Source organism: Triticum urartu, chromosome 5A (genome assembly GCF_056163025.1).
Source record: "Triticum urartu cultivar PI428250 chromosome 5A, HENAU_Tu73, whole genome shotgun sequence".
NCBI classification, from domain to species: domain Eukaryota; kingdom Viridiplantae; phylum Streptophyta; class Magnoliopsida; order Poales; family Poaceae; genus Triticum; species Triticum urartu.
The window spans coordinates 668,792,820-668,936,998 of record NC_141877.1 but is presented as its reverse complement, the minus strand read 5'-3'; the positions used below and the strand labels follow the sequence as shown (position 1 = coordinate 668,936,998).

At 46.4% G+C, this 144,179-nt stretch overlaps 1 long non-coding RNA gene across 1 annotated transcript; it reads left to right on the top strand.

Annotated features, from left to right (window-relative positions):
* Positions 1-104,756: 104,756 nt before the first annotated feature.
* Positions 104,757-105,740, top strand: LOC147973932 (uncharacterized). Its single transcript, XR_015603710.1, has 2 exons — positions 104,757-105,275; positions 105,385-105,740. It is a non-coding gene; the product is annotated as an uncharacterized LOC147973932 (long non-coding RNA).
* The last annotated feature ends 38,439 nt before the right edge of the window (positions 105,741-144,179 follow it).

The following is a 144,179-nucleotide window of genomic DNA, read 5'->3' as shown; positions in this document are numbered from 1 at the left end:
AGTCCTCTTAGGATAATTTTGACCGATGTCGAGTGATCTAATGCTAGATCACTATTGTACCCCCTTGCCAAACTCACGACAAGGTACACAATAGATCTGGTACACAACATTGCATACTTTATAGAACCTATGGCTGAGGCATAGGGAATGACTTTCATTCTCTCTCTATCTTATGCCGTGGTCGGGCTTTGAGTCTTACTCAACTTCACACCTTAAGACACAGGCAAGAACTCCTTCTTTGACCGATCCATTTTGAACTCCTTCAAAATCTTGGCAAGGTATGTACTCATTGAAAAATCTTATCAATCGTCTTGATCTATCTTTATAGATATTGATGCCTAATATATAAACAGCTTCACCGAGGTCTTTCATTAAAAAAATCTTATTTAAGTATTCTTTTATGCTATCTAGGAATTCTATATCATTTCTAATCAACAATATGTCATCCACATATAATATCAGAAAGGCTATAGAGCCCCCACTCACTTTCTTATAAATACAGGCTTCACCATAAGTCTGTATAAAACCATATTCTTTGATCACCTTATCAAAGCGCATATTCCAACACCAAGATGCTTGCACCAGTCCATAGATGGATCGCTGGAGTTTGCACACTTTGTTAGCACCTTTGGGATCGACAAAACCTTTTTGGTTGCATCAAATACAACTCTTCTTTAAGAAATCCATTAAGGAATGCCGTTTTGACATCCATTTGCCAGATTTCATAAAATGTGTCAATTGCTAACATGATTCGGACAGATTTAAGCATCATTACAAGTGAGAAAATCTCATTGTAGTCAACACCTTGAACTTGTCGAAAACCTTTTGTGTTGGGGATATAACTATTGGGTATGACCCGCCCAGGAGGGCCGGGTCATACCATTAGCGACTTAAAGATGAAGATGGCAGGTCATGAAGCAAGCCTATTGAAGGCCCAAGACCCAGAGGCGACTTGAGGCCCAAGAGGATGAACCGCCATATGTGTAACTTGTATTGTAAGGCAAGCTTAGTTAGTCGCCGAGCCGGACACGTTGTGTATGAGCCGCCCGGGACTCTGTAAGGGGTGACCCGGTGGCAGGTGAACTCAAGGAACAATCTTTCGAGGGCTAGGTCAAGCATATTCGCTCCCTGGTCATCGAAACCCAAGCAATACAACCTAAAGTAGGAGTAGGCTTTTACCTCGTTGAGAGTGGCCAAACCTGGGTAAACTCTTTGCGTCATTTGAACCGTTTAACCCCTTCAAGCTAACTACGTTGCGATGGCTCCACATCTAAGTCCTTTTGCTAGGGCATCTGCCGTGTTAAGTCCACGACAGTTGGCGCACACTGTGGTTCCTCCGCATGGTGGTTTCGAGTTCTTGAAGGAGGCAGCTTCGCAAGGATCAAGGGATACACCATGGGCCGGATGACCAAGAGTCGTCGCGGCAAGCTCTACATCGACGACGCTGGCTGGGGCCCCGAGGCCGGCTCAATTGAGTACGGGTACCGGGTCCCCTTTGGCAGAATCGACGTCTTCATCGGGAAGACCGGCGAGTGTAGGATCGAGAAGAGGTGTCTAGAGGGGGGGGGGGGTGAATAGACTCTTAACAAACAAAAGTAGCGGTTTTTAATTTCTTCAAGTTAAGGTGAAGTTTTAGCACAAGTTTAAACATCCACAATACATTTCAAGCAAGCATGACAAGAGTATGTGAGCAACGGAAAGTAAAGCATGCAAGTTGCAAGAATGTAAAGGGATGGCATTGGAGTGTGCAAACGCAATTGGAGACACGGAGATTTTTGGCGTGGTTCCGATAGGTGGTGCTATCGTACATCCACATTGATGGATACTTTAACCCACGAAGGGTAACGGTTGCGCGAGTCCATGGAGGGCACCACCCACGTAGGGTCCCCGAAGAAGCAACCTTGTCTATCCCACCATGGCCATCACCCACGAACGACTTTCCTCACTAGGGTAGATCTTCATGAAGTAGGAGATCTCCTTGCCTATACAAACTCCTTGGTTCAACTCCACAATCTTGTCAAAGGCTCCCAAGTGACACCTAACCAATCTAGGAGACACCACTCTCCAAAAGGTAATAGATGGTGTGTTGATGATGAACTCCTTGTTCTTGTGCTTCAAATGATAGTCTCCCCAACACTTAACTCTCTCTCTTGGATTCGGATTTGGTAGAAAGATGATTTGAGTGGAAAGCAACTTGGGGAAGGCTAGAGATCAAGATTCTTATGGTTGGAATGGAATATCTTGGTCTCAACACATGCGTAGGTCGTTCTCTCTCATAAAATGTATGCTGGAAGTGTAGGCACGTTCTGAGGGTTCTCTCCCAAATGAAGAGTGGGTGGAGGGGTATAAATAGACTCCACACAAAATCTAACCGTTACACACAATTTACCAAACTTGGAGAGACCGAATCATGAAACTCGGTCAGACTGATTTAGTTCAAAATGTGAACGTTAGGATTTTCACTGGGACCAATATGATCAACTCAGTGAGACCGATGTGCTAGGGTTAGGGTAAAACCTCAACTCGGTTTGACCGATTACACAAACTCGGTGGGACCTATTTTGGTAAAAACAAGCAAAACAGAGAGTTGGTTAGGCAAACTCGGTGGGACCGATTGCTTATCTCGGTGGGACTAAAATAATTGCAATAGGCAACAGAGAGTTTACAAGCCCATCTCGGTGAGACCGAGATCTCGTCGGTGAGACCAAACTGATTAGGGTTTCTGGCAGTGGCTATGTCAAATGAACTCGGTGATACTGGATAGATCAAATCGGTGGGGCCGAGTTTGACTATTGGTTGGGGACATATGTGGAACTAAGAAAGTGGTTGAGGGCTTTGGAGCATATCACTAAGCACTTTGAGCAAGCAAGCCATTAAGCAACACCTCATCCCCTTTTAATAGTATTGGCTTTTCCTATGGACTCAATGTGATCTTGGATCACTAAAATGAAAATGGAGAGTCTTGAGCTCTTGCCAATGTTCTGTTCTTAGCATTTGGAAGGGGAGTTACGGGAATACGGGGGAAGAAGTATATGGGCCTTATTGGGCTTTAGGGGAGAGGGAGAGGCAGGCCGCGCGCCCCCCAAGGCCTAGTCCGAATTGGACTAGGGGGAGGGGCTGCGCCCCCTCCTTCCTTCTCTTCCCTCTTCCCCTTCCTTGTCTCCTACTCCTACTACATGGAAGGACTCCTAGTTGGACTAGGAAAAGGGGAACCCTACTCCCGGTGGGAGTAGGACTCCCCTAGGGTGCGCCATAGAGAGGGCCGGCCCTCCCCTCCTCCACTCCTTTATATACGGGGGCAGGGGGCACCCCATAGACACACAAGTTGATCTTCGTGATCGATCTCTTAGCTATGTGCGGTGCCCCCCTCCACCATAATCCACCTTGATCATATCGTAGCGGTGCTTAGGCAAAGCCCTGCGTCGGTAGAACATCATCATCGTCACCACGCCGCCGTGCTGACGAAACTCTCCCTCAACACTCGGCTGGATCGGAGTTCGAGGGACATCATCGAGTTGAATGTGTGCAGAACTCGGAGGTGTCGTGCTCGGTACTTGATCGGTCGGATCGTGAAGACGTCCGACTACATCAACCGCGTTGTGCTAACGCTTCCGCTTTTGGTCTACGAGGGTACGTGGACAACACTCTCCCCTCTCGTTGCTATGCATCACCATGATCTTGCGTGTGCCTAGGAAATTTTTGAAATTACTACGTTCCCCAACACGTCTTACCAAGGTACTCATGGACGGTGGCAGCGGATTGAACCTCATTTATGAGGAAACCCTTCAAAAAATGGAAATAGACTGGAACCGCATTGAGCGAAGCAGCACAACCTTTAGAGGAATAATCCCCAGTCGGGAAGCGCGCTGTACAGGAAAAATCACACTAGATGTGGTGTTCGGCACGCGGATAATTACAGGTCCGAAGAGGTCACGTTCCATGTGGCTCCGTTCAGCAGCGGTTATCACGCTCTGCTAGGGCGGGAAGCATTCACAATCTTCCAAGCAATACCCCATTACGGGTACATGAAGCTCAAGATGCCCGGGCCTAACAGGATCATCACTCTCGCTAGTGATCCGGACATAGCACTCCGCATCGAAAACAAGACAGCCGCACTGGCCCTCGAGGCACTATCCGAATCCCTAGCTGCTGAGGAACTGACTGCGCTGCGCTCCATGGTGAATAGGGATGATGTGGTACTCGACAAAAGATCCAAGTCCACCTCCTTTAAACCGGCGGATGAAATAGTCAAATTCCAGGTACATCCAACGGACCCCAATAAAACAGCTTCCATCGGGGCATAGTTAAACCCTGATGTAGACGCCGCACTGCGAGAGTTCCTACGAGGGAACTGGGACATTTTCACCTGGCACCCTTCAGACATGCCAGGAATCCCACGCAGGCTGGCCGAGCACAGCTTAAATATCCTAAAAGGATTTTAACCTGTCAAACAAGCTCTTCAGCGTTTTTCCGAACCTAAGAGACAGGCCATGGGAGAGGAGCTAGCAAAGCTATTGGAGGCTGGATTCATCAAAGATATAAAACATCTGGACTGGCTAGCAAACCTGGTGATGGTACCAAAGAAGGAATCCTGGCGCCTGTGCGTTGATTTTAAAGACCTTAACAAGGCTTGCCGAAAGGATCCCTTCCCCCTCCCCCGCATCGATCAAATTATCGATGCTACCGCAGGACACCATTCGTTGTGTTTCCTCGATGCATATTCCGGCTACCATCAAATCAAGATGGCAGAATCAGACCAAGCCGCAACAGCATTTATCACACAATGCCCTTCGGGCTCAAAAACGCCGGCGCAACATATCAGCACATGATTCAGACATGTCTGGCAAACCAGATCGGCAAAATAGTGGAGGCATATGTAGATGATATGGTCGTCAAAACAAGACATGTCGAATCTCTAGTAGACGACTTGAGGCTCACATTTGATAACCTCCAAACATACGACATCAAGCTCAACCCGGAAAAATGCGTTTTCGGCGTTCCAGCCGGAAAGCTCTTGGGCTTCATTGTATCCGGTAGAGGAATTGAAGCAAATCCAGCCAAGATCCGAGCTCTGTCACAATTGGATATCCCAAAGGACCACAAAAAAATACAAAAGTTAACCGGATGCGTGGCGGCTCTAAGCCGCTTTATCTCCCGCTTGGGAGAAAAGGCCCTACCCCTTTACCGCCTCCTTCGGCGCACCGAACACTTCGAATGGACGGATGCAGCCATGGCCGGACTCGACAAAATAAAAGCCATATTGGCAACAAACCCAGTCCTGGACGCGCCAAACATTGGCGAACCAATGCTATTGTACATTGCAGCAACACATCAGGTTGTAAGCGCAGTGCTTGTCGTCGAATGAGAAACGGACAGACACAAATTCCCCTTCAAAGGCCGGTTTATTATGTGTCCTCTGTCCTCACTCCGTGCAAATCACGGTACCCGCATTATCAAAAGATTGCGTACGCAGTATTCATGGCATCCCAGAAGCTACGACAATACTTTCAAGAGTGTTCAATAACAGTAGCCTCGGAAGTACCACTTAACGATATTATAAACAATCGTGACGCAACAGACCGGATTGCAAAATGGGCCATTGAGCTCCTCCCATTCGATATAACTTATAAGCCATGGCGAGCCATCAAGTCGCATGTTTTGGCCGACTTCGTCGCAGAATGGACGGAGGCCGAACTCCCTAAAGAGTATGGCACATATTCAAATTGGATCATGCATTTCGAAGGCTCCAAGATGTTGGCCGGACTAGGGGCTGGCGTCGTTTTGACGTCCCCCACAGGAGACACAGTTCAATAGGTACTCCAGATTATGTACATAGACTCCAACAATGCAGCCGAATATGAGGCCCTTTTACATGGTCTCTGGATGGCAGTATCCATGGGCATTCAACGCCTAGAGGTGCGCGGGGACTCGAACCTCGCAATGTCCCAAATAAATGGAGACTTCGATGCCAAGGTTCCAAAAATGGCAGCTTACCGCAACGCCGTCCTAAAAATGTCAGCTCGGTTCGAAGGGCTTGAATTTCACCATATAGCCCGAGAAAATAATCAGGCGGCAGATGTCCTGGCACGCATCGGCGCAAAACGCGATGTAGTCCCCCCCAACATCTTCTTGGAAAGGCTATTTAAGCCATCCGTAGTATGGAAAGGGGAGCCGAACAATAACAGCCCGGACCCAACCGCACAGCCCGACACCGAACATTCTAACACAATCGGAGGCTCTGCCAATGAAATAACACCTTCAACCCACGTAATAATGGCCGTCATCGCCCCGTGGACAGAACCATTCCTCGCCTACCTTACTAGGCAGGAACTCCCCGAGGACCAAAATGAGGCACACTGCATAGTGCGGCGATCCAAAGCCTACAAAGTCCACGAGGGAGAGCTTTATAAGAAAAGCACTACCGGAGTCCTTCAAAGGTGCATCTCCGAAGAGGAAGGGCGGAACCTCCTGGCTGAAATTCATGCCGGACTTGGCGGTCATCACGCTGCAGCTTGGTCCCTGGAAGCAAGGCCTTCCGTACAGGCTTTTATTGGCTGACGGCCCGGGCCGCCTAGGACTTAGTCCAACGATGCGCCGGTTGCCAGCTCTTTGCAAACCAAAGCCATATGCCACCCACCGCCCTCCAAACTATCCCCATCACTTGGCCCTTCGCGGTCTGGGGGCTTGACATGGTTGGACCCCTTAAAGGCGGAACCCACAAGCAAAAATACTTACTGGTCATGGTGGATAAGTTCACCAAATGGATAGAAGCCAAGCCTGTTAAGACGGCCGAATCCGGACCGGTGATAGACTTTATATCCGGTGTTGTACACCGCTAAGGCATCCCCCACAGCATCATCACTGATAACGGCACGAACTTTACGGCTGACGAGGTAAAACTCTGGTGCAAAAACATGGGCATCAAGCTCGATTATGCTTCCGTCTATCACCCACAAACTAACGGCCAGGTCGAACGTGCAAATGGTCTTATCATGAGCGGTATCAAACCCAGATTAGTGTGGTCCCTCAAGGAATCTAACACGTACTGGGTAGAGGAGCTCGACTCCGTACTCTGGGGGCTGCGGACCACGCCGAATTGCACCACCGGATACACACCATTCTTTATGGTGTACGGCGCAGAGGCAGTTTTTCCTTGCGACATAATTCATGACTCACCTCGAGTGCGCATGTACGAAGAAAGAGAAGCCGAGCTCGACCGGCAGGACAGTTTGGACGCATTGGAGGAGGAGCGTGACGTGGCAAAAGCCCGTTCCGCATTCTATCAACAACAAGCTCGAAGATATCAAAGCAGAGAAGTACGGGCCAAAAATTACAACGTTGGCGAATTAGTTCTACGCCTGCCGGACAAGAAAAAGGACAAACTCAAGCCCAAGTGGGAAGGTCCCTTCATAATTGACCAAGTCCTGACTGGTGGAGCATACCTCCTGCGAGATGCATCGGATAACCGACTCGAGCCGAAACCATGGAACACAGCCCGTCTCCGAAGATTCTATGCCTAGCGCCGGACTCTGTGTTCGTCTCCTTCCTCTGTCCATTTTTATTATACTGTCTTTCTTACATTTCTCTCCTTCTCCCCTTCCTTTCTCTTATAGCCTTTAAAGGCTCATCAAATGACGTGCTATTCGCACTCATTAAACCTGGGGGCTTCTTTTAACAGAAGCTTATTTATACGGGCTTCAGGCCCAACACATGTGTTACACTTCCGCATGTACCTTTTATTTCACCATTATATGCATTGATACGACTTAAGTTTTGGCCAAGCTGGCTTCCCTGGCTCCTGTGCTTACCCCTACGTTCCCGATTATTTGGCTAGGCGGTAAAGGGAGCACCTCTGCGATTGTTACTGCCGGATCAGCCGGATGTGTACCTCAGACTGGGTGAAGCCGAAAGCTAGCGTTCTTAAGGGAATATTCGGCCGGTGACCTAAAAGATGATCTTTTCACTTATTTATTTATGCGCCCCCAGATGCTTTTTCATGCGTATTTTTCGCAGAATTGGCATGCACTTTAGGGCATGCCTCCCAGGGAAAGGAACACCTAACGAAACTATTCTCCCTGGAAGATGTTTCTTACTAACCATGTAATATAACATAACTAGTCGGGCACTTGTCTGTTCACGCACTAATGACCCCTACGCCTGGTCTCCATGCATTCCCCGGTTCTTATATAACCGCATGGGAATTCGGACACACTCCGGACCGTCAGGTCCCGAGGCTGAAGCGAAAAGGTCGGCCATGACAAACGATCTACAATCCGGCTAGAAGGCATTATAAATGTCAATTAAATTACATAGTCATTCTGACTGATTGTATTCCTCTTCAATACCATCTAACAGGCTGTCTAATTTACAGTCCTGCTGGGAATACTTTGCGGCCAATTCTACTTGGCCGTATACTAAGCTTACAGGGATCTCCTTCCCATCGGCCCCCACAGGACCGACCTTGGCCATGTGGTTGGGGTTAGCCTTTGTGTCCCGTGTCTTCACCATGGCCTAGGCCTCCCTAGCGCCTTGACGGCAGGCCGATACTTTCCACAATCGGAAGCGCTGCCGTGCTCCCTTTAGCTTCTCCGCAAGCTCTCCAAGACATTCGGGCATGCAGATGGATGGCCATAGGGCCTGGGCGACGCCTTGCATCACCTTCCGAACTCGCTTAAGCAGTTGCGAGAGCTTGGGAAGAAGGTTACCCGTAGAACCGGGCATCTCCTCTGCAGGACGACCTGTTAGCACACCTACAGACATTACTCTGTTAGTCGACTTCCCCGCCGAACTTTTTTTCAAAGGATCGTTCAAGCATTTACTAAATATGCCGCGCCGAAGCCACTGATTCTCCTTAACGGAGTCTGACAGCTGGGCATGAACATCTTTCAGTTCGATGCCCAGCTTGGTGTTGGCATCTTGGAGATCGTTCTTCTCCCGCCTCACCTTTGCCAGCACCTTCTCACCAGCCTTCAGCTGGCGTAGGAGGTGTTGCCTTTTCGGATTCAATCCGGCGCCATCTGCAATTTCATTTTTCAGATGCGCACCCATGCCGTGCTTCGCAAAATACTTATCTTTCGAAGTGTATATTACCAGAGGGGGTCTCCTTGGGCTCCCATGCCATGGCTAGTGCGGCCTCAAGTTGGGCTTTGCACTCTTCCAGCTCCTTGGATAGTAGGGAATTCTTTTCTGTAAGAACCTGCATTAGTGATCCTTAAATCAGTTATTCTAACTGTTTCAAGTCTCGGGGGCTACTAGCATATATATATAATTACCAAAATTTTCTTACCCGTATGTGTTTTACATATTGCTCTGTGGCTTTGGCTAGACCATTTTGAGCGGCACGGAGGTCCGCATCTCCCAAATTGAAGGCATCTAATGCCTCTTGGGAGAAACAAGCGTCGCGAAGTATTGTCCGGCGACGCCTGTGGTTCATGGCACTCTCCACCTCAGAGTTGGTGGCAGACAACCTGTCCACATCCTCCATCGGAGGAGAGTCCGGTACGCGCCTTGTGTTCACCCCCGCCTCCGGACCAGGCTCTGGAGCCTGGCTGGTGGAGGCGCGATCGGCAGCCTCTCTGGATATAGTCCGGCGAGGTCTCTTTGTCCTGAAGAGAGCACGAGTATTAATATGCCTTGAAGGTATAACACCTGGGATAAGGGGGCGCGCCATACCTTTGCGCTGACGCCTCGGTCCGGACTGCACCTCTTTTTTGCCCACGGGGCCCTACGGCCCCTCGTTGGCTTGTCGCCGCAGGTTTGGCCTCCCATCTCAAAAACCTCCTCTGCAAGGCTTGGTTGTAATCAGGAAACTGAAAACACGAGGGGGCGGACCCCTATTCGGGGTACTGGGACTTCGATCTCAGTTACCTGGGAGGCCGGGATTAGCCCTAGGTAATCGGCCGTAATGGCCACCAAGGCGTTGTCCTTGCTCAATTGATGAAACACTCCATCAATCAGCTCCACAGATAAGTCCGGATCCTCTTGAGAGGCCGGGTCGAGGGACCTCCTGGGCCCTCGGGTTGTGGAGGAGGGCTGTTTATTTCTTTAACAGCCTGGCACAGTTCCTGCGTTGAAGTCGTTAGACTGAATATTTAACAATGGGAATATAAAACGGATGGGCAAGTAAACCACTTACCCAGCTTGGGGGATTGTACATAGAAAATCCACCCTGTGGGTTGACGCAAAGAAATTCCTCCTTTTCTCCCTTGTACAAAGCAGACAAGGTCTTTGTTAGGGCCGCAGCCGAATCCGGTCCCTTACGGCCGTACTGGGTGGTGTCGTCCTCCCCGTTGAAATCCCACATGGGGTGGCTTCTGTACTGTAGCGGCTGCACCCCTCGCATAATGTATGCGGCCATGACCCCGGTCATGGTCAGCCCAGAATGAGCTAACAATCTTATCCGACCCATCAGGTAACGGACGTCCTTGTCACTTTCCCTCTGAGGGCTCCGTGGACGCCAACTTAGGCGCTTCTTTAGTGGAGCATTGTCGAACTCAGGGAGGCCGACCCGGACAGGATCCGGCAGCGGGACGTCCTCTATGTAAAACCATTTCGAAGGCCAGTCCTCGGACGCCTTCTTTGGGGTTCCGGATAGATATCCAGTCCCGGCGATGCGCCACACTTCGGCTCCGCCCACTTGATATATTGACCCCTTCTGAGAATGGGGCACAAGGCAGAATAGCTATTTCCACATCCCGAAATGAGCCTCAACACCCAAAAATAGCTCGCAGAGGGCTACGAAGCCCGCGATATGCAATACGGAGGCAGGCGTAAGATTGTGTAGCTGGAGGCCATAGAACTCCAGGAACCCCCGGAGAAACGGATGGATTGGAAATCCGAGCCCTCTTATTAAATAAGAGACGAGGCATACCCGCTCTCCTTTGGAGGGATTAGGGGCACTCTCCGCTTGCTCTCCGCCATTATAGATGGCAAGACTGGCTCGAACCGGGACCATATAGGCCGGGGGGAGAAATCCCTTGGTCTGGAGCGTCACTAGCTCGCTATGCGGGATGGAGCATCTCTCCCAATATCCAGGTTGAGGGCTGGAAGGGCGAAGGGAGGAGTTGCGACGGCTGGCCATGGTGGAATGGACCTTTGTCGGATGCGCTCTGATGAACACTCACGAAGGGGAGAAGGTGTGCTTTGGATCTAAATCCTCGTCCCCTTAAATGGGAGGCTCATTTACGCGGCTAGGGGTGTGGATGTAAAAACACTCAGTCTTTTCATATTCGTTTGACACGTGGGAGATGGCCATTATTGGGCGTAGAAGCCAAGGAGCGCAACATTTACAAGAAACCGGACTTTATTCAACAGGTACACGGAATTTGGAGGAGAACCCGCCTTGCAATGTTGAAGACAATCTGCGCGCCAGACTCATCGTCATTGAAGCCTGGTTCGGGAGCTACCGAGGGAGTCCTGGATTAGGGGGTCTCTGGACAGCCGGACTATATCCTTTGGCCGGACTGTTGGACTATGAAGATACAAGATTGAAGACTTCGTCCCGTGTGCGGAAGGGACTTTCCTTGGCGTGGAAGGCAAGCTTGGCGATACGGATATGTAGATGTCCTACCATTGTAACCGACTTTGTGTAACCCTAACCCTCTCCAGTGTCTATATAAACCGGAGGGTTTTAGTCCGTAGGACAACATACAGAACAACAATCATAGCGTAGGCTAGCTTCTAGGGTTTAGCCTCTCCGATCTCGTGGTAGATCTAGTCTTGTACTACCCATATCATGAATATTAATCAAGCAGGACGTAGGGTTTTACCTCCATCAAGAGGGCCCGAACCTGGGATAAAACTTCGTGTCCCTTGCCTCCTGTTACCATCCGGCCTAGACGCACAGTTCGGGACCCCCTACCCGATATCCGGCGGTTTCGACACCGACAGTCCTTGAGTCACATAACAAAGCAGCATGTAAAATATGATGCAGGTAGAGGAGAAGAATCATTGAGTGGAGCTAGAACAAATATGCAGGATGCAAATGGCAAAGCGTCTTCTCAGCATTTGAATCGGTAGCACCGAGTTTTTTTCTTCGGTGGCACCGAAATGGTTCGGTTTGACCAAAAGAGACAAGCCGGTGAGTCCGAGTTTAACACAAAGAGAACATTTGTCATCTCAGCCACTACAACAGGACCCCACCTATAGCAACGCATTTTTTCGTATCTAAAAGTCCATATATGCGTTGCTAGGGACTTTACCAACGGTTTGGCATGCGTTGCCTTATCCGTTGTTGCTAGCGCATAATGCAACGGTTATACTTCTGTTGGTAAAAGGAACCGTTGCAGGAATGCAACACATAAAACCGACTTTTACAACACTCATATACGTTGGTTGTTAATGTACAAGAATTAAAATCTAGATGAAGGAATTAACTGAAGGATTACAGAGCTTTGCAAATAAGTTCTCACAGAGCTTTGTAAGGAATTAACTAAAGGATTTGCAATTAATTAGATGCAAGAAATGCATAACAAAGAAAAGAAAAGAGGTCTAGATGATGTTTTTTTATTCAAGAAGAGGAACAAATATGCAAGAAACAAATGCAAGAACACAGAGAAACACTAGAGTACTTCATCTAGAATTGGTCGGCGACAAAGTCACCTATGTTGGAGTATATTGACCGAGGAGTCTAGTGAGAACACTTTATCGTAGGTCATACTCATCGTTTAAGCTCAAAATGGGGTTACCATTTTTCGTTTAAGCATTTTGATGTATTCGCATCTTGTTGAGTTGCTTCGACCCATGACTTGGGGTAAAGCTTCCCTAAGATCGAATAACATACCTTGGGTGGTGGTGTTGAATTTCATAATGTAGTTGAACTTGTGTAGGATGCTCAAGGTTGATGTAGCTCATCGATGAGTTGGGAGCACCACTTGTAGTTTGAGTTCATCTACCTACATGGGTTAGTCTTGCAAGGAAGAGCACTTGTGTATCCTAGATGACAATTGTGAATTTTGATACCAAATGAAATTTGATATATATAATTTGTCAAAGGATATGTTGAAAGGTTTCATGCTTCCTTGACTTGAACCACCATATTGTAGAGACTTGGTGATGTAGAGATTGCTCAATATGTGAGTGATTTGCAATCTAATAGATTTAGATTCATCCAAGTACCTACAAGGGTTACATAGCATGCAAGGGTGCAAGTATGTATTCAAGACATATGATCATCATCATAAGAGAAATATCAAGGATTAGTCAAAGGCTCATGCCTTGCCTGTATCAAAATGGAGTTCCTACTCCAAGTTTGAGGCATCAATGATGTTCAATTCACCTCTCAAACGGCAAAATACTTTCTCATCAAGCGGTTTGGTGAATATATCCACCAATTGCTTATCGGTATGAACATGCTTAAGATCAATGTCCCCTTTAGCAACATGATCTCGAATGAAATGATGACGAACCTCAATATGCTTAGTTTGAGAATGTTGCACGGGATTGTGAGCAATCTTAATAGCACTTTCATTGTCACAAAGCGATGGAACATGTTTCAGATAGATCCCATAATCTTTAAGAGTTTGGGTCATCCAAAGTAATTGAGCACAACATGAACCGGCGGCAATGTATTCCGCTTCGACGGTGGGAAAGGATACAGAGTTTTGTTTCTTGGAGGACCAAGACACAAGAGATCTACCACGAAATTGACAATTACCCGAAGTGGACTTTCTATCAACCTTGTCACCGGCATAGTCCGAGTCGGAATAGCCAACAAGATCAAAAGAGGACCTCTTAGGATACCAAATGCCAAAATTTGGTGTATGGATTAAGTATCTCACTATCCTTTTTACAGCCTTAAGATGACATTCTTTGGGGGCCGCTTGATATCGTGCACACATGCACACACTTAGCATAATATCGGGACGGGAGGCACATAGATATAACAATGAACCAATCATAGAGCGATAAACATTTTGGTCAACCAGTTTGCCATCCTTAGTCAAGTCAAGATGTCCACTAGTAGGCATGGGTGTATTCATAACTTTGCATTCTTGCATGTTGAACTTCTTGAATAATTCCTTGGTATACTTTGTTTGGGAAACAAAGGTACCCTCCTTAGTTTGCTTGATCCGCAACCCAAGAAAGAACTTGAGTTCACTCATCATAGACATCTCAAACTTCTCCGACATTAGCTTTCCAAACTTTTCACTAAAATGAGGGTTAGTTGAACCAAATATGATATCATCAACATAAATTTGGCACACAAATAATTCACCATTAATCCTTTTAGTAAAAAGAGTAGAATCTATCTTTCCAATCTCAAAGGCTTTTTCAATAAGGAACTTGGTCAAGCATTTATACCACGCTCTAGGAGCTTGTTTAAGACCATAAAGGGCTTTGTGAAGTTTGTAAAAATGATCGGTTTTCCTAGGATTAAGAAAGCCAGGAGGTTGTTTAGCATAAACTTCCTCCTCAATTTCACCATTTATAAAAGCACATTTAATGTCCATTTGGTACAAGGTGATATCATGGTGATTAGCATAGGAAAGTAAGATGTGGATGGACTCAAGTCTAGCAACGGGGACATATGTCTGACCATAGTCCATATGTTCGACTTGAGTGTAGCCTTGGGCAACGAGACGTGCTTTGTTGCGAACGACTTGTCCATCTTCGTCTTGCTTGTTGCGAAACACCCATTAGGTACCGATGATGTTGTGGTTGTTGTCGAGCATCTCAACCAATGTCCACACTTGGTTTCTCTCAAAGTTGTGTAGCTCTTCATGCATGGCATTTATCCAATCCGGATCTTCCAATGCTTCTTCAACCTTCATAGGTTCAATGCTAGTGATGAATGAATAATGTTCACAAAAATATGCCAAACAAGTTTTAGAGGGAGTGATTCTCCCGGTTTGGATATCATTGAAGATTTGGTCGATGGGATGGTTTCTAGAGACTCTTGCTTTAACTCGTTAGAGCTTTTGCTTGGGCCGAGGTGGAACATCTTCTTCATCATCTTGTTCTTCTTCTTGGCCTTCTTCATTGTTGGCGTTGCCGTTCTCTTGTCGAGGCGGAGAAGGGGGTTGATGAGGTTCATCTTGGTCTACTTCCTCGTTTTCTTCATCTTGGTGTGTCCCACTTGTGGTTGCTTGCATGTCAACTCTTGGTTCACCTTGTCGTGAGGTGGAAGCTTCCACTTGGACGGATGAGGTACTCTCCTTCACCTACGTTGGACGAATCTTGCTAATCAACAAGTCTTGGATTGCTTCCCAAGGGTCTTTGTCTCCTACATCAATTGGCAATTGCTCTACTTGCGAGCCATTAGATTCATCAAACTTCACATCTACCGTCTCTTCAATCTTTTGGGTGAAATTGTTATAGACATGACTAGGAAACCCTCATGAGATTTAGGAGCAAATTTGGAACAACGATGCTTATCAAGAATGTAGCACTTTGAGTCGAATACCCGAAAGTATCCAACTTGGGGTTTGTTACCGGTGAGAAGCTCGTATGCCGTCTTGCCGAGTAGCTTGTGAAGATATAAGCGATTTGTTGCATGACAAGCTATTTCAACCGCTTCCGCCCAAAAGTGTTTTGGCGTCTTGTACTCATCAAGCATCGTTCTTTCCATCTCAATAAGAGTCCGGTTCTTCCTCTCAACAACTGCATTTTGTTGAGGTGTGTATGGAGCTGAGAACTCGTGTGAAATCCCCTCTTCGTCAAGAAAAGTATCCACATTTGTGTTCTTGAACTCCGTTGCTTTGTCGCTGTGAACCTTCTTGATCTTCACTTCAAATTGATTTTGGGCCTTCCTAGCGAAGTTCTTGAAGATCTTTTGGACCTGTGATTTATCATCAAGAAAGAACACTGACGTAAATATTGAAAAATAATCTACTATGAATAGACCAAATGAGATTCCACCGAGACTTTTATAGGCATTGTACCAAAGAGATCCATATGAAGTAGCTAGAGCGGTCTTCTCGTGGTCATGATGTTCTTCACGGGGTGACTTCCTCCAACTTGTTTTCCTGCTTGACAAGCACGACACAATCTATCCTTGTCCAATATAACATCTTTCACTCCAAGAGTATGATCACCTTTAATAAGCTTATCAAGATTTCGCATGCCCACATGACCTAACCTTGTATGCCACAACCAGCCTATAGAGGATTTAGCAATTAAGCAAGTTCTAGGTTGAGCCTTTTTAGTGAAATCAACAATGTAAAGATCACCTCTACGTATACTGGTAAAGACCATATTATGATTATCTCTACGAAACACTTGGCAATCTACTTCAGTAAATAGGACATTGAAGCCAAAGTCAGCAAGTCTAGATACGGAAAGTAAATTATAGCCAAAGGATTCAACGAGCATAACATTTTATATGAAGATATGATGTGAGATGGCCACCTTACCCTTCGAGTTGTCACCAAAAGTGACATATGATACGTCTCCATCGTCTCTACTTTTCCAAACACTTTTGACCTTGTTTTGGACACTAACTTGCACGCTTTGAATGGAACTAACCAGGACTGCTGCTGTTTTCAGCAGAATTGCCATGGTGTTATTTTTGTGCAGAAATAAAAGTTCTCGGAATGACCTAAAACTTCATGGAGAATATTTTTGGAATATATAAAAAAATACTGGCGAAAGAATAAACGTCAGGGGGCCCACACCCTGTCCACGAGGGTGGGGGCGCGCCCACCCCCCTAGGGTGCGCCCCCTGTCTCGTGGCCCCCCTGAGGCTCCACCGACCTCAACTCCAACTTTATATATTCACATTTGGGGAGAAAAAAGATCTGAGAGAAGTATTCATCGCGTTTTACGATACGGAGCTGCTGCCAAGCCCTAATCTCTCTCGGGAGGGCTGATCTGCAGTCCATTCGGGGCTCCGGAGAGGGGAATCCGTCGCCATCATCATCATCAACCTTCCTCCATCACCAATTTCATGATGCTCACCGCCGTGCGTGAGTAATTCCATCGTAGGCTTGCTGGACGGTGATGGGTTAGATGAGATTTATCATGTAATCGAGTAAGTTTTATTAGGGTTTGATCCCTAGTATCCAATATGTTCCGAGATTGATGTTGCTATGACTTTGCTATGCTTAATGCTTGTCACTAGGGCCCGAGTGCCATGATTTCAGATCTGAACCTATTATGTTTCCATGAATATATGTGAGTTCTTGTTCCTATTTTGCAAGTCAATAGTCACCTATTATATGTTATGATCCGGTAACCCCAAAGTGACAATAATCGGGACCACTCCCGGTGATGACTATAGTTTGAGGAGTTCATGTATTCACTAAGTCCTAATGCTTTATTCTGGTACTCTATTAAAAGGAGGCCTTAATATCCCTTAGTTTCCAATAGGACCCCGCTTCCACGGGAGGTGAGGGAGTCCTGGATTAGGGGGTCTCCGGACAGCCGGACTATATCCTTTGGCTGGAGTGTTGGACTATGAAGATACAAGATTGAAGACTTCGTCCCGTGTCCGGATGGGACTCTCCTTGGCGTGGAAGGCAAGCTAGGCACTACGGATATGTAGATCTCCTCCCTTGTAACCAACTCTGTGTAACCCTAGCCCCCTCCGGTGTCTATATAAACCAGAGGGTTTAGTCCGTAGGACAACATACAATCATACCATAGGCTAGCTTCTAGGGTTTAGCCTGTACGATCTCGTGGTAGATCGACTCTTGTAATACTCATATCATCAAGAACAATCAAGCAGGACGTAGGGTATTACCTCCATCAAGAGGGCCCGAACCTGGGTAAACATCGTGTCCCCTGCCTCCTGTTATCATTCGCCTTAGACGCACAGTTTGGGACCCCCTACACGAGAACTGCCAGTTTTGACACCGACATTGGTGCTTTCATTGAGAGTTCCACGGTGTCTTCACCGTAAGGTTTGATGGCTCTTTCAATCATAAGTAGCGATGCAGTCCAGGGTGAGGTTTTCCTCTTCGTATTCGACGGCATCGCACTGCGGGCCAATTCGCTTGGCCATCTGGAGAAGATCGAGAGCTACGCCCCTGGCCGTTAGGTCAGGTTCGGAAACTTAAACTACACTGTCAACATCCGCAGAGACTTGATCTTCGACGGATTCGGGCCCATGTCAGGTGCGCCACACAATCACGACAAGCATGACGTGACTCTGCCATCGGATAGTGTTCGGGAGATCACATCTGCAACAACTCCGGCTTTCAATCCAGAGCAAATTGCGCCATCCAGGGACGGAGGGATAGACCCCGCCATGGGGGCCGCATCCTCAGTGGCGGTGGAGCCGGATACTGACTTAACCCATTACGAGAGCCGTGTTGCCGAACCACTGGATTCGTCTCCGGCCATGGACTCCGAGCCGCCTGCATCCGTGCCTAGCGAATCTGACTGGGCGCCGATCATGGAGTTCACCTCCGCGGATATCTTTCAGCACTCACCTTTCGGCGATGTGCTAAATTCATTAAGGTCTCTCTCCTTGTCAGGAGAACCTTGGCCGAACTATGTCCGGCTAGAATGGGATGCGGACGACGAAGAAATTCGCTGCCCACCCACCACCCACTTAGTAGCCACTGTCGACGACTTAACCGACATGCTCAACTTCGACTCCGAAGGACATCGACGGCATGGATGAAGATGCAGGAGACGAACAGGAACCAGCACCCACATGGCACCGGACAGTCACTTCATCACATGACATATACATGGTGGATACACCCAAAGAAGGCAATGGCGAAGAGACATCGGAGGATGGCCCCTCCAAGAAGCAATCCAAGCGCCGACGTCAGCGGCGCAGCTCTAAGTCCCGCCATAGCAAAAACAACGATAACAGCGCAAGAGAAAATAAAACTCTAGTCGACTCTAGAGGAAACGACGACCACATTGCCCCGGCGGCAGAGCATGATGAAGCTGCAAGCGGCGAACATAGTACGGATCTGAAGTCCGAACATGGAGACGGCGAGGATAAACCTCATCAAACCCCCTCTCGGGAGGAAAACAATCCGGACGAAGATACACACATCATCCCGGAAACGCACTTGGAACAAGAGAACCTCCCCAGAAGGCTTATTGCCACAGCGAGGAGTCTGAAGAAGCAGAAGCAAAGGCTTAAGGCCGCACAAAATATGCTCAACAGTAGGTGGAACAAAGTGCTCGACAACGAAGCAAAGTACGGTGGAAGTTACCACACAAAGAGCTATCCAAAGTGCAAGCTACTACCTGAATTCGATGATGAGGCCTTAGAGCCTACACAGCCAAAAATGGCCAGCCAGCCAGATCCACCACCTTGTGACCGTGATAGTTCGGCTAACAAAGTCGCACATAAGTCAACATCCGATCTACGTGAGGACTTGCAATAAAAGTCCGGTATGACCAGATCCATCTATGGATCTAGGAAGCCCGCTTCGGCACAAAACCAAAACCGAATACTACAACCGTCCGAACATCGTGGCACATCCCAATACAGCGGTGCCGCACACCCCCTATGTTTCATCGATGAGGTGCTGGACCATGAATTCCCAGAAGGATTCAAACCAGTGAACATAGAGGCGTACGACGGGACCATAGACCCTGGGGTCTGGATAGAGGACTTTATCCTCCATATCGGTATGGCTCGCGGAGACGATCTCCATGCCATCAAATACTTGCCCGTCAAGCTCAAAGGACCAGCTCGGCACTGGCTGAAAAGCCTCCCCGAAAACTCAATTGGAAGTTGGGAGGAGCTCGAGTATGCGTTTCGGGCTAATTTTCAAGGGACCTATGTCCGACCTCCGGATGCAGACGATTTAAGCCATATAATTCAACAGCCCGGAGAGTCCGCCCGAAAGCTCTGGAACAGGTTTCTCACTAAGAAGAACCAAATCGTCGACTATCCGGACGCCGAAGCCTTAGCTGCTTTCAAACACAGCGTCCGAGACAAATGGCTTGCCAAACACCTCGGCCAAGAAAAACCGAGAACAATGGCAGCCCTAACAAGCCTCATGACCCGCTTTTGCACGGGCAAAGATAGCTGGTTAGCCCGCAGTAGCACCTGCGACCCAAGCACATCCTAAGTCAGGGATGGCAATGGAAAACCACAACGCAATAAAAACAAGTGTCGAAATAAAGAAGATAGCCTAGATAATACGACGGTCACCGCCGGATTGAGGGGCTCTCGACCAGGTCAGCGGAAAAAGCCTTTCAAAGGCAGCAAAGACGGACCGTCTGGCCTAAACAAGATTCTTGACAAACTATGTCAGATTCATGGCACCCCAATAAACCTGCGAATCACACCCACAAAGAATGTTGGGTCTTCAAGCAGGCCGGCAAACTAAATGCCGAACACAAGGGGGGGAGACACCAAGCGAAGACGAGGACGAGCCTCGCTAGCAAAGCACTGGAGGACAGAAAAAATTCCCACCAGAGGTCAAAACAGTAAACATGATCCATGTGACAAAGAGGAGAAGCAAATATGCACTCCGAGACACACGCGCCATAGAGCACGTCACCCCTAGGTTCAACCCCTGGTTGGCCTGCCCGATCACTTTTGATCGCGGGGATCACGCGACAAGCATCCGGCACGAAGGTGTTAGACCCAATAATAAACAGATACCATCTCACACGAGTCCTCATGGACGGCGGCAGTGGTCTAAATCTGATATATCAGGACACAATCCATAAAATGGGGATAGACCCGACAAAAATAAGCCGTAGCAATACTACCTTCAAGGGAGTAATACCAGGCCAAGAGGCCCATTGTACGGGCTCTCTATTGCTAGAGGTTGTATTCGGTTCTTCCGACAACTTCCGAAGCGAAAAGCTAACTTTCTACATCGCTCCATTCCGAAGTGGCTATCAAGCACTACTCGGAAGAGCGGCTTTCACTCGTTTTAATGCAGTACCGCATTACGCTTCTGTTAAGCTTAAGATGCCCGGTCCAAGTGGCACCATCACCGTTAATGGAAATATTGAGCGTTCTCTACGCGCAGAAGAACGTGCGGCGGCTTTAACAGCCGAGCACTAGACTGCCTCAGCAACCAGAATAAACGACAGGTCGTCATGACCACGAACACGGTTAGACGAGTCCGGCGCATCACTACAAATACATGAGATTGGTTTGATGGTTAAACCCTCATAAACAGTACCAAGGGCTTCCCGCGTGTAATCAAGGCTAGCTCGGCTCAACCTGACTTATCTTGAATTTTAACGGTTTATTGATAATAACCAAATTTTTTTGGCACAGCAACTTTCACCCAAGTTCTTCTCTTTTACAGATGACAATCATGCTACACCCGTCTGGGACACGGCACAACGGAGACACAGGCGCAGACGTGCAGCGGGGACCCGCTCAAAGGTTTCTTCCCAGATTAAGACCCTGCGTAAACCTTTCTTAGTGTCTCTCGTTGTTCACATCCTCCGGATACTCAATACAACCGAGAAGGATACTGACGTTCTTGGCATGTGGCCACGTCAGGATATTGCACGTACCTGGACACTCGGGGTTTATTATTAAGGGCATTGTTCAGCCCGGCATATGTTATAAAGACCGAATACCTTAGGGAGTGTTCGGCATCGCGAGTTTGGTCTTATATGCATCAGCTCCGAATCATGTCTTTGATCAAATGTTGGGTTTGCCCGGCTCCCATGTTTTGGTACCTTACATTCCACTATATCGGCTAAGGTAGCCCTGGGAGAACTACTACGATTGTGCCCTGGTTCATCCGGATGAGCACCTCAGAAGAGAAAGCCAAGAACTGACTGTCATGATAAAGCGTGAGACTGGTCAGCCACTCGATGACTCAATGGAATCTTCGGGATTCCTCCGCATTAATGAAGGGCCGTTTCCCGGTCATGTACGTACGCACCCCGTATTTGGACGAGGGCAGAAGTACCATGGGCTATATAGTAGCCCCACCGTCAAACTCCTATGGCTAAGTGAAAGTGTTAAAGCAATATAGTCCGATTGCCTCGTTCGTTGCGCTACCACCTCCTTAATGGACCAAGACGTTGGATCAAGTGTGAATACGCGTTTTTTGCGAACACCTCCGCATTATATGCGTGGGGGCGGAAGCCGACGACTGCAAACTTTCAGATTATATACATATCTACATAAACGGCCGCACAGGAGGCATCATAATACTTTTAGGCAAAAGTATAAATACAGCCTTCATAATTCAATAAAATATTGTTTTTACAATGGGAATACATGTATCTAGAACATAATATTCTTCGAGCACTGCGCCTCTATCGAACGAGTGCCTTCAAGGACCTCTTCAAAGTAGTGCTCGGCAGCTACTCGGCCCACGGCCGAACCCTGTGTTGCAATAGCGGTGGCCTCCATATCTGCCCAGTATGTTTTGACACGGGCAAGTGCCATCCGCGCACCCTCTATGCACGGTGACCTCTTCATAGCGTCGATGTGCGGCACAGCGCCAAGGAATTTTTGCACTAAACTAAAGTACCTATTCGGCCTTGGCCCTCCCGGCCATAGATGATCCACAACAGGCCTCTTGGCAAGTCCGGACAACCTATGGAGCTCGGCCCACTCGGCCATTCGCTCATTCAACAGCAGCGGATGCACTGGAGCATGGAACTGTGACCAGAACAACTTCTCCACTTCACGATCTTTTTGATCCTTGAAGTACTCAGCCGCATCAGTAGCACTTGCTGCCAAATCCACGTATGAGTCTGCAGAACTCCATAGTTCATCAAGAGGTGCATACTTCGGATCTCCCAACTTAGTCCGCAACAAAAAGGGCTTCCCAGCCGCGATATCTCCAGCTTGATGCAGCTCCTCCTTTGTCGCTCGTATTTTGGAGCGGGCTTCCTTGGCTGCTACCATGGTCTTCTCCAGGTCCGTCGCCTTCGCACGGTTTTCTTCTTCAAGAAGCTGGTAACGGTCGGCGGCATCTTTCAACTCAACGGCCATCTTGGCCATTCTTTCCTTACTCTGGCAATGCGCGGCCTATCCGGCCCTCAGCTCTTCGACCGCCTTTAGAGCGGCCGCATCGCTATTTCTGGCTTGCTCCTTGGCTTGGGCAAGTTCCGCCCGAAGGGTCTCCATGGTGGATGCTCCATCTGCAGTCACAACATATTAAACATACTGGCATCATGCTCCTCTTACTATGTGTTGATCACCGGAGAAATCACTTACCCTGTGCCTCGTCAAGCCGCTTGTTGACAAGCACGATGTCGGCATCTGCCGCATCAAGTTGCCGCTTTAGCTCGGCAAACCCATCAGTCCGGCTAGCCGCTGGAGCTTCAACCACCTGCACATAAAGGCGGTCTGGTTATTACCTGGGACTATGATCCTCTGTTTACCGCCGTTTTCGACGACAACCAGAGTCTCAGGGGCTACTATCTGCATAGGGAACACCTGTGCGGTACTGTCAAAAACATATACTATTTCACGTACCTCAAAGCCTTTCAGCAGACTCATAAAAGCTTCATGCAATCCGCTTTCAGCGGATGAAATCCTTTCAATTACCGTAACCATTAGCGTACGATGCACATCTGAGATGGCCACTTGCTCTAGAAGATCCTTCAGTGCGTCTGACCGCACAGTGTACGGTTCTGGACTCTTTTTGTTGCTCTCTTTAGGAGCTGAATACTGAGGACTCTAGGTAGCCAAAGGATTACCCTCTGGCCTTGGTGGATCAGGAGAGACCCTCCGCGACGACACTTCAGGGTCGCCCGCCTCATGAGGCAGGGTGGCAGGGGGAAGCATTTCGCTCTCCATCATCTCCGGAAGAAGATCCCCCGAAGGCGAACTTTGTCGAGAAGGGCTATGATCCGAACTACAAGATATAAGCTTCGGTTATTGTCTCCAGAAGTAAGGTAGGACACTTTCACTATTAAAGTACCTTTTGATTACTTACAGCTCGGTAGAGGGCTGATCCCCATGCGGACATTGTGCGACAAGAATACCCTCCGAAGCAGGACCCTCTAGCGAGGATTTCTTCCCCCGTTTGGAAGCCTTTGTTTCCGAATCTTCAGAGGTGGTCCTCTTCCTTCCTCGGGGAGAGGTAATGTCAGATTCTTCTCCTTGGTTATCCTCCTTCGTGGAGGTGCCAATTCCCCCGCTTGCGGCCTCTTTATTCCCCCTGTCATCTTCCTTTGAGGGTACCTGATAAGGCGCCGGCTCGAGCATTCTGTCCAGTACTGGATTGGCCAAGCCTTCGGGAAGGGGGGCCGAACACCTGATTATCTTCGCCTTTGTTATCCAGTCCTGGTCAAAGAGCGACTTTTCAGAATGATGTCATGATAAAAAAAGGACAGCGTGTTCGGCCATGGGATTACTTACTTGGGTAGCAGGGCGGTTGCAGCTCAGACCTGCATCCTCATTGGTATCCAAACACTCTATTTGGGATCCGAAGAACAATTTGTACATATCCTCGAGCGTCATGCCGAGGAACTGCTGGATGGTTCGCGGTCCTTCCGGGTTGAATTCCCACATACAGAGGGGTCGATGTTTGCAAGGCTGGACTCGACGAACTAGCATAACTTGCATTACCATAACTAGGCTGAAGTCTCTCTCAAAGAGATCTCGGATGCGGCTCTGCAATATCGGCACATCCTTTGCTGGACCACAGCTCAGCCCCCTGCTGATACATGACGTTAGTTGTGGTGGGGGGCCCGAGCGAAAGGCAGGGGCGGCTACCCACTTGGCACTTCGGGGAGCTGTGATATAAAACCACTCCCGCTGCCACAAACTGGACACCTCTGGGAAGGAACCCTCTGGCCATGGAGCATCAGCACTTCTGCTTATTACAGCATCTTCGCACTCTGCGTGCCACCCCTCGATCATCTTCGTCTTCACATTGAAGGTCTTGAGCCACATGCCGAAGTGAGGGGTAATGTAGAGGAAGGCCTCACATACGATGATGAATGACGAGATGTGAAGGAGGGAATCCGGGGCCAGATCATGTAAATCTAGCCCATAATAGAACATCAGCCCCCTAACAAAGGGATCCAGAGCGAGGTCTAGTCCTCGGAGGAAGTGAGAGATGAACACAACACTCTCGTTGGGTTCGGGAGTAGGGATGACCTGCCCTCGGGCGGGCAGCCTGTACGAAATTTTGGCGGTTAGATATCTGGCCTCTCTCAGCTTCTTGATGTCCTCCTCTATGACAGAGGAAGGCATCCACCGACCTTGGAGGTTGGATCCGGACATGGTTGAAGGTCCGAAGTGCCTGACCTGAGCCTGGGGTGTTGGAACTCGAGGCAGGGGAAGGATTCGATTGAGCACGAGAGGAAAAAAGGACAGGTGTTGGCCTCTTTATAAAGAGGGTGAATATCAAGCATCCTCCTCACGGCCGTTTTGGACTCGCCTAAAATCGTGGAGTCATGCCAACGGGCACGAGTGGGTTACCCATGTCTGTATTGATGAGAATCCCGTAATAAGGGGGAAACAATCTCTGCTTCGACAAGATGTGTCAAGAAAACCGCCTCGCAATATGTGCAGGGCTGGCTAGGAAAAACGGTTCCGATAAGGACCGTGTCATGACGTGACGTCGTGCTGTCAAAACGCGTCGGCAGATTAGATTTGTTGAAATATTATTCTCTCTACGGTGGTATGTGGAACTTGTTTTGCATAGCACACTATCCTTGTGTTCAAAATCTTCCATGAAGTATTTGGAGGTGGAACCCGCCTTGCAATGCCGAAGACAATACTGCGCGCCGGACTCATCGTCATTGAAGCCTGGTTCAGGGGCTACTGAAGGTGTCCTGGATTAGGGGGTCTCTGGACAGCCGGACTATATCCTTTCGCCGGACCATTGGACTATGAAGATACAAGATTGAAGACTTCGTCCCGTGTCCGGATGGGAATCTCCTTGGCGTGGAAGGCAAGCTAGGAAATACGGATATGTAGATCTCCTCCCTTGTAACCGACTCTATGTAACCCTAGCCCCCTCTGGTGTATATATAAACCGGAGAGTTTAGTCCGCAGGACAACATACAATCATACCATAGGCTAGCTTCTAGGGTTTAGCCTCTACGATCTCGTGGTAGATCAACTCTTGTAACACTCATATCATCAAGAACAATCAAGCAGGACCTGGGTAAACATCGTGTCCCCTGCCTCCTGTTACCATCCGCCTTAGACGCACAGTTCGGGACCCCCTACCCGAGATCCGCCGGTTTTTACACCGACAGGAGGGTAGGATAAAAGATGGCATGCAAGTTCTTTTCCATAAGCACATATGACTATATTCGGAATACATGCCTACATTACATTGATGAACTGGAGCTAGTTCATTGTCACCCTATGTTATAACTATTGCATGAGGAATCGCATCTGACATAATTATCCATCACTGATCCACTGCGTACGAGCTTTTCACATATTGATCTTTGCTTAGTTACTTTTCCGTTGCCACTGTTACAATCACTACAAAACCAATACTGTTACTTTTGCCACCGTTACCGTTACTTCCATATTACTTTGCTACTAAATACTTTGCTGCAGATATTAAGTCTTTTGGGTGCAGTTGAATTGACAACTCAACTGTTAATACTTGAGAATATTCTTTGGCTCCCCTTTTGTCGAATCAATAAATTTGGGTTGAATACTCTACCCTCAAAAACTGTTGCGAGCCCCTATACTTGTGGGTTATCAAGACTATTTTCTGGCGCCTTTGCCAGGGAGCATAGCTCTATTCTTTGAGTCACTTGGGATTTATATCTGCTGATCACTATGAGGAACTTGAAAGATGAAAGAACCAAGATTTTTCCCTCAACTACGAGGGGAGGTAAGGAACTGCCATCTAACTCTGCACTTGATTCACCTTCTGTTTTGAGTAAACTTGCGACACCTACTCCTGCTATTCATTCTGATATGTCGCATGTTATTGATGATGCCACTTCTCCTTTGCATGATACTTATGATGAAACTACTTCTATGCTTGATAATACTATGCCACTAGGTGAATTTCTTGATGAACAACTTGGTAGGGTTAGAGAGAATGAAATTATTGAAACTGATAATATTGATGAAAGTGATGATGAAGATTCTCCCCCTAGATATGAATTGCATGTTGTGCCTGACGGTTATGTTATGGATGAAGAAACTGCTAGAAACTTCTTAGCTTGCAATGGTAGATATGATCTTAAGAAACTGTTAGCTAAGCTGAAAGAAAAGTCTTTGAATGCTAGAATGAAATATGACCCTGCTTTTGCTACTTCACCTATCTGCATTTCCGATAAGGATTATGATTTCTCTGTCGACCCTGAGTTAATTACTTTGGTTGAATCTGATCCTTTTCATGGCTATGAGTCTGAAACTGTTGTGGCACATCTTACTAAATTGAATGATATAGCTACCCTATTCACTAATGAGGAGAAAATTCGTTACTACTATATCCTTAAGTTATTTTCGTTCTCATTAAAGGGTGATGCTAAAATATGGTTTCATTCTCTTGATCCTGGTTGTGTGCGTACTCCCCAGGATATGATTTATTACTTCTCTGCTAAATATTTCCCAGCTCATAATAAACAAACTGCCTTAAGGGAAATATATAATTTTGTGCAAATTGAAGAAGAGAGTCTTCGACAAGCTTGGGGGAGGATTCTCCGATTACTTAATGCTTTGCCCGATCATCCTCTCAAGAAAAATGAAATACTTGATATCTTTTATAGTGGACTAACCGATGCTTCCAGAGACCAACTAGATAGTTGTGCTGGTTGTGTTTTCTAGGAAAGAACTGTTGATCAAGCTGAATTGCTATTTAATAATATGTTGAGTAATGAAAATGATTGGACACTTCCTGAACCAACTCCTAAGCCAACTCCGAAGAAAAGGGGTATTCTATTTCTCAGTCCTGAAGATATGCAAGAGGCAAATAAATCTACGAAAGAAAAAGGTATTAAAGCTGAAGATGTTAAGAATTTACCACCTATTGAAGAAATACATGGTCTTGATAACCCGACACAGGTAGTACAGGTAAATTCTCTCTATAGATTTGAAAAGGGTGAAATCACATCTACTAAGTTTGCTAGCCAATATTTGGATGAGTTTGATAATTTTATGGTTTAGTAAGAAACCTTCAATGCTTATGTTGGTAGACAATTGAAACGTAATGCTTATATGATTGAACACTTGAGTGATTATATGTCTAGAGTTAAAGGTGAACTTAAACTTATTAGTAAACATGCTTCTATGGTTACCACTAAAGTAGAACAAGTGCTTAAAGCTCAGAATGATTTGCTCAATGGATTAAATAATAAGAAAAATGTTAATGTTGTTAGAGTTGTGACTAGAGGGGGTAAAATGACTCAAGAACCTTTGTATCCTGAGGACCACCCTAAGAGAATTGAGCAACATTCTTAGAGAACTAATGTTGATGCCCCTAGTTCTTCTAGGAAGAAGAAAAAGAAAAATGATAGGACTTTGCATGCTTCTAGTGTACCTGTTGTTGACACACCTAAGAATCCCAATGATATTTCTATTTCTGATGCTGAAACACAATCTGGTAATGAACATGAACCTAGTGATAATATTAATGATGATGTTCATGTTGATGCTCAACCTAGCAATAACAATGATGTAGAGATTGAACCTGCTGTTGATCTTGATAACCCACAATCAAGGAATCAACGTTATGATAAGAGAGACTTCATTGCTAGGAAGCACGGTAAAGAAAGAGAACGATGGGTTCAGAAACCCATGCATTTTCCTCCTAAACCATCCAAGAAAATGGATGATGAGGATTTTGAGCGCTTTGCTGAATAGACCTATCTTTTTGCGTATGCGTTTTACTGATGTGCTTAAAATGAATCCTATGCCAAGTATATGAAAGATATTGTCACAAATAAAAGAAAGGTACCGGAAGCTGAAATTTCCACCATGCTTGCTAATTATACTTTCAAGGGTGGAATACCTAAGAAACTAGGAGATCTAGGAGTACCAACTATACCATGCTCCATTAAGAGAAACTATGTTAAAACTGCTTTATGTGATCTTGGAGCTGGTGGTGTTAGTGTTATGCCTCTCTCTTTATATCGTAGACTTGATTTGAATAAGTTGACACCTAATGAAATATCTTTGCAAATTGCTGATAAATCCACTGCTATACCTGTCGGTATTTGTGAGGATGTGCCTGTTGTGGTTGCAAACGTTACTATTTTAACGGACTTTGTTATTCTTGATATTCCCGAGGACGATAGTATGTCTATTATTCTTGGTAGACCCTTTTTGAATACTGTAGGGGCTATTATTGATTTCAACAAAGGCAATGGCACTTTTCATGTTAATGGTAATGAGCATATGGTACACTTTCCGAGGAAACAACCTCAAGTCCACAGTATCAATTCTATTGGTAAAACTTCAATGATTACTATTGGAGGTTTTGAATTCCCTCTTCCTACTGTCAAGAAGTAATATGATATTCCTATTGTTGGGGATGTGCATATCCCCGTTGAGGTAACTTAGTGTTATTTGAAAATTCTCCAGTTTCATGCGATTCGAAAAGAGTTTGTTAACAAGACTTGATCAACCTTGTTAGTGGATTCCTTTTGAAGAGCATGAGATGGATGAAGTTAGAAAGCACAACTCTCTGTACATTCTTCTTACTTTCTGTTATTTAGATTGAATAAAGCAAAATAGTATTTTCTGTCTGTTTTCTGAATTATCCTTGAAATAAAAAATACCCCAAAAATAAAAGTTCTCCAAATGTCCTAAAAATTTTATATGATTTTTTATAGAATATTTAAGAATTATTGACAGTGAGAACACACCAGGGGGCCTCACCACCTGGCCATGAGGGTCGAAGGCGCGCCCCCTGCCTCGTGGACCCCACGTGGGCCCCCTCCACTTATTCTTGCACTGACACACTTCGTCTTCCTCTAGAAAAAAATCCTCCACCAGCTCAAACCCGAGTTCTAGCTCATCTTGCTGCCATTTTCGATCTCCTTGGTCAAAGCTCTATTCACAAAACTGCTTTGGGGGATTGTTCTTTGGTATGTGACTCCTCCAATGGTCCAATTAGTTTCTGTTCTAGTGCTTTATTTATTGCAAATTTTTGTTGTTAGGTGACCCTGTTCTTGAATTTGCATGTCAAATTTATATGGTCAAAAGTAATTTTAATGCATGATATGGCCTCTAGGCACTTGTGGGAGTAGTTGCTTTCAATTTGTTGAGTTTGGTCCACTTTTATTTTGAGTCACTAAATTTTTTAGAAATTCTTCACAGAAAGAAAATGATGAAGAGATTGTTGAGGAGCTCTTCGAGCCGAAGCTCGAAGGATAAGCAAAGTGAAGAGAATAAGAAGCCCAAATATAATCTCCCTCGCACTGTGGAGGTTCGGCCGTGCGAATGGCCTTGTGATGAGTTCTTGAGAGCAGCCGGGATTTATGAAGGCTTTTATTATTTGATTGAGAATGCAGGCCTCATAGACTTCCTCCGCGACCAACGGGAACTGTATCTCCTCCTCACTAATATTTTCATGCAAAAATTTTACTTTCATGCTAAGAAATCACCACCTTCAATGGAATTTCAATTATATGATGAGGTTAAGGAAATGTCATTTATGATTTTTCTTGGGTCTGTAAGATACCCTTTGAGGGCAGCATAGAGGAACCACATCCTAACAATGTGGAGGGGTTCATTGATACAATTGCTGTAGGGGAAACGAGGAAAGTTTCCGATGCAAGAATCACTAGCATCCATTTTCTTGTTCTACGTTACTTTGCAATATGTGCTAGTAGATTATTAATAGATCATGGGAAGAGTGGAAACCTCAGTGCCCTTGATATTGTTATTTTGTGCCATGCTTTGTTTCGTGATACAACTTTCAGTCTAGGCGCTATTGTTGCTAAATGGTTAAATCTGAACGGAACAAAGGGCCCCATCTTTGGAGGCATCGTTGCTTCACTCCTTGCTCCACACTTTAGGACACCTATTATGCATTATGAGAAAGAGGAAAAATTGCTGCCCCCTATTTTACTAGATTATAAGAGTATGTGATACGTCTGAGGGAGTCCTGGATTAGGGGGTCTCCGGACAGACGGAATATATCCTTTGGCCGGACGGTTGGACTATGAAGATACAAGATTGAAGACTTCGTCTCGTGTCCAGATGGGACTCTACTTGGCGTGGAAGGCAAGCTAGGCAATACAGATATGGATATCTCCTCCTTTGTAACCGACCTTGTGTAACGCTAACCCTCTCCGGTGTCTATATAAACCAGAGGGTTTAGTCCATAGGACGACAACAATCATACCATAGGCTAGCTTCTAGGGTTTAGCCTGTCCGATCTCATGGTAGATCAACTCTTGTAATACTCATATCATCAAGAATAAATAAAGCAGGATGTAGGGTTTTACCTCCATCAAGAGGGCCCGAACCTGGGTAAAACATCGTGGCCCCTGCCTCCTGTTACCATCCGCCTTAGATGCATAGTTCGGGACAACCTACCCGAGATCGGCCGGTTTTGACACCGACATTGGTGCTTTGATTGAGAGTTCCTTTGTGTCGTCGCTGTTAGGCTTGATGGCTCCTACGATCATCGATAGCGATGCAGCCCAGGGTGAGACCTTTCTTCCCGGACAGTTTTTTGTATTCAGCGGCTTTGCACTGCGGTCCAATTCTCTTGGCCATCTGGAGCAGATTGAAAGCTACGCGGCCGATATCCGCGGAGACTTGATCTTTGATGGATTCGAGCCCCTTCCAGGTGCGCCGCACTGTCACGATGGGCATGATTTAGCTCTGCCGCCAAACAGTGCCCTGAAGGCCGCACCCGCATCCTCTACGACCTTCAATACGGAGCCAACTGCGCCGATCGAGGGCGGGTGGCTAGACCTCGCCGCGGAGGCTGCAGCCTCAACGGCGATCATGCCGAACACCAACCTTATCCTTCGCGAGGCCCGTGACTCCACATTGCCGGACTCTCCTCCGAACTCTGAACCATCCACGCCCCTGCCAATCGAATCTGATTGGGTGCCGATCATGGAGTTCACGAACGCGGATATCTTTCAGCACTCGCCCTTCGGCGACATACTGAATTCACTAAGGTCTCTCTCTTTGTCATGAGAGTCCTGGCCGGATTATGACCAGCAGGATTGGGATGCGGACGACGAAGAAATTCGTCGCCCACCCACCACCCACTTCATAGCCACTGTCGATGATTTGACCGACATGCTCGACTTCGACTCCGAAGACATCGACGGTATGGACGACGATGCAGGAGACGAACAGGAACCAGCGCCTATAGGGCACTGGAAAGCCACCTCATCATACGATATATACATGGTGGACACACCCAAAGAAGGCAATGGCGACGAGACAGCGGAGGATGACCCCTCCAAGAAGAAACCCAAGCGCCGACGTCAGCGGCGCTACTCTAAGTCCGGCCAAAGCAAAAGTGGTGATACCGGCACAGGAGATAATAACACTCTGGATAGTCCTGAAGATGGCAACAATCCCCTCCATTACGATCTAGGACAGGAGGATGGAGAAGCCAGCCCTCCAGAGAGAGCGGCAGATCGAGAGGCAGGGGATGATAATTACATGCCCCCTCCGAAGACGAGGCAAGCCTCGACGATGATGAATTCGTCGTGCTAGAGGATCCCGTCGAACAAGAGCGCTTCAAGCGTCGGCTTATAGCCACGGCAAATAGCCTTCATAAAAAGCAGCAGCAGCTTCAAGCTAATCAAGATCTGCTAGCTGACAGATAGACCGAAGTCCTGGCGGCCGAGGAATATAAACTTGAACGCCCCTCCAAGAGTTACCCAAAATGCAGGTTGCTACCCCGACTGGAGGTAGAAGTGTATGAAGCGGCTGATCGACCACCTCACGGCCGCGATAGAGAGGGATTCCAGCCAAAAGCTCAGCCTGCACCCTGACGCCATTCAAATAAAAAGGCATGGGGAAATACGCCAGACCTGCGAGACGTACTAGAGGACAAAGCAAAACATGCAAGATCGATCTAGGGATCACGAGGGCGCGCCACTACGCCAGACGATAAACGTCACGCCGGATACAGTAAAAGTAAATCCGGATGGGCCGAACGCAGCGGGCAAGACTCATTGGAGCTGCATCGCGATATAGCCCAGTGCAGAGATACCGCACACCCCTTATGCTTCACAGGTGAAGTAATGGATCATCAAATCCCAGAGGGTTTCAAACCCGTAAACATAGAATCATACGACGGCACGACAGATCCTGCGGTATGGATCGAGGATTTCCTCCTGCACATCCACATGGCCCGCAGTGATGACCTACACGCAATCCAATACCTCCCACTCAAACTCAAAGGACCAGCTCGGCATTGGCTCAACAGCTTGCCAGCAGAGTCCATTGGCTGTTGGGAAGATCTGGAGGCCGCATTCCTTGAGAACTTTCAGGGCACTTATGTGAGACCACCAGATGCCGATGACTTGAGCCACATAATTCAGCATCCAGAGGAATCGGACAGGCAATTCTGGACATGGTTCCTAACAAAGAAAAATCAAATCATCGACTGTCCGGATGCAGAGGCTCTAGCAGCTTTCAAGCACAACATCCGCGACGAGTGGCTAGCCGGCACCTTGGTCAGGAAAAGCCGAAACCTATGGCAACCCTCATGACACACATGACCCGCTTTTGTGCAGGAGAAGAGAGCTGGCTGGCTCCCAGTAATAACCTATCAAAGAACCATGGTATTTCGGATACCAAGGACGGCAATAGCAGGTCATGTCGCAACAAACATAAGCGCCGCATTAACAGCATTAATACTGATGATACGGCAGTCAATGCCGGATTCAAAGGCTCTAAACCCGGTCAGCGGAAAAAGACATTCAAACGAAACACTCCGGGCCCGTCCAGTTTGGACCGCATACTAGACCGCTCGTGCCAAATACACGGCACCCCAGACAAGCCAGCCAACCACACCAACAGGGATTGTTGGGTGTTCAAGCAGGCCGACAAATTAATTGCCGAAAACAAAGGTAAGGGGCCACATAGCGATGACGAGGAAGAGCCCCGGCAGCCGAACACCGGAGGACAGAAGAGATTCCCCCCACAAGTGCGGATGGTGAACATGATATATGCAACCAGCGGAAGCGTGCTCTCAGGGACATGTATGCGTTGGAGCCAGTCGCCCCAAAGTTCAACCCATGGTTCTCCTGTTCGATCACCTTCGATCGCAGGGACCACCCCACTAGTATCCGTCATGTCGGATTTGCCGCACTGGTCCTAGACACAATCATTGACGAATTTCACCTCACTCGAGTCCTTATGGATGGCGTATAATGCCCACGATGCGGCTATATCTCCCACATGTCGAAGCACGACTTAGAGGCATAACCGCATTGAAAGCAATGTCGCAAGTGAGGTAATCTTCGCAAACAACCCATGTAATACAATAAGGGAAAAGATACATAGTTGGCTTACAATCGCCACTTCACACAATACATGAATAAAGCATTACATCAACCAGATACAATCAAGGTCCGACTACAGAACCAAAATGAAAGAAGACTATCCCAAATGCTAAACAGCTCCCCGATCGACCCCAACTGTGCTCCACTACTGATCAACTAGAACGAAACAACACAAAGGACAAGATCTTCATCAAGCTCCTCCTTGATCTTGGTTGCATCACCTGCACGGTATCATCAGCACCTGCAAACTGGTTTTGGAAGTATCTGTGAGTCACGGGGACTCAGCAATCTTACCCCCTCGCAATCAAGACTATTTTAGCTTATGGGTAAGGTAAAGGTATGAGGTGGAGCTGCAGCAGCGACTAGCATATTTGGTGGCTAACATATACGCAAAAGAGAGCGAGAAGAGAAGGCAAAGCACGATCGAGGAAACTATGATCAAGAAGTGATCCTAGAACAACCTATGTCAAGCATAACTCCAACACCATGTTCACTTCCCGGACTCCGCCGGAAAGAGACTATCACGGTTACACACGCGGTTGATGTATTTTAATTAAGGTCAACTTCAGGTTTTCTACAACCGGACGTTAACAAATTCCCATCTGCCCATAACCGCGGGCACGGCTTTTGAAAATTCAAATCCCTATAGGGGTGTCCCAACTTAGCCCATCACAAGCTCTCACGGTCAACGAAGGATATTCCTTCTCCCAAGACAATCCTATCAGGCTCGGCATTCAGGTTACAAGACATCCTCGACAATGGTAAAACAAGTCCAGCAACACCGCCCGAATGTGCCGACAAATCCCGATAGGAGCTGCACATATCTCGTTCTCAGGGCACACTCAGATGAGACTAGCTACGAGTAAAACCAACCCTCAAGTTTCCCTGAGGTGGCCCCGCAGGCAGCTCAGTTCGGACCAACACTCAGAGGAGCACTGGCCCGGGGGGGCTAAAATAAAGATGACCCTTGGGCAGGCCTACCCAAGGGAAAGAAAAGGCTAGGTGGCAAATGGTAAAACCAATGTTGGGCAATGCTGGAGGAGTTTTATTCAAGGCGAACTATCAAGGGTTTCCCATTATAACCCAACCGCGTAAGGAACGCAAAATCCGGGAACATAACACCGATATGACGGAAACTAGGGTGGCAAGAGTGGAACAAAACACCAGGCATAAGGCCGAGCCTTCCACCCTTTACCAAGTATATAGATGCATTAATTAAATAAGAGGTATTGTGATATCCCAAAAAGTAATCATGTTCCAACAAGGAACAACATCTCCATGTTCCAACAAGGAACAAACTTCAATCTTCACCTGCAACTAACAACGCTATAAGAGGGGCTGAGCAAAGCGGTAACATAGCCAAACAACGGTTTGGTAGGACAAGGTGGGTTAGAGGCTTCGTTCAACAATATGGGAGGCATGACAAGCAAGTGGTAGGTATCGCAGCATAGGCATAGCAAAAGAGCAAGCAACTAGCAAGCAAAGATAGAAGTGATTTCGAGAGTATGATAATCTTGCCTGAAATCCCGCAAGGAAGAAGAACGAGTCCATGAAGAAGACAAATGGACGTAGTCGAACGGGTCCTCACAAACGCGACGTTAACGGAACCAACCCGAAGAAGCAACACCAGAAAGAAGCAAACAACATAGTAAACAACCACCACAGACATGGCATGATGCACAAACAAGTATGATGCATGTCCGGTTTAAAGAGGGCATGGCATGGCAAAGTGCACAAGCAAAACTACAAGTTAAGTGGAGCTCAATAGGCAACTCCGTTACATATTGATGAAACACCACATTCAAGTATTTAGATCGATCTCGTTTATGTACCCAACAATATTAAATGTTGATAAACATGGCAAGAGGGTGAAGCAAAGTAAAACTACCTATCTAGTCAAGTTTAAATGAGGCCGGAAGCAACGAACAACAAATCCGGAAACTCCTCATGTGCATATATTAGGTTTGGTCCTGTTCTGCCCTAAACCATATTTTAGATTTGTTAAACATGCAAAGTAAAGCCACCATGTTAAACTAGGCATTTTTCCACCCCATTTACATGTAAAGTTTATTAAAATCCGAGTTACAGTTATTTAGTTATGAAATAAATCATTTTAGCAAGTTAATTAAGCAAGTTTAGGCAAACAGCATCTTAAGCATTTTAAACATAGATGAAAGTTGTATATTATTAAACTAGATGAAATTCTAAGCAAGTTTCATATTTGGAGTTTTTACATATGATGCACAGTTTGGGAGTTATTAAATGGATGAAGTATGGGGGCTTTTCTGCAAAACCGCCAACTCTGGGTAAATAAACAGATCGCCTGATAAAAAAACAGAAGTTGGGCTGAAAGTGGCTGGCCCAACTATGCACAGTCAAAAGGGGCTGGGCGGAGCTCACACTGGGCCTTAGCAGGCTGGCTGGACTAGCAGATCTGGCGCGACCGCTGGGCTTGCGCGGATGGGCCAAGGGGAGGCTGGGCCTTGCCAGCAGTAGGCCATCTGTAGCACTGCGTGTGCGTTCGATCTGGTCAACGCGCGGCTCCTGCGATGGAGTGGCTCGAGGCAGGGGAAGAAGAGGCCGGTGACGGCGAACTTGGCGTGGGGTAAGGAGGTCCTGCGGTGGCTGGAGGGTGCAGGGCGTCTGGAAGGCCGGATCTGGGAGCGGGAGGTCGCCGTCGAAGCAGCTGGACACGGTCAATGAAGCAGGGACGAGCGGCCGTCCTCTGCTCAACAAAAGTAGAGCCGCGACGGCGCCTGGAGCAGAGCTCCGGGGAGCGAGGTGAAGGGGCGGCAAGGCGGGGGACTTGGCGCGGGCTCCCGGCGACTCCAGACGACGAAGGACGATGAGGAGGAGGGCGCGAGGCAGGGGCCCTGGTCCTGCTCGGGGCGGACGGCATGAGGACGCCGGTGAGCTTGTGCGGCATCCAGGACGGGAAGCATGGCTGGGAGGCGAGGCGCTGCAAGCTACTCCGGCGAGGAGCAGGCAGACGGCGGATCTGCGGTTCCATGGCGGCGATTTCGACCTGCAGAGGGCGACGGAACGATGGCCATGGCAGCAGGGCGTCCTCCTGTTGCTCCTGCTCCTTGCGAGAGAGAGAGAGAGATAAATTGAGAGAGCGAGAGAGAGAGAGAAGGGAACCAGAGGAAGGGAAGGGTGCGCTGCGACCTCGAGGGACGAGGCGGCTGGGCTGATGGATGGATGGATCGAAGGAACTGGGTTCGCTCGGCGCTGAGAACCAGGAAGGTGGTCGGCTGCGGGTTTGGATCTGGGAGGATCCCGACGTGGGAGCCGAGTGAGTGGTTGGCTGGCGGCGGCGTGGTGGGAAAGGGTGGATTGCTAGGGTAGGCTAGGGTTAGACTGATATATTTATAGCAGATGAAATCAGTATAGGGCGGTTAGGTCCATTCGATCGTAATCGGACGGATGGGAAAAATAGTTTAGGTAGCCCAAAAATAAAAACGGAGACGTTTTGTAGATGTTTGGGGATGATCCGGATCCAACGGTGACGACTGTCCGGGTCGGGTCCGAGACAACTATCGGAAGCGCGCGCGAGGAGGGCCGCGGGCTGACGAGAGAGGTTAGGTTGGAACTGGCACTAGGTAGTGGGCTGTGTAGACGGTCTCGAGCTGAGAGAAGAGAAGAGAGGGAGGCCCGACGACTGTTTCCGGAGACCGAAAACGTCCGACGCTAGACTGGCTATAATGCCGCTATAGTTTTATACGTTGGGGCATCAAACGAACTCCGAACGCGATGAAATTTGACAGGCAGTCTACCTACACTAAAATAAGACCGCACGCCAACTTTCAACCCATTCCGAGAACATTTTCCGGCCACTTATAAAATACTATTTCGGACATGCCACGGGCGCGTGCAAGTGTGGTTGGGCTCAGAACGGATAACGGAGAGAACTGGGGGAACCCGGACGAATGAAAGTTTTGAAAACATGATGATGCAATGCACATGATGACATGGCAAGATGCAACACGCAAGCAAAAGACATGGCAACGACAGCTAATAACTGGAAGACACCTGGCGCATCGGTCTCGGGGCGTCACAACACTCCACCACTACGAGAGGATCTTGTCCCGATATCTAGAATGGCACCGGAGGGAAAACGGAAGAGAAAGAGAAGAGGTAAAGCTAAGTTGCTTCTTTGACAAACGAGTGAAACCACGAGCCTTGAGAGGTTGAACAAATTGAAAGAAAGAATGCAACGAGAATGAGCGAAGTTGAAAGCACTCCGTTAGGAAAAGGAACAAGGAAGAACAAATTCGAACAACACTCCGGTTGGAAAGATATGCAAGGCTTGATAAAACGGAGAACTTGAGCAGCGGGCACACACTCCGGTTAAATGGATAAGCAAAAGGAAAGAACATGATCTTGACAAAACAAGATGATGGGTCTTATAGAGTAACATCACAATGCCTCCGGAACGAAATAATAGAAGTTGGATCATCGGAACAAAAGAACGGAGAAGAAAATGGCAACTTCTGCTACAAAAGAGCTTGAAAAGCATCCTTGCAAGAAGGGTATATAAAAATTGTTGGAAAAACCAACAATGAAACGAATAAACTTGTAGTGGGCTTATGAAAAACTACTTAAAATTATGAGGTGAAATTCTGCCACTAGCGGAAACCAAGATTGGATTGATATCAACAAGGAGACGAGAAACTTATTTCACCGGGGGAATAGATGAATTACTTAAGTCATTTATGAGCACCATAGATAGCAACAATCCTTAGGGAAGGATTTAGGTGAAAAATAACCCAAGATAATTCCAACGAATAGGTTGATGGATTAAAAATACCACATTCTTAACAATATGTGAATCATGAAACATGAGCTCAAATTATCAAAAATGACAAAATACCACCTCCAATAATATGGTAGAAAGAATTGCACTCCGGATTGCACGAAAAAGAATACTTGTGCTCCTTAGAAAAGAATGTTGATGAACACTTCGAGAAGGAAAGTAAATCATTGATGAAACCATCATGTAGAACCTTCATGAAGAACTCCGGTAACAAAAGGATAACGAGAAGAAAGAGAAGTTGAAAACACAAGGTGAATCCTTGCAATGATTAGATGGATCTTCGTGATGAAATAAATTGAGAGAGCTTGGAACTCCGGAAAAGAAAAGATGAAACAATTGAAACCAAGATTTTTGATGAGGCTCCGGAATAAGGAATTAATCACTTGGATGAAACAAGAACAAGAATTACATTATGCTTATCCTTCACCAATTAAATTGATGACAAACAACGGATTTGACATATTACTTATTCTCGTAGAAAATATTAAGAGAGATATAACATAAACTTGGGAAGGTCTTCGACGAACCATCGGTAGGATTTGGAAAAAAACGAATGAGTTGATATGATAACCATGGAATAGAATCTTGAGAAAACCACCGTAAGAATTGAAAATGAACGAAAAGAAGATAAAGAAACACCGGGAAGAATTAGCAAATGAATGAAGATGCTTGAGAGAATTTAGAGAGAAGAGAACGAAGGGATCACGAACTGATTAGAGATTACTTGAACGAAGCACCGGTAAGATAGGAGAATGATAACTGACAGCTGAGAATGAATAAACCTGAATTGATGGACTCCGGATAACAAACTGAGAAGACTCTTGAATTGCTCCGGATAGGTGAAAAGAATTTTTCACGATCAAAACAATTACGATAGGATGGCAACAAGCTAGAATCACGAATCTTGAAGAGAATGGAGCAAGATTAAAGAGAAACTCTTCTTCGGTCTTCAAAATCCGAGAATGACGACGAGAAACACCACCATGAATTGTTTAGACACTCCGGAATGAAGAATGGAAAGGGTGAGCCAACGATTAAAAGAATTTAACCGATCTTGGAGAAAGACAGTTGACTGATGACAATTCATTCTTACGTCAAACTTTGAAAAGAAATTTGAGGATAGCTCCGGGAAAATAAGAAGAGTCAGGTAAGATCCTGGGAAAAGACCTATGGGTTAGGGCCCACTCAAAAGAAACACCGTTGAATGATTTGAAAGAGAGGTTGCACCGGTTGAATTAAATGACTTGAATGAGATAACAACCTCGAAAGATCTTGAATGAATGCAGAGTGGAAAACACGAATCTTCGAGATATCTTGAGCACTCCGGAACAATTAAATAGCGAGAAGTGAATGAATATGAGGTGCACCGGCATGAGAAGGTATTTGAAACGAGGAAAAAGGATATGATCAACACCAAAGCTTGATTTGAATCCACCGGAGAAGAAAAGAATGACGAATGACAAACTTGAGGCTCCGTTAGCATCTTCCTGAGAATCAACGGATAAGAACATTGACGTAAAAGAATGGAGAGACTTCACAACATTAAAATGATACTTGATCTTGCGGATGTTGAAATGATCGGCTTCACTTGATGAGAAAACACACCGGTTGAAAAAGAATTAACATGACAATCTCGATTGTCATGAAGGATTTGCATTCACATAGAAATGTGAGAACACCACTTAGGAAATGTATGGAATCAACATTTGACATTGAAGCAACTCGAATACCACAACTCCAAAAAAAAAGGATTGGCTTGCAGAATAAGCCGGAACAAACATATGATAGAGATTTCGTCCGAAGTTTTCGCGGTGGGGCCTACACGGGCTCGATTGTACAGCACCATCATGTACAAGGCAGTGCACATAACATACGACGCGTCCCCGAGTCGGCATAGCCAAGGACTCTTTAAGACACAACGAGACCACTGTAAAACCAACCGTGAATAGGCGGACCACTAGACGTCGAACCCCAATTTCATATCATACATCTGTCGGAAAGATATCCTAAGAGCTACTTGAATTCCCACTTATAAACTCCCGAAATTTTCCCAGTTATGCAATCAGGTGTTGGGGATACAGGGGAAGCATAATATCTCACCCAAAACTAACAAATCCTACATCCAGCTGTATCCATCCTTCAACACATAACCAAGAAACCTTCGGAAATCGACTACCTCAACCTTCGAAAAGCATCAGTTATACGAGTTATGGCAATACTCCCAAACTCCCACCCTAGTACTGGGTGGCGTTGAGGTTATCTCACCAACAACTGCATAAAAGAGATTTTCGATGTCGGCGAAACTAATCTCAGGTATTCCAGAACAGCAACGATAAATTTGTGACGACAACACCTCGGAGCTCAACTCCCCGGGACACTACCACAATCCCTAAATGACAGGAGGCACCAAGAACAATGTTCTCGTCACAAAACCATCAGAACAATTCCAAGATACCCGCGTGATCCTAAAATTTTTTAGTGAAATTTGAGAAGAGAAGAGTCAAAACTCTACGTCAAGATGCCTCACCAGAGTGACGAAGGGACCGAGGAGTAAAAAGAATTCCTAAACTCTCCGATATATAATTTCTAAAGGACTCAAAACATTTTTATAGACCCAACTCGTCAGCTAATTTGATCAAGCAGTGGGGGCTCCTAAGGTCGAGGAAGGCTCTGATTACCAACTTATAACACCCTCGATGCGGCTATATCTCCCATGTGTCGAAGCACGACTTAGAGGCATAACCGCATTGAAAGCAAGTCGCAAGTGAGGTAATCTTCGCAAACAACCCATGTAATACAATAAGGGAAAAGATACATAGTTGGCTTACAATCGCTACTTCACACAATACATGAATAAAGCATTACATCAACCAGATACAATCAAGGTCCGACTACGGAACCAAAATGAAAGAAGACTACCCCAAATGCTACACAGATCCCCGATCGACCGCAACTGGGCTCCACTACTGATCAACTAGAACGAAACAACACAAAGGACAAGATCTTCATCTAGCTCCTCCTTGAGCTTGGTTGCGTCACCTACACGGTATCATCGGCACCTGCATACTGGTTTTGGAAGTATCTGTGAGTCACGGGGACTCAGCAATCTTACACCCTCGCGATCAAGACTATTTAAGCTTATGGGTAAGGTAAAGGTATGAGGAGGAGCTACAGCAGTGACTAGCATATTTGGTGGCTAACATATACGCAAAAGAGAGCGAGAAGAGAAGGCAAAGCACGATCGAGGAAACTATGATCAAGAAGTGATCCTAGAACAACCTACGTCAAGCATAACTCCAACACCATGTTCACTTCCCGGACTCCGCCAGAAAGAGACCATCCCAGTTACACACACGGTTGATGTATTTTAATTAAGGTCAACATCAGGTTTTCTACAACCGGACATTAACAAATTCCCATGTGCCCATAACCACGAGCACGGCTTTCGAAAGTTCAAATCCCTGCAGGGGTGTCCCAACTTAGCCCATCACAAGCTCTCACGGTCAACGAAGGATATTCCTTCTCCCAAGACAATCCGATCAGGCTCGGCATCCAGGTTACAAGACATCCTCGACAATGGTAAAACAAGTCCAGCAACACCACCCGAATGTGCCGACAAATCCCGATAGGAGCTGCACATATCTCATTCTCAACGCACACTCAGATGAGACTAGCTACGAGTAAAACCAACCCTCAAGTTTCCCCGAGGTGGCCCCGCAGGCAGCTCAGTTCGGACCAACACTCAGAGTAGCACTGGCCCGGGGGGGCTAAAATAAAGATGACCCTTGGGCAGGCCTACCCAAGGGAAAGAAAAGGCTAGGTGGCAAATGGTAAAACCAATGTTGGGCAATGCTGGAGGAGTTTTATTCAAGGCGAACTATCAAGGGGTTCCCTGCAACTAACAACGCTATAAGAGGGGCTGAGCAAAGTGATAACATAGCCAAACAACGGTTTGCTAGGAGAAGGTGGGTTAGAGGCTTGGTTCCACAACATGGGAGGCATGACAAGCAAGTGGTAGGTATCGCAGCATAGGCATAGCAAAAGAGCGAGCAACTAGCAAGCAAAGATAGAAGTGATTTCGAGGGTATGGTCATCTTGCCTGAAATCCCGCAAGGAAGAAGAACGAGTCCACGAAGAAGACAAACGGACGTAGTCGAACGGGTCCTCACAAATGCGACGTTAACGGAACCAACCCGAAGAAGCAACACCGGAAAGAAGCAAACAACATAGTAAACAACCACCACATAGACATCGCATGATGCACAAACAAGTATGATGCATGTCCGGTTTAAAGAGGGCATGGCATGGCAAAGTGCACAAGCAAAACTACAAGTTAAGTGGAGCTCAATATGCAACTCCGTTACATATTGACGAAACACCACATTCAAGTTACTTAGTTCAATCTCGTTTATGTACCCAACAATATTAAATGTTGATAAACATGGCAAGATGGTGAAGCAAAGTAAAACTACCTATCTAGTCAAGTTTAAATGAGGCCGGAAGCAACGAACAACAAATCCGGAAACTCCTCATGTGCATATATTAGGTTTGGTCCTGTTCTACCCTAAACCATATTTTAGAGTTGTTAAACATGCAAAGTAAAGCCACCATGTTAAACTAGGCATTTTTCCACCCCATTTACATGTAAATTTTATTAAAATCCGAGTTACGGTTACTTAGTTATGAAATAAATCATTTTAGCAAGTTAATTAAGCAAGTTTAAACAAACAGCATCTTAAGCATTTGAAACATAGATGAAAGTTGGATATTATTAAACTAGATGAAATTCTAAGCAAGTTTCATATTTGGAGTTTTTACATATGATGCACAGTTCGGGAGTTATTAAATGGATGAAGTATGGGGGCTTTTCTGCAAAACTACCAACTCTGGATATATAGACAGATTGCCTGATAAAAAAATAGAAGTTGGGCTGAAAGTGGCTGGCCCTACTGTGCATAGTCAAAAGGGGCTCGGTGGAGCTCACACTGGGCCTTAGCAGGCCGGCTGGACTAGCGGATCTGGCGCGACCGCTGGGCTTGCGCGGATGGGCCAAGGGGAGGCTGGGCCTTGCCAGCAGCAGGCCAGCTGTAGCACTGCGTCTGCGTTCAATCTGGTCAATGCGTGGCTGCTGCGCTGGAGTGGCTCGAGGCAGGGGAAGCAGAGGCTGGCGACGGTGAACTTGGCATGGGGGAAGGAGGTCCGGCGGTGGCTCGAGGGTGCAGGGCGTCTGGAAGGCCGGATTTGGCCGCGGGAGGTCGCCGTCGAAGCAGCTGGACGCGGTCAACGAAGCAGGGACGAGCGGCCGTCCTCTGCTCAACAAAAGAAGAGCCGCGACGGCGCCTGGAGCAGAGCTCCGGGGAGCGAGGCGAAGGGGCGGCGAGGCGGGGGACTTGGCGCGGGCTCCCGGCGACTCCAGACGACGAAGGACGATGAGGAGGAGGGCGCGAGGCAGGGGCCCTGGTCCTGCTCGGGGCGGACGGCGTGAGGACGCCGGTGAGCTTGTTCGGCATCCAGGAGGGGAAGCATGGCTGGGAGGTGAGGCGCTGCAAGGTACTCGGGCGAGCAGCACGCAGACGGCGGATCTGCGGTTCCATGGCGGCGATTTCGACCTGCAGAGGGCGATGGAATGATGGCCATGGCAGCAGGGTGTCCTCCTGTCGCTCCTGCTCCTGGCGAGAGAGAGAGAGATAAATTGAGAGAGCGAGAGAGAGAGAAGGGAACCAGAGGAAGGGAAGGGTGCGCTGCGACCTGGAGGGACGAGGCGGCCGGGCTGATGGATGGATGGATCGAAGGAACTGGGTTGGCTCAGTGCTGAAAACCAGGAAGGTGGTCGGCTGCGGATTTGGATCTGGGAAGATCCCGAGGTGGGAGGCGAGTTGTCACATCCCTAGCTTCTGGTGTTGCCTAGTGTTTGCATCTTGCTTGCATCATGTTTAAATTTCTGAAACTTGAATTGAGGATTGTTGAAACCTCAGAAATCTGATTAAAAGAAGGGCAAGCACCCTTTAAATAGCATTCTATGAATCCAAAATGCCCTAAAAATAGTTTTGTGAATTTTGGCAAGAGTTATATATCAAACCAAAATTCCTGGAACATTTTTAAGGAATTATTAGGTCTCTAAATTTAAATCAATAAGCTATTTGAATTTGGGGATATATTCATAATATATAATGAATATATTTTCAAATGCTTTGAAATGTTTTATGTACTTTTTGAATAGTCCAGAGAGGGAACATAAAATATCTCAGAGTGTTTTGGCACTGTTTTGAATTCATTTTGAATTTTTAATCAGTGGCAAAATGTATATATAAAAACAAAACAAAACAGAGATAAAATTAGAAAGGGCAGAACTCACCTGGCCTTACCTGAGAGGCCCAGTCGTAGCCAACCAACCAGAGCCCACCAAGGGCAGCGATGTATTCTTCCTCCTGCCAGGAGGAGAAGCAGCTGCGTGCGGCATGCACAGCCACCCATCTCTGCTGGCCTCCCCGGCGCCTCAAAGACGCCACGCAGCACCCTGGCTCACTCCCTCACTCCCCCCCATCTCTCTGGTGCCTCTCTTCCTCTCTAGCCCTGCTCCACGCGCAGCCCGAGCAACCACCGAGCGCCTCGCAGCGCGCCGACGAGCTCCAGCGCAGCCACCCCGCACGCCTCGCCTCGCTGTTCGGTCCCCTAGCTTCGCCTCGAAGCCGTGGAGCCGCACGCTAAAGAACACGACCGTGGGAGCCCTGCAACACCGCCTGCATCGCCTTCTTATACCTCCGGCCGCCGAGATTGCCGGTAATGCCACGATGTTGTCCGTGCTTCCCCGAGCCCATTTCGACGCCCCCTACAACCGCGGTGAGCTCTGCCACCGTTTCCTCCTGACCCCGTGGTCTATCCCTCATCGTAGACGTCGCCCCCATGAGCTCCAAAGCCCGCCGGCGCTGTGATTCATCGCCGTCGTGGCTAGGGACACCGTGGCTTGCACCTGAGCCCATCATCGTGCTTGGGTTGCTCCCAGGAGACGAACGCGACCACTAGAATGCCTTGCCGTGCATCGTAGCGCCACAGCTGTCGTTGCCCAAGCTCCGGCCGCCGCTGTTGGATGCGGAAAAACACCAGCTACGCGTAGAGCCTCTCCACCGCTTGTTTGGTCACCGGTCGACAAAATCCGACGCCCTCCGCCGCGTCTGCCGTCGCCGGCGTCGAGCCGTGGACCAAGTCCGGCGGGTTTGAACCCGTTGACCAGGGGTTTGACCTCCCCTGGTTGACTGACGTGTGCGACATGCCCCTTTTTAATTAGTGTTAGATTTAGTTAGTACTAATTTACTTAGTTAAGTAAATTAGACACTGACATGCGGGCCCAGGCTCTAATTAACTTAAGTTAGTTAGTTAGTCACTGACCAGTGGGCCCCACTGGTCAGGTTTGACCTGGACGGCTCCTGTTGACCTGCTGACGTCAGCATGACTTAATGCTGACGCAGTAATACATTTTCTGGATTTATTAATAATCAGTAAATTCCAGAAAATGCCCAAAACTTCTAAAAATCATAGAAAATTATCTATAGCTCCAAATGAAATAAATTATATATGAAAAATTATCAGAAAAATCCAAGGAATCTGAGTATGGCATTTTCATGCATGTTTGAACAACTTAAGCTCACTTTTTAGTCCAAAACATGATAATGCACTATTTGAATTCATAGTTTGAATTTGAATTTGCACCTAGTGTTCAAACCAACTCCATTTAACTTGTTGCTAGTTGCACCAGCTCAGTCAACAACTTATTGCCATGTCATGATCATGCATCATATTGTTGCATCGCATTGATTGTGTTCTTCCTTGTTTGCCGGTAATTGTCCCCTCTCGGTAGACGCTGCTCCGACGCTGTGATCGTTGACACCGATGAAGAACTATACTATATTCAGAAGTGCTAGGCAAGCAAAACCCCCTTGTTCACTCCGATACAATCCCACTCTCTCGCTCCTGCTCTCTTTTACTGCATTAGGACAACACCGATTCAACTATAACATGCTGCGGTAGCTGAACCCCTTTCCTCTGCATGACCTGTCATTGCCACAGTAAATAGATGAAACCCACTGGCATGAGTAGGAATTCTTTGAGCCCTGATGTGCCTACTCATTCATGCTTGTTGTCATGCCTGCTACTGCTTAGAGTTGAGTCCGGTCTGATTCATCGGGAATGAATTGGAACGTGGTGAACATGTCCTACCGTTGAGAGCTAAGTGTGTGAACACGATTTGGTAAAGGTAGCGGTGAGAGGCCATGTAGGAGTACATGGTGGGTTGTCTCATTGCAGCCGTCCTCAGGAACTGAGTCCTGTGTTTGTGATCCATGAACAGTTACTACCACACATTGGGTTCCGGTAACGCAGCCCCTCTCGGCTTATTAATCAACTCGATCTCTGTCCAGGAGTTGCAACTAGTTTCTGGTGTTTGTAGGTAGTGTTAGTAGTCTACCAAGTGGCACCCGGTACAGGTGGGCTTGGGACAGACTAGGCATAGTGGCACGGTGTACCAAGTGGCACCCGGATGGTGGGCTTGGGAACCCTGCACACATCGTTTGGGGCCATGAGCAACACCCCGGCCAGATCTCCTTGCGGATGGAACCCGAATAGGCAATAAACCTGGACTACAGACTTGTTGGTTAGTCAGGTCATGGCCGACTCCCTCGCCCGGCTTCCGCTTGAAGGTTGCCGAGGTACATGACGTGTACAGGGCGATAAGTGGCGAGAGCGTGTGTGAAGAAGTACACCCCTGCAGGGTTATCATTATCTATTCGAATAGCCGGATTCCTCGGATATGGAAACTTGGACCCCTTGCATAGTTCATAGACAAGTGAAAGTGGATACTCTAAAACTCGCAAGATAAGCGTGAGTGCTATGGATGGCCTTCTCGTAGGGAGACGGGAGCGGATCCATAGTGGTGTATTGATATGGTGAATATGTGGACTCGTGTGCGCCACCTCAAAGAGTTGCTTGCAGTCGTAGTTCAGGTTAGCCACTGAGTCAAAGCTGGCCTGCTGCAGTTAAACTCCACCACCCCCCTTTATTGTTACCAATGCATATGTAGATAGTCCTGATGTAAGTCTTTCTGGGTACATTTGTACTCACGTTTGCTTATTTTATGTTTTGCAGAGAGACGTCATTCTCGCTACTAATTCCGTGCGGACTTTGACGTTTAGCTTGATACCTCAGCTACGATCTTGTGCCCTCGGCAGGATCTGGTAGATAGTCAGGCTTCTCAGCCTTCTTCATTTGTAGTTGTCTGTACTAAGACAAGTTAAGCTTCCGCATGTGCTTGTTGCTTGTATGCTCTGTATGTTGGGTCATGAGACCCATGTTTGTAATATCTCACTCCTCGGAGCCTAAGGAATAAATACTTGAGTCGTAGAGTTATGTTATGATGCCATGTTGTATTTACACATGTCGAGCATATTGTGTGTATGATTGAAATGCTTGGTATGTGTGGGATCCGACAACCTAGTTGTTTATCCTTGGTAGCCTCTCTTATGGGGAAATGTAGTCTTGTGCTTCCATGAGCCATAGTAGTCCGCTACAGCCCAGTTCACCGGAGTCCTGCTAGCCCAGCACTACTGCTCAGGACACTTGACTGGCCGGCATGTGTTTCACTTTGTTCCTGTGTCTGTCCCTTCGGGGAAATGTCACGCGGTGACATCCGGAGTCCTGCCTAGCCTGCTACATCCCAGGTTACCGAAGTCCTATTAGCCCAGTGCTACAGCCCGGATTCACACGCTGCTGACCGACATGCTCGATGTTGATTCATGTATGCCTGTTCCTGTAAGTTAGTGCCACTTTGGGTTCACGACTAGTCATGTCGGCCCGGGTTCTCTATCATATGGATGCTAGCAACACTATCATATACATGAGCCAAAAGGCGCAAACGGTCTCGGGCCATGGTAAGGCGACACCCGTGGGAATACCGTGCGTGAGGCCGCAAATTTATATGAGGTGTTATAGGCTAGATCGGTGTGACTTAGAATCCGGGTCCTGACACGAGTGAGTGGTTGGCTGGCGGCGGCGTGGTGGGAAATGGTGGATTGGATAGGGTAGGCTAGGGTTAGACTGATATATTTATAACAGATGAAATGAGTATAGGGCGGTTAGGTCCCTCCGATCGTAATCGGACGGACGGGAAAAATAGGTTAGGTAGCCCAAAAAGAAAAACGGAGACGTTTTGTAGACGTTTGGGGATGATCCGGATCCAACGGTGACGACTGTCCGGGTCGGGTCCGGGACAACTATCGGACGTGCGCGCGAGGAGAGCCGCGGGCTGACGAGAGAGGTTAGGTTGGAACTGGCAGTAGGTAGTGGGCTGTGTAGATGGTCTCGAGCTGAGAGAAGAGAAGAGAGGGAGGCCCGACGACTGTTTCCAGAGACCGAAAACGTCTGACGTTAGACCGGCTATAATGCCGCTATAGTTATACGTTGGGGCATCAAACGAACTACGAACGCGATGAAATTTGGCAGGCGGTCTACCTACACTAAAATAAGACCGCACGCCAACTTTCAACCCATTCCGAGAACATTTCCGGCCACTTATGGAATACTATTTCGGACATGCCGCAGGCGCGTGCAAGTGTGGTTGGGCTCAGAACGGACAACGGAGAGAACTGGGGGAACCTAGACGAATGCAAGTATTGAAAACATGATGATGCAATGCACATGATGACATGGCAGGATGCAACATGCAAGAAAAAGACATGGCAACGACGGCGAATAACTGGAAGACACCTGGCGCATCGGTCTCGGGGCGTCACATGGCGGCAGCATCTTGAACCTGCTTTATCAGGACACAGTGCGCAAAATGGGTATAGACCCCTCAAGGATCAAACCCACAAAAATGACCTTTAAAGGCGTCATACCAGGTGTAGAGGCCCATTGCACAGGCTCGGTCACACTGGAAGTGGTCTTCGGATCCCCGGATAACTTCCGAAGCAAAGAGTTAATCTTCGATATAGTCCCCTTCCGCAGTGGCTATCATGCACTGCTTGGGCGAACAACATTTGCGAGATTCAATGCGGTACCGCATTATGCATACCTCAAGCTCAAGATGCCAGGACCTCGGGGGGTCATTACAGTTAATGGAAACATAGAGCACTCTCTCCGAACGGAAGTGCAAAGCAGCCTCCTAAGGCAATCCACTAGTTTGGCGTTTAAGGACCCGGACACCTTCAAGCGCGCCCGGTGTAATCGGCAACAGGACCGCCTAGCACGTTCCGAGCTCGCATAGCAATGCGGCCCCCACCCCGGTCCCAACCAAACGGCGAAACCCGTGCCACGTGTACATAATTACGCACTAAAAATACCATGGGCACAGGCAGGGAAGGGGGCATGACTACGGCACGCCCCAAGACGCGGCTTAAACCACACTAGGGGCTTCTGCTTTGTTATTTTTCTCTTTTTCAGGACATTAATCTCTGGAAACCCTGTACGGCAGCATGATTGCTGAACACATGATGCAGCAACCAAGGAGGCAGAAAGCTACATTACACCAGGAACTCCCAGGTGGATTATGATAACGAGCGAAATACTTGCTTTAATATTATTCCTCGGCTTGCCCTTGGAGGGGACATAGTCCTACTTTTTGCTTATCTCACTACCTGTATCATTCTGCTCTAACGCATATTTTTTAATAAACAATGCCTTGCATTAAGGCTTTTATTGCATTCTTCATTTTATATGTATATATATATATGTTCATTTATGACATCTAGCACCCGTACACTCTGGTACGGCCAATACGCCAGGGGCTTAAGCATACCCCACAATACGGCGTGAGAAGTCCGGACACTTTCAATAGTGTGGCACCCCGAACTTATAGCATTATATGCATCAGCTCTGAATCATGTCTTGGGTCAATAGTTGGGTTTGCCCGGCTCCCATGTTTTGGTACCTTACATTCTGCTATATCGGTTGGGCTAAGTACCCATGCGTGAGAACTACTGCGATTGTGCCCTGGTTCTGCTGGGCTAAGCACCTCAGTAGAGAAAGCTAAAACTGACTGTCATGATAAGGCGAGAGATTGGTCGTTGTTCGAGAGGTTTTCGAGTCCTTAAAGACTTATGCCGCTTAGAGCGAGGAGTTGGCCCTGTCCGGCTTAAGGCGTGTATCGCGCCCCGAGTTCGGCCTTTCGAACACTAGGGGCTTCGCCAAAATTTAAAATTATAGAATTCTATGGCTAAATGAGAGTGATAACGCATTATAGTCCGATTGCCTTGTTCGTTGTGCTGAGCACCTCCCTCGAAGGACCCAAAAATGGGAACAAGAGTGCTCAGGTTTATCCCGAACACCCCAGCACTCGTGGCATGGGGGCAGAAGCCGACGACTAGCCATCTCTCAGATTTGATAAACGGCTGAACATAAGGTAATATTTAAAATTCAATCAAGTGTTGCATAGAGCATATGAACAAGTTTTCATAAATACAGGATTACACGAGCGAATTTACTCGAATATTATATCTTTCGTACACTCGTCCGCTACGAAACGAGCACCCTTCAGGACACCCTCATAGTACATCTTGGGGTGGCGATGCTCCTTGCCCTCCGGCGGCCCTTCCTTGATCATCTTCACGGCGTCTAGGTTGGCCCATTGCACCTTCACATGGGCGAAAGCCCGGCGTGCACCTTCGAGGCAGACGGACCGCTTGATGACTTCCAGCAGTGGGCAGGCATCCACAAGCCACCTCACCAGGCCGAAGTAGATGTTCGGAAGAACGGCGCCAGGCCATAGCCGGACTATAAAGCCCTTCATGGCCTGTTCGGCAGCCTTGTGTAGCTCGACCAGCTTCTTTAGCTGGTCTATCGTAGGCACCAGGTGTTCGGTCCCAGTGTATTGGGCCCAGAACAACTTCTCTATTGAGCTTCCCTCCTCGGCCTGGTAAAACATTGCGGCATCCGACACGCTGCGGGGCAAATCTACGAATGCTCCTAGAGAGCTCCGGATTTGGGTAAGTAACAGGTAATTTACTTTCACATGATTGCTTTGCATATAGAATGCCTTACCCGCCGCTATCTTCTTCATCGCATCAATCTCCTGGAGGGCCTTTTGGGCTTCGACCTTGGCATTCTTTGCGCTCTCAAAGGCCGCGGCAAGCTCGGACTCTCGTGTCTTCAAGTCAAGCTCCAACGCCTCGTGCTTCGTCACGAGAGTGTGGAGCTCTTGCTGCACCTCGCCCACCCGTGCCTCATGCCTTTCCCGCTCGGTGCGCTCCTTGGCCGCTTTGTTTTCGGCCTCGGATAGCGCTTGCTTCAGGGTCGCCACCTGGGTCGTGGCACCTGGAAAATTTACGATGATCCTGTCATTTTGCAATCGCATTCTTTTTATACATATCTATAGACTAGGTACTACTTACCTTTGTTCTCCTCGAGTTGCCTCTTGGCAAGGCTGAGCTCGTCCTTGGACCCTTTAAGGTCCTGCTTCAGTGCGGTGACCTCCTGTCAGGACCCCGATTCCATGTCACATCGATCTAGCCGGTAACACCTCATATCACTTTGCGGCCTCACGCATGGTATTCCCACGGGTGTCGCCTTACCATGGCCTGGGACCGTTTGCGCCTTTTGGCTCACGTATATGATAGTGTCGCTAGCATCCATATGACAGAGAACCCGGGCCGACATGACTAGTCATGAACCCAAAGTGGCACTAACTTACGGGGACAGGCATACATGAATCAACATCGAGCATGTCGGTCAGCAGCGTGCGAATCCGGGCTGTAGCACTCGGCTAACAGGACTTCGAAGGTCACGGCGTGACATTTCCCTGAAGGGACAGACACAGGAACGAAGTGAATCACATGCCGACCAGTCAAGTGTTCCGGAGCAGTAGTGCTGGGCTAGCAGGACTCCGGTGAACCGGCCTGTAGCGGACTACTATGGCTCATGGAAGCACAAGACTACATTTCCCCATAAGATAGGCTACCAAGGACAAACCACTAGGTTGTCAGATCCCACACATACGAAGCATTTCAATCATATATACAATATGCTCAATATGTGCAATACAACATGGCATCACAACAAGAGTCTACGACTCAGAGTATTTATTCATTAGGCTCCGAGGAGCGAGGTAATACAAACATGGGTCTCATGACCCAACATTCAGAGCATACAAGTCAAACACATGCGGAAGCTTACCATGTCTGAGTACAGACATCTACAAATGAAAAAGGCTGAGAAGCCTGACTATCTACCAGATCCTGCCGAGGACACAGGATCGTAGCTGAGGTATCAAGTTAAACGTCGAAGTCCACACGGTAGTACTAGTGAGACTGAAGTCTCTCTGCAAAACATAAATTAAGCAAACGTGGGTACAAAGGTACTCAGCAAGACTTACACCAGAACTAGCTACATATGCATCAGTATCAACAAGGGGGGTGGTGGAGTTTAACTGCAGCAAGCCAGCTTGAACTCAGTGGCTAACCTGAACTATGATTTCAAGCAACTCTTTTGAGGTGGCGCACACGAGTCCACATATTCAGCATTCAATACACCACTATGGATCCGCTCCCATCTCCCTACGAGAAGGCCATCCATAGCACCCACACTTATATTGCGAGTTTTAGAGTATCCACTTTCACTTGTCTAAGAACTGTTATAGGCAACCCAGAAGTCCTTTACCGCGGACACGGCTATTCGAATAGATGATGTTAACACTGCAGGGGTGTACTTATTCACACACGCTCTCACCACTTACCGCCGTTTACATGACATGTACTCGGCAACCTTCAAGCGGAAGCCCAACGAGGGTGTCGGCCACGGCCTACCTAAACACTCAAGTCTCTAGTCCAGGTTTATCGCCTATCCAGGTTCCATCCGCAGGGAGTCCAGCCGAGGTTTCCACATACGGCCCCGGACGATGTGTACAGGGTTCCGTGACACCAAACGGGCGCCTGGCATGCCCGGCCACGGTGTATCTACCGCATCACAGCCCACCCCTAGGGTCAGCGCTACGCACGGCCGCCAACACATATCCTATAAACACCAGAAACTAGTTGCAACTCCTGGATAGAGGACAAGGGTGATCAAGAAGCCGAGAGGGTCCATTGGTTTCGGGCCCAATGCGTGGTAGTAACTGTTTCATGGATCACAAACACAGAACTCAGTTCCTGAGGACGATTTCCATGAGACAACCCACCATGTACTCCTACATGGCCTCTCACCGCTACCTTTACCAAATCGTGTTCACACACTTAGCTCTCAACAGTAGGACATGTTTACACACCTCCGATTCATCCCCGATGAATCAGACCTGACTCAACTCTAAGCAGTAGCAGGAATGACAAACAAGCATGAATGAGTAGGCACATCAGGGCTCAAACAACTCCTACTCATGCTAGTGGGTTTCATCTATTTACTGTGGCAATGACAGGTCTTGCAGAGGAAAGGGGTTCAACTACCGCAACATGTAACAGTTGAATCATTGTTGTCCTAATGCAGTAAAAGAGAGTAGGAGTGAGAGACTGGGATTGTATCAGAAGGAACAAGGGGGTTTTGCTTGCCTGGCACTTCCGAAGATAACATTGAGTCTTCATCAGTGTCAACGATCACAGCGTTGGAGCAGCGTCTACCAAGAGGGGACATTTACCGGCAAACAAGGAAGAACACAATCAATGCGATGCAACTATATGATGCATGATCATGACATGGCAATATGCTGTGATTTGAGCTAATGCATCTAGTTATGATTTAAATGAAGTTGGTTTGAATACAAGATTCAAATTCCAACTCCATATATGATTATTTAAATGCCCTTTATTTGTTTTGTCCAAAACAGAGGACAACCATCGTTCAAAGATGCATGAAAATGGTACAGATGGATTCCTTGAATTGTTCTGATAATTTTTCATATATATAATTTATTTCATTTGGAGTTACGGTTGATTTTCTATGATTTTTAGAAGTTTTGCTAAATTTCTGGAATTTTCTGAATTATTTTAAATCCAGAAACCATTACTGCATCAGCTGACAACAACATTGCATCAGCAGGTCAACAGGGCACGGTCCAGGTCAACCTTGACCTATGGGCCCCACGTGTCAGTGTGATTAGCCTAGCTAATTTTTAGTTAGCACTAAACCTAACTTAGTTAGCAGACGGGCCCCACCTATCATGGAGTCAGGGGGAAGTCAACCTAGGCCCACACGGAGTCAACCAGGGTCAAGCGGGGTCAAACTCGCCGGCGTTAAGCCGCCGGCGAGGTCAGCAGTGGTCGCGGGCTTCGGAAAAGCTCCACAGAGCTCGGTTTTGGACGCGGTTTACGGCTGTGGAAAGCTGGAAGTCTCGCACATCTAAAGGAGGCAACGGCTCGCGCCGGAGTGGACTAAATCGACGGCGGCGACAGCTTTTGCGGTGGCCGGAGTTCAGGTTAGTTTGGGCTCGGTGTTAGGGTGCTCGGGAGTAGGATTTGGTGGGAGTTCCAAGCTCCTGGGAGCGTGCAGAGAACGGTGACGCACTCGGTTTCGAGCCTCAACGGCTGCAGCGACGGCGGTGACATCGCCGGCGACGTGGAGCTCTCGGTTCCGGCTGTGGAGCTAGCTAGAGGATGCGCGCGACGACGAGGTAAGGGGGGTTTCGATCGGGGGATCACAGAGGATCGTTTAGCGCAGACGGCGAGGCCGGGGAGGGTCGAGGCTGAGCGGGACGCCGAGAGGGATCTCGGGCGACCGAGGTTGAAGAAGAAGGTGGTGAGGGCGTTCGGGGGCGTCCGGCATCGCGTAGCTTGGCGGAGAGGACGAGGCAGATGTGGCGGAGCTCGAGGATAGGTCGGAGAGGCTCGAGGGCGGCTGTGGCGCGACTACGGTGGCGACGAGCTCGGGTATGCGTCGGCCATGGCGTGAAGAGAGCGAGGGGGCGAAGGGAAAAGAGTGAGCGAGGGGTCGGTGGGTTCCGGAGGCCACGGGGAGACGATCCCTGCGTCGCGCTGGCCAGGCAGGCAGCTGCGTGCCCGCACACGCGAGCGCCATGCACTGCTTCCCCTCTGCCTTCTGGCGAGAGGAGGAAGACAACTGGCAGGGGAGGTGGCTGGGCTGGGCCGACTTCAGTAGCAGGCTGCACAGGTAGGCGCCATGTAGGTTCTCTCTCTCTCTTTGCTTTCTGTTTTTGTTTTCTATTTATTTGCCTCTGTTTTGTGCTTAGGAAAAATACCAAGGCATTTCCTAAAATCCTAAAAATATTCATGGACACTTGCTGAATTATTTAGTGGCCCAAAAATAGTTCCAACATTATTTGAGCATTTAAATTATTAATAGTGTTTAAATGCCCAAAGTCAAATAGCTTAAGATTTGATTCAAAAATCCAGGAATAGCCTATAAATATGTTCATCATTTTTGGAAGAGGTTTTCACCTTTAACAGAAATCATGAACATTTCCAAAAGGCATTCTGGGTTATTGAAAATATTTTTATTGAACCTAGTTAAATTTCATTTGGTGCTAAGGTTTCAACAATCCCCAATTCAAATTTCTTTGGAATTTAAACATGATGGCATGATGAACAAGCAAAGTCAAGCAAGGGCTAAACTGGGGCTGTGACAGCTCACCCCCACTAAACAAGAATCTCGTCCCAAGATTCATGTCGTGAGGTAAGAAGACAGAGGGACACAAGGTATCACAATCTTCACGATCCAGATGTCTTTCTCGAGGATGTTGATTCACTACATCACCTTAATCTCGACGTCTTGCTTTGAGAACTACATCCAACATGACAACGAGTGGAAAGGGAGAATTTAAGAAGAATCGACCTTCCTGAGGTTCGAGCAACTTAGGATCATCCTAATGATCACAAGATCAACTCATGGAATGAGACATAGTAACATCTCTCGAGCTGAGACATGAAACACAGATCAGGAGTGATGGAAAAGAGGTAGATGACAAGGTTCCACCGGGTAGGCAAAAATTCCATGCTGAAAAGGATGGTGCATGATTTCAAGATAGCGAGGAAATAATTGCCATGATTCCATAATGGGGCACCTTAGGGGAGATGACCCGTGGAATTTACCCTTAGGTGGCAAAAAGAATTACTTTTGATACAAAGATCATTGAAACTCTTTATACCAGCCTAAGGCAATCACAACGATCGTTTGAAGAAGTTCAAAGAATGGCATACTCCGACTAGAATGGATGATGTGGACTATCTTGTTGAAGACAACGCAATGGATGATTTTTGCTTATCATCGGAAATGGATGGGACCCATGATAAGTCCACTTTTGAAGATGATCCTGAACAACAACTACTGAGGTGCAAGCTGGGAACAAAATGCAAATGTTGGGAATGATTCTGGTAACTGGGAAGAGCTCAACAGTCGAGAGTGAGTCCACTGTTTGAAAAGGTTATAACATAACCGAGGAAACTGGAAGCAAATCCCAATTAACGCCAACGGTAAATCCTGGTGCTTGCGCGTGCTCTCAAGAACTTGAGCATCTCCATATTCATCAAGGTTTTACCAATATCCATGTCAAGGATCCTGGCAACACAACATACCACCATGATGAATGGTGACGGATGATGCAGATGCAAAGGAAGATAACACTTCCTCAGATTTCACCTTAGCGAGGCCAAGGGAACAAAATCTGGATGATCGACCGAGAGATATTTAGCACTCCACTTCTAATGTTCTCCTTGATGTGCTAGGATAACCCATTTATTGATATGGTTTGGTATCTAGGACATCAAGTAAAAGGTCGGATTTCAGGAGCACAAGAATCCGTAAGGATTAACTATGGAGGTAAATCCTACGGAATCCTCATGGGGAGGTGGCCAACTTTCTTCTATCAAGATACTACAATAATAGGTCGACATCCACTTTACTGGTTATCGAGGGACCAATATTATAGTTCTTGGAAAATGCTCCAACCATCATATCTGCCTGAGATTCAGATCTGGTTGGTGTCAGGATATTCCAGACTCATCGAGTCTAGAAAGGAAAATGAAAGTTTGCAACACAAATCGACGAGACGACGTTGCGAGATTCTCGGGGAGTGAACTGTGATAGCAAGCTCCAAAACATGAGCTGGTTCTGCTACAACATGTGAACATGTTGTCCCAGACAAGCATGACCACATAGTAGTCTTATGATAAAACACTACCGAGTTCAGGTGGGGAACCATCATCTAGGGTAACGAAGTCTTGTGCATGACCTAGGATTTGCACAACAACTCCTTTTCCTTGAACAAATCAATCAATGGCTTGGTGTGCTAGGGACACATATAGAACGAAGGTTGCAAGTCTCTGAACCATAGAATACTTCGCACGTATGCATGACCGATTTGGGATGATTCCAAAAGAAGCAACATTGACTTTCTCGAGTCCATGGCGGCAACTTGCATCAGATGCACATGAATTTAGAGGAAGTCACTACTTTCATCCAAACATATGCTTCATGACGAAACACGAAGAAATGCTTACACAAGTTTCCAACACTAAGTGGATGTTCAACATGAGTCATGGGGGGAGACAAAATGTTGCTGATGGGCTCAACAACAACTCATCGGAATTCCTTATCACTGGATTTCCACCATCATGTGAACATGGTGATAGCATTAGTCATACCAAAAGATGTAATGGTGTATGCTCGAGGGATCAACCACGAGTAAAACAACATTACGAACATCGTTGGTTCTGATTGGACTTGACGATAGCTCATACTCAAGTCAAAGTTTTGACAAGGCAATAGATCCAACAACTGATCACGGGGACCAATCGATGGAGATATCATCTTTCTTCAAAACACGCACACAAAAAGATATCCCTTAACATGAACTAAATCAGACAAGCTTTTATCTTCCAACTCTCCAAGTTGTTGTTTAGCTTAACCAACCAGCTCAGGGATATCCAACATGGATTCTTGGAGAAGGGGTGGTTTACAAGAAAACCAACTTGATCACGAACTCAACATAGCGGTTAGGTGACAACCCGGTAATACTTCCGAGAAGATATTCGGAACATCACGAACCACCGATAAGTTACTAAGCTCGAGAACAATCTTGCATTTCAGGGCAAGATGATATGATCAAAATAGTGAGGGATTGACACAATCCTAACTCATTGATCGAGGAGTGCACCAGAAATAAGGACTAGATAGCACAATCTATCTTAGAATGATGAGTCAGAACCCAACACGCTAAGAATGAGAATATTGTCCATTTACTACCAAGCAAATAGTTGCTAGGAGTATTGATTTCATACATCAAGGTTCACTTGTCGATACTCCGGTTGCAACAGCACGGAACCGAGGAGAGAATGATGATGGCGAGAAGTATCACTGCGTCAAGAATGCATAAGAGATGGTGCAATTCTCATGACAATCCTGACATAAAGGGGGTAATACTTCGGGGTAGAACAGAATCAAAAGCTTGAATGCATTTGATCTGCGAAATACAACTGCTTCGACCCAATCCTAGAAATGGATGAGGTACTGGAGCTTGTTTCTCCTGGTCATTCTGGAATAGAATGGCTTGACAGACCACAAGAATAATAAGCATTGATAACACGGATGCACAATTACTCCTGACTATCAACTGATAGAGGATGGTCGGGATACAACTGAAGAGGAACAACTCAAGGAACATATAATTTTCTGAGTTGTGGATGCATAGATTAGTATGTCAAGCAAAGCTCAACATTTCTTCCGGACAACCCATGCAGAAAGGTAGGACTGGCCGATTCACAATGCAGAATGGAGAACTCATCAAGAGCACTCTGGTTGTGATCTTTTGGTTCAAAGAACTTCTGCCATAAGCGGTTCATAGTATTTGGAAGAAGGAACTACCACGGACCTCGGGGACTAATGCAAAGGTTACTAATATCCTAAAGGAACTATCAAACACTATCAACATGAGGTAAGTAGGGTGAATCTCGGGTTCAAGAAACCAGGAGTAGAATGCCTACAACCAAGTGGCATCACGAGATGCTTTTGAGAACACAAAACATGGATAGATTACTAGATGGTTTCATAAGACACCTAGAGTCACAATAGTAGCTCCAACATATACGCTGAGGCAACAAAGTACCTCACAGACCGTGTAGTGTGCTTAATCTGGCCCGAAGGAACATCGAGAACGGGAAGAAGGGATTTACAAATGCATCAGACTATTTAGAAACCTGGGATGACTCGGACAGCATAACGGCTGAATATGCTCAAAATTATTTGAGACATCCTGTGAAATGGTGGCATAACCACTCAGAAGCACAATATCAAGGTTTCGGGACCAACTATGAACACACAGAAGTAGTAGAGACTGAACTGGGCTTGAATCCAACAACCTTAAGAGTCTACGGATTAGTAACACGTGATCCTGATAGAAAGATGAGAAGCCTAGTTCTTAATCCCAGTAGAAGAGAAGAGGATGACTCAGATTAGAAGGCCATAGGGTAAAGGAGTAAAAAGAGCCTTACGTTCCCTTCCACAATCAATTCCCTTACATAACTAGAGCATTTCTAGACACGACCTCGTGGGCCCCCTGGTGGCCCTCCGGTGTCCATCCTCTGCTATATGGAGTCTTTCGATGGGAAAAAAATCATAAGCCATCTTCTCGGATGAAACTCCGTCGCCACGAGGCGGAACCAATCTAGGGCTCTGGCAGAGCTGTTCTGCCGGGGAAACTTCCCTCCCGGAGGGGGAAATCATCGCAATCGTCATCACCAACGCTCCTCTCATCGGGAGAGGGCAATCTCCATCAACATCTTCATCAGCACCATCTCGTCTCAAAACCCTAGTTCATCTCTTGTATCCAATTCTTGTCAAGAAGTCCGGGATTGGTGCTAGTAGGTTGCTAGTAGTGTTAATTACTCCCTGTAGTTGATGCTAGTTGGTTTAATTGGTGGAAGATCATATGTTTAGATCCTATATGCATATTAATACCCCTCTGATTATGAACATGTTTATGCTTTGTGAGTAGTTACTTTTGTTCCTTAGGACATGGGAGAAGTCTTGCTATTAGTAGTCATGTGAATTTGGTATTCGTTCGATATTTTGATGAGATGTATGTTGTCTGTCCTCTAGTGGTGTTATGTGAACATCGACTACATGACACTTCACCATTATTTGGGCCTACAGGAATTGGGAAGTAATAAGTAGATGATGGGTTGCTAGAGTGACAAAAGCTTAAACCCTAGTTTATGCGTTGGTTCGTAAGGGGCTGATTTGGATCCATATGTTTCATGCTATGGTTAGGTTTACCTTAATACTTTTGTTGTAGTTGTGGATGCTTGCAATAGAGGTTATGAAGGAAATATGCCCTAGAGGCAATAATAAAATTATTATTTATTTCCTTATTTCATGATAAATGTTTATTATTCATGCTAGAATTGTATTAACCGGAAACATAATACATGTGTGAATACATAGACAAACAGAGTGTCACTAGTATGCCTCCACTTGACTAGCTCGTTAATCAAAGATGGTTATGTTTCCTAACCATAGACAAAGAGTTGTTATTTTATTAACGGGATCACATCATTAGGAGAACGATGTGATTGACTTGACCCATTCCGTTAGCTTAGCACTTGATCGTTTAGTATGTTTATATTGCTTTCTTCATGACTTATACATGTTCCTATGACTATGAGATTATGCAACTCCCGTTTACCAGAGGAACACTTTGTGTGCTACCAAATGTCACAACATAATTGCATGATTATAAAGGGGCTCTACAGGTGTCTCCAAAGGTACATGTTGGGTTGGCGTATTTCGAGATTAGGATTTGTCACTCCGATTGAAGGAGAGGTATCTCTGGGCCTTGCAAGCATTGCAACTAATGAGTTAGTTGCGAGATGATGTATTACGGAACGAGTAAAGAGACTTGCTGGTAACGAGATTGAACTAGGTATTGAGATACCGACGATCGAATCTCGGGCAAGTAACATACTAATTGAACTAGGTATGCGGATTTTTGTGCTGAACATTTTGATATATTATACGTTTTTTTTTCTGACATCGTATGCAAAAGTTATAGCCGTTTTACATTTTCCCTACACTTTTTGCAAAACATGTCCATATTTAAGTTTTTAAATTTTCCTAACTAGTAGATGTAAGAACATAACTACATTTCGAAGGATTTTAATTTTTGAAACATTTTGATATATTATACGTTTTTTTCTAACATCGTATGCAAAAGTTATAGCCGTTTTACATTTTCCCTACACTTTTTGCAAAACATGTCCAAATTTAAGTTTTTAAATTTTCCTAACTAGTAGATGTAGTAATATAACTACATCTCAAAGGATTTTAATTTTTGAAGTTTTTATCATTTTCTTTTGCTTTTTACAAAACCGAAAAGGCGATCCACTTGGGGGGGGTAGAGTTTCAAAAGGGGACCTTTAGTAGTAGCGAGGGATTTTACCCCTCGCTACTACTATGGCATGTCCCGGAGGGGCACGGTTGAGACCTCTTAGTAGTAGCGAGGGGTAAAAACTTAGTAGTAGCGCGGGTTTATATCCCTCGCTACTACTATGGCATGGCCCAGGGGCACGGTAGAGACCGCTTAGTAGTAGCGAGGGGTAAAAACCAGCGCTACTGCTATGAACTTAGTAGTAGCGAGGGTTAAAAACCCGCGCTACTACTATGGCATGTCCCGGAGGGCACGGTAGAGACCGCTTAGTAGTAGCGAAGGTTAAAAACCAGCGCTACTGCTATCAACTTAGTAGTAGCGAGGTTTAAAAACCCACGCTACTGCTACTTAGCAGCAGCACCTGATTTTAAAGCGCGCTGCTGGTAAGATTCTGTGTATAGGGTTTTCCCTAGTAGTGCTATGTTGACAAGCTTGAGCTTCTTGCTTGCCATAGTCCGGATACATTTCTGGAGTCCGTCCAGCTCCAGCGATGAACCCCAGGATAGGCCCTTCTCTTTTCCAGGAGGTGAGCCGCATGGGAATTCTGGATGGAAACTCGGGGGCCACCACCCAATTGGTGTCGCGCGGCTCGGTGATGTAGAACCACGCCGATTGCCACCCCTTTATGGTCTCCACGAAGGAGCCTTCAAGCCATATAACATTGGGCATCTTGCCCACCATGGCTCCGCCGCATTCCGCTTGTTGGCCTCCCACCTCCTTCGGCTTGATATTGAAGGTCTTCAGCCACAGGCCGAAGTGGGGCCGGATGCGGAGGAAAGCCTCACACACGAGATGAACGCCGAAATGTTGAGGATGAAGTTCGGGGCCAGATCATGAAAGTCCAGCTCGTAGTAGAACATAAGATCGCAGACGAATGGATGGAGGGGAAACCCCAGTTCGTGTAGGAAGTGGTGGAGGAAGACTACCCTCTCGTGAGGTTCCGGGGTAGGGACGATCTGCACCGCAGCGGGCAGCCAATGCGCGATATTCGCGGCTAAGTATCCGGCTCAGCGTAGCTTTCTGATGTGTCCCTCCGTGACGGAGGAAGCCATCCACTTGCCTCCCGCTCCAGACATGTTTGGGGAAGGTTGAGGAGAAGGATGTGTACTTGGGCATTGGAGCGCGAGTGCGCAAGAATGGATGAGCAAGGAGGAAGAAGGCGTGGGTAGAAAAAGGTTAAACCTTATCCCTTTATAAGGGCGGCCGAAACTATGCGCCCCCACTAGCCTGGTAAAACTCGCTTGTCCCCCAAGTACCGTAATTGATGGCACGCTTGGGTTACCCATGCCCGTATTGATGAGAATCACTTAATAAGGGGGACACGAGCTCTGCTTTGACAAGACGTGCCAAGAGACTGCCTCGCATTATGTGTGGGGCTGGTTAAAGAAAAACGGTTCGAATGAATGTTGGGCCATGGCATGATGTCATGTTGCCAAAACGTGTCAGTAGATTAGATTTATGGAAATATTATTCTCTCTACGGTGGTATGTGGAACTTATTTTGCAGGGTCGGACACTATCCTTGTATTCAAATTCTTCTGTGGTATATTCAAAGAAGGAACCCGCCTTGCAATGCCGAAGACAACACTGCGCGCTGGACTCATCGTCATTGAAGCCTGGTTCAGGGGCTACTAAGGGAGTCCTGGATTAGGGGGTCCCCGGATAGCCGGACTATATCTTGTGGCCGGACTGTTGGACTATGAAAATACAAGATTGAAGACTTCGTCTCGTGTCCGAATGGGACTCTACTTGGCGTGGAAGGCAAGCTAGGCAGTACGGATATGGATATCTCCTCCTTTGTAACTGACCTTGTGTAACCCTAGCCCCCTCTGGTGTCTATATAAACCGGAGGGTTTTAGTCCGTACGACAACATACGATCATACCATAGGCTAGCTTTTAAGGTTTAGCCTCTCCGATCTCGTGTGGTAGATGAACTTTTGTAATACTCATAACATCAAGAATAAATCAAGCAGGACGTAGGGTTTTACCTCCATCAAGAGGGCCCGAACCTGGGTAAAACATCGTGTCCCCTGCCTCCTGTTACCATCCGCCTTAGACGCATAGTTCGGGACCCCCTACCCGAGATCCGCCGGTTTTGACACCGACAACGTACATTTTGCATCATGCTTTTATCTCGATATTTATTGCATTATGGGCTGTTATTACACATTATGTCACAATACTTATTCCTATTCTCTCTTATTTTACAAGGTTTACATAAAGAGGGAGAATGCCGGCAGCTGGTATTCTGGGCTGGAAAAGGAGCAAATATTAGAGACCTATTCTGCACAGCTCCAAAAGTCCTGAAACTTCACGGAAGATGTTTTCCAAATATATAAAAAATACTGAGAGCAAGAACTTCACCAGGGGGGCCACGCCCTGCCCACGATGGTGGGGGCGTGCCCTACCCCCCCTGGGCGCGCCCCGCTACCTCGTGGGCCCCCTGGTGGCCCTCCGGTGGCCATCCTCTGCTAAATGGAGTCTTTTGATGGGAAAAAAATCATAAGCCATCTTCTCGGATGAAACTCCGTCGCCACGAGGCAGAACCAATCTAGGGCTCTGGCGGAGCTGTTCTGCCGGGGAAACTTCCCTCCCGGAGGGGGAAATCATCGCAATCGTCATCAGCAACGCTCCTCTCATCGGTAGAGGGCAATCTCCATCAACATCTTCATCAGCACCATCTCGTCTCAAAACCCTAGTTCATCTCTTGTATCCAATTCTTGTCTCCAAGTCCGGGATTGGTGCTAGGAGGTTGCTAGTTGTGTTAATTACTCCGAGTAGTTGATGCTAGTTGGTTTAATTGGTGGAAGATCATATGTTCAGATCCTATATGCATATTAATACCCCTCTGATTATGAACATGTTTATGCTTTGTGAGTAGTTACTTTTGTTCCTTAGGACATGGGAGAAGTCTTGCTATTAGTAGTCATGTGAATTTGGTATTCGTTCGATATTTTGATGAGATGTATGTTGTCTGTCCTCTAGTGGTGTTATGTGAACGTCGACTACATCACACTTCACCATTATTTAGGCCTACAGGAAGGCATTGGGAAGTAATAAGTAGATGATGGGGTGCTAGAGTGACAGAAGCTTAAACCCTAGTTTATGCGTTGCTTCGTAAGGGGCTGATTTGGATCCATATGTTTCATGCTATGGTTAGGTTTACCTTAATACTTTTGTTGTAGATGTGGATGCTTGCAATAGAGGTTATGAAGGAAATATGCCCTAGAGGCAATAATAAAGTTATTATTTATTTCCTTATTTCATGATAAATGTTTATTGTTCATGCTAGAATTGTATTAACCGGAAACATAATACATGTGTGAATACATAGACAAACAGAGTGTCACTAGTATGCCTCTACTTGACTAGCTCGTTAATCAAAGATGGTTATGTTTCCTAACCATAGACAAAGAGTTGTTATTTTATTAACGGGATCACATCATTAGGAGAACGATGTGATTGACTTGACCCATTCCGTTAGCTTAGCACTCGATCGTTTAGTATGTTTCTATTGCTTTCTTCATGACTTATACATGTTCCTATGACTATGAGATTATGCAACTCCCGTTTACCGGAGGAACACTTTGTGTGCTACCAAACGTCACAATGCAACTGTGTGATTATAAAGGAGCTCTACAGGTGTCTCCAAAGGTGCATGTTGGGTTGGTGTATTTCGAGATTAGGATTTGTCACTCCGATTGTCGGAGAGGTATCTCTGGGCCCTCTCGGTAATGCACACCACATAAGCCTTGCAAGCATTGCAACTAATGAGTTAGTTGCGAGATGATGTATTACGGAACGAGTAAAGAGACTTGCTGGTAACGAGATTGAACTAGGTAATGAGATACCAACGATCGAATCTCGGGCAAGTAACATACCCATTGAACTAGGTATGCGGATTTTCGTGCTGAACATTTTGATATATTATACGTTTTTTTCTGACATCGTATGCAAAAGTTATAGCCGTTTTACATTTTCCCTACACTTTTTGCAAAACATGTCCAAATTTAAGTTTTTAAATTTTCCTAACTAGTAGATGTAAGAACATAACTACATCTCGAAGGATTTTAATTTTTGAAACATTTTGATATATTATATGTTTTTTTCTAACATCGTATGCAAAAGTTATAGCCGCTTTACATTTTCCCTACACTTTAAGCAAAACATGTCCAAATTTAAGTTTTTAAATTTTCCTAACTAGTAGATGTAGTATTATAACTACATCTCGAAGGATTTTAATTTTTGAAGTTTTTATCATTTTCTTTTGCTTTTTATAAAACCGAAAAGGCGATCCACGAGGGGGGGGGGTAGAGTTTCAAAATGGGACCTTTAGTGGTAGCGAGGGATTTTACCCCTCGCTACTACTATGGCATGTCCCGGAGGGGCGCGGTTGAGACCTCTTAGTAGAAGCGAGGGGTAAAAAATTAGTAGTAGCGCGGGTTTATAACCCTCGCTACTACTATGGCATGGCCCAGCGGCACGGTAGAGACCGCTTAGTAGTAGCGAGGGGTAAAAACTAGCGCTACTGCTATCAACTTAGTAGTAGCGAGGGTTAAAAAACCGCGCTACTACTATGGCATGTCCCGGGGGGCACGGTAGAGACCGCTTAGTAGTAGCGAGGGTTAAAAACCAGCGCTACTGCTATCAAATTAGTAGTAGCGAGGTTTAAAAACCCGCGTTACTGCTACTTAGCAGCAGCGCCTGATTTTAAAGCGCGTTGCTGGTAAGATTCTGTGTATAGGCTTTTCCCTAGTAGTGCTATGTTGACAAGCTTGAGCTTCTTACTTGCCATATTCCGGATACATTTCTGGAGTCCGTCCAGCTCCACCGATGAACCCCGGGATAGGCCCTTCTCTTTCCAAGAGGTGAGCCGCGTGGGGATTCCGGATCAAAACTCGGGGGGCCACCACCCAATTGGTGTCGCGCGGCTCGGTGATGTAGAACCACGCCGATTGCCACCCCTTTATGGTCTCCACGAAGGAGCCTTCAAGCCATATAACATTGGGCATCTTGCCCACCATGGCTCCGCCGCATTCCGCTTGTTGGCCTCCCACCTCCTTCGGCTTGATATTGAAGGTCTTCAGCCACAGGCCGAAGTGGGGCCGGATGCGGAGGAAAGCCTCACACACGAGATGAACGCCGAAATGTTGAGGATGAAGTTCGGGGCCAGATCATGAAAGTCCAGCTCGTAGTAGAACATAAGATCGCAGACGAATGGATGGAGGGGAAACCCCAGTTCGTGTAGGAAGTGGTGGAGGAAGACTACCCTCTCGTGAGGTTCCAGGGTAGGGACGATCTGCACCGCAGCGGGCAGCCAATGCGCGATATTCGCGGCTAAGTATCCGGCTCAGCGTAGCTTTCTGATGTGTCCCTCCGTGACGGAGGAAGCCATCCACTTGCCTCCCGCTCCGGACATGTTTGGAGAAGGTTGAGGAGAAGGATGTGTACTTGGGCGTTGGAGCTCGAGTGCGCAAGAATGGATGAGCAAGGAGGAAGAAGGCGTGGGTAGAAAAAGGTTAAACCTTATCCCCTTATAAGGGTGGCCGAAACTATGCGCCCCCACTAGCCTGGTAAAACTCGCTTATCCCCCAAGAGCCGTAATTGATGGAATGGTTGGGTTACCCACGCCCGTGTTGATGAGAATCACTTAATAAGGGGGACACGATCTCTGCTTTGACAAGACGTGCCAAGAGATTGCCTCGCATTATGTGCGGGGCTGGTTAAAGAAAAATGGTTCTAATGAACGTTGGGCCATGGCATGATGTCATGTTGCCAAAACGTGTCAGCAGATTAGATTTATGGAAATATTATTCTCTCTACGGTGGTATGTGGAACTTATTTTGCAGGGTCGGACAATATCCTTGTATTCAAATTCTTCCGTGGTATATTCGGAGGAGGAACCCGCCTTGCAATGCTGAAGACAACAGTGCGCGCCGGACTCATCATCATTGAAGCCTGGTTCAGGGGCTACTAAGGGAGTCCTGGAGTAGGGGGTCCCCGAACAGCCGGACTATATCCTGTGGCCGGACTGTTGGACTATGAAAATACAAGATTGAAGACTTCGTCTCGTGTCCGGATGGGACTCTAATTGGCGTGGAAGGCAAGCTAGGCAGTACGGATATGGATATCTCCTCCTTTGTAACCGACCTTGTGTAACCCTAGCCCCCTCCGGTGTCTATATAAACCGGAGGGTTTTAGTCCGTACGACAACATACGATCATACCATAGGCTAGCTTTTAAGGTTTAGCCTCTCCGATCTCGTGTGGTAGATCAACTTTTGTAATACTCATAACATCAAGAATAAATCAAGCAGGACGTAGGGTTTTACCTCCATCAAGAGGGCCCGAACCTGGGTAAAACATCGTGTCCCCTGCCTCCTATTACCATCCGCCTTAGACGCACAGTTCGGGACCCCCTACCCGAGATCCGCCGGTTTTGACACCGACAGCGTCCATTTTGCATCATGCTTTTATCTCGATATTTATTGCATTATGGGCTGTTATTACACATTATGTCACAATACTTATGCCTATTCTCTCTTATTTTACAAGGTTTACATAAAGAGGGAGAATGCCGGCAGCTGGTATTCTGGGCTGGAAAAGGAGCAAATAGTAGAGACCTATTCTGCACAGCTCCAAAAGTCCTGAAACTTCACGGAAGATGTTTTCCAAATATATAAAAAATACTGAGAGCAAGAACTTCACCAGGGGGGCCACACCCTGCCCACGAGGGTGGGGGCGTGCCCTACCCCCTGGGCGCGCCCCGACACCTCGTGGGCCCCCTGGTGGCCCTCCGGTGGCCATCCTCTGCTATATGGAGTCTTTCGATGGGAAAAAAATCATAAGACATCTTCTCGGATGAAACTCCGTCGCCACGAGGCGGAACCAATCTAGGGCTCTGGCGGAGTTGTTCTGCCGGGGAAACTTCCCTCCCGGAGGGGGAAATCATCGCAATCGTCATCACCAACGCTCCTCTCATCGGGAGAGGGCAATCTCCATCAACATCTTCATCAGCACCATCTCGTCTCAAAACCCTAGTTCATCTCTTGTATCCAATTCTTGTCTCCAAGTCCAGGATTGGTGCTAGCAGGTTGCTAGTAGTGTTAATTACTCCGTGTAGTTGATGTAGTTGGTTTAATTGGTGAAAGATCATATGTTCAGATCCTATATGCATATTAATACCCCTCTGATTATGAACATGTTTATGCTTTGTGAGTAGTTACTTTTGTTCCTTAGGACATGGGAGAAGTCTTGCTATTAGTAGTCATGTGAATTTGGTATTCGTTCGATATTTTGATGAGATGTATGTTGTCTGTCCTCTAGTGGTGTTATGTGAACGTCGACTACATGACACTTCACCATTATTTGGGCCTACAAGAAGGCATTGGGAAGTAATAAGTAGAAGATGGGTTGCTAGAGTGACAGAAGCTTAAACCCTAGTTTATGCGTTGCTTCGTAAGGGGCTGATTTGGAGCCATATGTTTCATGCTATGGTTAGGTTTACCTTAATACTTTTGTTGTACCTGTGGATGCTTGCAATAGAGGTTATGAAGGAAATATGCCCTAGAGGCAATAATAAAGTTATTATTTATTTCCTTATTTCATGATAAATGTTTATTATTCATGCTAGAATTGTATTAACCGGAAACATAATACATGTGTGAATACATAGACAAACAGAGTGTCACTAGTATTCCTCCACTTGACTAGCTCGTTAATCAAAGATGGTTATGTTTCCTAACCATAGACAAAGAGTTTTTGTTATTTTATTAACGGGATCACATCATTAGGAGAACGATGTGATTGACTTGACCCATTCCATTAGCTTAGCACTCGATCGTTTAGTATGTTTCTATTGCTTTCTTCATGACTTATACATGTTCCTATGACTATGAGATTATGCAACCTCCGTTTACCGGAGGAACACTTTGTGTGCTACCAAATGTCACAACGTAACTGCATGATTATAAAGGAGCTCTACAGGTGTCTCCAAAGGTACATGTTGGGTTGGCGTATTTCGAGATTAGGATTTGTCACTCCGATTGTCGGAGAGGTATCTCTGGGCCCTCTCGGTAATGCACATCACATAAGCCTTGCAAGCATTGCAACTAATGAGTTAGTTGCCAGATGATGTATTATGGAACGAGTAAAGAGACTTGCTGGTAACGAGATTGAACTAGGTATTGAGATACCGACGATCGAATCTCGGGCAAGTAACATACCGATTGAACTAGGTATGCGGATTTTCGTGCTGAACATTTTGATATATTATACGTTTTTTTCTGACATCGTATGCAAAAGTTATAGCCGTTTTACATTTTCCCTACACTTTTTGCAAAACATGTCCAAATTTAAGTTTTTAAATTTCCCTAACTAGTAGATGTAAGAACATAACTACATCTCGAAGGATTTTAATTTTTGAAACATTTTGATATATTATACGTTTTTTTCTAACATCGTATGCAAAAGTTATAGCCGTTTTACATTTTCCCTACAATTTTTGCAAAACATGTCCAAATTTATGTTTTTAAATTTTCCTAACTAGTAGATGTAGTAATATAACTACATCTCGAAGGATTTTAATTTTTGAAGTTTTTATCATTTTCTTTTGCTTTTTACAAAACCGAAAAGGCGATCCACCGGGGGGTAGAGTTTCAAAATGGGACCTTTAGTAGTAGCGAGGGATTTTACCCCTCGCTACTACTATGGCATGTCCCGGAGGGGCACGGTTGAGACCTCTTAGTAGTAGCGAGGGGTAAAAACTTAGTAGTAGCGCGGGTTTATAACCCTCGCTACTACTATGGCTTGGCCCAGGGGCACGGTAGAGACCGCTTAGTAGTAGCGAGGGGTAAAAACCGGCACTACTGCTATCAACTTAGTAGTAGCGAGGGTTAAAAACCCGCGCTAATACTATGGCATGTCCCGGGGGCACGGTAGAGACCGCTTAGTAGTAGAGAGGGTTAAAAACCAGCGCTATTGCTATCAACTTAGTAGTAGCAAGGTTTAAAAACCCGCGCTATTGCTACTTAGCAGCAGCGCCTGATTTTAAAGCGCGCTGCTGGTAAGATTCTGTGTATAGGATTTTCCCTAGTAGTGCTATGTTGACAAGCTTGAGCTTCTTATTTGCCATATTCCGGATACATTTCTGGAGTCCGTCCATCTCCACCGATGAACCCCAGGATAGGCCCTTCTCTTTCCAGGAGGTGAGCCGCGTGGGGTTCTGGATCGAAACTCGGGGGGCCACCACCCAATTGGTGTCGCGCGGCTCGGTGATGTAGAACCACGCTGATTGCCACCCCTTTATGGTCTCCACGAAGGAGGCTTCAAGCCATATAACATTGGGCATCTTTCCCACCATGGCTCCGCCGCATTCCGCTTGTTGGCCTCCCACCACCTTCGGCTTGATATTAAAGGTCTTCAGCCACAGGCCGAAGTAGGGCCGGATGCGGAGGAAAGCGTCACATAAGACGATGAACGCCGAAATGTTGAGGAAGAAGTTCGGGGCCAGATCATGAAAGTCCAGCTCGTAGTAGAACATAAGACCGCGGACGAATGGATGGAGGGGAAACCCCAGTTCGTGTAGGAAGTGGTGGAGGAAGACTACCCTCTCGTGAGGTTCCGGGGTTGGGACGATCTGCGCCGCAGCGGGCAGCCAATGCGCGATATTCGCGGCTAACTATCCGGCTCTGTGTAGCTTTCTGATGTGTCCCTCCGTGACGGAGGAAGCCATCCACTTGCCTCCCGCTCCGGACATGTTTGGAGAAGGTTGAGGAGAAGGATGTGTACTTGGGCGTTGGAGCTCGAGTGCGCAAGAATGAATGAGCAAGGAGGAAGAAGGCGTGGGTAGAAAAAGGTTAAACCTTATCCCTTTATAAGGGCAGCCGAAACTATGCGCCCCCACTAGCTTGGTAAAACTCGCTTATCCCCCAAGCGCCGTAATTGATGGCACGGTTGGGTTACCCACGCCCGTATTGATGAGAATCACTTAACAAGGGGGACACGATCTCTGCTTTGACAAGACGTGCCAAGAGACTGGCTCGCATTATGTGCGGGGCTGGTTAAAGAAAAACGGTTCGAATGAACGTTGGGCCATGGCATGATGTCATGTTGCCAAAACGTGTCAGCAGATTAAATTTATGGAAATATTATTCTCTCTAGGGTGGTATGTGGACCTTATTTTGCAGGGTCGGACACTATCCTTGTATTCAAATTCTTCCGTGGTATATTCGGAGGAGGAACCCGCCTTGCAATGCCGAAGACAACACTGCGCGCCGGACTCATCATCATTGAAGCCTGGTTCAGGGGCTACTAAGGGAGTCCTGGATTAGGGGTTCCCCGGACAGCCGGACTATATACTGTGGCCGGACTATTGGACTATGAAAATACAAGATTGAAGACTTCGTCTCGTGTCCGGATGGGACTCTACTTGGAGTGGAAGGCAAGCTAGGCAGTACGGATATGGATATCTCCTCCTTTGTAACCGACCTTGTGTAACCCTAGCCCCCTCCGGCGTCTATATAAACCGGAGGGTTTTAGTCCTTACGACAACATACGATCATACCATAGGCTAGCTTTTAAGTTTTAGCCTCTCCGTTCTCGTGTGGTAGATCAACTTTTGTAATACACATAACATCAAGAATAAATCAAGCAGGACGTAGGGTTTTACCTCCATCAAGAGGGCCCGAACCTGGGTAAAACATCGTGTCCCCTGCCTCCTGTTACCATCCGCCTTAGACGCACACTTCGGGACCCCCTACCCGAGATCCGCCGGTTTTGACACCGACAACGTCCATTTTGCATCATGCTTTTATCTCGATATTTATTGCATTATGGGCTGTTATTACACATTATGTCACAATACTTATGCCTATTCTCTCTTATTTTACAAGGTTTACATAAAGAGGGAGAATGCCGGCAGCTGGTATTCTGGGCTGGAAAAGGAGCAAATATTAGAGACCTATTCTGCACAGCTCCAAAATTCCTGAAACTTCACGGAAGATGTTTTCCAAATATATAAAAAATACTGAGAGCAAGAACTTCACCAGGGGGGCCACACCCTGCCCACGAGGGTGGGGGCGTGCCCTACCCCCTGGGCGCGCCCAGACACCTCGTGGGCCCCCTGGTGGCCCTCCAGTGGCCATCCTCTGCTATATGGAGTCTTTCGATGGGAAAAAAATCATAAGCCATCTTCTCGGATGAAACTCCGTCGCCACGAGGCGGAACAAATCTAGGGCTCTGGCGGAGCTGTTCTGCCGGGGAAACTTCCCTCCCGGAGGGGGAAATCATCGCAATCGTCATCAGCAACGCTCCTCTCATCGGGAGAGGGCAATCTCCATCAACATCTTCATCAGCACCATCTCGTCTCAAAACCCTAGTTCATCTCTTGTATCCAATTCTTGTCTCCAAGTCCGGGATTGGTGCTAGTAGGTTGCTAGTAGTGTTAATTACTCTGTGTAGTTGATGCTAGTTGGTTTAATTAGTGGAAGATCATATGTTCAGATCCTATATGCATATTAATACCCCTCTGATTATGAACATGTTTATGCTTTGTGGGTAGTTACTTCTGTTCCTTAGGACATGGGAGAAGTCTTGCTATTAGTAGTCATGTGAATTTGGTATTCGTTCGATATTTTGATGAGATGTATGTTGTCTGTCCTCTAGTGGTGTTATGTGAACGTCGACTACAGGACACTTCACCATTATTTGGGCCTACAGGAAGGCATTGGGAAGTAATAAGTAGATGATGGGTTGCTAGAGTGACAGAAGCTTAAACCCTAGTTTATGCGTTGGTTCGTAAGGGGCTGATTTGGATCCATATGTTTCATGCTATGGTTAGGTTTACCTTAATACTTTTGTTGTAGCTGTGGATGCTTGCAATAGAGGTTATGAAGGAAATATGCCCTAGAGGCAATAATAAAGTTATTATTTATTTCCTTATTTCATGATAAATGTTTATTATGCATGCTAGAATTGTATTAACCGGAAACATAATACATGTGTGAATACATAGACAAACAGAGTGTCACTAGTATGCCTCCACTTGACTAGCCCGTTAATCAAAGATGGTTATGTTTCCTAACCATAGACAAAGAGTTGTTATTTTATTAACGGGATCACATCATTAGGAGAACGATGTGATTGACTTGACCCATTCCGTTAGCTTAGCACTTGATCGTTTAGTATGTTTATATTGCTTTCTTCATGTCCTATACATGTTCCTATGACTATGAGATTATGCAACTCCCGTTTACCGGAGGAACACTTTGTGTTCTACCAAACGTCATAACGTAACTGCGTGATTATAAAGGAGCTCTACAGGTGTCTCCAAAGGTACATGTTGGGTTGGCGTATTTCGAGATTAGGATTTGTCTCTCCGATTGTCGGAGAGGTATCTCTGGGCCCACTCGGTAATGCACATCACATAAGCCTTGCAAGCATTGCAACTAATGAGTTAGTTGCGAGATGATGTATTACGGAACGAGTAAAGAGACTTGCTAGTAACGAGATTGAACTAGGTATTGAGATACCGACGATCGAATCTCGGGCAAGTAACATACCGATTGAACTAGGTATGCGGATTTTCGTGCTGAACATTTTGATATATTATACGTTTTTTTCTGACATCGTATGCAAAAGTTATAGCCGTTTTACATTTTCCCTACACTTTTAGCAAAACATGTCCAAATTTAAGTTTTTAAATTTTCCTAACTAGTAGATGTAAGAACATAACTACATCTCGAAGGATTTTAATTTTTGAAACATTTTGATATATTATACGTTTTTTCTAACAATATGCAAAAGTTATAGCCATTTTACATTTTCCCTACACTTTTTGCAAAACATGTCCAAATTTAAGTTTTTAAATTTTCCTAACTAGTAGATGTAGTAATATAACTACATCTCGAAGGATTTTAGTTTTTGATGTTTTTATCATTTTCTTTTGCTTTTTACAAAACCGAAAAGGCGATCCACGGGGGGGGGGGGGTGGTAGAGTTTCAAAATGGGACCTTTAATAGTAGCGAGGGATTTTACCCCTCGCTACTACTATGGCATGTCCCCGAGGGGCACGGTTCAAACCTCTTAGTAGTAGCGAGGGGTAAAAACTTAGTAGTAGCGCGGGTTTATAACCCTCGCTACTACTATGGCATGGCCCAGGGGCACGGTAGAGACCGCTTAGGAGTAGCGAGGGGTAAAAACCAGCGCTACTGCTATCAACTTAGTAGTAGCGAGTGTTAAAAACCCGCGCTACTACTATGGCATGTCCCGGGGGTCATGGAAGAGACCGCTTAGTAGTAGCGAGGGTTAAAAACCAGCGCTACTGCTATCAACTTAGTAGTAGTGAGGTTTAAAAACCCGCGCTACTGCTACTTAGCAATAGCGCCTGATTTTAAAGCACGCTGCTGGTAAGATTCTGTGTATAGGCTTTTCCCTAGTAGTCTTAGCCCGCGGTCAAGAGAGGGAGGGACCTCGGTGCCCTTGAACAGTACCCTCCAGACGTCTTTGTGCATCGTGTCGAAGAGCTCGCTTAGAGTCTGGTGCCGGGCCAGGTCGAACTCCCATAAATTGAAATCCCGTTGTTGGCACAGGAGGATCCGGCGGAAGAGCATGACCTAGACTAGCTATATTGACAAGCTTGAGCTTCTTGCTTGCCATATTCCGGATACATTTCTGTTGTCCGTCCAGCTCAACCGATGAACCCCAGGATAGGCCCTTCTCTTACAAGGAGGTGAGCCGCGTGGGGATTCCGGATCGAAACTCGGGGGCCACCACCCAATTGGTGTCGTGCGGCTCGGTGATGTAGAACCACGCCGATTGCCACCCCTTTATGGTCTCCACGAAGGAGCCTTCAAGCCATATAACATTGGGCATCTTGCCCACCATGGCTCCGCCGCATTCCGCTTGTTGGCCTCCCACCACCTTCGGCTTGATATTGAAGGTCTTCAGCCACAGGCCGAAGTGGGGCCGGATGCGGAGGAAAGCCTCATACACGACGATGAACGCCGAAATGTTGAGGATGAAGTTCGGGGCCAGATCATGAAAGTCCAGCTCGTAGTAGAACATAAGACCACGGATGAATGGATGGAGGGGAAACCCCAGTTCGTGGAGGAAGTGGTGGAGGAAGACTACCCTCTCATGAGGTTCCGGGGTAGGGACGATCTGCCCCGCAGCGGGCAGCCAATGCGCGATATTCCGGCTATGTATCGGGCTCCGCTTAGCTTTCTGATGTGTCCCTCCGTGACGGAGGAAGCCATCCACTTGCCTCCTGCTCCGGACATGTTTGGAGAAGGTTGAGGAGAAGGATGTGTACTTTGTCGTTGGAGCTCGAGTGCGCAAGAATGGATGAGCAAGGAGGAAGAAGGCGTGGGTAGAAAAAGGTTAAACCTTATCCCTTTATAAGGGCGGCCGAAACTATGCACCCCCACTAGCCTGGTAAAACTCGCTTGTCCCCCAACCGCCGTAATTGATGGCACGGTTGGGTTAACCACGCCCGTATTGATGAGAATCACTTAATAAGGGGGACATGATCTCTGCTTTGACAAGACGTGCCAAGAGAATGCCTCGCATTATGTGCGGGGCTGGTTAAAGAAAAACGGTTCGAATGAACGTTGGGCCATGGCATGATGTCATGTTGCCAAAACGTGCCAGCAGATTAGATTTATGGAAATATTATTCTCTCTACATTGGTATGTGGAACTTATTTTGTAGTGTCGGACACTATCCTTGTATTCAAATTCTTCCGTGGTATATTCAGAGGAGGAACCCGCCTTACAATGCCGAAGACAACACTGCGTGCCGGACTCATCGTCATTGAAGCCTGGTTCAGGGGCTACTAAGGGAGTCCTGGATTAGGGGATCCCCGGGCAGCCGGACTATATCCTGTGGCCGGACTGTTGGACTATGAAAATACAAGATTGAAGACTTCGTCTCGTGTCCGGATGGGACTCTACTTGGCGTGGAAGGCAAGCTAGGCAGTACGGATATGGATATCTCCTCCTTTGTAACCGACCTTGTGTAACCCTAGCCCCCTCCGGTGTCTATATAAACCGGAGGGTTTTAGTCCGTACGACAACATACGATCATACCATAGGCTAGCTTTTAAGGTTTAGCCTCTCCGATCTCGTGTGGTAGATCAACTTTTGTAATACTCATAACATCAAGAATAAATCAAGCAGGACGTAGGGTTTTACCTCCATGAAGAGGGCCCGAACCTGGGTGAAACATCGTGTCCCTTGCCTCCTATTACCATCCGCCTTAGACGCATAGTTCTGGACCCCCTACCCGAGATCCGCCGGTTTTGACACCAACAATGTCCATTTTGCATCATGCTTTTATCTCGATATTTATTGCATTATGGGCTGTTATTACACATTATGTCACAATACTTATGCCTATTCTCTCTTATTTTACAAGGTTTACATAAAGAGGGAGAATGCCGGCAGCTGGTATTCTGGGCTAGAAAAGGAGCAAATATTAGAGACCTATTCTGCACAGCTCCAAAAGTCCTGAAACTTCACGGAAGATGTTTTCCAAATATATAAAAAATAATGAGAGCAAGAACTTCATCAGGGGGGCCACACCCTGCCCACGAGGGTGCGGGCGTGCCCCGCTACCTCGTGGGCCCCCTGGTGGCCCTCCGATGGCCATCCTCTGCTATATGGAGTCTTTCGATGGAAAAAAATCATAAGCCATCTTCTCGGATGAAACTCCGTCACCACGAGGCGGAACCAATGTAGGGCTCTGGCGGAGCTGTTCTGCCGGGGAAACTTCCCTCCCGGAGCGGGAAATCATCACAATCGTCATCACCAACGCTCCTCTCATCGGGAGAGGGCAATCTCCATCAACATATTCATCAACACCATCTCGTCTCAAAACCCTAGTTCATCTCTTGTATCCAATTCTTGTCTCCAAGTCCGGGATTGGTGCTAGTAGATTGCTAGTAGTGTAAATTACTCCCTGTAGTTGATGATAGTTGGTTTAATTGGTGGAAGATCATATGTTCAGATCCTATATGCATATTAATACCCCTCTGATTATGAACATGTTTATGCTTTGTGGGTAGTTACTTCTGTTCCTTAGGACATGGGAGAAGTCTTGCTATTAGTAGTCATGTGAATTTGGTATTCGTTCGATATTTTGATGAGATGTATGTTGTCTGTCCTCTAGTGGTGTTATGTGAACGTCGACTACAGGACACTTCACCATTATTTGGGCCTACAGGAAGGCATTGGGAAGTAATAAGTAGATGATGGGTTGCTAGAGTGACAGAAGCTTAAACCCTAGTTTATGTGTTGCTTCGTAAGGGGCTGATTTGGATCCATATGTTTCATGCTATGGTTAGGTTTACCTTAATACTTTTGTTGTAGCTGTGGATGCTTGCAATAGAGGTTATGAAGGAAATATGCCCTAGAGGCAATAATAAAGTTATTATTTATTTCCTTATTTCATGATAAATGTTTATTATTCATGCTAGAATTGTATTAACCGGAAACCTAATACATGTGTGAATACGTAGACAAACAGAGTGTCACTAGTATGCCTCTACTTGACTAGCTCGTTAATCAAAGATGGTTATGTTTCCTAACCATAGACAAGGAGTTGTTATTTTATTAACGGGATCACATCATTAGGAGAATGATGTGATTGACTTGACCCATTCCGTTAGCTTAGCACTCGATCGTTTAGTATGTTTCTATTGCTTTCTTCATGACCTATACATGTTCCTATGACTATGAGATTATGCAACTCCCGTTTACCGGAGGAACACTTTGTGTTCTACCAAACGTCACAACGTAACTGCGTGATTATAAAGGAGCTCTACAGGTGTCTCCAAAGGTACATGTTGGGTTGGCGTATTTCGAGATTAGGATTTGTCACTCCGATTGTCGGAGAGGTATCTCTGGGCCCTCTCGGTAATGCACATCACATAAGCCTTGCAAGCATTGCAACTAATGAGTTAGTTGCGAGATGATGTATTACGGAACGAGTAAAGAGACTTGCCGGTAACGAGATTGAACTAGGTATTGAGATACCGACGATCGAATCTCGGGCAAGTAACATACCGATGACAAAGGGAAGAACGTATGTTGTTATGCGGTCTGACCGATAAAGATCTTCGTAGAATATGTAGGAGCCAATATGAGCATCCAGGTTCCGCTATTGGTTATTGACCGGAGACGTGTCTTGGTCATGTCTACATTGTTCTCGAACCCATAGGGTCCGCACGCTTAAGGTTTCGATGATAGTTATTTTATGAGTTTTGATGTACCGAAGGAGTTCGGAGTCCCGGATGAGATCGGGGACATGACGAGGAGTCTCGAAATGGTCGAGACGTAAAGATCGATATATTGGACGACTATATTCGGACGTCGGAAAGGTTTCGAGTGGTTCGGGTATTTTTCGGAGTACCGGAGAGTTACGGGAATATGGGGGAAGAAGTATATGGACCTTATTGGGCTTTAGGGGAGTGGGAGAGGCAGGCCGCGCCCCACCCCCCCATTGACTAGTCCGAATTGGACTAAGGGGAGGTGCGGCGCCCCCTCCTTCCTTCTCTTCCCTCTTCCCCTTCCTTATCTCCTACTCCTACTACATGGAAGGACTCCTAGTTGGACTAGGAAAGGGGGAACCCTACTCCCGGTGGGAGTAGGACTCCCCTAGGGCGCGCCATAGAGAGGGCCGGCCCTCCCCTCCTCCACTCCTTTATATACGGGGGCAGGGGGCACCCCATAGACACACAAGTTGATCCTCATGATCGTTTTCTTAGCCGTGTGCGGTGCCCCCTTCCACCATACTCCTCGATAATATTGTAGCGGTGCTTAGGCGAAGCCCTGCAACGGTAGAACATCAAGATCGTCACCACGCCGTCGTGCTGACGGAACTCTTCCCCGACACTTTGCTGGAACGGAGTTGGGGATCGTCATCGAGCTGAACATGTGCTAAAACTCGGAGGTGTCGTAGTTTCGGTGCTTGATCGGTCGGGCCATGAAGACGTACGACTACATCAACCGCGTTGTCATAACGCTTCCGCTGTCGGTCTACGAGGGTACGTAGGCTTCACTCTCCCCTCTCGTTTCTATGCATCACCATGATCTTGCGTGTGCATAGGAATTTTTTTGAAATTACTATGTTCCCCAACAGTGGCATCCGAGCCTAGGTTTTATGTGTTGATGTTGTGCACGAGTAGAACACAAGTGAGTTGTGGGCGATATAAGTCATACTGCTTACCAGCATGTCATACTTTGGTTCGGCGGTATTGTTGGATGAAGCGGCTGTTGGAAATATGCCCTAGAGGCAATAATAAATTGATTATTATTATATTTCCTTGTTCATGATAATCGTTTATTATCCATGCTATAATTGTATTGACAGGAAACTCAGATACATGTGTGGATACATAGACAACACCATGTCCCTAGTAAGCCTCTAGTTGACTAGCTCGTTGATCAATAGATGGTTACGGTTTCCTAACCATGGACATTGGATGTCGTTGATAACGGGATCACATCATTAGGAGAATGATGTGATGGACAACACCCAATCCTAAGCCCAGCACAAGATCATGTAGTTCGTATGCTAAAGCTTTTCTAATGTCAAGTATCATTTCCTTAGACCATGATATTGTGCAACTCCCGGATACTGTAGGAGTGCTTTGGGTGTACCAAACGTCACAACGTAACTGGGTGACTATAAAGGTGCACTACAGGTATCTCCGAAAGTGTCTGTTGGGTTGGCACGAATCGAGACTGGGATTTGTCACTCCGTGTAAGCGGAGAGGTATCTCTGGGCCCACTCGGTAGGACATCATCATAATGTGCACAATGTGATCAAGGAGTTGATCACGGGATGATGTGTTACGGAACGAGTAAAGAGACTTGCCGGTAACGAGATTGAACAAGGTATCGGGATACCGACGATCGAATCTCGGGCAAGTATCGTACCGATAGACAAAGGGAATTGAATACGGGGTTGATTAAGTCCTCGACATCATGGTTCATCCGATGAGATCATCGTGGAACATGTGGGAGCCAACATGGGTATCCAGATCCCGCTGTTGGTTATTGACCGGAGATCGTCTCGGTCATGTCTGCATGTCTCCCGAACCCGTAGGGTCTACACACTTAAGGTTCGATGACGCTAGGGTTATAAAGGAAGTTTGTATGTGGTTACCGAATGTTGTTCGGAGTCCCGGATGAGATCCCGGACATCACGAGGAGTTCCGGAATGGTCCGGAGGTAAAGATTTATATATGGGAAGTCCTGTTTTGGTTACCGGAAGAGTTTCGGGGTTTATCGGTAATGTACCGGGACCACCGGGAGGGTCCCGGGGGTCCACCAAGTGGGGCCACCTGCCCCGGGGGGGCCACATGGGCTGTAGGGAGTGTTCCTTGGCCTACATGGGCCAAGGGCACCAGCCCCACTAAGGCCCATGCGCCTAAGAGGTGGAAAGGGGGCAAACCCTAGGGGATATGGGCCTTAGGGCCCATATTGGTGCGCCTCCCTCTCCTCTCCCCCTCTTGGCCGCCACCCTTGATCCCCATCTAGGGCTGCCGCCCCCCTAGGTGTAGGAACCCTAGAGGGGGCGCAGCGCCTCCCCTTCCCTATATATATGAGGCATAGGGCTGCCCATAAGACACGCGATTCGATCTCTCGTTGGTGCAGCCCTGCATCTCTCTCTCCCTCCTCTTCTATGGTGATTGGCGAAGCCCTGCAGGATTGCCACGCTCCTCCACCACCACCATGCCGTTGTGCTGCTGCTGGATGGAGTCTTCCTCAACCTCTCCCTCTCTCCTTGCTGGATCAAGGCGTGGGAGACGTCACCGGGCTGTACGTGTGTTGAACGCGGAGGTGTCGTGCATTCGGCACTTGGGCATCGGTGATTTGAATCACGACGAGTACGACTCCATCAACCCCGTTCACTTGAACGCTTCCGCTTAGCGATCTACAAGGGTATGTAGATGCACTCTCCTTCCCCTCGTTGCTGGTTTCTCCATAGATAGATCTTGGTGACACGTAGGAAAATTTTGAATTTCTGCTATGTTCCCCAACAGTGGCATCATGAGCTAGGTCTATTGCGTAGATTCTATGCACGAGTAGAACACAAAGTAGTTGTGGGCGTTGATTTTGTTCAATATGCTTGCCGTTACTAGTCTTATCTTGATTCGGCGGCATCGTGGGATGAAGCGGCCCGGACCGACCTTACACGTACTCTTACGTGAGACAGGTTCCACCGACTGACATGCACTAGTTGCATAAGGTGGCTAGCGGGTGTCTGTCTCTCCTACTTTAGTCGGATCGGATTCGATGAAAAGGGTCCTTATGAAGGGTAAATAGCAATTGGCATATCACGTTGTGGTTTTGCGTAGGTAAGAAACGTTCTTGCTAGAAACCCATAGCAGCCACATAAAACATGCAAACAATAATTAGAGGACGTCTAACTTGTTTTTGTAGGGTATGCTATGTGATGTGATATGGCCCAAAGGATGTGATGAATGATATATGTGATGTATGAGATTGATCATGTTCTTGTAATAGGAATCACGACTTGCATGTCAATGAGTATGACAACCGGCAGGAGCCATAGGAGTTGTCTTTATTTATTTATGACCTGCGTGTCAACATAAACGTCATGTAATTACTTTACTTTATTGCTAACCGTTAGCTGTAGTAGTAGAAGTAATAGATGACGAGACAACTTCATGAAGACACGATGATGGAGATCATGATGATGGAGATCATGGTGTCATGCCGGTGACGAGATGATCATGGAGCCCCAAGATGGAGATCAAAGGAGCTATATGATATTGGCCATATCATGTCACTACTATTTGATTGCATGTGATGTTTATCATGTTTATACATCTTATTTGCTTAGAACGACGGTAGTAAATAAGATGATCCCTTACAACAATTTCAAGAAGTGTTCTCCCCTAACTGTGCACCGTTGCGAAAGTTCGTGTTTCGAAGCACCACGTGATGATCGGGTGTTAGATTCTAACGTTCACATACAACGGGTGTAAGACAGATTTACACACGCGAAACACTTAGGGTTAACTTGACGAGCCTAGCATGTAGAGACATGGCCTCGGAACACAGAAGACCGAAAGGTCGAGCATGAGTCGTATAGAAGATACGATCAACATGAAGATGTTAACCGACGTTGGCTAGTCCGTCTCACGTGATGATCGGACACGGCCTAGTTGACTCGGATCATGTAATCACTTAGATGACTAGAGGGATGTCTATCTAAGTGGGAGTTCATAAGATGAACTTAATTATCCTGAACATAGTCAAAAGGACTTTGCAAATTATGTCGTAGCTCGCGCTTCAGTTCTACTGTTTAGATATGTTCCTAGAGAAATTTTAGTTCAAAGTTGATAGTAGCAATTATGCGGACTAGGTCCGTAAACTGAGGATTGTCCTCATTGCTTCGTAGAAGGCTTATGTCCTTAATGCACCGCTCAGTGTGCTGAACCTCGAACGTTGTCTGTGGATGTTGCGAACATCTGACATACACATTTTGATAACTACGTGATAGTTCAGTTAAACGGTTTAGAGTTGAGGCACCGAAGACGTTTTTGAAACGTCGCGAAACATATGAGATGTTTCGAGTGCTGAAATTGGGATTTCAGGCTCGTGCTCACGTCAAGAGGTATAAGACCTCCGACGATTTTCTTAGCCTGCAAACTAAGGGAGAAAAGCTCAATTGTTGAGCTTGTGCTCAGATTGTCTGAGTACAACAATCATTTGAATCAAGTGGGAGTTGATCTTCCAGATAAGATAGTGATGTTTCTCCGAAGTCATTACCACCAAGCTGCTAGAGCTTCGTGATGAACTATAATGTATCAGGGACATATATGATGATCCTTGAGATATTCGCGATGTTTGACACCGCGAAAGTAGAAATCAAGAAGGAGCATCAATTGTTGATGGTTGGTGAAACCACTAGTTTCAAGAAGGGCAAGGGCAAAAAGGGATGCTTCATGAAATGGCAAATCAGCTGCTGCTCTAGTGAAGAAACCCAAGGTTGAACCCAAACCCGAGACTAAGTGCTTCTGTAATAAGGGAACAACCACTGGAGCAGAATTACCCTAGATACTTGGTAGATTAGAAGGCTGGCAAGGTCGATAGAAGTATATTGGATATACATTATGTTAATGTGTACTTTACTAGTACTCCTAGTAGCACCAGGGTATTAGATACCGGTTCGGTTGCTAAGTGTTAGTAACTCGAAATAAAAGCTACGGAATAAACGGAGACTAGCTAAAGGTGAGCTGACGATATGTGTTGGAAGTGTTCTCAATGTTGATATGATCAAGCATCGCACGCTCCCTCTACCATCGAGATTGGTGTTTGCGTTGAGCATAGACATGATTGGACTATGTCTATCGCAATACGGTTATTCATTTAAGGAGAATAATGTTTACTCTGTTTATTTGAATAATACCTTCAATGGTCTTTCACCTAAAATGAATGGTTTATTGAATCTCGATCGTAGTGATACACATGTTCATGCCAAAAGATAGTAATGATAGTACCACCTACTTGTGGCACTGCCACGTAAGTCATATCGGTATAAAACGCATGAAGAAGCTCCATGTTGATGGATCTTTGGGCTCACTCGTTTTTGAAAAGTTTGGGACATGCGAACCATGTCTATTGGTATATATGCATGAATAAACTCCATGCAAATGGACCGTTTTGTACTTGCTTGATTTTGAATCACTTGAGACATGCAAATCATACCACATGGGCAACATGACTGAAAGCCTCGTTTTCAGTAAAATGGAACAAGAAAGCAACTTGTTGGAAGTAATACATTTTTGATGTGTGCAGTCTAATGAGTGCTGAGGCATGTAGTGGATATCGTTATGTTCTTACTTCACAGATGATTTCAGTAGATGTTGAGTATATTTACTTGATGAATCACGAGTCTGAATTATTGAAAGGTTCAAGTAATTTCAGGGTGAAGTTGAAAGATCGTCGTGACAAGAGGATAAAATATCTATGATATGATCATAGAGATGAATATCTGAATTACGAGTTTGGCACAGAATTAAGACATTGTGGAAATTGTTTCACAACTGATACAGCCTGGAACACCATAGTGTGATGGTGTGTCCGAACATCATAACTGCACCCTATTGGATATGATGCATACCATGATGTCTCTTATCGAATTACCACAATAGTTTATGGGTTAAGCATTAGAGACAACCACATTCACTTTAAATAGGGCACCACGTAATTCCGATGAGATGACACCGTATGAACTATGGTTTAGAGAAACCTAAGCTGTCATTTCTTAAAAGTTTGGGGCTGCGACGCTTATGTGGAAAATTTTCAGGCCGATAAGCTCGAACCCAAAGAGGATAAATGCATCGTCATAGGAAAACCCAAAAATAGTTGGGTATACCTCCTATCTCAGATCCGAAAGCAATAAAGGATTGTTTCTAGAATCGGGTCCTTTCTCGAGGAAAAGTTTCTCTCGAAAGAATTGAGTGGGAGGATGGTGGAGACTTGATGAGGTTATTGAACCGTCACTTCAACTAGTGTATAGCAGGGCACAAAGAGTTGTTCCTGTGGCACCTACACCAATTGAAGTGGAAGCTTATGATATTGATCATGAGACTTCGGATCAAGTCACTCCCAAACCTCGTGGGATGACAAGGATGCGTACTACTTCAGAGTGGTACGTAATCCAGTCTTGGAAGTCATGTTGCTAGACAACAATGAACCTACGAGCTATGGAGAAGCGATGGTGGGCCTGGATTCCGATAAATGGCTTGAGGCCATATAATCCGAGAGAGGATCCATGTATGAAAACAAAGTGTAGACTTTGGAAGAACTACTTGATGGTCGTAAGGCTGTTAAGTGTAGATGGATTTTAAAAGGAAGACGGACACTGATGGTAAATGTCACCATTAAGAAAGCTCGACTTGTCGTTAAGATGTTTTCCGACAAGTTCAAGGAGTTGACTATGATGAGACTTTCTCACTCGTAGCGATGCTAAGAGTCTGTTGGATTTATATTAGCGACTACTGCATTATTTATGAAATCTTGCAGATAGGATGTCAAAACATTGTTTCCTCGACGTTTTTCTTGAGGAAAGGTTGTATGTGATACAACCGGAAGGTTTTGTCAATCCTGAAAGATGCTAATAAGTATGCAAAGCTCCAGCTATCCTTCTGAGGACTGGAGTAAGCATCTCGGAGTTGGAATGTACGCTTTGATGAGATGATCAAAGATTTTGGGTTTATATAAAGTTTATGAGAAACTTGTATTTCCAAAGAAGTGAGTGGGAGCACTATAGAATTTCTGATGAGTATATGTTGTTGACACATTGTTGATCAGAAATGATGTAGAATTTCTGGAAAGCATATAGGGTTATTTGGAAAGTGTTTTCAATGAAAACCTGGATTAAGCTACTTGAGCATTGAGCATCAAGATCTATAAGGATAGATCAAAATTCTTAATGGTACTTTCAAATGAGCACATACCTTGACATGATCTTGAAGTTGTTCAAGATGGATCATTAAAAGAAGGAGTTCTTGCCTGAGTTGTAAGGTATGAAGTTAAGACTTAAAGCTCGACCACGGCAGAATAGAGAGAAAGGACGAAGGTCGTCCCCTATGCATAAGACATAGGCTCTACAGTACGCTATGCTGTGTGCCGCACCTGAAGTGTGCCTTGCCATGAGTCAGTCAAGGGGTACAAGAGTGATCCAAGAACGGATCACAGGACAGTGGTCAAAGTTATCCTTAGTAACTAGTGGACTAAGGAATTTTCTCGATTATGGAGGTGGTAAAAGAGTTCATCGTAAAGGGTTACGCCGATGCAAACTTTGACACTAATCCAGATTATTCTGAGTAGTAAACTGGATTCGTATAGTAGAACAGTTATTTGGAATAGCTCCAAATAGAACATGGTAGCTGCATCAAGGAGATGACATAGAGATTTGTGAAGCACACACGGATCTGAAAGGTTCAGACCCGTTGACTAAAACCTCTCTCACAAGCAACATGATCAAACCCAGAACTCTTTGGGTGTTAGTCACATGGCCATGTGACCTGTGAGTGTTAATCACATGGCGATGTGAACTAGATTATTGACTCTAGTGCAAGTGGGAGACTGTTGGAAATATGCCCTAGAGGCAATAATAAATTGATTATTATTATATTTCCTTGTTCATGATAATCGTTTATTATCCATGCTATAATTGTATTGACAGGAAACTCAGATACATGTGTGGATACATAGACAACACCATGTCCCTAGTAAGCCTCTAGTTGACTAGCTCGTTGATCAATAGATGGTTACGGTTTCCTAACCATGGACATTGGATGTCGTTGATAACGGGATCACATCATTAGGAGAATGATGTGATGGACAACACCCAATCCTAAGCCTAGCACAAGATCATGTAGTTCGTATGCTAAAGCTTTTCTAATGTCAAGTATCATTTCCTTAGACCATGAGATTGTGAAACTCCCGGATACTGTAGGAGTGCTTTGGGTGTACCAAACGTCACAAACGTAACTGGGTGACTATAAAGGTGCACTACAGGTATCTCCGAAAGTGTCTGTTGGGTTGGCATGAATCGAGACTGGGATTTGTCACTCCGTGTAAGCGGAGAGGTATCTCTGGGCCCACTCGGTAGGACATCATCATAATGTGCACAATGTGATCAAGGAGTTGATCACGGGATGATGTGTTACGGAACGAGTAAAGAGACTTGCCGGTAACGAGATTGAACAAGGTATCGGGATACCGACGATCGAATCTCGGGCAAGTATCGTACCGATAGACAAAGGGAATTGAATACGGGATTGATTAAGTCCTTGACATCGTGGTTCATCCGATGAGATCATCGTGGAACATGTGGGGGCCAACATGGGTATCCAGATCCCGCTGTTGGTTATTGACCGGAGATCGTCTCGGTCATGTCTGCATGTCACCCGAACCCGTAGGGTCTACACACTTAAGGTTCGATGACGCTAGGGTTATAAAGGAAGTTTGTATGTGGTTACCGAATGTTGTTCGGAGTCCCGGATGAGATCCCGGACGTCACGAGGAGTTCCGGAATGGTCTGGAGGTAAAGATTTATATATGGGAAGTCCTGTTTTGGTTACCGGAAGAGTTTCGGGGTTTATCGGTAATGTACCGGGACCACCGGGAGGGTCCCGGGGGTCCACCAAGTGGGGCCACCTGCCCCGGGGGGGCCACATGGGCTGTAGGGAGTGTTCCTTGGCCTACATGGGCCAAGGGCACCAGCCCCACTAAGGCCCATGCGCCTAAGAGGTGGAAAGGGGGCAAACCCTACGGGATATGGGCCTTAGGGCCCATATTGGTGCGCCTCCCTCTCCTCTCCCCCTCTTGGCCGCCACCCTTGATCCCCATCTAGGGCTGCCGCCCCCCTAGGTGTAGGAACCCTAGAGGGGGCGCAGCCCCTCCCCTTCCCTATATATATGAGGCATAGGGCTGCCCATAAGACACGCGATTCGATCTCTCGTTGGTGCAGCCCTGCATCTCTCTCTCCCTCCTCTTCTGTGGTGCTTGGCGAAGCCCTGCAGGATTGCCATGCTCCTCCACCACCACCACGCTGTTGTGCTGCTGCTGGATGGAGTCTTCCTCAACCTCTCCCTCTCTCCTTGCTGGATCAAGGCATGGGAGACGTCACCGGGCTGTACGTGTGTTGAACGCGGATGTGCCGTGCGTTCGGCACTTGGTCATCGGTGATTTGAGTCACGACGAGTATGACCCCATCAACCCCGTTCACTTGAACGCTTCCGCTTAGCGATCTACAAGGGTATGTAGATGCACTCTCCTTCCCCTCGTTGCTGGTTTCTCCATAGATAGATCTTGGTGACACGTAGGAAAATTTTGAATTTCTTCTACGTTCCCCAACAGCGGCCCGGACCGACATTACGCGTATGCTTACGCGAGACTGGTTCTACCGACGTGCTTTGCACACTGGTGGCTGGCGGGTGTCAGTTTCTCCAACTTTAGTTGAACCGAGTGTGGCTACGCCCGGTCCTTGCGAAGGTTAAAACAGCACCAACTTGACAAACTATCGTTCTGGTTTTGATGCGTAGGTAAGTTTGGTTCTTGCTAAGCCCGTAGCAGCCACGTAAAACTTGCAACAACAAAGTAGAGGACGTCTAACTTGTTTTTGTAGGGCATGTTGTGATGTAATATGGTCAAGACGTGATGAGATATAAGTTGTTGTATGAGATGATCATGTTTTGTTGAAGTTATCGGCAACTGGCAAAAGCCTTATGGTCGTCTCTTTATTGCATAAGATGCAACGCCAAATAATTGCTTTACTTTATCGCTATGCGATAGCAATAGTTGCAAGAGCAATAGTTGGCGAGACGTCCACGTGACGACACATTGATATAGATCAAGATGATGAAGATCATGGTGTCATGCCGGTGACGATAGAGATCATGACAGTACTTTGGAGATGGAGATCAAAGGCGCAAGATGATGATGGCCATATCATGTCACATATTTTGATTGCATATGATGTTTATCTTTTATACATCTTATTTTGCTTAGTTTGACGGTAGCTTTTTAAGATGATCTCTCACTAATTATCAAGAGGTGTTCTCCCTGAGTATGCACCGTTGCGAAAGTTCTTCGTGCTGAGACACCACGTGATGATCGGGTGTGATAGGCTCTACGTTCAAATACAATGGGTGCAAAACAGTTGCACCCACGGAATACTCTGGTTAAACTTGACGAGCCTAGCATATACAGATATGGCCTCGGAACACGGAGACCGAAAGGTCGAACGTGAATCATATAGTAGATATGATTGATGAAGCTATGTACCTAGGGTAGGGGCATGGACCTGTCCAAACTGACCTAACCAAGGACATCTCTAGAAGAAATCATGTTTCAATCGACTTGGAGGTGTTCCACTCGACAAACTCGAAGATACTCGACCAAGAAGCAACCACTCGACCAAGACCAAGTCACTCGACAGTCAGGGGACCTAAAGGCAGTCCGCATGCTAACGGTCGGTTATTAAGTAGCTTTTATGGTCATCATAGCACTTTATTACTAGCGTTACCAGTAATGCCCTGCCTTAATGTACATTGAACCCTTTGTAACGTGGGCTGGCTGGGGTCCTGGCGCACTCTATATAAGCCACCCCCCTCCTCCGAGACAAGGGTTCTCACCCCTGTAATTCATACACACATAATCCAGTCGACCGCCTCCGGGCTCCGAGACGTAGGGCTATTACTTCCTCCGAGAAGGGCCTGAACTCGTAAACCTTGCGTGCTTACAACTTCTCCATAGCTAAGATATTGCCTCTCCATACTTACCCCCCTACACTACTGTCAGACATAGAACCACGACAGTTGGTGCCCACCGTGGGGCCGGTGTTTTAGCGTTTTGTTGGAGGAGTTGCGATCTTTTCCAACCTGAATCATCATGGTTTTCGGCGGAGTTTTGGTCGAGGGCCGCGAGATCCGTCTCGGCGCGCTCACGTTCATCGCCGACGAGTCCGCTTGGCTTCAGGAGGCTCCGCTCGACGTGGACGCACTCCCTGTCCGCGGGGCAACGCACTTTAGCACGTGCGTCTGCGGCGTTCTCCTGCGGCAACGGTCGACCCCCTACCAGTCAGCTCCTGTGTTGTCCTCCCTCCCTGTTTCCCGCCGGCGCAAGCGCTCCGGTCGGTCAAGACTTCAGCTGTGGGTGAGACACGCGGTGGCAAGCTAGTCGGCCACCCCTCAAGTCGCGGCGATCGAGCCCGACGAATCCCTCTACGGCCTGTTCGACCTGTCGACTGGCTCCGCAGAGACAGCATCCGAGTGCAACAGCAGTTATCCGGCGGCGGAGGTTCTGATGGTCGATGGACCGCCCAGTCCTCCCGGTTTTCCCCGCACCGACGGAGGCGTGGGTGGAGGCGACACGTCGCGTCCCCATGAGGAATATCTTCCCGAGCCTCTCATGTCGCTGCAGAGAGAAGAACTTCGCCGCCGGAACATGGATGCACTGCACACTCCTATCGTTGGAGAAACCCCCGAGGCTCGTGCCTTGGAAGACGCGCGCCTGGCAAACTTGGCCGAGCGCACTCGACTGGAGAACCTCCAGCGAGCACTCGACGAGCGTGCGCGACAACGGGTTCTCGAATCCAGTCGACGTCAGCTCTTCCCACCCCCGCAGGTATATCGAACTCCGATTCAGAATTTAGCAGCTGCAGCCCGTATAGCAGAGTCGATTCAGCCTTCCTAGTCGGAGGCTGGCAGAGGCTTGCTGCAGATCAGAGCATTACTCCGGGCAGCAGGAGACCAGAATTCCGCTGTTTCTCAGTCGCGGAACAGGATTCACAGCACATCCGTTGCCGCGGACACAGTCCAGTCGGCTCAAAGCCCAAGATCGCCCCCAAGGCGTGAAGGACGTGGGGACCGGCGTAATCAGTATGGGAACCATGACCAATATGATCACCGATTCGATTGTGATGATCGACTTTGAGTGCCCACCCCTCCCCCGAGGAGCGGGTCGTATGCGCCTCGACAACAGGATGACAGGTGCCCTCGTAGTGTTGGGCGAAGGATTCCAGTCGACTCCAGGGTGCCAGGCTTTGATGCGAGATCCATTCTCGTTCAAGGTTTGGTCAACAGGAACAGAGCTCACCGGGAAGGACACGATAGAGATGCTCCTGCCAGCAGCAGAGCACATGTTTCGGGGCCAGAGTGCTTTAGTAGAGCCATCAGGGCCGCTGTGATTCCTCCCAACTTCAGGTTGGCGACTGGAGTCAGCAAGTTCACTGGCGAGTCCAAGCCCGATACTTGGCTTGAAAACTACCGAGTGGCCGTCCAGATTAGCGGCGGCAATGATGAAGTGGCCATGAAACACCTGCCTCTCATGTTGGAGGGCTCGGCCAGAGCATGGCTGAACCAGTTAGCACCCAGCAGCATTTACACTTGGGAAGATCTCGCCCGAGTGTTTGTCACCACATTTGAAGGAACATGCAACAGGCCGGCAGGGCTGACGGAACTGTGGTCTTGCGTGCAGAAGCCGAATGAAACCTTGAGGGATTACATTCAGAGATGGATCACGTTGCATCACACGGTAGAGAATGTGCCTGACCACCAAGCAGTCTGTGCCTTCAAAGAAGGCGTCAAGTACAGATAACTGAATCTGAAATTCGGACGGACCGGAGATATGTCTCTGAACCGGATGATGGAGATTGCCACCAAGTACGCTAATGGTGAAGATGAGGATCGACTCAGGAGTGGCAAGCTCAAATCAGTCGCCCAAGAAACCGGAGGAAATCCCAATCGGAAACAGAAGCGGAAAGCCGAGCCGGCTGCTCCTGGGGAAGCCTTAGCTGTAACCCAAGGAAAGTTTAAATGGAAACCTAAAGGACCTTGGAACCCCAAGAAAGTTAAAGACCATGACGGAAATGATGTGTTGGATTTGCCATGTCTCGTCCACACCAAGAAAGATGAAGAGGGTAATTTCATTTACCCGAAACATACCACTCGACAGTGTCGACTCTTGATCCAGCAGTTCCAGGGCAAGCAGCCCAAAGATAAGGAAAAGGAGTCGGACAAAATTGAGGACAAGGAAGATAGTGATGACGGATACCCTCAGGTCAATTCCACTCTGATGATTTTTGCTGATGTTGAAAGCAAAAGTCGACTGAAAGTTATCAACCGAAAGGTGAATATGGTTGCTCCGGCGACACCCAGTTATCTGAAGTGGTCTCAGACAGCCATAAGATTCGACCGGTCCGATCACCCAATGCACATCGCCACCCCTGGGAGGCAAGCTTTGGTGGTCGACCCAGTTGTTGAAGGCACTCGACTGACCAAAGTCCTGATGGATGGTGGCAGTGGTTTGAACATATTATATGCTGAGACGTTGAAAGGGATGGGCATTCCGATGTCCAGACTCAGTGCCAGCAACATGAGTTTCCATGGAGTCATTCCTGGGAAGAAGGCTTAATCACTCGGCCAGATTGCTCTTGATGTGGTTTTTGGTGATTCCAAGAATTACCGCAAAGAAAAGTTGACATTTGAAGTTGTAGACTTCCAGAGTGCCTACCACGCTATTTTGGGCAGGCCGGCTTATGCACGCTTCATGGCCCGACCATGTTATGTGTATCTCAAATTGAAGATCCCTGGCCCCAAAGGTGTGATCACTATTACGGGCAATCGGAAGAAAGCGAAAGAATGTTTTCAGAAAGGTTCGAAGATCACCGATGCTCAGATGGCAGTGGTGGAGTTGCAGGAATACCAGAAGACTGAAGACCCGAGTGATTTGTTGTGAGCCAAGAAGCCCGTTATAGAATCAGCTTTTCAGTCGACTGGCGATACGAAGACAGCTCACATCCACCCGACCGACCCCAGCACTGCTCCAACTCATATCTCGACAACACTCAACTCCAAATAGGAAGAAGCGCTCATCCAGTTCCTCCGTGAGAACTGGGACATTTTCGCATGGAAGCCTTCTGACATGCTGGGTGTTCCCAGGGAGCTGGCTGAGCACCGCCTAAGAGTCGACTCAAAAGTAAAACCTGTCAAGGAACATCTCCGACGGTCCGCCTTCCAGAAGAGAAAGGCCATTGGCGAGGAGGTGGCTTGGCTCTTAGCAGCGGAGTTCATCCGAGAAATCTACCACTCCGAGTGGCTCGCCAACGTTGTTATGGTCCCCAAGAAGGAAAAGTCACTTCGCATGTGCATTGACTTTAAACATATCAATTGGGCCTGCCCGAAAGATCATTTTCCTCTCCCCCGCATCGATCATGTGAGCGACTGTCTTTTTTAGACACCTATTCCGGGTACCATCAGATCCGTCTGTATGGACCTGACGAGATCAAAACAGCCTTCATCACTCCATTCGGGTGCTTCTGTTATGTTACCATGCCGTTCGGCCTCAAGAATGCCGGAGCCACATTCATGAGGATGATTTAGAAGTGTGGAGGCGTACATGGATGACATTGTGGTCATGTCACGGAAGGGTTCCGACCTGCTGACTGACCTTGCTGAAACCTTTGCCAACCTCAGGAGGTATGATATCAAGCTTAATCCATCAAAGTGCACATTCGGAGTTCCTGGCGGAAAATTACTCAGTTTTCTCATTTCTGAACGGGGAATCGACGCCAATCCAGAAAAAGTCGGTACTATACTCCGAATGAAAAGTCCTGTGCGAGTGCACGACGTCCAGAAGCTTAATGGTTGCTTGGCCGCCCTAAGTCGATTCATATCTCGTCTCGGTGAAAATGCATTGCCTCTCTATCGATTGGTGAAGAAGTCCGAGAAGTTCGAGTGGACTCCTGAAGCTGATGCAGCGTTTGCAGAGCTCAAAGCTCTGCTCTCCACCCAGCCGGTGCTTGCTGCCCCAATCAGCAAGGAGCCTTTGCTGCTTTACATTGCAGCCACAGGACAAGTCGTTAGTACGGTACTTACGGTCGAGCGGGAAGAAGAAGGAAAAACCTTCAAAGTTCAGCGCCCAGTATATTATATTTCTGAAGTCTTGACCCCATCGAAGCAAAGATATCCTCATTATTAGAAGCTTGTATATGGGATTTATATGACCACAAAGAAAGTTGCTCACTACTTCTCTGATCATTCCATTACAGTCGTCAGTGACGCTCCATTCTCAGAGATCCTACATAACAGGGATGCAACTGGTCGAGTGGTAAAATGGGCGATTGAACTCCTTCCTCTAGATATCAAGTTTGAGGCAAAGAAAGCTATCAAGTCCCAGGCAATCGCAGATTTCGTCGCCGAGTGGATTGAACAGCAACTGCCGACTCAGGTTCACTCGGAGCATTGGACCATGTTCTTCGACGGCTCCAAGATGCTGAATGGTTCCGGTGCCAGAGTGGTGTTGGTCTCCCCCAGAGGAGATAAACTCAGATATGTTCTTCAAATCCACTTTGATTCCTCCAATAACGAGGCAGAATACGAAGCGCTTTTATATGGGTTGCGCATGGCCATTTCACTCGGCGTCCGTCGCCTCATGGTCTATGGCGACTCAGATTTCGTGGTTAATCAGGTGATGAAGGAATGGTATGTCAGAAGTCCAGCCATGACTGGTTATTGCAATGCAGTGAGAAAGCTGGAGAAGAAATCTGAGGGGTTAGAGCTTCATCACATACCCCGACTAAAAAATCAAGCAGCTGATGATCTGGCAAAAACAGGTTCCAAAAGAGAAGCCATTCCCAGCAATGTGTTTTTGGAACACATCCACACACCATCAGTTCAGGAGGATCCCTTCACTGAAGAGGCCCCGCAGCCAAAAAGTGCCACGGATCCGACTGAAGTTGAAATTCCAGCTGTGGTCGACCTGATCATGGAAGTCTTGGTCATCACTCCCGTCTGGACAGTACCGTACATCGCGTACATCCTAAGGAAAGAACTCCCAGAGGACGAAGAAGAGGCTCGACAGATCGTCCGTCGATCCAAGGCCTTTACAGTCATAAAGGGACAGTTATATAGAGAAAGCGCGACTGGGGTCAGCCAGAAGTGTATTACACCAGAAGAAGGTCAGATGATCCTTGATGATATCCACTCGGGGACCTGTGGTCATCATGCGTCCTCTCGGACCATTGTGGCTAAAGCATACCGAGCGGGATTCTACTGGCCAAGAGCCAATGAAATGGCAAAAGAGATAGTCGACAAATGTGAAGGATGTCAGTATTAATCCAATATGTCACACAAGCCCGCGTCAGCCCTGAAAACCATTCCACTCGTCTGGCCCTTCGCTGTTTGGGGGCTGGACATGGTTGGACCACTGAGAATGGGTAGGAGCGGCTTCACTCATGTACTGGTAGCAGTCGACAAGTTCACCAAATGGATTGAAGCCAAGCCTATCAAGAATCTTGATGTTTGCACTGCTATCAGTTTCATCAGAGAGTTGATATTTAGATATGGAGTTCCGCACAGCATCATCACTGACAATGGGTCAAACTTCGATTCCGACAAATTCAGGGCCTTTTGCGCCTCTCAGGGCACTCGGGTCGACTATGCTTCGGTTGCTCACCCCCAGTCGAATGGGCAAGCAGAAAGGGCAAACGGCCTAATTCTCAAAGGACTGAAACCCCGATTGATGCGCGATCCCAAGCACGCAGCAGGTGCATGGGTCGACAAGCTTCCATTAGTCCTTTGGGGATTGAGGACAACCCCGAACCGATCGACCGGAAGAACCCCATTCTTTCTGGTCTACGGAGCCGAGACAGTCTTGCCGAGTGACCTGCTTCACAACGCTCCCCGAGTCGAGCTCTACTCTGAAGATGAAGCAGAACAAGCCCGGCAGGACGTAGTCGACCTCCTGGAAGAAGAAAGAGAAATGGCCATGATCCGATCGACCATCTATCAGCAAGACTTGCGTCGATTCCATGCCAGAAACGTGAAGAGTCGAGCCTTCCAAGAAGGAGACTTAGTCCTCCGAGTGGATCAGCAGAAACCACACAAACTCGCTCCTACTTGGGAAGGCCCCTTCATAGTCACCAGAGTCCTCCGCAATGGAGCATACCACCTCTACAATGTCGATCGCCAGATTGATGAGCCGCGAGCCTGGAATGCGGAGCTCCTCTGCGCCTTTTATACTTGAATTCTCACTCGGATGAAATGTAATAAGAAAAAACTCCTGTAGTTTATTTATCAAAGACAAGAGCGTTATAATTTTCCCAGTGATTATTATTGTTTTTGTTTGCGTGAGAAATCCCCTAGTGGGTGGCTTAGCTGCGAATCCGCTTCACCTAAGTTTGTAAAAATAATTTCCTACCGAGTGGCGAGCCAGCCTCCTACTCGGGGGCTTAGCTGCGAATCTGTTTCGCCTAAGTATTTAAAAAATCCTACCGAGTGGAGAGCAACCCTCCCACTCGGGGGCTTAGCTGCAGTCCAGTACTCACCTAAGATTCTCTCACTTGGAGACTTAGCTGCAGTCCGGCACTCGCCTAAGTTTGAAAAAATCCTAACGAGTGGAGAGCAATCCTCCCACTCGGGGGCTTAGCTGCAGTCCAGTACTCGCCTAAGTTCTCTCACTTGGAGACTTAGCTGCAGTCCGGCACTCGCCTAAGTTTGAAAAAATCCTACCAAATGGAGAGCAATCCTCCCACTCGGGGGCTTAGCTGCAGTCAAGTACTCGCCTAAGTTCTCTCACTTGGAGACTTAGCTGCAGTCCGGCACTCGCCTAAGTTTGAAAAAATCCTACCGAGTGGAGAGCAATCCTCCCACTCGGGGGCTTAGCTGCAGTCCAGTACTCGCCTAAGTTCTCTCACTTGGAGACTTAGCTGCAGTCCGGCACTCGCCTATGTTTGAAAAAATCCTACCGAGTGGAGAGCAATCCTCCCACTCTGGGGCTTAGCTGCAGTCTAGTACTCACCTAAGTTCTCTCACTTGGAGACTTAGCTGCAGTCCGGCACTCGCCTAAGTTTGAAAAAATCCTACCGAGTGGAGAGCAATCCTCCCACTCGGGGGCTTAGCTGCAATCCAGTACTCGCCTAAGATTCTCTCACTTGGAGACTTAGCTGCAGTCCGGCACTCGCCTAAGTTTGAAAAAATCCTACCGAGTGGAGAGCAATCCTCCCACTTAGGGGCTTAACTCCAGTCCAGTACTCGCCTAAGTTCTCTCACTGGGAGACTTAGCTGTAGTCCGGCACTCGCCTAAGTTTGTAAAAATACTGCCGAGTGGAGAGCAATCCTCCCACTCGGGGGCTTAGCTGCAGTCCAGTACTCGCCTAAGTTCTCTCGCTTGGAGACTTAGTTGCAGTCCGGCACTCGCCTAAGTTTGAAAAAATCCTACCGAGTGGAGAGAAATCCTCCCACTCGGGGGCTTAGCTGCAGTCTAGTACTCACCTAAGTATCTGAAAATCCTACCGAGTGGTGAGCTAGCCTCCCACTTGGAGGCTTAGCTGCAGTCCAGTACTCGCCTAAGTACGAAACACATCTGAATCCTCAAGGTCGACGAGGTGCAGGTCGACTGCCACCTTCTCCGTGAGAGCTTCGCCACAAATACAATGTGTGCTCCATCCTGCTCTGCAGTAACAAGATGTAGGTCGACTACCACCTTCTCCTTCGGAGCTGAGCCAGAAATACAAAAGTTGTCTCGAATGAAGAACGATTCCCACTCGACGGGGGATTCATGAAGATATTTAACGATAAACCAAGTTCAGATAAACCCTAAACGTTCCGGACCACAGATCGAAGTGCTCGGGCTTTCAGCCCGAAAGAGTTTAACGGTTACAAAAACCACTCGGCATCCCGAGGCAAATTTAAGGTGAGGCATAAAAGTTTGTTCACTCCGCGGGAGGAGGACTAGCAGGCTCGACGAACTCGTCTAGGTCGACGCCGTCGGTGATCCGAGTGGCTACAGCAATGAAAGTCTCCATAAAAGATCAGAAGTCATGCTTCTGGGTGTTGGCGACCTTGATTGCCACTAACTTATCTTGACGCACCTCCTTGTAATGGACGCAAACCAGAGACAGGGCCACATCATCTCCACATTGGGCAGAATATTTCTTCCACTCCTGCACTCGATCAGGGATTTCGTTAAGTAGAGTCATCAGGGACTCGAGATCATTCTGGGGCGTGGTCTCTGGCCAAAGTGCCGGGTCGATCCGCGACATGGCGACCTTCAGTCGAGCCAAGTAGTCCACGACACCGTCGATGCGGGATTCCAGTCGGAGCAGATTCATGGCAGTTTCATCTTTTACGGGAGAATTGATTGGGTCCAAACCTGGCTCAATCCGCCCAGTCTCCTCCTCAAAGTTTTGGCAAAACTCTGCATTCACCATCCAAGGATAAGTCAATTTTCGTACACTGAGTCGACATAAAAAAATCAGTCGGAACAAAATGTGCACCTTCGAGCTTGATGAACAACTTCTTGGCAAGGCTCCTCAGATAGCTCTCCAGATCGTCCCTCCTGCGAGCAATGCTTTCCATCTTCTCGCCCAGGATGAGATTCTCCTTCTTCCAGCGCGAGCACTCCTTGTTGGCGTCATTCAATGCAGATTTTAGCCTGGTATTCTCTTCTTCCAACTGCCCGACCGAAGCCAGTTTCTGTTCAGCTAGAGCGGTTCTGTCGTCAGCCTCCTTTCGAGCAACATCCAAATCCTGACACTTCTTCGCCAGAGATTCTCTCAGTTTTTCTACAAAGAAATGATGCCTGATTCAGAAAGAGTAGAAGGGTACTCAAGCCTAAGACAGACTAGTCGACAAATTCGTTTTACCAGTGGCGTCGTCCTTGACCCTTTGCAGCTCTGTCTTGGCCAGCTCCAAGTCAAGGTTCAGTTGGATCTGCTGTTTCTCCAAGTCAGCAAAGTGAGCTCCAAGATCACAAGATTTCTGAAATCAATGGGGAGAAGTTATTTTTACAGCGAAAAACAACAAAGTCAATAAGTACTAAGGCTACAGTCGACTGCCCGCAGTCCACCATAACCTCGGGGACTACACCCAGTGGGTGCACTTTGCGTGCCCCCACCGGTTCTGATCCCACTCGACCGGCCCGCTGGAGTCGAGTGCAGGGAGTAAAAAAAAGAAGAGAGAAAGAACTCAGACCACAGTCGACTGCCAGCAGTCGACTGCGGTCTCGGGGACTACACCCAGTGGGTGCACTCAGCGTGCCCCCACCGGTTCTAACCCCACTCGACCAGACTGAGTGGAAGAGACAAACTATCAGTTCGGTTTACACTCAATAAAATACAAAGACTACAGTCGATTGCCCGCAGTCCACCGTAGTCTCGGGGACTACAACCAGTGGGTGCACTCAGCGTGCCCCCACTAATTCAAAGTTCAATCAACGCACCTGGTGGGTGTACTAACGCAAAGATTTTCGGAAAGAGTCTTCAGATATCATATCCTAACAGAACAAGTGGCGACCAACTAACCTGAACGTTGCTTTGGAGAGCCGAGCTGGCGTCGTAGGCAGCCTGACTGGTGTCCCGCACCATCTTCATCTTCTCCATCATGACGCCCGCCTGATCAATTTATAGAGAGAGAAAATATGCAAACTTTATTAAAAAGCATGAACACTTTTAAAACAACATAAAAATTAAAGCACGGTCAATTTATATAAACAATTAATATTTTCTTACAAACCTGTATTTTTTGGAATTATATGATAATCTGTTTAAATATACGCATTTTCTTTACATTGATACTTTATTTAACATGCAAACACTTTTTAATTTTTTTACAAATAATTCGTAATTTAATTTCATGGTTTTCGAAATATTATTAGGTGAGCATTTTTAGTCTAATTTCTTTTATTTATAGGTACATTATTTATTTATTACTCCCACCGATCAATAATCCGTTCAATAATAAGTGTCGCAACTTTCAACTATGGTTGAACTAATCTTAATTCAAAACTGCAACATTTATTTAGGTTCGGAGGGAGTAGAATATACATTTTATATATAAATTTCGAAAAAATGAAAAAAACTAACATTAATTGCAGCCCACGATCATGTTCTGCTATAGGCATATAAATTGTAAGAAATCTACGGAGACATGAGACTCCACGTCCGTAAACCTTTTTCTAGATTAAAATTCTTAATTTATGTCACTTATTTTTTAGACTACTTACGTTACTTAGCTAAAAGATATAAAGTGTGCGTATGCTTGTATGCGATGAATTGATTTGTAGGCGGGTGGCTAGCAGCGCAGACCTGTTAAACTGAGGTCAATGGGTCCAATGCCACACATGTACACTAGATAAGGGCCTTTTATGTGAGAAAAAAATACGAGGTTTTCTTTTTTGCAAAAAGAACGCACCACCTGCCCCCCTTACTATGCAATCACTGACGGTGGGCCCTAAGCCACGTTGACATGCCTCATCACCGGTTCCATCGTATACAACCGCGATTAGCACCATATTTGTACGCTGAAGCTAAGTTTTTGCAACATTTTAATATACACCACAAGTTCTAGCACTAAAGTGACCGTTTGCGTAAGTTCTAGCACCACCAGTGTAATTGACTCATTAATAGTACTTTTCACGTGTAGGCAACAATATATTTTTTCTTTTGCGAAAAGACGACAATAATTATGTACTGTACGACTTAACGTCAATGTATAATACACATTCATGAATTCTCCTAAAAATTTTGTGTCCCTCTAATGAATTAATAAAATTGTTCCATGCCTATTTATAAGAATTGTCTACTGTATTCTGATATTATGATCATTTTTTTTCTAATAGGTTGCAAATAGAAGTTGGACTTATCCCTTAGTATCTTCTGACATTTTCATCTGTTTCTAGGATATGAGCTAAAATAAAACATAATTCCTTAAATATATTTTTTGAAATGTTTAGACCTTATTTGACTTACATATACATCAAAATGGCACTACCCCCAATGAGCACACATAAATACATTTAAACCGTAGGAAATATTAAATAATCTCTAAAATTATTCAAACTCCTACAAAACAAAATATATGTATTATAGTACATGTGAAAATTCTATAGGAGTAAAAAAAGAACATCACATGAATAGAACTCGAAGCTGAGACATGAATTTTAAGCGGTTAACATCTTCCCACTTGGCAACTTGTATTTTTAAAATGTTTAACAGTTTTTGAAATAAAATTCAAACATGTATTTTGAAAAAAATTCACCATGTATTTAAAAAATCAACGTGTATTTTAAAATGTTATGGGTGCATACAGAAAATATATTGCGTCCTTTATATCTTTATTCTATTTTCATTAGTTGTACTTCGAAGAGGAAAGCAGGAATTTTTTCCAAAATTTATGTGAATTTACAAAAATGTAAGAAAAATTTCTATATCTTCATTAAGAATTTATGTACCACAAGCACATAGAATTATTGTTTCTCAGTTATATGAATCATCCTTAGAGATGTTTTCATTTGTAAACAATGCACAGTCCAACTTTGCTCACATCATTTGAAAATTTTCTATCAAGATTACTCATCCAAAATATGATTGCATGACAAATAATTGATTTCGCACCACTTTTAGATATTTTTATAATTTTTGTCCAGATAGGTTGCACATAGAAGTTTGACTGTGCCTAGCAAATCATTGATCTTATCATCTATTTTCGGGATATGAACTATATCGAATATATGTTCTTAAATATAGTTTTTTGTAAAACATTTCAGCCTTATTAGGGACCTATGTAGTTCAAATTGAAATTAATTTCAATAAACACGTGGAAATTCATTTTAACTATAGAAAATGTCAAATTAGTGGAGAATTTTGTTGAATGTCCTAGAAAATAAAATATATGTATTATATCACATGGGAAAAATATTCCGTTGCTTGTATGTGGGATACTTTTATTATTTTATCAAACACATGTACATTGATACAATTATTTCGCCAACATATTCCGTTGCTTGAATTTAATTATAGTTTTATCACATGTTAGTTTCAGGTAGATTTTCCTTATATAAAAATCGCACGTTCAATTAAAAAGTACTACAAAATTTAGCTCATCTAACTGATTTATGTGGAACCCACTGGAATACCAAATTGTGAACGTTTAGTTTTTCTATATACCAATTCTGCTAAGACGTGCTATATTTTTCTATCATGGGATTTGTTTTTGGCTTTGCCATAATTGTTTTATTCGTGAGTCTCTGTATGTCTCATGCACCGATCGTGATTCTAGTCTAGACTGTACTCTTTATTTTGTTGGAAATGTTAACGCCCACACGTGTGGGTGTTGACCATTTCGATCACACGCATCCATCACTGTCTAGTACTATATGCACGAATTTTGACACAATCTGGCTAATTTTCTATGCCACGTAGGACAAGGCGTGTGTGTGATGTGTGACATAGTTCGCCCACACATTCGTTTTACCACACGGAGGGGCCGGTGTGCAGGCGTTTAGCAGTTCACCCACACACCAGTTTTCAGTCATGCACAAGGGCTAGTGTGTGGGCATTTGCCATCTTGCCCACACGCCCGTCTCCTTTCCCACACGTAAGCTGCTAGTTGCCATGTGTTTTTGCAGCGCACATGGCAACTGTCGCTAGTGTGCTTTATAAGCAGGTGGCAACTATCTTTTTTTACCCGAGTTGCCATGTGTTTTTGCAGGATACACGGCAACTGCCTAGTGTGCACGTAAGCAGATGTCAACTGTCTTTTACCGAGTTGCCGTGTGTTTTTACATGGTACATGGCAACTGCCCCAATGTGCACGTACATGGCAACTGCCCTAACGTGCACGTAAGCAGATGGCAACTCTTCCTTTTTACATGGCAACTGCCCTAGCATGCTTGTGAGCACATGGCAATTCTCTCAACTGCCTAGTGTTAGTATGTGGCAACTCGTAAAGTTATGAAATCATGGCAACTACATTAGATCAGACCATACATGGCAACTGCAGTTGAGCAACCATGGCAACTGCAGTTGTCCGACATGGCAACCGTAGTTCAGTGACATGGCAACTGCAGATAAACGAACATGGACGAGGGTCTGGACCATGGCAACTGCGGGCGCGCGATGGGCATCACGCGTCGCGTGCGGGGCGAGAAGGGTACGAGGCCTGACATACGGGCGTGTGGGCGTTATCAACTTCGCCCACACGCACGCGTGTGAGAGGGTTCAGGAAGGAAAAAAAGATGTATGTGGGCATTAGTTGTTTTTCCCACACGTAGGTGTGTGGGCTGATTGCTGTCCATGCCATAAGAGGCGTGTGGCACAACTATCCGATACACCACACGTGTGGCAGTTATCGGGATCCTATTTTATTTTTCTTTACATGGAAGAGTCCGTGTACGGTTCAGGAGACCAAATTTTGCTTTGGATGGATGAGTCCGTGTACGATTCAGAAGAATCTTGTATATGTCCGGTTTAGTAAACCAAATTTTTTGGTACAATGTGGCCCGTTTCTGATTCGCGTTGTAATTAGCTATCACAAATAAAAAAAATTGTTTAGCCATATAGGAAATGCATGCGTAAGTATGTGGTCATGAATATTGATATCTTTTTTCACCAGATATTTCTTTCCTAGTCTTGCTACATCCGGACTCCTATATGCCTTTTATGCAAAGACACGTGACCACAGGAAAGTTCAATATGCATGTTATATACGTAATAGATAGATGGTTTTTGCAAGTTACTCGACAAAGGCTGCCTTAATTTTTTATTGAGGCAACAAAGGCTGTCTTAATTAGTTATTTTTTAAGGGGACCTTAATTAGTTATTCAAACAATAGAAACAAAATACTTGAAATTTTGGGCCGGCCTCTTTGCCAACAAAGGCCCTGTAGGGTTTCCAGCAGAATTGGCAATCCAGCCTGAGGGGAAACTCGCGTTGTGATTGGTTAGTCCAACTGTCCCACGGATCGCCAATATCAACCATCCGATCTGCCGAGATCCAATGGCAAGCAATGCTACCCCTATTTCTGGTCTCTTCTTCCTCCCACCAACAAGCCGCCGGCTTCTCATGCACAGAAGAGAAAAGAACTCGTTGACACCCATGTGGATCTCGGCCAGCTTCTCCCTTCCCTCCAGACCCTCCACCCTCCCCCAACCACGGACACCGCCCTCACCTTCTCATCCACAGGCATCTTGCCCTCTGCTTCTCGCAAGTGCCTTGATGGAGCGTAGATTTGGCATCTGGCCTCCCTCAATGGTGGCCACGTCTGCCGCCGCGGTGACATCCTTGTCCCCTGAGGAGGGGACGCCCCTGGGCCGCCTGGTGTGGGGCTGTTCCGACTCACCGGCGGAGAACGGCGTCGTTCTGTATGCTACCACTAATTCCAAGAAGTGTGGCGGTCTCTTCTCCCTAGCGACGGCGGCTGGAGGCTCTGGTGCCAACTAAATGGCTCGCCATTGAGCCGCGGTGGAGGCGCACTATTGCTGGTCAACCCGCGTGCGTGCACGAAGTCTACAGAGCATCCATGGTACGGGGCAGAGTCTTACTCATTACTTCTCTCCACCACCACACATTCAGTTTCAGTATATAGAGGAATGACTTGGGTTATGCCAACTTGTATTGTCTTTTCTAAACAGAACTTCTCCTTGTCTGGACTTCCACGGTTGAGATGTGATTTGTGGAGGACCACCGGCGAGCGCGGCGGCGCAGAACACAGGCGGTTGCCATCGCTGTACACGCGTCGGTGCCGTCTCGAAGTTTTGGGCTATTTGTTCTGCGGCGATCTCCTCTCTGGTTGGCGTCTCGACGGCTACAGGTTTCCAGATCGGCGGCACAAGGACCTGCAAGTCTTTTGTGCAGAAGTTCCAGGACACGTGCATCTCTGATTCTTTCTCGTGGGTTCATGTATGCAGCGACTTGTTTTATTTTTATGTTATGTGGGACCTGTTTTGGTATTGTTCCTGGATATGAGTTCTCTTTATGTATTTTTTTTCTTTATGATATGAGCATATATTTAGAGGAAAAAGGTTATGGATTAAAAATGTTAATGGACTGAATAATATTCTAATGGTTTGGACTGGGCTAAAGACGTTTTGGGTTGAGCTGATTAGCAGGCCAAAGCCCTAATTGGGCTGACTACCACACCATCCACAACAAAAGTTGGTGGGCCAAAACTTACTAACTACCACATGGCCTACAACAGAAATTAGTGGGTCAAAACTCTAATTGGGCCGACTACCTTATGGGCCGCCACATCAGATGATGATGTGGCAAGCATGTTAACGCCGTTATCATCACCTCAGTTAAGTGCTGTCAAAAGTGAGCTGTGACGGTCTAAAACCGTCATGGATCCATGACGGTTTTGGCAATCCGTTAAGGAGCGCATGATAGTTAAATTATGACGCAATATACATGACGAATTTTAAATCCGTCATGGATGACCTACCATGATGGTTTTGTGCACATATGTGACACAATGTATCCGTCATGGATTAACACATTTCTTGTAGTGAGTTGATACGTCCATTTTGCATCATGCTTTTATATCGATATTTATTGCATTATGGGCTGTTATTACACATTATGTCACAATACTTATGCCTATTCTCTCTTATTTTACAAGGTTTACATAAAGAGGGAGAATGCCGGCAGCTGGGATTCTGGGCTGGAAAAGGAGCAAATATTACAGACCTATTCTGCACAGCTCCAAAACTCCTGAAACTTCACGAAAGATGTTTTCCAAATATATAAAAAATACTGAGAGCAAGAACTTCACCAGGGGGGCCACACCCTGCCCACGAGGGTGGGCGCGCGCCCTACCCCCCTAGGCGTGCCCCCCTACCTCATGGCCCCCCTTGTGGCCCTCCAGTGGACATCTTCTACTATATGGAGTCTTTCGATGGGAAAAAAAATCATAAGCCATATCCTCGGACGAAACTCCGCCGCCATGAGGCGGAACCTTGGCGGAACCAATCTAGGGCTCTGGCGAAGCTGTTCTGCAGGGGAAACTTCCCTCCCAGAGGGGGAAATCATCGCCATCATCATCACCAATGCTCCTCTCATCGGGAGAGGGCAATCTCCATCAACATCTTCATCAGCACCATCTCATCTCAAAACCCTAGTTCATCTCTTGTATCCAATTCTTGTCTCCAAGTCCGGGATTGGTGCTAGCTAGTAGGTTGCTAGTTGGTTTAATTGGTGGAAGATCATATGTTCAGATCATATATGCATATTAATACCCCTCTGATTATGAACATGTTTATGCTTTGTGAGTAGTTACTTTTGTTCCTGAGGACATGGGAGAAGTCCTGCTATTAGTAGTCATGTGAATTTGGTATTCGTTCGATATTTTGATGAGATGTATGTTGTCTCTCCTCTAGTGGTGTTATGTGAACGTCGACTACATGACACTTCACCATTATTTGGGCCTAGAGGAAGGCATTGGGAAGTAATAAGTAGATGATGGGTTGCTAGAGTGACAGAAGCTTAAACCCTAGTTTATGCGTTGCTTCGTAAGGGGCTGATTTCGATCCATATGTTTCATGCTATGGTTAGGTTTACCTTAGCAATTTTGTTGTAGTTGCGGATGCTTGTAATAGAGGTTAATCATAAGTGGGTTGCTTGTCCAAGTAAGGGCAGCACCCAAGCACCGGTCCACCCACATACCCAATTATCAAAGTACCGAACGCGAATCATATGAACGTGATGAAAACTAGCTTGACGATATTCCCATGTGTCCTCGGGAGTGCTTTACATCATACAAGAGTTTGTCCAGGCTTGTCCATTGATACAAAAGGATTGGGCCACCTTGCTGCACTTTATTTACTTTTGTTACTTGTTGCTCGTTACAAATTATCCTATCACAAAACTATCTGTTACCATTTATTTCAGTACTTGCGGAGGATACCTTGGTGGAAACGTCTTATCATTTCCTTTTGCTCCTCGTTGGGTTTGACACTCTTACTTATCGAAAGGACTACGATAGATCCCCTCTACTTGTGGGTCATCAGTATGGTAGCACATGATTTCATTGTTAAGGATAAAAAGATGCTTGATAAAAACTACTATGAGATTATTACCTTGCCTGCGCCCTCTTTGTTTAACATATTTTCAGGCTTGTACCTCGTTTTGCCGGAGGCCATTCATGCCTACCGGAGCCTGACATCAGCTCCAGAGCCTGAACTAGAGCCACCCCTTGATCCTTATCGGCAGTTTGTTTATCAGTGGGATCTGGAGGAGATTGCCAACCAGTGGCACCCAGAGGACACTCCTCTGTACACCGGAGTGGGCAGCTTTGAGCCATGGCCATAGACCAACTTAGGCCAAAAGCCTAAGCTTGGGAGAGTACATATTCCTCACCGACATTACATTCATGTTCACACACTCATTCCAGTTGTCGGTGCTCATACTTTTTCATTGTAAAATCCATGCTAGTTTATTTTCATTTCCAACATTCCTCTTGTGTGTTTGAAAAACCTTAAGAAAAATCAAAAAAAAATAGTTGTAGTTTTTAGCTAGTTTACTTTTCATGCCTGTAGTAGTAGTAATTAAAAAGAAAACCCAAAAAGATTTCTCGTTCTTCTTTTGCTTGTTGGGAGCTTTCCCGTGTAAATAGTTTTGTTTCTTTTCTTTTCTTTGGGGTCGAGAGGAGAAGACCATGATGAAAATGTTGAGTGGATCTTATATGCATTATTGTTGATCTAACCAAGAGCCCATATTACCTTGTCTTCTCTTGTGTATTGAATGCTTGTAGATTCCAGCTTAGTCCAATGCACGTGCACTATTATTATTATCCACACCGTTTGGTCATGCAAGTGAAAGGCAATAATGACAATATATGATGGATTGATTGAGATGAGAGAAGCTGTTATGAACTCGACCTATCTTGCTTTTGTAAATATGATTAGTTCATCATTCCTGATTCAGCCTATTATGAATGAAACATGTTTGCAATGATAATTAGAGATTATAGTTGCTCATGCCATGCTTAATTAGCTAGGAGTTTATAATGGTTTACCTTGCATGCCAACATGCTATTAAAATGGTTGTGATGTGATATGATAGGGTGTATCCTCCTTTGAACGATTCGAGTGGCTTGACTTGGCACATGTTCACGCATGTAGTTGAAACAAAATCAACATAGCCTCCACGATATTTACGTTCATGGTGAATTATATCCTACTCATGCTTGCATTCAGTGTTGATTAATTTTAATGCATGTTCATGACTGTTGTCGCTCTCTAGCTGGTCGCTTCCCGGTCTCTTTCTAGCCTTCACTTGTACTAAGTGGGAATACTACTTGTGAATCCACTTCCATAAAACCAAAATTTATTCCATATGAGTCCACTGTACCTTCCTATATGCGGTATCTACCTGGCATTCCAAGTAAATTTGTATGTGCCAAACTCTAAACCTTCAAATGACATTCTATTTTGTATGATCGAATAGCTCATGTATCAACTAGGGCTCTCTACATCTTCCATGCTAGGCTGCTTATTCTCAAGAGGAGTGGACTCCGCTCCTCACTCACGAGAAAATGCCTGGTAACCAGGATGCCCAGTCCCATGCTTAAATTAAAATAATTGCAAACAAAACTCCCCCAGGATTGTTGTTAGTTGGAGGCACCCTTTGTTTCGGACAAGCCATGGATTGATGTTTGTTGGTGGTTGGGGGAGTATAAACTTTACCATTCTGTTTGGGAACCGCCTATAATGTGTGTAGCATGGAAGATATCGAGATCTCTCAGTTGTTATGTTGACAATGAAAGTATACCACTCAAAATATTATTCATCTCTATTTCAAAATCGAGCTCTGGCACCTCTACAAATCCCTACTTCCCTCTGAGAAGGTTCTGTCTATTTACTTTTATGTCGAGTCATCATCCTCTTATTAAAAAGCACCAGTTGGAGAGCACCGCTGTCATTTGCATGTATTACTATTAGTTTACATTGAGTATGACTGTGACTCGATCTCCTTTACCATGAATTACAATGTTTAAACAGTCCTTGATCTTCAGAGGTGCTCTACATTTATGTTTTGCGGTCTCAGAAAGGGCTAGCGAGATACCATATTGTTATATCATATTATGATTGTTTTGAGAAAGTGTTGTCATCCGAGATTTACTATTATTGCTCATTAATTGATTATGCCATTGATATGAGTAAATATGAGACCTAAATGTTATTGTGAATATGGTTAGTACATAATCTTTGCTAAAAACTTGAATGCTGGCTTTACATATTTACAACAACAACATCAAACAGAGTTTGTAAAATTTTTCTTTATCACTTTCAGTTTGTCAACTGAATTGCTTGAGGACAAGGAAAAGTTTAAGCTTGGGGAGTTGATACGTATCCATCATATCTACTTTTCCAAACACTTTTGACCTTGTTTTGGACTCTAACTTGCATGATTTGAACGGAACTAACCCGGAATGATGTTGTTTTCAGCAGAACTGCCATGGTGTTATTTTTGTGCAGAAATAAAAGTTCTCAGAATGACCTGAAACTTCACAGAGAATATTTTTGGAATATAGAAAATATTGGCGAAAGAATCAACGTCGGGGGTCCCACACATTATCCACGAGGATGGGGAGCGTAGCCACCCCCCTGGGGTGTGCCCCTGTCTCGTGGGCCCCCTGAGGCTCCACCGACCTCAACTCCAACTCTATATATTCACGTCCGGGGAGAAAAAAATCACAGAGAAGGATTCATCGCATTTTACGATACAGAGCCGCCGCCAAACCCTAATCTCTCTCGGGAGGGCTGATCTAGAGTCCGTTCGGGGCTCCGGAGAGGGGAATCCTTCGCCATCGTCATCATCAGCCTTCCTCCATCACCAATTTCATGATGCTCACCACTGTGCGTGAGTAATTCCATCATAGGCTTGTTGGACGGTGATGGGATGGATGAGATTTATCATGTAATCGAGTTAGTTTTGTTAGGGTTTGATCCCTAGTATCCATTATGTTCTGAGATTAATGTTGCCATGACTTTGCTATGCTTAATGCTTGTCACTAGGGCCCGAGTGCCATGATTTCAGATCTGAACCTATTATGTTTCCATGAATATATGTGAGTTCTTGATCCTATTTTGCAAGTCAATGGTCACCTACTATGTGTTATGATCCGGTAACCCCGAAGTGATAATAATTGGGACCACTCCCGGTGATTACTATAGTTTGAGGAGTTCATGCATTCACTAAGTGCTAATGCTTTGTTCCGGTACTCTATTAAAAGGAGGCCTTAATATCCCTTAGTTTCCAATAGGACCCCGCTGCCACGAGAGGGTAGGACAAAAGATGTCATGCAAGTTATTTTCCATAGGCATGTATGACTATATTCGGGATACATGCCTACATTGCATTGATGAACTGGAGCTAGTTCTGTGTCACCCTATGTTATAACTGTTGCATGAGGAATCACATCTGACATAATTATCCATCACTGATCCATTGCCTACGAGCTTTTCACATATTGATCTTTGCTTAGTTACTTTTCTGTTGCCACTGTTACAATCACTACAAAACCAATACTGTTACTTTTACCACTGTTACTGTTACTTCCATATTACTGTGCTACTAAATAGTTTGCTGTAGATATTAAGTCTTTCAGGTGCGGTTGAATTGACAACTCAATTGTTAATACTTGAGAATATTCTTTGGCTCCCCTTGTGTCGAATCAATAAATTTGGGTTGAATACTCTTCCCTCGAAAACTGTTGCGATCCCCTATACTTGTGGGTTATCAACATACTTTTGAGGGCCGTCATTTTTAGCAAGCTCACGAACCATATCCTTGTCTCCGGTCATATGATTGGTACATCCACTATCAAGAACCCATTCCTTTCCTCCAGCCATGTAGACACGAAGATTTGCCATAAGACCAAAGTGTCTCATTGACTCATCGAGATCAAAGTCACATCATCCTCATCATAGTATCCATGTTCAACATAGTCTTGTGATTGATCAATTCCTAGATAGGGTAATTCATTATATAAATGGTCATCACAATGGTCGTCTTTATGAATTCTAATAGCTTAGGAGATGATATTGCTAATGATTCCAAGATCTCCTTTGGCACGCATAAGATTAGTAATCTCAAATAGACAATCACAAAATTTAGGATCATTGGAAATCATCTTACTCAAAGAAATGGCCTTATGAAGAATTTCATCTAAGTTTTGTAAGGAATAATTTGGAAATCATTCCTCAAGAAATCTCCATATAGTATCGGCGCAATCAAGAGCAGGCAAGCTAGCAAGCAAGTCTGTAGGTAATCTTCTAGTAATTAAATTGATGGTTCTAACATTACGGATCATGTCAATAGACTCATCAAGGGTATGATGCATAGGGTCAACAAGATGCGCACAAGGAGTAGTAATGTACTTGTTTAAGTGGTATTCATTGAAAATCTCAAGCATTACAATTTTCCACTCATGAAAGAACTCTCCATCAAGTATAGGTACTCTACGTCTAAGACTCCCCAACGTAGACTCATCCATCTTCCTCCAATGGTGATTAAACCAAAGCAATGGAGACCAAAGCTCTGATACCAATTGTAGGATCGAGAAGAGGCGTCTAGAGGGGGGGTGAATAGACTCTTAACAAAGAAAAGTAGCAGTTTTTAATTTCTTCAAGTTAAGGTGAAGTTTTACCACAAGTTTAAACATCCACAATACATTTCAAGCAAGCATGACAAGACTATGTGAGCAGTGGAAAGTAAAGCATGCAAGTTGCAACAATGTAAAGGGATGGGATTGGAGTGTGCAAACGCAATTGGAGACACGGAGATTTTTGGCGTGGTTCCGATAGGTGGTGCTATCGTACATCCACTTTGATGGAGACTTCAACCCACGAAGGGTAACGATTGCGCGAGTCCACGTAGGGGTCCACCCATGAAGGGTCCACGAAGAAGCAACCTTGTCTATCCCACCATGGCCATCGCCCATGAAGAAGTTGCCTCACTAGGGTAGATCTTCACGAAGTAGGCGATCTCCTTGCCCGTACAAACTCCTTGGTTCAATTCCACAATCTTGTCGGAGGCTCCCAAGTGACACATAACCAATCTAGGAGACACCACTCTCCAGAAGGTAATAGATGGTGTGTTGGAAATGAACTCCTTCCTCTTGTGCTTCAAATGATAGTCTTCCCAACACTCAACTCTATCTCATGGATTTGGATTTGGTAGAAAGATGATTTGAGTGGAAAGCAACTTGGGGAAGGCTAGAGATGAAGATTCTTATGGTTGTAATGGAATATCTTGGTCTCAACACATGAGTAGGTGGTTCTCTCAGAAAATGTATGCTGGAAGTGTAGGCACGTTCTGATGGCTCTCTCCTGAATGAAGAATGGGTGCAGGGGTATAAATAGCCTCCACACAAAATCTAACCGTTACACACAATTTACCAAACTCGGTGAGACCGAATCATGAAATTCGGTCAGACCGATTTAGTTCAAAATGGGAACATTAGGATTTTCGGTGGGACCGATATGATCAACTCAGTGGGACCGATGTGCTAGGGTTAGGGTAGAACTTCAACTTGGTTTGAACGATTACACAAACTCGGTGGGACCGATTTTGGTAACAAGCAAAACAGAGAGTTGGTCAGGCAAACTCGGTGTGACCGAAATAATTGCAACATGCAACAGAGAGTTTACAAGCCCATCTCGGTGAGACCGAGATCCCATCGGTGAGACCGAACTGATTAGGGTTTCTGGCGGTGGCTATGTCAAATGAACTCGGTGGCGCCGGATAGATCAAATCGGTGGGGCCGAGTTTGACTATTGGTTTGGGACATATGTGGAACTAAGAAAGTGGTTGAGGGCTTTGGAGCATATCACTAAGCACATGGAGCAAGCAAGCCATTAAGCAACACCTCATCTCCTTTTAATAGAATTGGCTTTTCCTATGGACTCAATGTGATCTTGGATCACTAAAATGAAAATGTAGAGTCTTGAACTTTTGCCAATATTCTTTCCTTAGAATTTTAAGTGGTTCCACATCCTCTTGTCCAACCCACTCCATTGTTTAACTTATATAAAATATACTAGATAGAAGTATTAGTCCAACAAGAGATATGTTGACATTAATTACCAAAATCACCCAGGGAGCACTTGTGCTTTCATCGAGACAGGGCCTGAGCCGAACACCTGCACCGACATCATCAAGACGGCTCAACACGAAAGACCTGCCAAGGTTCAAGCCGTCGCGAAGTGCGCCTTTGTTGGTTTCATCCATGGGGCGGATCTTGAGGAAGGATCTGTGTCCAGCGGAGAGACAGTAATCCGCTCTGATGGTGAGTCTTCAATTGGTGAGACTGATTCAATGAATCAACTACAGGACGACAGGCTTGGGGGCTGTTACGATGGTGACAGTATTCCGGACCCCTATGAGCCGCCGAACAGGGTTGCGATCTTCATGGCTGGTACACAACCGGTGCTCGGTTCAACGACTGCCGCGGCTATGACCTCCAGCTCTACAGCTGCGATGACTGCTGGGGCAGCGGCTCTGCGTGCCCGTCGGCTCCGGTTTTGACGGGGCTGTTGGATGCTTTGTTGACTTTAATGGGGCCAGAGGTAACCCTGGAGACTCAAGAACAGCATAAAATGGATGTGGCAAGACTGCATTATGGGATAGCTCAAGCCAAGGAAGAACTTGCTGCGGAGAATGCTAGGACGGCGACTGAGCGAGCCGCCTTGGACACAGAATCACAACGGATTCATGCCGAGTCGTTCCAGCTCACTCTGGATCAGAACGCTTCAAACGCTGGTATGAGGAGGAGGCATCAGAGTTGCTTACCTCCAAAGTACGATGCAAGAAACCTTTTTAATACACCCAAGGCAGGGACCAGTAATCCACCCGTGGTGAACCGAGTGGTCGAGCCGCCTGTAGGTGAAGCGCCGGTTCAGCCACCGCCCACAGACCCGCCTCGTTTGAATGTGACTCTACCTCAGCATGTTCCGACGCCGCCGGGTCATTATTCCAACCCTTTGGACAATATGATCACCGCGACTACACAATTGGTGGCTCTCCCTGTTCAAGACGAGTCACCAGCTGTGATGGAGATACGGAGAGCTGGAGAGCTTCTCCAGACAGCGGTGGCACAACAGGTGGCTTATTCATACAGCCATGAACAGATCCATTCAACCCCTCATCCAAGCCGGAGTTATAGCAGCACATTGAATCACCACCAGTTTCAAGCAGTGAGAGGCACCATAATCAGCCTCGTAGGCATGACCCGCCGCATGCTGGTAACGATGCTCAGACCCTGGTGGACCAGAGTAGGGCTTGACGTGAGGCAGAGCTCACTACAAAAAAAGACACATCCGTGACATTTTGGGCCGACCGAATTTTTTTCCTATCATACATATGACACTTCTATGACGATAATTGTGACAAAACCCGGTATCATCATAGATGTGGTGGGCTCCTACTTCTATGACAAAAAATCATGACAGAAAATGGGCTTTTCGTCCTGGGCGGGCCGGAGATGCAGCTGCATGACATTCTTTGGGCCGTCCATGACGGAAAAAACCGTGGTAGAAGCGAGGGCGAGGAAAATTTTGGCGAGTTCCCGGTTACGGTGGGAGGTCGGGGGCCGAGCGATGCGCATTTCTGTCGTACACGTACGCGCGTGTGTGTGAGCGATGGGCTCTAACTGAACCCGAGCGAGGCACTGGGCTCTAACTGAACCCGAGCGATTGCACTGCAGGCTACGCGTTACTGAACCCGAGCGACCGATCGATGGCTGTTAACTGATCCCGATCGAGCGATTCCTTCACTACTGCTGCTAACTGAAGCCGATCGATTGGATCAATAGTGAGTGTTGCGGGGGGTGGGGGGGTTGGTTGGATGAACAGTGAGGGGTGGCGTTGCCTCTGGATGAACAGGACCCCGTGGTGTGGAGGGCTGGATGAACAGTAGATGGTGGAGGGGTGCCCGTGGAGGGGTGGTTGAACAGGACCCCGTGGTGTGGAGGGCTGGATGAATAGTAGATGGTGGAGGGGTGGTTGAATAGTAGCCGGTGGAGTAGCGCGCGGTCGAGGCTGGATGAACAGGAGCCCGTGGAGGCTGGAGGAGGTCGACGGTAGCCCATGGAGGCTGGAGGAGGTCGACGGTGGAGATGAACAGTATCCCGTGGAGTCCCGTTTTGCGGTACGCCACACCCCTCCCGATGAACAGGACCCTCGTTTCGACTGTAGGGGGTCTGTTTCATCCGTTTTGCGGTAAGCCACACCCCTCCCGATCAACAGGACCCCAGTTTCGACCATAGGAGGTCCGTTTCCTCCATTTTGCGGTACGCCACACACCTCCCGATCAACAGGACCCCCGTTTCGATCGTAGGAGGTCCGTTTCCTCCATTCTGCAGTACGCCAGGCCTCGTTTCCATCGCCTATTCCGTCCAAGCCCTCCAAGCTCGTGGGTCCCAGCAGTCAGGGGGCGAATCATTTTTTTGCGAAATACGGTGGCCCGTCCGGTGGGTCCCCGCTGTCAGGTGGAGGAATAATTATTTTGCGCGTAATAAGGAGGCACTTCCTTGCGGCTGCCGTGGACCCAGCTGTCAGCCTCTCCACATACAGTCCACGTCCGATGGAAGTCGTTCCTTGACCACGTTGACTATGCCGCGCGGAGAGCACCAGGGCAGTGGACGACGGCGAGGCCTAGGAAGGGGACGACGCGGAGACGGGGAAGACGCGATAGTGGATGCACACGCGGAGAGGAGTACGAGGGTTCACTGGTTCGGCCGCGCTGCCGTCGCCGCAGAATAACAGGGGGTGTGGGTGAGTGGAGGGATGGCTTGGCCAGCGGTGGGAGTAGTATGGGGCGTTGAGGCCTCCGCGGCAGCATAGCCGGCCACGGGAGGCAGGAGCAGGCGGCACGACCAGCGCTGCTTTGGGCGGCTGGAGCAAGAAGACCAGAGGTTGAAGAAGCACGAAGGCCGTTGGATGGACATCGTACGATCACTTCAGCTAGAATCGTTTATATTGACTAAGTTGACAAAGCCCTTCGTACGTCAACTTAGTAGGCCCACAGGTCAGATTCTGAAATGGTGCGCCCCAGATGTCAGGGGGAGGAATCATTTTTTGGGCAGGTGAAGCTAGAATATCCGGGATTGAAGAAGAAGGGCGGCATCCGTTGGATGGACATCCAACAACCACTGCCGCTAGAACCGTGTGTTAACTATAACTTGACAAAGCCTTGCATACGCGTTAACTCTGTTTTTTAGGGGGCGCGTCAACTTAGTAAGGCCAGAAGTGTGTGGCAGAGAACTTATAGCCCATTTGAGATTTGTAAGAATGTGTAGCCAATTTTTGAATTCTAATGGAATTTACTACATCCCATTTACAATTTGTTAAAAGTAGAGCCCATTTGAACCAACCGTTCAAAACAGAATTCAATAAAATTTCCCACATTTTGATGGAATCCGAAATATTTTTATCCCGAAATTTCTAGTCAGATTAAATACAACTTCAATATGAATTTATATTACGTAAAAATCCAACGAGACATTGCGCTCGCAACAATTAATGAAATTAAAATTTTCAATATCCAAAAATAATATCTTATAAAGTAGTCACGTGTTTGGTGTATTTTTTTATACTTACTACCCAGTTTTTAGAATTACATCCCATTTATTATTTCTTAAAGCCCATTTCTATGTTAAGCCTAATGCATCCCTCCTAGGAAAGATTTGCAGCCCAGCGGGTCGGAGAATAACAACTTGACCTTGCCTGGGTATTCCTAAAAAAAAGTATAGTTGGGCTAGCCATTTTCAGCTTGAAATAAATTAATATCGAGGCTGGATATCTGGCCTGGGATAGACGGGCCACAGCCCGCCCAGTTAATACCCGCAGCGATGTTTTCGTTGTTGTTCAGAGGAGAAAAATTAATATCTGGGCTAAACATCGAAAAACTCTACAGTGCTGACACCTCAAAAACACAAATACTGCTCGAGCTGCTTGGTCCCAGCTGTCGGCCGCTTCTTGTGCAATTCTCTCATTTATTGACTACTACATAGGTTGACAATGGTGTGGGACCGTGATGTCAGGAAACCAGGAGGAAGCAAAATAAATTTTATATATGTATATAAATATAAGAACGCACTTGCGTACGTGAGGCTATGGACCTGGTGGGTCCCCATTGTCATCCTCTCCAAGTAAAGTCATCTCCTCGCCCGTAATCGCTTTCCGCCCGAAACAGTCAGCGCCGCCTGCCCCGCTTCCCGGTGCAGGCGATTGCTCCGCCTTCAAATGACACAAGTGTCGTCCGTCTGTCTATCTGCCACCCACATTAATGATACGCGGTTGCCGAGGCGGCTACTCCGGCGCCACACGTTCGTCCCTCCGCCCGCGCACCATTGCTATATAAACTGATGCGCCAGCCATAGCCGCAGTCATCCGCATCCGCTCCCTTTCTCCTGTCCACACCATTACTGCCCACCATGGCTTCCTCATGCTTCAGCGTTCTTCGGGACGGGCGGATGATGGACCACAAGGAGATGGCAGCCATTGCTACCGATCGGCTGGCCGGCAGGCAGCCGGAGGACGACGACGTCCCAATGGAGAACATGGTAGTCGACGATCCGGCACCAACCCCCTCCTCCGCGCCATCCTCGCTGGTGCATTGCACCATGACCATCAGCGAGGCCCGTACCCAATATATGGATAGTGTGAGGCAGATGCGTGAGGAGCAGTTCCGGGAGGCGCAGGCCGACGCCGCCTACAACCAGCATCTCCTCCAGGAGCACCTGCAGGCGGAGGAGTAGATCACCGCGGAGCGGGCGGAGCAGAAGGCGTTGCTCGACTCGTACCGCTCCGCCCGCAAGGGCTGCCTCGAGCGCTGGCGGTACCGCATGCGGGTGGCGGAGGCTGCGGCCGCCTACAAATAGGCTAGCAAAGAGGGCGATGAAGCGGGCGAGGCGCTGTTTGGTGAGACCGAGGACGAGATAGAGGACAATGCCGGCTCCGACGAGTCCCCGCTCCGCTGGCATCGATGATGCCCTGCTCCGCCGAGGCCCCGCGACGCCAACAACGAGGCAGAGGACACCGCCGGCTCCGCCAAGGCCCCGCCCCGCCAACAACGAGGCGGAGGACATCGCCGGCTCAGCTGAGGCCCCACCCTACCGGCAACGTGGGGGAGGATTTCCACCGCTCCGCTGAGGCGCCGCCCGCCGGCAACGAGACAGAGGACATCGTCGGCTCCGCCGAGGCCCCGCCCCACTGCCAACGAGGCCATGACACACAGAAAACGAGGCCACGCCACACAGAATGTATGAAATGTAATGAAATCCATCATGTTTATATGAAATCCGACCGTGTATGAATGAATTTATTTCTATTAGTTCGAATTCCTGTATCACTGGCATTGGATGAACATGCAAAACAATACATACTAGCATTATTCCTAGGGTGATCACCTCGTTTGCAGAAGTTTCACATATACTCCCTTCGGTCCTTTCTAGTCTGCATACAAGTTTTGTCTGCAGTCAAAGTATCTCTACTTTGACCAATCTTATACAAAAAAGTATGCACTTTCACAATGTTGGAAGTAAAAAGGAACAGAAGGAGTACAAAGAGTTCGAGCAGCTTTTTAGCGTTTCTGTACATTGCAATCAAACACACAGGCCTGGCAATTCATAGATAACACTCAAAACAATCGATGATTATACATCTCAACGACTCACATGTCAGAGGCAATATTTACATCATAACTAAAGAATAAAGAAAAAATTGATCGACGCTGCTGACAGCAAAGGGCGTCCGATTCGAAAATATCAAACGCATGTCTTGGTAAAATCAATGACCAAAATTTGACAAGGTTGTCCCATTCGAAAATATCAAATGCCTATGATTGTGTAATGGGCAGGATTTGCCATCAGTTCGGACATTGACATGGCACCTCGTGCTAAATAAACCAGCTGTTCTTTTTGTACAGTTCCACCAAAATCAACCAAATTCGCGTGTAGCTTGTATGATTTCGCCCTTATATGTCGCAACGCCTTGAACTTATCGGCAACTCCTTTCTTGTGGTGGAAATGAATGATTCGATGTATTCATGAACATTTTGTGCAGTTCCCATTGAAATCAAGCTGAGCACCCCTGTTTGCACAAATACAAAAAAGTGATTAGTATAAAGCAAACTGTACTATGAATTGACAGTTTCAACAGGCACATACATGGTCGATGTAGAGCACACTTTTAGAAAAATGGAACTCACCAGAAAGAATCCTAGAACAACATTGTACTCGCGCATCACAGCAAAAAATGGAGATTTGTCTGTCCTTCTGAGCTGAAGATAGTTTGGTCTTGTGGGGAGTAATGTATCCATCCTTCAACTGCTCCTTCTGATGAGAAGATAGACAGGGCTTCTTCATCATGGAATAATCTGAACTAGTCACTTCACATACTCCATATTCTTCTTCAGAGGAATATGATCCCGTTGTGCAAAGACAAGAGGACTACTAAATGCTAGCATCCCTGTTTGCTCAAAAAAAGGAAAGGAAATATTTAAAATAGCACAGATGAAGCACTTCTCAAAGGCAATACCAGTTTTTCATGACAGTATCTAAACAGTAGCACAACACCAATAGAGATGACAAAGCTCAATCATATGGATGAAATCAGTGGGCGAGTACCAACCTTTGTCAGGAGGCTTATTGTGTAGAGCATACAGATGAAACACTTCTCCAGAACCATCTGTTGCTATCTACGGTGGTGGCCATGCTTACTATATACTCCTCGATTAGTTTAATGTTTCCAACATCTTCTTGTGCAGTTCCACTAAAATATATGGTATCTTCAAAGAAGATCCCTGTTTGCACAAGTAGGGATAATTACATATTACATTAAGAGTGACATCAAATCAGTGGCAAAACAATTGCTCATTCCAGCCATAGCAATAAATTAAGATGCAAAACTATATCATTACTTGTGTCATCATAGTTCCAGTGCTTCATTACAGCACCGGGAGTTGATTTTTTTTCTTCTTCCGCTTGTTCTTCCCCTTCATCACTTGGTTCAATAATAGATAAGCTTCGCCTTCAATGTAAGATTTGGCATGTCAATTAGGGAGCACAAGTATAGTACTAAACTTAATTTTCTGATGAAAGTGGCAAAATACAGGCCAGCAGTTGTGAAATATCCTTATCTTACCTCAATGGGATATTACGGTGCACAACAGATTGGAAGTCTTGTCTCCATTTGTGCGGTTCTCTAAAATCAAGCAACATTATTGTACAAGTAGCACAACATATGAAAGCACACTGCAGAATCATGTGAAAGAAGGCTAGTACTGACCTCTCATGATGCGGAATTCAAACAACTCACAAGAAGAAGATCTGAACCAAATTTGCCTTAACGGATAGGAAGTAAGATCTCCTCTTGTGCAGTTCCACTAAGATCAAGTAATCAAGCAACATTGTCGGTGTGACATTTTGGTTGAACTGCACAAAACACTCTTAAAACAAAAGTGTTTTGTGCAGTGCATCAAAAGGTCACAATGGCAACGAGGTGAAGTAGATAACCCTGTTTACACAGAGGTGCAAAGGAAACAATTAGTGGTCAATAACGGTGGATGATACAGAAGCCAACAAAAAGAAGCATCTACCTTATCTAAATGGGAAAGACAGTAAGACAGTAGCATTTCTCAAACGGTGGCATTGATTAATATTAACATAGAGATTATATTAACAATAAAATTCGTTAAACATGTAATTTTCTTTTAACTGTGGCATTGCATCAATTTTCCAGCGGCATTATTAGAGGGTGTTTGTTTACAGGGACATTTTGGTGTAGGGACTAAAAAAACTCCGTGTCAGTCCCATCTAAACCAAATAGGAGGGACTCTTAGGGACTAAAAGTGGGCATTTGGGACTAAAGAAAGAAGACCCCGAGGGAGTCTTTTTGGGACTTTTTCCAAGAGTTTCCCCTGCCACGCATCGCACCTTGTCTCTATTAGTTCATTACTAGGGGTAACATGGTCTTTTAGCATGTCATTTAATAACCTCTAGTCCATGTTTAGTCCCTGGAAGCAAGCAGGTAGGGACTAGGGAGTTTTTAACCAAACAGGGCCTTAGATTAACAACAGCTAATGAGTTGCATGGGACAGTGGACGCACCAACACCATGTGCATCTACCGATGTACTGTGGTCATGCACAATCTGTTGCAACAAAGAACAAACAACCAAGGAGCATATTTGTGTTGGTCCCAGTTTTGTTATATTTAGACACCTTTCCCTATGTGAGCGCAGCAAATCTAGTGCTGCTCAAACTCTACAGCCTTGTCCCTTCCTTTCCTTTTTGAACTAGTACTTTCGCCCCTTCGTTTCCTCTTTGAACCACGTCCTAGATTTATGCGATACAACTTTCCCCACTACTTTCCCCCATTCCTTTCCTCTTTGAACCACGTCCTAGATTCAAGCTATACAACTTTCCCCCTTCATTTCCTCTTTGAACCACGTCCTAGATTCATGCTATATACAACTTTTCCCACTACTTTCCCCCACTCCTTTCCTCTTTGAACCACGTCCTAGATTCATGGTATACATGCAGCTAGAGCAATGCATGTGGAGTAAGTAAATTATACCTTAAGGTTCTTGGGGCGTGGTTCGGTGGGCGACGGTACGACGGCAAAGAAGAAGGGGTCGGAGGCCATGCCGTGCCGCCGCTGGGTGGAAAGTGAATAGCTGCGCTGGTAGTCCCTCGCCAACGGTGACAGCGTTAAGCCTCCTTCCCTTCCCGGCGGACAGATCCTGCCGGCTCTTTGAGCAGCAGTGAGGGGAGAGAGAGGCGAACGAAGTCTTGTTTAGATCCGGAGAGGGCGAGAGAGTGTGAAGAGAGCAACTACAAGCACTGAGGCTCCAGCAGGAGAGGGCGAGAGAGTGTGAAGAGAGCAACTACAAGCGCTGAGGTTCCAGCGTGTATATATATACTGGAGAGAGAGTGTGAAGCGTGCAAACCCTAGAAAACATTTTGACTAGTCAAAGAATCCTCCTGGCACAAATTATGGTCAAGTGTAGTTATCGAACCTGAGACCTCAAGTTTGATGAGCGAACAGGCTAACCAGCTACACAACCCTCCCGTTATGTTCAACGAGAGGGAAATAACCTTTATACATTCCTGCATTCGTGTGACAAGCATGCCGTGTTTTTTTGTGTGTGTGGGAGTCATTGGGATTTCAATCATAATCGTGTAATGTGGCTTTGGTGGTAAGACTATCCACAGTGGTGCAGAAATAATGCAGACTTAGTCACCTTACCTCTCTCCACGTAGTACGTTGGGTCCCACCAGTCAGAGGGTGAAACAAACAAATTAATAAGAAAAATTAAAAGCGCCAGCAGTGTTTCTTACCTCACACATCTCGCTACTACTCGGGAACACTGTCCAATTGATCCCTCTGTTCGCTCACGTACTATTTTAAGTGAATCCTTATTATAACATGCACACAAATTTTGGGCACTTGTATTCGACTTAAGTCAGTGTGCCACTGTATCTCGTATAGTTACTACTCCCTCCGTCTAGGTGTAATAAGTCACGTTAGAAGGTGCAACGGGACCATGGTGCGTGCGTGTGCGTGTGTGTGTGTGTGTGTTTAACAACATGTGTGTGTTACAGAGAGCGACAGATCAACCTACTCCTACAGAGAGATGTTGTGTAGTGTACGATTTTAGCCGCGAGAGTCGGTGCATCCTCTCATTTCCGGGCGTGTCTGGTAGGGACATGCCGACAGATGCCACGCCCGCTCCTGACCAGCCTGGCCCACCCAAAGCCCCTCCATCTCCCGCGCGCGCTTCCCGCCTGAAACGGTCAGCACTGCTCCAAAGAATCGGTGCCGCATTCATGCCCGGGTAGAGCGGACGCGACCTCTCACTGGCGCAAGTGTGATGGTTGCTTCGTCCATCCAACTTACTGCTTAGTCTATGTGATTTGACGGCTCATTGGTCTTTATTACTGAGGTGGTAGGACTGCTGGATGTCCCACGCTTTTGGCGAAAGGAGGTACTACTACTAGATTACAATTTTCTCCATTCTTACAGCGGAGGCGTGCAAGAGGAGTGAAAACACGCAGGTTCAGTGATTACATGGCCCACCTCACACTATCACCGTGCGACACCTAACTCTTTACATAGTACTCCCTCCGTTCCTAAATATTACTAGATGAGTCCCCGCGCGTTGCCGCGGAATAGCGGTATATCTCTCTGCGCAAAATTATCGATTTCATAGAACTAAAAAAACTCTATAACCGCATGACAAATGTGGCAGCCAAACTAAATAAACTCCCATCATCATTTAGATCATCCCACGTAAGGAAAAAAGATCAGCCAACTCCTACTGCATAATGGGATTATATTTTTCTTTTTGACATGTTAATGGGATTTAAAAGCTCACTTACATGCACGCTACCGGTGCATGCTTGCACGCAGACATGTTGATGTGATTTAAAACCCACTCACATGCATGTGCCACGGTATTTGTGCATGCTTTCATGTGGCTTAGTGCGGAGCCTCTCAACGTCTAGATCCGACGACTATTATCGACTGATTTACTTCATCTAACGACTACATCAATTTTGATGATGTGGCTCAAGGAGAGGATAGAGAATTCCTAGTAGTGGGGGCTAGCTCTTACTAGTAGATAAGTCTTTGTAGAGATTCCACTACATATGGAACAAAATGAATGAATCTACACTTAAAATGCATCTATATACATCCACAAGTGGTTCATGGTGAAATCTCTACGAAGACTTATATTTAGGAACGGGGCACATTCTGCGAGTTTCTCCTCATTCTGCGAGTTGACGGGACACATCAAAAGTACTTCAGTGTATAGAGCCTTGCCTCTAACGTAGGCCCCACATGGTTTGCCTCTTTTTTTTAACATAACACGTCAAGTCGCAATTTGTCTGTTCACCCGTGGTAGATGATCCTCCCTCCACCAAGTGGACAACCAGTACACGTGCCAAATTACCACGTGGGCCGCCTTTTTCGTACAGAAATGAGCTTCACCGTGTACCCGCGCGAGTGTGGTTGGGAAAGAGACGAGAGTACGTGCGCCGTGCATGCACCTCTTCTCTTCGTGCATGTCCCCCACCTACGTGGGTGTGTGAGAGATAGAAACCGCTTTCGTGAGTGTTTTTTGTTTTGGGGTGAGGGTGGGGGTTGATTTCATGAATTATTTGTGGGAATATGTGTCGATGACATCTCAAACAAAATTTTGCATGCAATGTGTGTGAAATGGAGGCCTATCCATATCATACATAGAGGGTCGGGCAATCCACGAGAAGAGAGGGAGGGGTCATAGCTATCGATAGAGTCGAAGAGAGGATCAAGTGGGTGGGTGCGAGATCGATGAAGAGAGCCATCGAAATTGTGTGTGTGTGCAAGTCAAAGATATAGGGCGACTGTCCTACCGGAACATTAGAGGGAACATGTCAAGTTTGTGTGTGGCAGGGAGACATGACTAGAGCGCTCGATGTATCGGTGTGTGTGGGGGGGAGGGGTAGGCAGAGGCCTAACTATAGAGATAGAACGACTCGTATCTGTGTTGAGAAGGAGAGACCTAGCTATGTCTTCAGGGAGATCGGTCGACATCCATACATAACTGAAGGACGGGAAATATGATGGGACAGAGAGAGAGGAGAGAGAGCTGGAGGGAGAGGGAGGGAGAGGGGTAGAGTGCTGGATGGGTGATGGAGTTGCTTCTCGAAGATGGTGGGAGAGGCCTACTAGACAAACTGAGGGTGGAACTGCAATGTTATCAATAAGAGTGGGGATGTGTTTCTGTGTGTGCATGTGCATGATAGATCGGTCGGGACGCATCCATGGATGATGAAGGGAACCATGTGTTTGGTAAGCAAACCTAACTAGATTGGTAGATCAATTTTTGTTTCTCGGAGGAAGGGAGAGACACAACTAATGAGGTAGATCGATTGACGTGTGGGTAAAAACGAGTTATAAGGACCTAGCTAGCTATATGTATAGCGAGAGATCGGTCGGTGTACGTCCATTTGTTAGAGGCAAATAAGTCCCAGCGAGACGGATAGACAGAGAGAATGGAGCTATGAGGTGGTGCGAGAGGCCCAACTACTAGCTAGATAGGGGGAGGAGTGTGCGGTTGTGAGATCGATGAAAAGAGGGGCGAGGGTTTACACATGTGTCTGACCGTATGAGAGACACGAGGCAAGGACACATAAAGGAGGAGATTGAAGGTGTGTGTGTGTATGTTGTAGCCAGGCATCGCTGGAGAGGTATATCGATCGGTGTGTGTCAGAAAGGAGTTGTGGAGACTCTGGGAGAACGACCTAAAGAAAAAAATGAATGTGCCCGGTGGATAGAGTGCCGAGGGAGGGGGCGGGCGAGGAGGGCATGTGCATGCACGAGAGAAAGTTAGTGGTAGCTACAAAGGCTAGAGGATTGTGTGGGTGTAAGAGACTAACAAAGATCATAATTTGATATGAAAGCGGATTCATATATTTGAATAGGAGATCATAGTGTTTTAAAAATTGCATGCATGAATATAGCGGTGATACACGTGATGTGCACATGTTATACCATAATGTGATAATGCATGGCGTTTGCAACTCACAGCTAAATGCCGAACAATCTAAACCATACTACACACTACAAGAAACCTGTTAATTCATGACAGATTTCCGGTGACAGTCTAGGAATTCGTCATGAACCGTCCAGTACAGACCCGCAAGCCCACTAAAGCCCGCCTAAAGCCCGAAACGTTTCCCCCGTACAAATTCTAACCCTAACACACTCTCGTCCCCAATCTCTTTCTCCATCCGCCGCCAGCACGCCTCGCCTCTCCTCGGCCCCGTCATCCGCCTCCATCTCCCCACCTCCACCTCTCCGCCCAAGATCCATGGCTACCGCGGTTGCACCGACCCGTTGTAAGCCGCGGCCAACACTAGCCGCTATGGCGCGCCTTTGCTGCTCACGAACTGGGCCATGGATCTGCGACAGGGGCCTCTCTCCTTCTCCTAAGCGGCGCAGCTGCCTCGCCATCTGAAGATTTGGAGTAGCAAGCGCCGGATGAGGAGAGGACGAGGACCGTGACCTGCGGGAGGCCTGAGCTCGACCTCTCCGGCGACGTCAATGACCCGCACAAGGTCCCTCCCTGCTTCCCCCCCACTGTCTCCTCTTTGCTTCATTACTTCATTTTCTATCCCATCCCCAATCAAGGTTTCTTGCTTCGATTCAGATCAGCAGGATCTCTCCGCCTCTTCACTTCAATGGAAGTGGACCACCGGGACCACACGCTCCAGCCCGACAAGCTGGACGAGCTCGATGGTCAGGTCCTCTGCCTCGACAACCATGATTCCGCAGAGAACAATAAGGTTGACCCTTCTTGCTCTGTTTTTTCTTTTCTTTCTAAGTGATCGCTACTCTGCTGGAACGTAGTTCTCCAGGGGCTATCCTTTTCTCTTGGACTGAACCTGAGATAGAAAATGTGGCCACTTTGTTCCTGGCACTCGTAAGCTACAGCCAACAATAGACTAGTACTATTTGCTACTTCCTTTTTTCTTCTCTCACTATGCGAGCACTAGAAGTGTAGAATTTGTGAGATCCGCTAGTTAGTTAAGCAACTAATAATTTAATAATTAAGTGCCCATGAGATGCTTCTGTTGGTTCCTTGGATTTTTCTTCTTGTGGAGTAAAAGTAATCCATTAATCTCACTCAATCGTTTTATCAAGAGTAAGATTGTTAACTAGGGCTGCTATTACACTGCTTCTCTTTTATATATTTGTGCAAACTTTCTATCTGATATCATCATTTTGTTGATCAGTCCTCCTCGCCTACTCTCGCTCTTGCGCTAATTACGTACAAGTTTAGCATCAGATCCGTGAAATGTACTTAATACCATCATTTGGTTGCAGCAAATATTACATATTTTGTTTATTGCACCTTGTCGTACTCACCAATATGGTATTATTTGCTGCCATCTTGGATTGTAACAATTGGGTTTATTTACTATTATTCTTTAAGATTTTTCTCATGCTAGTTTTCTTGTTTTTCTAACCCGAACAGACTAACATTGGTTTTCGTGGAGACATTGAGATATTGGCTATACAACAAAGGCTTCCCTGCAATGGCGATCCATGGTGACGAAACACAGGAGGTAAATACATATTCTGAACTTTTCTGTCATCGCCTAACTCTAGTGTACGAACACGTGCATCCCTCTGGCTGCCGCTGGCCAGCAGCCAGCTTAGAGGAGCATGGCAGGAACGTCGGTTGTGCATCTACTTTGAGCTCCACAAATCCCCAGCAACCTAGGGTAACCACCTCCGCCCCCTCTTCTGTTTTGGGTGGTTGTTCTTGTTGGCAAGTCAGTAATTCAATTTTTTTACTATGTTTGTTTCTCGGCTATCAATTAGCATCGTATGTTGATCGATTTATCATGGATCTATATTATATTGCTATATTATATTGTAAATAATAATATCGGTTACATAATTTTATGCCAACTCTCTACTTATGTAACTGATAATTGCTTATAGCAGTACTATGTTTATTTAGTTGAATACTTAATTAAGTCTTACTTTTCCCCTTCTCTTGCGTTGTTTCTGTAGAAGTTTGTTTTATGTAACTTGATCTCAGCTTTCAAATCAACATTGAACAGATGAGACACCTACAATCATCCACTACAATTGTGGATTGGGATTAACACCCTAGCATCTCCTAAGGTTTACAGTACATTAACATGCTAGCATGTCATGAGGTTTAGCCTGTGTTGCCATGACATTCAATTTCACTTATATATGAAGAAGTGTATATTGAGTTAGTTATTTTCATGTCTTTTGGAATATTATCAATTTTTCTGCATGTCCTATAGAAGTGCATTTTTCTTTTTTGCAGGATATATAGAAGTGCATTTGTCTACAAACCTTTTCTATTATTCATGGGAATGGAGCTGAGCATGTGAAAGCTTTAAATCTTGCGCTCATTTCTGTAAATTTCTGCTCTTTTTCCTCTATGTTCGTGTACTCCTATATTGTAATTCAACAATTACCATAGAACTAATAAACTTAGAGCATCAAAGTATATATTTCCCTTTCTGAATGTAATTTCTGTTATGTCTTATAAATAATTGTATTGTCCCTTTATAGAGTTATATAGTTCACACTAGAAAGGCTTCTGCACTTTTAAGGCCCTTTTTGTCACAACTCACAAGCATATATCGGCTTAATGTTTTAATGCTCTTTATCTAGTTAATTTCGTACACCCAGTTTACATTGTTTGACTGACTATTCATAACTTAATATTTAGAAGATATTGTCTCTAACTCATGGTTCATATTCTTTATATGAATTCTCCGATGTCTTCAAGAAAGTGTTGTGTTATGTAAATTTGCAGTAAACGTTTTGATAAACAATTTGCTTGACAACTAGCTAACAAGATTAGAATAGTCATTTCGTAAATGTATACAAAAATAAGTATGGTCTTCGCAACGTCCAACACTGAATATCTTTGCACATTTCTAAACCTTTATTTTACATAAAAACAGTCAAATTTATCTTCTCTCTTATGTCCTTGATTTCACTATGACTTGACTCTCCCTCTGATTTCTTGTTCCTATTATTGTCTTTTATACATGTATACTAGTTCCTTTCATTATTGTTTCCTGTCATAAATAACAATACTATGCTAGTCAAGTGGGTAGATGAGAGCATTTGGGTGTTGCAAGGTGATCAGTTCATAATAACACTTGTTGTTAGTGTTCATGTTTTATGATGTAGCCTGTACCTTATAACCATGATGTAATTTGTAAGCCATGTAATAAATTATATTTGTAGTTCTTGTCACCTTCTATACAAATATATTGGTTTGTTTCATTTCATTATTTTTCCTGTTATAAGTAATAATACTCCCAATACTGGCCAAGAGAACATGTAATACATTTTTTTACTTGTTGTAATACTCTTGTCTCTACAATCTATTAATCTGCAAATATCTAATGTTCTTTTAAATATGCTCGGTATGAATGGGTAGTGGGCTACATAGTGCTACCCAACATAATTCGCGCCATGACGTGATGTGATACTTGCCATCAGGAGAGTCGACGAAGAACCTGAACAACAACCTCGAAAGTTTATTTGTTTTGTTGATGTAAATTGGATTGTAGTGCTTCTTAACCTTGTTGTGTGATATATTTAGTGAATCTATGTTGTAAATTATCATTACATGAAGGATTTGTAAACTACTATGTTGTATATACACACAGATTTTTTTTGAGAACAATATATACATACAGTTTGCTGCATATTGTGTGAACTGTTTCAAATTACTTCCCCTTTAGGCCAAAATTGGCTAAAAATATACTGTGTCAAAATTGGGCCGAAAGAAGTTGGCTGGACCATATTTAAATTCTTCCTACATTCATGACGATTTCTGTGATGAAAAGTAGTATCCATGTAGGCGGCCACATCAATCCAATTGGCGAATAGAAAATCCAACGTGGTGTCAGGCTATGACGGCTTGTTCCGTCACAATGGTTTGGGCCTGGGCGGGCTTGGGATAGATCCATGACGATCAAGAACCGTCAAGGAAGGCACAATGTTAAATTATGACGCGATATACATGACGGACTTCAAGTCCGTCGTGCATGGGCACCGATGACAGATTTTCACTCATTTGTGACGGATCAGTACCGTCATGTATTAACATATTTCTTGTAGTGATACATAAAACAATCTCACATTTTATTTGAATTTGTGATAATGTGTGGCATTTGCAGCTTACAACTAAATATCGAACAATCTAAACAATACTATATATCGAATATTCTCACATTTTATTTGAATTTGTGGTAATGTGTGGTGTTTGCAACTCACATCTAAATACTTGTAGGCGTAGGGGGCAGGTCACCGTACATAATGTGATAAACACATTATACATATGAGACATGGTTTAGATTATGAAGATCTAGCTAGAGCTAGAAATGTAATGTGATTTGAAATCAAAATAAAGTGTATTCAAAAAATCTAGTTCGAGTTCATATATAGTACACATAGTTCATATGTAACTCGAGACTAATCATGTGGTGTGCTGTGAAGATAATACAGAAACGATGGTTTAACTTGAAAATAATGATGATTGTAGATCTTATTAAAACAGAGAAACGAATTCAAATGCTTTGACTTCACAACGATCATTACTGTAGATCTTATTCAAATAGAGAAACGAATTCAAATTTAGTTCATATTGAAGCGGTAGTATATACGTTTGGAATGCACTAAAACATTCATCTGAGTAGTAGGTTGCATGCATTATACACGTAGCGAAATATTTTAATTGAACATAACATGAATTCAAAGTTTTGAATCACATTTGTAGTGCGCATTGATTTGGTACAGTACACGTTAGGCTTGTCCGAAAATTTCAACCCGCGCCTTGTTAGCCTGAAATATTTAAGATATATCTTTGTCTCATTGTGCTCCGACAACTCCTTCCATCTCAACCCGCGCCTTGCTATTTCGAAATTACAACGCGTGCGAAAAGTCCCATCTCCTGTGAAATCCCGACACGCGAAATGCCCGTGGTACCCCTGAACCGAAAGAACCGCCTCAAATCGGTGGGGGTACTTTCGTAACTTACCCCACATTTCGGACAAGCGCGTCTCAAAGCCATGGTTCCCCACTGCCATCCCATCCGCCCACCCATTCGTACACTAAGGTCGCGAAAACCCGCGACGAAACCCCACACCCTGCTCCGTCCACCACCCAGCCGGAGCCTCTTCCCCGACGACTTCGTCCACAGCAACACCTCGACGTCCCTCATCCATCGTACCAGTTGAGGATCCGTCGTCGATCTCATCGTCCCGCTGGTTCAGCCACCCCGTCCTCCACCTCCAAGGAGCTGCCCCGACGTTCCCCTCGTCTTTCGCGCCACCTCCATTCCCACACCGGTGTCTTCACCTGCACCACCGGAAGAGCATCATCATCACCATTTCCTCGGATGAAGCTGCGGCCTAATCGGCGCCACCAAAGAGCTTGTACACTAATCGCCGCATTTTCTTCTTAATTCGATCTCACGGTGCTGCCAGCGCTCGGTCCCGAGCCGACACGGCGCGGCTCCATCCACGGAGGCGTCGCCGGCCACTTCCTCCATGGCGTCGCTCCCTCGGCGGCGACGTCCACATCAGGAGGAGCTGCTGCTGCTTTAGCTCTCGCTCGCGCTGCTGCTCTGCTCTTGCTCTCGGTCCCCTGCCTGGTCTGCTCTTGCTATTGCTCTTGCTTGCGCTGCTGCTCTCGCTCTTGCTCTTGCTTGCGATGCTGCTCTGATTTAGCTACACTTTAGTCGACTGAATCGACTTTTGGGTCAGTCGATTTTTAGGGGGTGGGGTGGGGGCCAAGCCGGGGTGAAGGAAGAACCAGCCGCAGCGGGGAGGGGGTTCGCCGGAGAGGTACCCCACTATCTATATTAGGGTTCAGGATGGGGGCGGTGGTCACCGGCGGTGGCGGGGCGTTGGCGCGGCAGTGGCGTGGGGATCGCCAGAGAAAAAGTTCGGCACAGGGGGGGTGGAGGGGGGGCTAGAGGGTTGGCCGGGGCGGCGGCGGACCGACGGCGGGGAGTGTTTTCGGGGCGGGCGGGGCGGCGCACCGCTGGCCACGGGCCGCGGGGGGCTGCTGTTTGGCCGGTGGTGGCTGGCGGCTCAGGGGGTGGAGGTTGAAGATTAACCATAGGCCCTTGATTTCGCATCCAATGGCTGCAAAATCGACTGACCAGAGATGAAAAAGTTAGTCGACCGACGTGTAGCCTCACCTTGCTAGTGCGTTCAGTTTCGACAGCAAAATTCAGTTTCGACAGTTAAGTTCAGTTTCGACAGTTAAGTTCAGTTTCGACAGTTAAGTTCAGAGATGAGCGGCTGATGTATTTTACATCTAGCACTTTGTGGTTATGTATTTTACGTCATGTATTGGAGATGCTATTAGAATTCCACTTAGGTTAACGTTGTTTGTTATCTCTCTTATCCTGCTTCAGCCTCGGCGTTGTACAACTCACCGGAGCTGCTCCAACGACGAAACCCTCCATCACAGCGGAGCAGTACCTAGGGCTCCATCTCCAGATGCCTAAGATCTTCTTCCCCTCCTCCGACAGCAAAGTCAGCCGGAGCATCCTCACCGTCCAACCCAATCACGCTTAGATCGACATGGCTTCGCCAAAGAAGTTGTACACTTGTTGCATCTCTTTTTTACTCTACAAGTTATATATATTGTCCACTGAGCACACGGATTTGTTCCTTTAGTGTCTCCTTGAAAGAAAAAACATAGGAATTTTAATTTTCACTTGTCCTCCTTTTCAAATTCCTATTCATGAAGCAGAAGACTAAGAGATAGTAGCATAATAGCATTATAACCGTACATTTTCTTGTGGTTTGACGTAATCTCACCATGCTTCTTTGCATCCTGTGATCTTCCAATTGGCAGAAATCCTGTGTTTTTAAATTCTCTGTTTTGCACGTGCATTCCTACCCTATTCCTGTCTATTTCCTATCCCTGCATTGTTGGAATCCTCCAATTCAAACGAGCCCTTACAGAATTACTTCTCTTACAGATAGTTGTCACAGAAAACCTTGCGTGGTTTGTCCCGCTCCTGCTCCGCCGTCGTCCACCCCAGCTCAGCTGCTCCAACGACAGAAGGGTCCAGCACAACAGGGATCCGGCCTCCAGACTGTCTTTCGCCGCCTCAGATCTTCTTCCCTGCCGCTGGCAGCCATGAAAACTGCATTACCATCATCAACCGAGCAGATGACCTCGAGGACTACACGGGTCCGCAAGAGAGGCCACACTCTTTCGTTATGCATCGCTTAATATTACATGCTACTTTATCGTCCTGTTCACTGATTAGACTCTGAGTCAGCTCCAAACTAATGGTCAAAGTTGAGTTTTTAAATGGTTGTGGGGTACATATCGGGGGCGCTATCAATAGCATCTATCTACTATCTGGTTAATCTCCGGTGTCTACTATGAGTTTCATGTTGGGTGGGAAACACGTAGTAAAGAAGCCATTATCTGTATTTTTTAACTGAAGCCATTATCTGCCTGCTATTATTGGTTTTGGGTCTATCCACAGGTTGCTACCATCACTCTGGATTTCTGCATGCACTCCTTACATAATCTCACTATGTTTTAATCCTATCCATGACAGTTATTGTAAACAATGGAACTAAACATGTAGAGCAAAAGAGACGAGCCTTGCATGGCAAAAAAAATTCATGCAGACATCGCTCCATGGTAGGCGCAAAGGCAGCCCCCCTCCACGCATTTCGGATTGTAATTGAGAGGAAGATATCTGTTCTGAGGGGGATTCAGAAGGAGAAGACAACTCCTATTTACCCCCTAAGGTCTTCCCTCTAACTTGGCATGCCGATGTTGGTTATGTCATGCATATGGTGTCTTGCATTGCTTACTTTATACATCAAATATGTCATCTGATTAGTTTAGACATCCTTTGTGCGAATGCCATATGTTTAGTTTATTCCTCGTTTATGTGAATTATGCAATGCCATCTTGTTTAGCCAGGCATCATATATGTGAATTTTGCAATGCCATCCTGCTTAGCCAGTCATCTTATATGTAAATTATATCAGGCCATCCTTTTTTTCATTACATATTACATTTGTCAACAATGTTATTACATTCAACTGATCTTCATGTGCATCAGCCATTTGACACTGTGATGGCAAATTCTGGAGTGAAAACAAGGTCTTCAGAGCAGACTATGCTATCTGACGAAGCGCATATCTCGCTGGTTACTGATAGCTCCTCAGAGGAGGATTCAGAGACAGATGACCAGTCCTATTCCCCCCCCCCCCCGAGGTGTATGCTCTAACTTGGCAGGGTTATGTTGCTCATATTGTGCGTATGGTATCTTGCATTGCTATGTCATTTGACTAGTTTAGACATGCTTTGTGTGAATGCCACCTGTTCAGCGTCTAATTACAATATATGTGAATTATGCATTGCCATCTTGTTGCAAGACATTATATATGTGAATTATACAATGCTATCTTGTTGCAAAGGCATTATATATGTGAATTATGCAATGCCATGCTGTTTGGCCAATCATCATGTATGTGAATTATATCATGCTATCATTTTTTTGTATTACGTGTTCCATTTGTTGATAACATTTGTATATTCAACTACTCTTCCTATGCATCAGCCATTTGAAGCGGTGATGGAAGTATCTGGAGTGAAAACAAGGTATTCAGAGCAGATAATGCTACCTGCTAAAGCAGACATCTTGCTGGTTACAGAGAGCTCCTCAGAGGAGGATTCAGAGACTGATGACCAGTCCTATTTCCCCCGTAAGGTCTATGCTCAAACTTGGCAGGGTTATATTACCCATGTCATGCATGTTGTCTTGCATTGCTTAGTTTTTACATCATATATGGATTGCCATCTGCTTACTATATAAATCATATATTTAAATTATATCATGCCATCATGTTTACATAGTACACACACATCATTTATCTGAATTATGGCATGGCAACCCATTTAATAAAGACATCATATAGTTATATCATCTCATCCTGTTTAGTGTTTACGGTCATCATATTTTGAATTATGGCATTCTATCCGTGAATGTATGTGAATTATGGCATGCCAACCTATTTAATAAACACATTATATAGTTATCTCATGTCATCCTGTTTACATAGTCTCATATTTTGAACTATGTCTTTCCATCTTTTTTAGTTAGCCATCATAATGTGAACTTGTGTCATGCTATCCTGTTTAGTTAGCCATCATATATGTGAAATTGTGTCATGCTATCCTGTTTGGTTAGACAACATAAATATGAATTATTTCATGCCCTCTTTTATTCCCCACTATCCATTGCACCTGTCTATCATACAATGTCTATACTTTCAATTACTTTTCTTGTTTATCAGCCATTTGAATTGGAGAGCATGATGGCAGTATCTAAGAGAGTAACAACACGGTCTTCAAAAAAGATAGTGCTACCAGTTGATACAGATAGAACCACGGTTGTACTTGCCCAAGGACCAGATCCACCAAACATAACCCAGACTCTCACAGATTGTACCCCTACCCAGTTGGACAGAGAACCAGCTATACCCCTTCTAACCCCAACCCCGGCAGATAGTAACACAGTTCCAGTTGACACAGCACCGTCTCCACCACACAACACCCAAAAACGAGCAGTTAGTAAGGGAACTGCCGTGCCCAAAGCACGAGGACCACCACTCTGAATCCCAACTCAACGCTTAAAGGAGAAGAAGATTTGTTCTCAGGTCAGGTTCTGTAGCTATGGTTCATACGCCTTTGCTCTTGCATTACTGTATTTACTCATACCAACTATTTTCAAATTTGAAGGATGGAATTGAAACTCCAATGGCGCAACAGGTATTTTTTAAACCTGTTTCTTTAACCAGTTTGCTGTTTTAACCTGCTCTATGTTGATTTCAGTTTCAATTGAATAAACAGTTATGTTCTCATGTCATGCACATTACAAGTGTTGTTATTGCTCTATAGTTACCCACACTTACATTTTGTCTATTCTGCTTTGTCTTAAACAAATATTATTTGAACTATGTCTCTATCTTGATTTGGCAACAAAAACTAGAATGATATAGACCATAAAGTGACCATGGTACATAGATATATGTTTGTTTCATGTTGTTATCCCGTCCACTTCACTACTAAACTCATTTACCAAAATGAGTTCCATATACAACATGGTAAACATGTGATGTGTCTGCTTGTTTCTCTTTTAGAATGCGGACAAAATATTGGAGAACAGTACCGCGTTATCCAATGGTAAAGGAAGTAATGCAGATAAGGTTCAAGATAGTGAGACATCCCTGTTGGTCTCCAAGAAAGCTGATAAAAACTATCTTGACGACAGTGAGGGAACCCAAAAGTCCTGTCTTGATGTAGTGTTCGAGTTACTGGCCACTACTGCTGGCACAAGCTCTTCGAACTCGCTGCCTGAATCAGTTCGTCTTCTTGAGTCTCAACTTCAAGTTCAAAGACATCGAACAGATGTGCTGCGACAGGAAGCTGAAGGACTGAGGAAGTCCCTGCAGAATTCAGATGCATATTTTCTGGTGCAACAGCAAGCGTTGGAGGATTTAAGCGCCAAACAAGAGAAAGTTAATAAGCTTGCTAAGCATCTTGCCAGCATTATGGGTACCCGGGATACTGTTTCTTGAGATCTTCTGAAGTGGTTTCAGTTCTGGATTTGTTTTGCTGCGTCATTTATTTGTGCTGGTCGCCAACTTTGACAACCAGTGTATATGATATGCTGCTTTGTTCCCTATATTTCCACTGGTGGCGAACTTTGATGCCCAGTGGATGTAATATGTGTAATAGCCATGATAGCCTAGCGTTAGTTGCTTGCTTATTATTTCCTTGTTGTCTTGTTTATTTGTTTTCTTGTAGTCATTGCAGTTCTTTTTCCGCGGTTAGCTAGTGGCTGCAATAACCTATTTTTTAAAACTAGGCCCCAATAACCATGGGCTAATATTTACTGTAGTGACACTGGGCCTCCTACTGGCCGTAGAAACAGTGGGCCTTCTATGAGCCGTAGAAACAATGGGCCTTCTGCGGGCCGTATCATCAATGAGCCTTATACGGGCCGTATGATCGATTGGCCAAACTAGGGCCAAAAAGACTGCATTATGGCCATAAACGGGCTAGAGTTGGAATCGTCTGTTCATGGGCCGACCTTAACGGGCCATCGTTAATAGGCCGTATTTGAAAACGCTATGAAAATGACCCAACGTATTAACGGACCACAAACGGGCCGACTGTAACCACGTGCTGAATTTGGCCCACAAGCAGAAAATGACAGTAACGGGCCGTAAGTAAACGAATGCTGGAAATGAGCCCAAGAATAAATGGGCTCTGAGAAGGCCGAAAGATAACATGGGCTGGAAACGGCCCAACGGAATAACGGGCCGTTAGTGGGTATAAAGTGATACACTGTTCATTACGGGCCAGTTTCACCACGGGTCGTTAATGGGTGTAAAGTGATACACTATTCATTACGGGCCAGTTTCACCACAGACCGTTAATAGGCCAAGAGTTACATAGGGCCTCATAAGGGCCGAAAGAGGTCATGGGCCATACATGCGCCAGAAGTGAAAATGGGCTGGAATCATATTGGATGGCCCAGATGACGCAACTGGGCCTAATTTGGATAGGGCGTTACGGGCCTTGGGTTAGCGGGCTGTAAATGGGCTATATTCGAACATGCTGTTAACAGGCTTTCCATGGGCCGGCCCGCCACCTTTTGACCAAGTCAAACGGGCCGGCCTTTTCACAGGAATGGGCCTCTATTGGGTCGTGCCACGTGTCGACGTATCATAGGCGCCTTCCGTCCAATGAGTGGATGACATCTGTCCCAACGATGAGCCAACACGTGTTTCCTCCAGCCAATGATGATTTTACACGTGGAAAATCCCCATTGGTCGGGGCTGTTAACGGGTTACCGGATCCAAAACCCGACCCGATAGCTTAACGGTGTTCCGTTACGGTGGATGCCACATGTCGGTCACCCTTGACGAAAGCACTTCTGTGACGCGCGATTTATCGTCATGGATGTGGACACTTCCGTGATGATAGTTTTGGTAATGTCATGGAACACTTCGACGACACCACAGGTATGACTATCTTGATTCTGTCATAAAATCGTCATGGATGTACATGCATGACAAAAAACGCGACCTACTATGACAAAAATGTATCATCACGGAAGTGTTTTTTTTGTAGTGGCTGGCAGCTCAACAACAATCTGACAAAAATCTTCGGTTTACCTGTCGGCATCTGTGGAGGCAGGAGTAACCTCTAGAACCCTTGGTGTGCCATGTTTAGTGCCGGCGCTACATAACGAGCATTTGCCTAAGGATTTCTAGGGCCCCCGCAAGGTGCCAAACTACACCGTGGATCAGCCCCCAGAAGCCTGGATTGAGAGCTATGAAATGGCCATGGAGATATTGATTGTTAGTGATGCTGCGTGTGCTAAATATCTCACCATGATGTTAGATGGGCCGGCTCGTACTTGGTTGAAAGGGCTGCCCGCTAACTCCACTAAGGCATGGACAGAGTTGAAAACATGTTTTATCCAAAAATTTAAAGACACATGCAAGCAACTTATGTCGATTTTGGATTTAGACTCTTGCGTCCAAGGTGAGGGCGATTCAACAACAAATTGGGTGCGCCGGATCTCAGTCGTTATACACTCATTGGACAATATCAATGCCGGTTCAGTAGTCCTCATGTTGGAGAAGAATTGCCGTTTCCTTCCCCTTAAGCAGAAACTGTGGTGGCTTAAATGCCACTTCAATGACATGGGGGAGCTCATGGCGGCTCTTGTCAAATATGTCGACTCTCATCATACTAAAGACCCTGAGTCTGATGAGGAGAAGGATGGTAAGGGGAAGAAGAGTGGCAAGAGACAACAGCATAACACAGCGATTCAAGGTGGCAATGGTAAGCACAAAGTCGACGGAGGTTTAGAGTTTGTGGCTAATAATACTAGTACGCAGAATAATAATCAGCATCGCCAGGGAAAGCCACCCTAGCTTGGAGGGACAAAGTTCAACCTTGACGCGATGATGAACCAGCCTTTCCCAAAGCATAGTACGGGGGAGAAGCCAGCCAATCATCTATGGAAGGATTTCTTCATCACAAGGGAGTATAGAAATTCCAATTTTTTCTAGAATAATCATGGCCCGAATGGTAGTGCAGGATCCAACTCTCACAGACCTGGTTTGGAGGTGGCGGTTCAAACTCCATTTTACAGGGCCAAGGCAATCAAGGTGGTTTTAATCAGCAATTTGGTCAAGGGAATCAACAGCAACAATCTGGTTATCAAAGTAATCCAAAGCAGCTGAATAGTGGTCAATATCATGTGTTTACCACAATTTTATGTAAACGGGATCAGAAGGTTCATAAGCGGGCGGTGAATGTGGTTGAGCCGGTAGTCCCTCGATACTTGCGATGGTCCGAACATGCTATTGTATGGAGCCGTGAAGATCACCCGCCCCGGATTGACAATCCGGGTCAATTGGCTTTGGTGGTTGCGCCTCAGGTTGGAGGGTACAAGTTCACTAAAGAGCTCATGGATGGAGGCAGGAGCATCAATATCCTTTATTATGATACTTTTTGCCATATGAATTTAACTGATAATGATCTTAAGCCGTCCTCTACTATTTTTCATGGAGTGGTGCCCGGTAAGTCGGCGTACCCAGTGTGTAAGATAGCTTTGGAAGTGGCTTTTGGAGATGATCATGATTTCAGAGCTGAGACACTGACTTTTGAAGTCTTCAAGATCGAGAGCCGGTGTCGGTGTCGGTGTCAAAATCGGCGGATCTCGGGTAGGGGGTCCCGAACTATGCGTCGAGGTCGGATGGTAACAGGAGGCAGGGGGCATGATGTTTTACCCAGGTTCGGGCCCTCTTGATGGAGGTAAAACCCTACGTCCTGCTTGATTAATATTGATGATATGGGTAGTACAAGAGTAGATCTACCATGAGATTAGAGAGGCTAAACCCTAAAAGCTAGCCTATGGTATGATTGTTTTTCGTCCTACGGACTAAACCTCTCCGGTTTATATAGACACCGGAGAGGGCTAGGGTTACACAGAGTCGGTTACAATGGTAGGAGATCTACATATCCGTATTGCCAAGCTTGCCTTCCACGCCAAGGAAAGTCCCTTCCGGACGCAGGACGAAGTCTTCAATCTTGTATATTCATAGTCAAGGAGTCCGGCCGAAGGTATAGTCCGGCCATCCGGACACGCCCTAATCCAGGACTCCCTCAGTAGCCCCTGAACCAGGCTTCAATGACAACGAGTCCGGCGCGCAGATTGTCCTCGGCATTGCAAGGCGGGTTCCTCCTCCAAGTACTTCATAGAAGATTTTGAACACAAAGGTAGTGTCCGGCTCTGCAAAATAAGTGTCCACATATTGCCATGCAGAGAATAATATTTACACAAATCTAATCTGCTGACGTATTCTGTAGCGTGACATCACACCACGACCAAGTTTTTATTTGAATCGTTTTACTGTCCCACCTCAGCACGTTTAGCGAGGCGGTTTCCTTGGCACGTCTTGTTAAAGCAGAGATCGTGTCCCCTTATTCCGGGATTCTCATCAATACGGGTGTGGGTAACCCAGCCGCGCCATTGACTACGGCGCTTGGGAGATAAGCGAGTTTTACCAGGCTGGTGGGGGCGCATAGTGCGTCCTCCCATATAAGGGGATAAGGATCCACCTTTTCATCCACGCCTTCTTCCTCCTTTGCCTATCCATTTCCACGCACTCGAGCTCCAGCGCCCAAGTCTGCACACCCCACCTCAACCTTCTCCAGCCATGTCCGCAGCCAGAGGCAAGTGGATGGTTTCCTCCGTCACAGAGGGACACATCAAAAAACTGAGGAAGGCCGGATACTTGTCTAACGACATTGCGCACCGGCTTCCCGAAGAGGGGCAGCTCATCCCCACCCCTAGGCCCCATGAGAGGGTGGTGTTCCTCCCCCATTTCCTTCGCGGACTGGGCTTCCCTCTCCACCCATTTGTCCGGGGGCTCATGTTCTACTATGGCCTGGATTTCCACGATCTGGCCCCAAACTTTGTCCTTAATATCTCGGCGTTTATCATCGTGTGCGAGGCTTTCTTCTGCATCCGCCCCCATTTCGGCCTATGGCTCAAGACCTTCAATGTCAAGCCGAAGGTGGTGCGCGGCACTCAAGCGGAGTGCGGAGGCGCCATGGTGGGCAAGATGCCCAACGTCCTATGGCCCGAGGGATCCTTCGTGGAGTCCCTAAAGGGGTGGCAATCGGGGTGGTTTTACATCACCGAGCCGCGCGACCCTGAATGGGTCGCAGCCCCCGAATTCCGATCCGGACCCCCTACGCGGCTCACCTCCTGGAAAGAGACGGGCCTGTCGTGGGGTAAAGAAGGAGAGCTGACCGGACTCCAAACATGCGTCCAAACCCTGGTGGACAAGAAGCTCAAACTTGTTAACGTAGTCCAGGTTATGCTCATCCGCCGGATCCTCCCGTGTCAACAACGGGCTTTCAACCTGTGGGAGTTCGACCCGACACAGCACCGAACCCTAAGCAGGCTCTTCGACACAACATACGAAGATTCCTGGAAGGTGCTTTTCAAGGGCGCCGAGGCCCCTGAATCCGCTACTGAGGATCGCGGATTCAGCACGCAGCGTCGCGCTCGTGCGGTAAGATGTCTTTACATTTTACAGGGTAGTAGTTTTTCATAGTTTGACTCCATGTGGGATCTTAAGATCCCTTACCTTTGACAGGATTGGCAGGAGACGTCCGGACAGATCAGTTGTCCGGCTCCTTTGCCCGAAGGCCCAGCGGATGCTCGCTTGGCGAAGCTGCTGGTTCTGACACCCTATGTGGTGCCGGAGAAGAAGGCCAAGAAGAAGGCCACGGGGACTCGGAAGAGTGCTCGACGCCTGGGGGTGTCGGATTCATCATCCGATGACTCAAAGACGCACTCCTCCCGTGAAGGCGAGGAGGAGGAAGAAGAGACCTCTCCCCCTCCAGCGGGGGGAGTGAAGAAAAGGAAGGTCGCCCCAACTGGGGAGGCTGAAGGGTCCAAGAAGGGGAAAACCGTTCCTCCGGACGGCTCCACCAACGCCGACGACGGCGAAGAGGAGTGGCCGCACAGGGCCAAGCCCCTGGCGAGATCGTAAGTGTCTGGATACCAGAATGATTCATAGTATTCTTCCATTGCACAGCTTTTCCTTATGTCGGACATGTTTATGCAGTCCACCCAAAGATCGGCTCGACGTGTCGTCGAGCGGTTCCCTAGATTTGTCAGATGGGAATTCGCTTCCGACGGCTACCTCCCCCCATCCTACGGACGATGCCGAGGTGCTGTCCCAACAGGTTCCAAGCCAGGAGGAGGTGGTCCTGGAGGCACCGCAAGGCGACCTCCCGGACTCCAGGCGCAAAGGGGATAAAACCCCCAAGGGCTCCGAGTCCGGCCTTGAGCCAGACACCACACCGGAACCTTGAATGGTTCCTGACTCCAGTAGGCGGCCTCCTTCCAAGAGGAGCAAGCCTACCGAGCCGGTGACCTCCGTCCAACCGGAGGCACCGGACAATTTGCTGGAGACGCTTAACAGTGCCTCCATCGACGAGGAGCACCGCACTATTATGAGTGTGGTGATCCAGAAGGTTCAGTCCGCCAAGAGCGGACTGACTGAAGCCTGTGCCAGCCTTCTAACAAGCTTTGAGGTAGGTAAAGAATATGTAAAAATATTACCGCATAGACAGTAGCCCCTGATGCTCTGTTCGGCGTTCGGAAAGAAAAGCGGAATAGAGGATCTAGTAACATTCGCAGGAGTCTAACATAATCAAGTAAATATGCGTATGCAGGCTTCGCTGCTGGCCTCCGCCGCACAGACTGCGGAGGTGGCTACGCTGAAGCAAAACCTCGCGCGGTCTGAGAACGAGCTCGGCCATGCCAAGAGGCAACTCGAGGAGAAGGAAGGCAAGTAATACCTTGCGCAATTATATAGAGAAGATGTGGTTGCAAAAAATGATAGGATCAACGTGCTATTATAGGGGCCACGACCGAGGTGGCAACCCTTAAGCAAGCGCTGTCCGAGGCCGAAAACAGGGCGGCCGCGGAGCGCACGGAGAGAGAGAAGCAGGAGGCGCGGGTGGAGGAGGTGCAGAAAGAGCTCTGGGCTCTCGTGAAAAAATAGGAGAGTTTGGAGCTTGACTCAAAGACGCAAGCGTCCGAGCTTGTGGCAGCCCTCAAAAGCGCGAAGTCTGCAAAGGCCGAAGCCCAGAAAGCCCTCAAAGAAATTGACGCGATGAAGAAGATAGCGGTGGGTAAGGCATTCATTATGCAAAGCAAGCACATGAAAGTGAATTACTTATTACTTACCCGAGTCCGGAGCTCTCCAGGAGCGTTCGCAGATTCGCCCCGTAGTGCGTCGGATGCCGCCACTCACTACCAAGCCGAAGAGGGGAGCTCGACGGAGAAGGTGTTCTGGTCTAGGTATGCTGAGGCCGGACACCTGGTGCCTTTGAGCGACCAGCTGAAGCAAATGGTCGACCTCCACAAGGTTGCTGAACAGGCCATAAAGGGCCTCATAGTTTGGTTGTGGCCTGGAGAGGCTTTGCCTGGGAGCTACTTCGGACTGGTGAGGCGGCTGGTGGATGCCTGTCCATGGCTTGAATTAATCAAGCGCTCCGTCTGCATCGAAGGTGCCCGTAGGGCGCTTGCCCGTGCTAAAGTGCACTGGGGCAAGATGGATGCGGAGAAGCAGGTGAAGGACGGGCCGCCACCGAGCAAGGAGCATCGCGTCCCGGAAGTGTATTATGAGGGCGTCCTGCAGGGTGCTTGCCTTATAGCGGATGAATGCCCCAAAGATGTAATTTTTGAGTAAACTCGCATTTGTGATCCTAT